General features: G+C 47.5%; 4 protein-coding genes across 5 annotated transcripts; 3 read left to right on the top strand and 1 right to left on the bottom strand.

Moving 5' to 3' along the window:
- The first annotated feature begins 21,456 nt into the window (after nt 1-21,456).
- On the top strand, nt 21,457-88,400 carry LOC119450707 (lysine-specific histone demethylase 1B-like). Its single transcript, XM_049666153.1, has 18 exons — nt 21,457-21,930; nt 26,304-26,513; nt 28,358-28,447; nt 29,670-29,895; nt 38,268-38,309; nt 41,048-41,189; nt 41,491-41,568; nt 42,458-42,582; nt 50,379-50,612; nt 53,692-53,876; nt 59,875-60,065; nt 62,948-63,006; nt 65,649-65,849; nt 70,265-70,492; nt 71,200-71,340; nt 75,097-75,219; nt 78,248-78,400; nt 82,994-88,400. The coding sequence occupies exons 2-18, from the start codon at nt 26,326-26,328 to the stop codon at nt 83,114-83,116; spliced, it is 2,529 nt and encodes an 842-aa protein (XP_049522110.1). The 5' UTR covers nt 21,457-21,930; nt 26,304-26,325; the 3' UTR covers nt 83,117-88,400.
- A 5,192-nt stretch (nt 88,401-93,592) lies between these two features.
- LOC125945033 (uncharacterized) lies at nt 93,593-94,867 on the top strand. The gene has a single exon (XM_049666586.1). It carries the CDS (start codon nt 93,593-93,595, stop codon nt 94,865-94,867), a length of 1,275 nt encoding a protein of 424 aa, XP_049522543.1.
- Nucleotides 94,868-99,963: 5,096 nt separating this feature from the next.
- On the top strand, nt 99,964-125,566 carry LOC119450709 (uncharacterized). 2 transcript variants are annotated; one of them, XM_049666159.1, is made up of 7 exons: nt 99,964-100,874; nt 104,244-104,316; nt 106,202-106,276; nt 107,914-107,988; nt 111,879-112,014; nt 114,984-115,212; nt 121,760-125,566. In XM_049666159.1, exons 1-6 carry the CDS (start codon nt 100,726-100,728, stop codon nt 115,046-115,048), a joined length of 573 nt encoding a protein of 190 aa, XP_049522116.1. In that variant the 5' UTR covers nt 99,964-100,725; the 3' UTR covers nt 115,049-115,212; nt 121,760-125,566. The 2 variants fall into 2 exon arrangements, with proteins under 2 accessions (XP_049522116.1, XP_049522115.1); XM_049666158.1 differs by having other exon boundaries at nt 99,967-100,874; nt 107,914-108,030; nt 121,760-125,548.
- A 7,494-nt stretch (nt 125,567-133,060) lies between these two features.
- LOC119448961 (uncharacterized) lies at nt 133,061-135,492 on the bottom strand. The gene is made up of 3 exons (XM_049666154.1): nt 133,717-135,492; nt 133,498-133,633; nt 133,061-133,426 (listed from the first exon to the last, which is right to left on the bottom strand). Exons 1-3 carry the CDS (start codon nt 134,844-134,846, stop codon nt 133,178-133,180), a joined length of 1,515 nt encoding a protein of 504 aa, XP_049522111.1. The 5' UTR covers nt 134,847-135,492; the 3' UTR covers nt 133,061-133,177.
- Between the last annotated feature and the right edge of the window lie 165 nt (nt 135,493-135,657).

Genomic DNA, 135,657 nt, shown 5'->3' with positions numbered 1-135,657 from the left:
AACAAAAAACAACGGAAGCATTGATATCAGTTATTTATGCCACAATTTTTGGGGCATATGAATATATTCTGTTAAGAAAACATACATATATTAATGGACAGTGCATAGCGTTCAATAATTCGTTTGCAGCATCTAATATACAATGAAATTGGCAATGCAGTTATTATTCATGCATTTGATCCCTCGACAAATTCTATAAGGAGGAGGCCGCGCTGCAACCTGAGCCCCCCCCCCCCCCCCCCGAACAAAATTTCTGGCTACGCCACTGTCTGAAGCATACTGCGTGCACCAAGTATGTGAAGCTATCTGTCTCTCTCCTTTTCTCTATCTCTCCGCTCGTTACCTCTGCCTTGAATTATCGGACGTAAGTCGATATAGGCGGGCCGTTTAGAGCCGTATGATGAAGCGGCACTGCATTGAATGAGCTTGTGCGCATAAAGAATCATTCTGCTGTGAGCAATGCCGCAGCTCTTACCCGTCCCCCTTCGAGTGCTATTTGTTTTCACGCACAGAGCAGGTCGGAACGGGGGTTGTAAGTGCACTCTCAAGCAGAAAATAAAAGGACGGGGTATATCATTGAACTTCGCGAGACGACAACTGATAACCCAAAGTTTGCGCTTGTAAACCGATGCACTGCTTTATCATTACTTGTGTCATCATCAGCCTATTATTGCGATAGCAATTATGTGGACGCTTCGACCGGATTTCTGCCATCGCCACCGCCGTCGTCGTCGCCGTGAGGTTCCGTATAAGTCCAAGGGCGATAAAATCGTCACCGCGCGCCGTATGCGCGAGTGAAAGCGCGCGTCTATCTCGGAGAGCGAACGCACGGCGGAAAGCAAACGCGACTCCCGTCGCGCGAAAGGCCAGGGGGGGGAGGGGTATGGGAGGGAGGGAGGCGGGGCGAGACGCTCTACTGCGGCACCAAATGCGTATCTTGCAACCAGGCGCAAGGGGAACTGGCCACTCAATCTCCCACGCGAAAGCAAGAAAGCAGGAAGGCAGCGCGGGAGGGAGGGGGCTTGTACTTTGTCCAGCTGTGGCGGTCGCCCGCACCGCCTCTTAAAAGCGATCTCCACACGGCTCTGACCTTTGTACGCGCTGTGCATTCGCCGCTCAGTTTCCGTTGAAGCGATAGACCACACGAACTGTCACTCGCTGCGGAGGCTGCGCTTGCTGCCAGCGTTTTGACGGTCGTTGTCTGCGGTCATTGAGTGTGATGTATTTATGTTTGCTTGTGCGCGCTGACACCACGCTTGTTAATTCAGTTAGTAAGCGAATGTGTCCAAGTTTGTGCAGCCGATAAAACTACTATCCCTACTCCGAATAGCTCTCTACTAATTTGCTATCGCAATTGATGCTTCGCCTTTCGGGCGAAACGGCGACATTTTTTTATATATCCACTGCAGGACGAAGGCCTCTCCCTGCGATCTCCAATTACCCCAGTTACGGCACTGTACCCCTGTCTTGCAGGAGTCATGAGGGAGGTAGTGGCCGAATACTGCACCAGGGAGGCCAATTCCTGTTCTGCTGAGGGAGTGCCTTTGTTGAAGCTTAGTGGGCCTTCCTAATTGGGTTGCACCTGGACTAGTATAGCCCCGCTAGCTCTAGGCATTTTTTGCCGGTGTCAGGCGCCACTCCATGGCTGAAAATGTAGTGGACTGGAGAAGGATTCGAAGTTACGACCTTCAGATTAGAGACCCGGTGTTCTACCCCTGCTCCACGCCACCACAGTCATTACTTGTATACAGGGTGATCATTTTTGAGCTTTATAGAATTTTTTAAAATCACCTGTGGCAGATAGCATAAGGGGATAGCATAATTCGCATCGTTGAGCTGGATTATTCGAAGAGGCGGACATTAGTAGCACGAGCAATCGAAACACATATTGAATAATTAACAAAAATGAAATAATTAACTTCTTAGCTAATTACTTTATGGCACTTATTGCAATTTATGATTTGTAGCCTGTGAGTCTGCAAGGCCCCTCCACATGAAATTAATTTCTAGGATGACACCAGTTTTGATATTGTTACGAGTCTGCGCGCAATGGGACAAAGATGACGTTGACCATTTGGGTGAAGAAGACGACGGTTGAAGAGATTGTCTTTCCGCCATCTTGGCAGTGCTACAGCTCGCTGTATATATTTTGTAAATATATTTTCAGTTATACCGTTTCCCGTGACATTTTGGTGGAGGTGCTGGGGTACTACTCAAGACGGAACTCCGTAGCGGACGTGTCCTGGCAAGTTCCACCATGTCAACAGGCGGGGATATTGCGTCAACCGCAACACCGGCACCCCAGCCAGTGATCTTGATCCAACCCCGCGACCCAGGATCTTTTTGCGGCATCGACAACGTCGACGTTGATGACTGGATTAGGAATTACGAGCACGTCGCAACCAACAATCGGTGGGACCCTACAGTGACACTCGCTAATGTCGGTTTCTACCTGAGTGGGACAGCACGCGTCTGGTTTGACACTCATGAAACGGAGCTGACCAGCTGGGATCTATGTAAGCAGAAGCTTCGTGACCTATTTGGCAAACCAATTGGCCGCCAGAGCGCCGCTTCGAAAGATCTCTCCTGTCGCGCCCAATCTCCCACGGAGTCGTACGTGTCGTACATCCTTGACGTTATCGCCCTTTGCCGCCGAGTTGATGCCACCATGACCGAGGCGGACAAAGTAGGTCACGTCCTAAAGGCATTGCTGATGATGCTTTCAACTTGCTGGTCTTTAAGGACTGCTCGACCATTGAAGACATTATCAAGGAATGCCGGCGTTTTGAGGCACTGAAGAGTCGTCGCATCGCCCAACAATTCATGCGGCTTGCAAACACGGCCGCTACATCGTCCTGCGCGGACGTTCAGCCGCCCAATCAGCAACCGACCACCGATAGCCTTGTCCGCATCGTTCGTCGTGAAATTGAGGCGGCGTCGCCACCTTCCTATTTCGCACGCCCTTCCGACGATTCCCCGACCGACAGTCTCTTTAATCCAAGCCGTCGTGAGGGAAGAGCTGGCTAACGCAGGACTCCAGCCTGTTGCATCCCTGCCTCACCCTCGGGTCAGTTCTGTTCTTCCGCCTTCCAGAAATACAGCAACGTTGCGCCGCTATCGTGATCCGGCCCAGTGGAGAACCCAGGACGATAAGCCCATATGTTTTCATTGCCACGGCGTTGGACATATTTCCCGTCACTGCCGGTATCGCCAACCTTCCTCCCCTCGCTCATTTTTTGACATTCGCCGCGACGACAATCGACCCCTGCAGTTTCCCGCTCGTAACAACTCACCGCTCCGAGACGCTCCTGTACCAACCCGCAGCTCCAGCCGTTCACCTTCTCCGCACGATCGTCGTTCCCGGTCCTCTCTGCCCCGCCGCTCTTCATCGCCGCGCCCCTCTGGCCGCTCTTCCCAGGAAAACTGAGCAATGCAGCTCCCGGAGGTGACGCTGCATTGGACCCACGACCTGCAAAGCCTCTTTTAACCTTGCCCACGCACGAGAACCAACTTGCCGTAGAAGTGGATGGCCTACCCGCTACTGCCCTTATCGACACCGGTGCACATATTTGTATCATGAGCTCTGATCTCCGTGAACGCTTACACAAAGTGCTCACACCTGCAGAGTCCCGCGTTGTGCGTGTCGCTGACGGCGGAACTCCAGCCGTGCTTGGAATGTGCACCGCACGCGTGAGCGTCGCTGGCCGCCACACTTCCGTGTTGTTTCATGTCCTTCGCCACTGCCCTCATGACGTAATCCTTGGACTTGATTTCTTGACTGACCACTCCACTGTTTCCCCGCTTCACTAGACGCTCCTGATGTAGTCCAGAGCCATCTCTCTTGTGCCGAGTTTTTTCGTTTGCCACCCCAAGCACTAACCTGTATTGTCGCTGTACCTTGCCCCAGTGTACCGCATGGTGACTATATGGTTACTCCGTCCACCAGTAGCCTTCTGTCGCACAACATTTCCTGTCCCCACACTGTTGTGACTGTTGCGACAAACCAGACTTGCGTGCCCCTAATGAACTTCGGACTCTGTCCTCAAGTTCTTCCCCAAGGCATAGTTTTGGCCACCCTGTCACCATCAGATGAGTGCCAGATTTCATCACTGTCACCTGATCCTACGTCAGCAATTTTGTCTGCCGACGCGCCCACTTCTCCGTCGGTACAGAGCGCTATCACAAAGATGATTGCCCCGGACCTTCTGCCCTCCCAAGTGGACGACCTCCGTCATTTGCTCGTCACATACTCCGACATCTTCGACTTTGACGGCCGTTCCTTAGGTCAAAGCTCTCTCGTCAAACATCGCATACATGCTGGCGATGCGCCCCCGATTCACCGGCGACCTTATCGCGTGTCACCATCCGAGCGCCAAGCTATTCAACAACAGGTTGACAAGATGCTTTCAAAAGGCATTATTGAGCCGTCCGCGAGTCCATGGGCTTCCCTGTTGTCTTAGTTAAAAAGAAAGACAACAGTTCGCGATTTCGCGTTGATTATCGGCATCTCAATAAGATCACCAAGAAGGATGTATATCCTCGTCCATGATGTATATCCTTGATGACGCTCTGGATTGCCTTCACGGCGCGACTTATTTTTCATCCATCGACCTGCGCTCTGGTTACTGGCAGATCGCTGTGGACGACAGGGACCGTGAAAAGACAGCATTTGTTACAGCTGACGGCCTCTACCAGTTCAAAGTTATGCCAATTGGCTTGTGCAATGCCCCGGCCACATTCGAGCGAATGATGGACACGCTGTTGCACAGCTTTAAATGGTCTATCTGCCTGTGCTACCTGGACGACGTGATCGTGTTCTCCCCGACATTTGCCACACACCTCACACGTCTTTCATCCATCCTGTCGGTGTTTCGTTCGGCTGGGCTACAACTTAATTCTTCGAGATGCCACTTCGGTCGCCGCCAAATTACCATCCTGGGGCATCTCGTCGATTCAACTGGCGTCCGTCCCGACCCCGCCAAGGTTCGTGCTGTCATCCAGTTCCCTGTACCAACTTGTGCCAAGGATGTTCGGAGCTTTGTGGGCTTGTGCTCGTATTTCCGACGATTTGTCAGAAATTTTGCAGACATGGCCCGTCCACTAACAGATCTTCTCAGGAAAGACGCTCCGTTTTCGTGGGGTTTCGCTCAAGCAACAGCCTTTTCACACCTTATCACGCTACTCACTACCCCGCCTATTCTCGCCCACTTTGATACCAATGCTCCAACTGAAGTACGCACAGACACGAGTGGCTATGGCATTGGTGCTGTTTTAGCCCAATGCCAACGTGGTTGTGATCGAGTTATTGCGTACGCCAGCCGGCTTCTTTCCCCTGCCGAGCGCAATTATTCCATTACCGAGCGCGAGTGCCTCGCTCTTGTTTGGGCAGTTAGCAAATTTCGCCCCTACTTATACGGGCGGCCTTTTACTGTTACCACGGACCACCACGCTCTGTGCTGGCTTTCGAGCCTCAAGGACCCAACTGGGCGTCTAGGTCGCTGGGCTCTACGTCTCCAGGAATTCACGTACACTGTGGTGTACAAGTCTGGCCGACTACACCAGGATGCCGACTGCTTGTCTCGGCACCCCGTTGATGCCCCCGAAGCTACCACGAAGGATACACCACCTGGCCTTTTCTCGCTCTCCGCTTTCAGTCACATTGGTGACGAGCAGCGGCGGGACACGTCTCTAAATGATCTCATCAACGGCCTGCAGTCTGGCTCGTCGGACGGGTCACTTCGCCTGTTTGTCATTGTAAATGGCACATTATATCGCCGTAACATGCACCCCGAGGGACAGGAACTACTACTCGTCGTTCCCGCACACCTTCGGGCGACCGTACTCGAGCAACTGCATGATGTCCCAACAGCCGGCCACCTTGGTGTTTCCAGGACGTATGACCGTGTACGGCGGCGCTTTTTCTGGCCCGGTCTCTACCGTTCTGTTCAACGTTATGTCGCTGCCTGCGCGTCGTGCCAACGCCGGAAAAGGCCATCTCTTCCTCCACCTGGGCTACTCCAGCCTATTGACATACCCGTCGAGACATTTTTTCGTGTTGGCCTCGACCTTCTCGGCCCCTTCCCTCTCTCCACCGCTGGCAATAAATGGATTGCCGTTGCTACGGATTATGCGACCCGCTACGCTATCACAAGACCTCTCCCGACCAGTTGCGCTACAGACGTCGCCGACTTCTTGATGCAAGACGTAATTTTACACCACGGCGCTCCTCGTCAGCTTCTCACCGACCGGGGTCGCTACTTCTTATCTAAAGTCATTGAAGACTTACTTCGTTCTTGTGCGAACAAACACAAACTTACGACTGCGTACCACCCCCAAACGAACGGTCTTACTGAACGTCTGAATCGCACTATCACTGATATGCTCTCTATGTATGTTTCGTCTGATCACCATGACTGGGACACTGCGCTACCTTTTGTCACCTTTGACTATAACTCCTCACGCCATGACACCGCCGGCTACTCTCCCTTCTATCTTCTATACGGACGAGAACCAACGCTCCCTTTTAACACACTTATTTCGACCCCTGACGCACTGCCTACTGAATACGCGCGCGACGCCATTGCTACAGCAGAAAAGGCACGTCACATTGCCCGTCTTCGCCTCTCTGCGTCGCAGTCACGGCAGAAGTTGTTGTACGATGCCCACCACCGGGACGCTCGCTTCAATGCGGGTGATCTTGTCCTTGTCTGGTCTCCGTCTCGGCGCGTTGGCCTTTCTGAAAAACTACTTTGGAGATACTCTGGCCCCTATCGCGTCCTGCGGCAAGTGACAGATGTCACTTACGAAATAGCCCCGCTCGATCCTACCACGCCTTCTCCTTCTTCAGACGTCGTGCAAGTGGCCCGCCTCAAGTCATACCTCGCGCCAACCACCCTGTCTTAGGCGCCGGGTCGGCGCTTTTCCGGCCGGAGGTTAATGTTACGAGACTGCGCGCAATGGGACAAAGATGACGTTGACCATTTGGGTGAAGAAGACGACGGTTGAAGAGATTGTCTTTCCGCCATCTTGGCAGTGCTACAGCTCGCTGTATATATTTTGTAAATATACTTTCAGTTATACAGTTTCCTGTGACAATATTATCATCAGCCTATATTTATGTCCACTGCAGGACAAAGGCCTCTCCCTGCGATCTCCAGTTACCCCTGTCTTGCGCTAGATGATTGCCACTTGCCTACAAATTTCCTAACTTCGTCACCCCACCTAGTTTTCTGCCGTCCTTGACTGCACTTCCCTTCTCTCGGTATCCATTCTGTAACTCTAATGGTCCACCGGTTATCCATCCAACGCATTACATGGCCTGCCCATCTCGACTTTTCCCGCTTAATCTCAACTAGAATATTGGCTATCCCCGTTTGTTCTCTGATCCACACCGCTCTCTTCCTGTCTCTTAACGTTAGGCCTAACATTTTTCGTTGCATCGCTCTTTGTGCGGTTCTTAACTTGTTCTCGAGCTTCTTTGGTAACCTCCAAGTTTTGGCCCCATTTGTTAGCACTGGTAGAATGCAATGATTGTACACTTTTCAACTACAGTGGTAAGCTCCCAGTCATGAGTTGTTAATGCTTGCCGTATGCACTCCAACCCAATTTTATTCTTCTATAAATTTCTTTCTCATGATCAGGGTCCCCTGTGAGTAATTGACCTAGATAAACGTACTCATTTACAGACTCTTAAGGCTGACTGGCGATCCTGAATTCTTGTTCCCTTGCCAGGCTATTGAACATTATCTTTGTCTTCTGCATATTAATCTTCAACCCCACTCTTAGACTTTCTCTGCTAAGGTCCTCAATCATTTGCTGTAATTCGTCCCCATTGTTGCTGAATAGGAAAATGTCATCTGCAAAACGAAGGTTGCTGAGATATTCGCCATTGATTCTCACTCCTAAGCCTTCCCAGTCTTAGAATTTGAATACTTCTGCTAAGCATGCAGTGAATAGCATTGGAGAGATTGTGTCTCCTTGCCTGACCCCTTTCTTGATAGGTAACTTTCTACTTTTCTTGTGGAGAACCAAGGTTGCTGTGCAATCCTTGTAGATATTTGCCAATATATTCACGTATGCATCCTTTACTCCTTGGTTACGTAATGCCTCTATGACTGCTGGTATCTCTACTGAATCAAATGCTTTTTTCATAATCAATGAAAGCCATATATAGAGGTTGATTGTACTCCGCAGATTTCTCGATTACCTGGTTGGTGACATGGATATGATCCATCGTAGAATATCCTTTCCTGAAGCCAGCCTGTTCTCTTGGTTGGCTGAAGTCAAGTGTTGCCCTAATTCTATTTGAAATTACCTTGATGAATATTTTATAGAATACTGAGAGCAAGCTAATGGGTCTATAATTCTTCAATTCTTTAACGTCTCCCTTCTTATGGATGAGTATAATGTTGGCGTTCTTCCAGCTTACTGGTGAGCGCCGCCCGCAAAGAAACGCGCTGCAGCCAGCTCTGAGTCTCAACAGCTCGACAAGCTCGAATCCACAGTAATTGATTGCCGCAAAGAACAAGAAGAAATGAGGAAGCTGCTCGCTGAAATTAAAACCGCGATCCGCAACATTGGCGTTGCGGTCAATAACCTCACTGCTCGCACAGACATGGTTGAAACCCATATAGGCCTTCGCCAAAGCACGCCAATGATGCCCACCATGGGACCTACCGTCATTCACACTAGCCCTATCTCAGTTAATGCACACGTACAGCACCACGATGGCCAGCCCAGCTAACGAGCTCGTGGTGTGGCAGTGGAACTGTCGGGGCTTCACTAAAAAACAACCACTGCTGCAACAATACGTCCGACACGCGCAACCCAAGCCCGACGTCATAATGATACAGGAAACAGTAGGCACCATACCAAAGCTTCCAGGTTACAATGTACACGCCTCGCCGATTCCTGTTGATCGAGGACTCGCAATTTTAATATGGAAAGGGATCGTAATACAAGAACACACCGTACGCGGTACACATGCGGAACACATGCTCGTAGAGCTCCTTCCTAATAGGACACGTAAACACAGTGTATTTCTCCTCAACGTATACAGTAATCCGGCTCACTCGCGGCGTCGTTTCCTCTCTCTGTTCCGGGGGGCGCTTGCCTTGGCGGGCGCACACCCGTTTCTGGTGGAGGGGTGACTATAACGCCCTGAACGAGGCCTGGGGATATGGCTACACTACAGCCAAAGGCCGACGCCTGTGGCAGGACCTGCATGATGCAGAACTAACTCTTATTACCGATCCCACGGCGCCGACTCGCACGGGCACGTCAACGGCACGGGACACGACGCAGGACCTGACGGCGGTCCGAAACATGCTTCAAGCAACGTGGCGCAATACCTTTGAAAATCTCGGTAGTGACCACATGGTCATAGAAACACGGATTCCTCAGGCGGGTACACCCCCTCCCCCTAAGTTATTCAAATGGACGGACTGGGACAAGTTCCGAAAGCAGCGAGTCGAACAGAGAGGTGAGGAGATCATCGATGACATCGAGGCATGGATGGAGACACTCAATGACGACATGAACAGGGCGACACAGACGGTCACACCCGAAGTCCAGACTGATAAGATCGACAGTCGACTAGCCCACCTCTGGGAAGCCAAGACATCACTATACGCAAGATGGAAGAAGCAACGGCACAACCGAAAGCTTCGTAAGAAGATCGCACTGACCAATCGCCAGCTAGAAGAACAGTGCCGGACCTTAAGCCGCCAGCAGTGGTACGACATCTGCAACGCAATCGACGGGCAGCTGCACAATGGCAGCACGTGGTGTCTCCTGCGTCACCTGTTGGGGGAAACGCAGGGCAAGTCTGCTCAACGTGCCAACCTGCAGCGCCTTCTACACAAGGAACGGGCTACCACGAGTGATCAACAGCTCGTGACACGCCTGCTAGAAAAGTACTTCCCTCAACGACCCGATGTCCAACACGGAGATTACACCGGCAAGCCAAACGCGACGCTCGATGAAGAATTTCACGAGTCAGAGATCCGCGCAGCTCTCCACGACCTTAATGACAAATCAGCACCTGGTCCTGACAAGGTTACGAACAAGACTCTACGAAACCTCGATGATGTCTCGATCACCGCTCTTACGACATACGTCAACAAATGCTGGCGAGTGGGTCGCCTCCCAGATGCGTGGAAACGCTCTAAGGCAGTCCTGATACCGAAGCCAGGCAAGCCGTCCAGCCTGGATCACTTGCGGCCCATTTCCCTCACATCCTACGTTGGCAACGTTATGGAGCATGCGTTCCTCACCCGTATCAAACGCCACCTCGAGGACACTGGAGCCTACCCATCCACTATGGTGGGCTTCCGGTCACACCTCTCCACTCAAGACGTTATGCTCCAGCTCTACCACCAACGACCCAACTAGCGGCATCCGCGCCATCCTTGGCCTCAATCTGGAAAAGGCATTCGACAATGTATCACATGCAGCAATCCTGAACCGAATTAACAAGCTCAACATGGGAGAGCGCAGCTATAACTACATCAGAGACTTCCCGTCGAGCCGCACATTCACCCTCGCGGTCGACAGCATTACATCCGATGAACATGCACTAGGAAGTGCCGGCACTCCTCAAGGGTCGGTCATATCCCCGCTCCTTTTCAACCTCGTGATGCTGGGTCTCCCGGCCTGCCATCACTCCTTGTATGCAGACGACATCACCCTGTGGGTCGACAAGGGCAGTGATGGTCAGATAGAAGGCACCTTACAAACAGCGGTCTCTGCAATAGAAACCTACCTCCAAGACACGGGTCTCCGACTATCTCCACTCAAATCGGAGCTGCTCCTCTACCACCCGCGCCCAAGCCTACCGGCGAATCATGCCAATGTGAGGAAATACTCCTGTATACGCAAGACGCTGCTCCTGTATTCCCCGAGTCCCGAAGATACGCATCCTTGACATGCATATAGCAGCCAACGGGTCAAACGCAGAAGCTATCCGCAAGATTGAAAGCAAGGTTACAGCGGCTACCCGCCTGATCAAACGCATTACAAACAAGCACACGGGCGTGAAGGAGGACAGCGTCATGCGCCTCATACACTCCTTCGCAATCAGTCACATTACTTATGTGGCTGCCTTCCACAACTGGAATGTCACCGAAAGGGAGAAACTGAACACCCTTATACGTAAGACTTACAAGATCGCCCTTGGCCTACCGGAGTCCACGAGCACTTCTCGTCTGCTACAGCTGGGGGTATACAACACGCTTGAGGAAATCGTGGATGCGCAAAGAGCCTCGCAACTCGAACGCATGTCCCTGACAGCCACGGGTCGGTACATCCTGCAGAAACTCGGCTTCAATTACCATGTCCAACACGGTCAGAAACAGACCATTCCACCCGAAATCAGCGACACCCTGATCGTCGCCCCTATCCCTCGAAACATGCACCCCGAACATAACGGGGGCCGGCGCCAGGCCTGTGCCAAGGCACTGCTGGGCTCCTTTGGTGGGAAGACGACTACGCGCTTCGTAGACGCGGCAGAGTACACACAAGAACACCGGTTCACGGCGCTAGTCATAGACGTTAACTCCCGGCTTACTCACACGTGTAGTGTCAGCACGGAATACCCAAATACAGCAGAAGAGGTTGCGATCGCGCTTGCGCTTACCCACCCCTTCTGCGAGGTAGTTCTTAGCGACTCACAATCCGCAGTTCGTAACTACGCGCGGGGGCGCATTTCCTCCGAAGCTCTTCAGATCCTAAGGAAAGCTGGTCGATAGCACTTCGATAGCACCGCGATCATGTGGTTCCCAGCGCACGTCGCCACCCCCACCGACGAGGGCCCCCCTAACTTGAATGAGGTGGCACACCGCTCTACGCGAGAACTGACTCGCCGCGCAGAGTCTGAGACACCCTCTTCGAGTTCGGACCTCCTGGTGCGAAACACGCGAGAACGCTTAGTAAGCTATAATGATATCACCAAGCACTACCAGTTAGGCAGGAGGATATTGCCCCCACCTCACCCCAAACTGAAACGTTGCCAGGCAGTCGTCTGGCGACAACTGCAGACACACACACCTTCCCCAGTCCGGTGCGATTGCAGCACATTTTCCCCACGCAATACCCGAGTGCTATTTGCAAGTTATGTCACGCAACTAGTGCGACACTCTCACCCATGTTGTGGGAGTGTCCTGTTATAGCAGCGAAAATGGCAGTAGCTCCGGAGGCTCTTGCGTCGAAGTGGTCCGCCGCTCTGCGCAGCTCCAACCTCAAGACACAAGAGTGGGCAGTCCAGCGGGCCCGGGAGGCGGTGACGAGGCAAGGCCTCGAAGTCCCCTCATGGGAGACCTGAGCCCGGGTCATTAAACTTCGCCGGATTTGAATAAAGTTGTTTTCATCCATCTATAAACTTGAAGTCGTGAGCATTGCGTATGAAGGGCCGCAAGCTTTTTAAGCATGATATCTCCTCCATCTTTGATTAAATCGACTGTTATTCCATCTTCTCCAGCAGCTTTTCCCCTGGTCATGTCTTTCAAGGCCCTTTTAACTTCATCGCTAGTTATAGAAGGGGCCTCTGTATCCTGTTCATCACTACTTCGAATGAAAGTAGCTTGGCTGCTCTGGGTACTGTACAGGTCAGTATAGAATTCTTACGCTGCTTTTACTATGTCATCTAAATCGCTGATGATATTACCCTGCTTATCTTTCAGAGCATACATTTTGCCTTGTCCTATGCCAAGTTATCTTCTCACTGATTTCATGCTGCGTCCATATTTTACTGCTTCCTCAATCGTTTCCACGTTATAATTTCGGATATCCCTTACTTTCTTCTTGTTGATCAGTTTCGACAGTTCAGCGAATTCTATCTGACCTCTGGAGTTTGACACTTTCATGTCTTGCCGTTTCTTTATTATGTCGTTTGTTACTTGGGAGAGCTTACCTACTGGTTGCCTTGGTGACTTACCTCCCACTTCAATTGCTGCTTCTGAGATCAACCTGGTTACGGTTTCATTCATTACCTCTATGTTGTCTTTATCTTCCTTTTCTAAAGCTGCATATTTTTTTGCGAGCACCAGCCTGAATTGGTCTGCTTTGACCCTTGCTGCGTCTAGGTTAGCCTGTTTCATCATGACTAACTTTATTCTTTCTCTCTTCAAATTGAGAGAAATCCTAGACCTCACTAACCTATGGTCACTGCACTTTACCCTACCTAACACTTCTACATCCTGCACTATGCTGGGATCGGCAGAGAGTAGAAAATGTATTTCATTCCTTGTTTATCCATTAAGGCTTTTTCCAGGTCCGCTTCCTGTTGCTGCGCTTCCTGAAGATTAAGATATTCATTATTCGGAGCCTATTCCTTTCCGCGAGTTCTACCAACATCTCTCCTCTAGTGTTCCTAGAATCGATGCCGTAGTTGCCAATTGCTCGCTCGCCAGCCTGCTTTTTCCCCACTTTTACATTGAAGTCGCCCATGACTACAGTATACTGAGTTTGCACCCTTTCTCATTGCTAATTCAACATCTTCACAAAACTGTTCTATTTCTCCATCATCATGACTGGAGGTTGGGGCGTAAACTTGTACAACCTTCATTCTATACCTCCTATTCAGCTTTATTACGATGGCTGTTACTCTCATTAATGCTGTAGAATTCATTAATGTTGCCCGCTATGGTCTTATGGACTAGAAATCCTCCTACCGAATTCTCTCTTATCTGGAAGACCTCTGTAGCAGAGGACGTGGCCGTTAGTCAGCACTGTATAAGCCTCACCAGTTCTTCTAACCTCACTAAGGCCAATAATATCCCAGGCAATACCTGATCATTCTTCAAATAGCGCTGCTAAGCTAGCTTCACTCGATAGGGTGCGCGTGTTGAACATTGTCAGGTTCAGTTTCCATTGGCGGGCTGTCCGCACCCAGAGATTCTTTGCACCCTCTGCCGCGTAGCAGGGCTGACCGCCGCCTTGGTCAGGTGCTCCGCAGCCGCTGGGGACTGAGGCCCATGGGTAAATTGTAGAAGTAATAAGGGAGGTAGCAGCCAAATACTGCACCAGGGAGGCCAATTCCTGTTCTGGTGAGGTAGTCACTTTGTTGAAGATCAGTGGGTTTTCCTAATTTGGGTGCACCTTGACTAGTATGGTCCCACTAGCTCTCGGCGACCTTTTTTTTTTGCCGGTGTCAGGCGCCACTCTATGCCTGAAAATGTAGTGGACTGGAGGAGGTTTCGGACTTACGACCTTCAACTTACTATACTAAAAAAACTAAAAAAAAAAGGAACAGAACATTACACGTCTAGGTATACAACACCATAATTCTCCAACTTAACTGCAGGATGACCCTAAGTAGAAGGTCATTGAAATATCATATGCGGCACAAACGACATGAACTGTCTGTTCGTACTCTACATCCGTTATTAACGCACGTAATAGCGCCACTGAGAGCCTCGTTGACTTCACGGATATACTATCAGACTCGTCCTCACTTTGCGGTCAAAACTCTTGCGTGTGACTCACGCATTAAAAAAAATTAATCGAACAGAACACTACACGTCTATGCATACAACACCAAAATCCTCCAACTTAACTGCAGAATGACCCTAAATAATTGATAATTGAAATGTCATATGTTCGTACTCTACATCCCTTATTAACGCACGTAATAATGGCACTGAGAGCCCCGTTGACTTCACGGATGTACTATCAGACTCGCTCTCTCCTTGCGGTCAAAACTCTTGCGTGCGACTCGCGCATTAGAGAAGAAAAAAACTTGCGCAAATTACGCGTTCAAGGCTACAAGAAGATTCGCGCTTATTTATAAGTACTTCCACGCACTAAATGAAACTAAAATGCGGCCGTCTTCTAAATACACATGCGAGTCACGCACAGCTTTAGACATACCCTTACACAATACGTCGAAGACAAAAGAAATCTGTAGAGTATATCATTACTAAAAGCGATCCGCACAGCCCGTTTCTAAGGCGCGGTACTCTCTACGTGCGTGCGGGAACAACCATCCGGCTATTTCTAAAATCAGCTGAAGTAGACTGCAGAATAACCAGTATCTTAATAACGATACAGCGTTATTTTTTTTTCAGAACTCGCGAAATCCGAAAAGAAAGTCTTAGTTTAACGGAAACTCACGCGAACTATTTACATATCTCTGCGAAGAAAAACCACTGACGCTATCCTTTCTCGAGCCTTCAGCTGTCACGTTTTCCTGAAAGCCAACATCAAATTAACTCGAAAATTTATCTGCCTCTACCATGATCAGAAGAGACCAACACTGCCCTGTTCACGTCAACAAAATATTCCATGAATAATATGTGCGTAACACACCACGAATTTTTTACCAGAAAATATAGAAAGCCACAAGCTGTTTCCTTTTTTTTTTTTCAGCGAAAAAAAAATAACAATAGAAGAATGCTGCCGTGTCCCCTGTGCTGCTCGCGTTGCTGCTGAACTCATCGCATTTTCAATTTTCAGAGTAATTCAGCTTTATTCAGGGACTCCGGAACCGGGGCCAAGGGGGGGCGACCGCCCCCCCCCCCCCCTCAACATTTTCCAGAGGAGGCAGGCCCCCCCCCCCCCCTTTTTTCGACCGTTTACGCTGAAATCAAATTTTTGACAAGAGCTATAGTTAAATTTGCAAACTGGTGGTTGTGTAGGTCCAATGCTTTCCAGAAGGCCGATGGACGTAGAAGGACTGGATGTACAACGGTGGCACGATGGCCGGTTAAGAAGATACAAATTAAGGCACGCCACTCAACATACCTAGTAACCAAACTCTTCATTAAATCGCAACTACGCAAACAGATGCACAAAAAATTGGCGGAATATTGACTTACACATGGAGAGGGAACAACAACACATCAATGGATAAGAAACATTTCCTTCATGCCACCGCACTTCCCTATAAAATAATACACAAGCCAGGCCAATCACCGGACACTGTATATTTCCAAACTACCTCTTAAGATCCAACCAACCTGACCATAACTCTCGCAAATGCGGAAAACCTGCACAAAAGATCGATGACCAGCTCATACACTGCTCCCTAACAAGAAAGGAAAGACTACTCCCGACATGCAAATTGTCGTTGTACTTGAGTCCTGTAATCATAGAGTTTCTCACTATAACACCTAGAGGGTAATGTGGCGCCACCGTCTATGCGAGTTTCTTAAAGGGCGATGTGCCGTCATGGGAAAGATGGGATATGTGTCTGCGAGGCTTGTGTTGGCTGGTGTTGTACGAGGCTTCGTCTAAAACCTGGCTATGGCTACACAAATAACGCGTTCTTAAAATAAAATCTACATAAAAGGCTTTCATTCACCCATATTACATCTCTCAATAAAGTTTACTCACCTACAATGCAGCATCAAGCGAAGAAAAGCAAGAACAGACGACAAGTTGTTCCAAATCTTGTCTTCTGCCCTCCAACTTTAGCAGCCAGCTGATACTTCTTACGTTTCATATAATTGTACATCCAATAGTAAGTACTCAAAATTAAACATGTTTCTGTGTAATAATAAAGCTAAAGCAGCTTTTTACGTGCTGTTCTAGCAGGAAATGAATCATTGTGACAGACGAAACGGTGTTAGCCAGGCGCGTCTTCAAGACTTTCTGGCTCTCCGAGAACGATGCCACTCCGAAGTCACAATATACCGGCATTCCCATGGATACCACAGCGCAGCAGAGCCAGTTTTTCCTCTAGGTAATATAGTGAGAAACTCTATGCCTGTAATAGACGAGGCAACCTAAAGTTTGCCCGCGCGGCACCAGCGCCGAATGCTAACCTGGCGGAAGGATGGAAGTGTCGAAGGTCGTCGCTGGGCCTGCGCGCGCCCGTGTTCTCTGCGGCGCGAGCGATCGTGCGCGTTCTTTTCGCGACGGCGAGCGCGACCTCATCAACCAGGACAGGTGGCACGCAATACTGCAGTGTTGTTGATTGCCACAACATCCTAGAAAGGTCGAAAGCCGCCCGTGAAGTCCTACATAATTCCGGGGAGGTGGTACGAGAAGGACAGACGACAAGCGTGAATAACTGCAGTGCGCCGAGTCAAGTAAGTCACGTACTTTCGCATTCGCGTACAATATCCCGGTCGCCCGATAAAAACGCAATAGTAATATACCTGTATTTAGCGTATGGCCGTTTGTTTAGACGTGTCGCGTAGTTGAATCATACAGTGAGATCCGCCGTGTTAGCTTAGCGGTAAATGCATACGTGTTGGGCTGATAAGCTCGACGACGCGAGCTCGATTCCCGGCCACGGCGGCCGCATTTCGATGGGGGCGAAATGCAAGAATACACTTGTTACCGTGTACTTTTATTTTTGTGCACGTTTAAGAACCCCCAGTGGTCAAAATTATTCCTGAGATCCTCCATTACAGCGCGCCTCATAATGATATCGTGGTTTTGGCATGTAAAACCCCCGAATTTAATTGATTGTACTGTTCGTTCACTTTCGATCGGCAAGGACGAGCTCAAGAGAATTATATCCCTTTTCCAAACGCTGCAACTTAACTTGCTAGTTATGCAGGTAACGAAAGGGGCCGCGCGCTACTTCTCTTTTGTGTGGTGGCAATCCGTATTTAATGCAAGCGTCGGTAAGCGGCAGATCGGAAAGCGACTGCCCGAGACGTGTGCGTTATGTTTGTTGCTTGGCCATGCTTTCTAGGTTCACAATATCCAAGCATGCTTTAAAGTAATTGCCACCTTGCACGTTCTTCCTGCTTCACTCTTCCTGCCAAGAATTTTCGTTTCGTGTAGTAGCCGGCCATCGGTGTGAGCTTACTTTAGCTGCGGTGGGGAATTCGCCCGACGAGAAACTAGATTTGCTTTGATGAGGCATGTATCGCTAATTCTTGCGCTCGTGCTGCTGGTCCCAATGTAATCGCTGGTTACCGTGATCTGGGTTCATTCGCGGAGCGGTTTGTACGAGTGATTTCTCGTGACCACTGAAAAGATACCTTGCTCAATAATGCAATGAGTTGCCACGACTCTAACATCTTCATTGAATAAGGCATGCTATACATTAAATATTTATACAGCATGATATAAGGCATTATGCGCATATGTAGTACTTACATCGGTAATACATTTTATTGGCTTATTGGTGCTTAATGCATGTGTTCTTTCTGTTCCGACAGTGCTGATGCCACTCCCTGGGCGCCAAAATGAGAGCAGCCGTGTGTGTGCGCCCAGCAACAACGAAACCAACCGCTATCGTCACCGTCTCTGCACATCTCTACAAGCATGCATGACCGCTTTGTGACTGCACCATAAAGAAATAAAAGTGACTAAATTACTGAACTCGACGTCGTATACGATCTTGTCGGACAGTTACTGTCACATCACCGCCCGTTCAACACCATACACGTGTGGAAGCAGACGCTCCCCTATCTTGAGGCTGCCACCACGAAATAAGCTGCTGGCGTCGGCAACCTTCTTGAAACCGCATTGCAGTCTTTGCATCGCTCTTCAGAAAGCAGGCGATCTGCCGCCGTCGAAAACGGAGCGGAGTGAGCATGAGCAGCGAGGGAAAGCACGGGCGAAACAATGTAAACAAAGCGGATGCTGCACCACGGCGCGACCACGCTGCTTGACATTCCCACATAGGGGGCGCTGTCAGGAGGCGCAGTAGCGCCTTCTGGCGATAGTTTTCTCGTCTATTGGGCGTTGTATTTCCTCCGGGTAATGATGCCGATCAGCAGGATTGTTCCAGGCCGAACACCCTATTGCTACCACTGTTTCTAATGAGGTGGACAGTAACAGTAAAATCAATGGACATGTTCGTTGAGAACTATGAAAGGATGCAGACGACTTTACAGGAACTGGTAGAAATTCAAAGCTCTCTCAGTGGCACCAGCAAAACAGCCATAAAAAGGATATGAGAAAGTATTAAAGAAGTTCGAAACTTTATTGGGTATCACCCCTTCTATAGGCCTGTTTGGCCCATGCGAGGATTTAGCGAGGATGCTTCAACGCTCCGTTTACCGCGCTGCAGGAGCAAAAGAAGCAGCAGAGGCTCTTTGTGACCGCTTGTCAAGGTTACGGTCTGACACCTCATTTGACGTCCTATGGCAGCGGACGAACTCAAGAGCAACGGAGTTAGGTCGAAAAGAACCTCGTGTGCCCAGAGTATCGCAGCCGCCTATAAAGGCTTCATTTCGCATATAAGCCTGAGGAGCCGGCAGCGCTTGACGGCAAGTCGTCACAGAGAAAATAGTTTTTTGCCGCTATCGATCGTATTACCAGCGAGATTCGACGACGATTTGAACAGCCTGACATGATGAAGCAGCAGATTAGCCTCGAGCGAAATTTTACTGACGCTGCTGAAGGTCGAAACTTCGCGGCAAACGACCTAAATGAGCTTTTAGGAGCACACGCTGCAGATTTTGACATCAGCAGGCTTTCAGCGCAACTCGTGCTTCTCCCAACGCTCCTGCGTGACGACAGTCCGGCCGCAAGTGAACGCATTTTACAAATATTGCAGGGGAAATCTGCAGATATGCGTAAGATGATGGACGAGGTTGTCCGGTATCTGCAACTCGTGTTTTCTGTGTCTGCATCAGCTGCTTCAGGAGAGCGATCTTTCAGTGCTCTGAGGCGAGCAAAAACATTTTCGCGCAATCGAATGACCCAGAGGAGGCTCACACACCTTCTCCTCCTCCACACACACAAGAAGAGGGCTGCAGAACTGCACCTGGATAGCGTTATGAAAGAGTTCGTGTCTAGAACGGCAGTACGAACAGCGACCTTCGGCCTCCTTTGACAACCTCTCCTGCCCAACGCCCCCTTGTCATGCCAGCCATGAAGCTCGTCAATCTGCGACAACAGCTTTGTACATATGCCTACTTTCATGTCTACTTATAACACCCATTTGTGCACTTTTGTCAGTTCACATTTGCTTCACTGTGGGAGCGAATGCGGAAATATTAAAAATGATTTTTCGCAGCTTTCGAACCAGTTTTGGCATTTGCGCGGTGTGCGCAGGTTTTCAGTACTTCTGAAATTTCCAACCATTTTTTAAAACTATACCAATGCAGAATAAGCGAGGATGCAAATATGTAAAATTTAATACCGCTAAAATGAATTAAACCATTCATAATTGATGTCATTAAAATTATACTGATTATTAAAATAATAAAATGTAATGTAAATAAATAAGAATCGACAAATATTTAGAAAAAATATAATAAGTACAACATTATTGTTGTACTTATTATACAACAATAAGTACAACATACACAGACGACAACACTTGTCCCCCCCCCCCCACCTCCCAAAAACGTGCCGGAGTCCCTGGCTTTATTCAACATCCATCAGGTGTTTGTAATTGGAGCACGGGCGAGAAGCCTAACCTCGACTTGGTCGTGCGCCTCAGAGCACAGCATACATTATATGCAGGAAATGCGAGAAACTGCAGGAACTACAAAACAATGCTAACAGGAGGTAAGTATGTGCATGAAGTAAATTGACAAAAAATATATAGGAAGATTTTGCGAAACATTCACTGGATCAAAGAAAACACAATCGATTTGGCATTATGTGCCTCCATTCTACGGCACGCCGTCGTAATTTAACAAAATCCCACAACATCTTGGCATTGCCTCCTGTCCTCTGGTTGTTCCCTGCCATTCCGGATACTACCGCAACCAACGCGTGGCACTTACCAAATCTGCGCTTACCAAATCTTTCTTTGTATTTTTTTTTTTTTCCTCCCTTCTTTCGGTAGACTGTCTCGGTGGCTCTCCCGGCATAATCCTCCAGCAGTTTCAGCAATCAGGGCGCTGCCCACCTGCATCTTAGGTAATACGGAGCATGTTTCACAATATTCAGCCTTCTAAATGTTCTATCTCGAAGTAGCTGTCATGTGCCAACTTCAAATTTCGTGCCAACGACGCGCGGCGCCATTTCCCTTCGACAAGAAGCGCACGCCGCGTCGGTTTTTCTCTACTTCGCAAACAACCAACATGGCGGCCTTCTCGGCTTCATCTCCCGTGTTGGACGCCGCGTCGGTCTTGCCGTTGTTTTCTCGGTCAAGCCGTCCCTAGTACGTATTCATGCAAGCTCCCTGGTTTGTACTAGTGGCGGTGTCGAAGTTTCGCTCATTCATACAATTCTCGTGTCAAAGCAGCGCACGCGGAAAGAGGAAGACGCGTTGCCGCAGACTCCGTTGTTTTTTTCTTCTTTCCGCGCACTCCTCGGCGCGGCATTTTTCTTTTTTATTTCTTTTACTTTTCTGTCTTTGTCGGGCCAAGATGTCTATGTCGGCCCGAGCATCGCGAACGTTTGGTGTGCTAGCGTCTAGAAAACGGTAGTCTACCGTCGTTGCGGACACGAACGCTACGGCAGCCCGAACGACCGTTTCGAACGGCGACCGTCGCCGCTGCTTTTGTGTGTATTTGTCGCAAACCTGGCCTGTCAAAGGCGCCGCTCATCGACTTCCCTGTATTTTTTTTTTTCGCGTTTCTTTTTTTTTTTTAATTGTTTTACTCGCCAAACTTGGTGCGTGTTGCGTGTATTGCGCCATTTCAATCTCCGTATTTATTCCGAGGCGATCGTAGAACCTACTAGTTCTTTGACCTTTCGTGCCTTCTCTGGCGTCCAGCGTTTCTTTCATTGACGAACTGGCGGGCGAGACAATGCGCGAGCGCCAGAGCTCACTTTCTTTTGTCTCGAGAGGCTTTGCGGCACGGCCGTTCGGAACGATTTATGAACAGCAAGGTCTTGCCCTGCTGCGAGGCGCCGGCGAATCCGTGCGCGGCCAAACGCGTCTGGTCTCTAGACGTATCTCTGGCATTATTCAGGGGCCGCTGCTTTTCAGCATCGCTGAGAGCAGCATTCGGGACGCGCGAGTCCTTCCTTGCGAAGTTGGGAGACCGTTAGCCGCTGTGTGCGCGTGGAGCACGTTTCCTTGCCACTACGCGTGACCACGAGTGCCGTTGGCGTTTCGAAATACAGGTCGGCCGATTTTGATTACTTTGGTTCACTAGCGGCTCACGCCATTTTGAAAGTATTGTTCGTAATACTAGAAGATGAAGCGCTTAATCCTCGTTTCAGTTTTCTTTTTACCCCCTTTTTACTACACAACAGCTATAAAGGTGCAGTCATAACTTGTTGTGGTGTCTGCACTAAATATTACTGTAATGATAGGTGCCTGCTACATTTTTTTTTTTTTTTCTGCAGCAAATACACGTTTCAGAGAAGCTACTATGGAATTATGTTTGAAACGAAGATGGCACATCACACCAAAGGCTGCGAAAGTTCTGCCACCAGTTTAATGGCGGGGTATTTATGTTGTCAGTGCTGTTGCTATCACTAACATGTTAAAAGAAGGGCAGGAACTCTTAATCTCCCGAAGAAAAGCTTGCATTGCATGTGTCACGATGCGACAGCACTCTCCGAGTGTGACTCGGAGGGCTGTGTAAAATAGTACTGTTATATTTTGTCAATTTAGGTACTGCGTGATTTCGTTTTGTATTTGTATAGTTGTGCGTCTGCCGGCGGTAATCAACCTCAGGGGAAAGTGTGCTGATAAAACTTAAGGCTGTCAGTGCATGAAGTTTTGAATTTCATCACTATTGACACAAAATGTCATAAATTGGGAGCATTTTAATTTTAACCACACTTTTCATTGCAATGCTGACTTAGCTTAATTTCCTGTGGCCCCATCGCAAGAAAAGCAATGGTGGCTTCTCACTAATAACCTCACCAGCACCTCTGGAAACAACTGCTTTAATGTGCTCGCTTGCTGCATTTCTTTTTTTCCTCAGAGAGATATGCCTATCGCCTAGATAGCAAAAAGAAAGTGGTCTGCTTATCTGATGGGCTGCACAGCAGTGTGGTGCAAGCACGCACTCCCCACACAGGCCGCAGTGTAACAAGTGTTGATAAAGAAAACACAAGGTGTTGTTTGGCCTGAGATGTATGTGGCTGCCCTCAAATCGATGTGGTGTGCAACCAACCTCGGACAGTGTGCTGCTTGCATTCTTTGAGCAGTTATTTCACTTTGGAATAATCAATTGTGAACATTGGCATGAAGACAGTCTTGTTCCTGTTACATGATTGAGGACGCAGATCTATGGGACGTAGCCAACTGAACAATGTGGTTCTTGGTTTACTGCGTAGCGCAATCATAACATCATTTTTGTGTGGTTCAGATAAGTGGCTGCATATCGTAATGTTTATGACAGACGAGTCGCTGCTGTTTCGTTGTTGCCTTCGAGAGTAGAGATGCAGTTAGTAGTGCAGTACTGGGGCAGTTTGGTTTTACTGGTGTTATCATGATTGGGCATGTGCCAGGAAATGACACCTCTTGATGATTCGTCAATTGGGTGGGCTTATTAGGGTGATCTTGCCACAATAAGTTTCGTCTCAATGCAAAGAGTGCACGTGCAAAGCACGGTAAGAACAAATCCAGCAGAAGGGGACACATGTTCGAACAAAGAGGACATTATTGCACCAGCCTCATGCATTGAAACCCTTTTTTTTTTTTTTGCATTCAAGTGCATCACCATTTACTGTCCCACCTAGCAAAGATGACCTTGCCTCTTAGATACCTATTGCGAGATAAAAAATGTATTTGTGCGCTACCATTCTGACGATCCTGCAGTGCATTGTTTTCCACCAGGTGACAGGTAGCGCGAGCTCTCATGCAGAAGGCTGATTGCCTTATTGTGATTGCCAAATTTCTAGCAGTGTAGTTAAAGGAATGTTGTGTCATGCTTTGGCTATCTCGGTTTGCCGTTGTGAAGCAGGGAGGGAGGTACATCAAGTCGTCTCAAGTCAGGAGTGAAACTCGCAACTTTGTTACATAGTCACTTTGTGCAAGGCTGCAGAAAAGCAGCTTGTTCACATTATTGTTCACATTATTGCGCACTGTCTCTTAAGCTATATTATGCATTACCTTTGCATTGTGAGGATTCTTAGTTATATTTTAACTGGCCAGCAACTTTTGCCCAGAGCAAAGTTGATCCCTAAGCTAGAGCAGTTGTCACCTGTGCGTAGAATCTTGAAAGTACTCGTTAAAAGTGGGCCCGGTAGTCTTGGCACATGTGAAGTCACTGATAGGGAAAAATGTTGCCATGCAGTAGGGACTGCATGGCTTGAGTAGTAGTGCTGGAACAGCCTTGCAGTAGGCAGTTTATGAAATCAAGAGTTCGATGAAAACTCGTCTGGTCGGGATTGCTCCTAGTCAAAGGTAAAATGGACGCCGACCAAAAACGTAAAAAGAAAACGACGTTTCAACTCCCCATATGGAGCCCTGCTCATCTACCACCCTTCAACATTAGTGTCTAAACACCTTGTTTGTTGCCCTTCCGTGCTTGCGTCCGGATGCCAATTGAATAGACAGACCTCTACATGAATGCAGTATAACTATTTCTGGCATCATATTCCACTTGTGCCTTCCTTAATGTTCTGGATTAAAATTGAATGCAAGTGTTCCAGAAGCATGGCCATATGCTGTTGAGATAGGGGATGTTCAAAACGTGACGGTTGTGACATATTTCCAGCATCTGAGTGGCCTTTGCGAGCAGTTTCCTTTACTCTGAGATATCTAACCTGGGGAGTAGGAACGTGGATGCTGCCTATACTTGAAAAATCTATCGGAAGCTTACTGACCACACAAGCCTTTTATGCATGAACTTTCCATCAATCAGCTGGCAGGGAACCTCCATTTCTTGCTTACATAGCCAGGGCATAAGTTTGTGGCCTAACTGCATTGGCTTGCAACTCCTAGTTGCAATGGGAAGCTGTGGTGTAATTTAATTTGACATGTGCACACAGTTGTTGCGTGCAAGTCGAGGGGGTTTTGTCATTTTTATTAACTTGCACTTGACTTCTCTAGGAGTCGTTCCCATGTTTCTGCATTGGAAATTAAGGTAAAAAGACTCATTTGTAAAACTTCTACCTTGCTGATTTCTGTAAAAATCATTTGTGTATGCAATGTTCTTGTGCATTCAAGTCGGTTAATGCATTCAAGTCGTCGGCCCTATCATTTGCTGGCCTGCTGGTTAGTTGACTTGTTGGAGTGAATGCCCCAAAAAAGTGGTAGTATTTGGGTTAGATCCCAGGACATGGACAAATTTTTCTCCAGCTGAAAAGCTTTCTTCATGAAAAACTCCTGTAGGCTTCCTGCATAGCCCAATGCTACTTTCATGTGGATGACAACATTCCCATTCATGTTCTGTAATTTTCTTCTCTAAAGCCTCTACCTCAAGTTACACGATGCCCGCACTGTTGTCTGGGTCCCCACTGTAACTTCGGTGCTGGTTTGCTGAAATGCAAGTTGTGAGGTAGGCTGGAAGCTAAGCATTTGGCAGAATTGCCCATCTGGCTGAGCTGATTAATTGAGATGTTAATAATCTCTGCAACCAAAAAATGAGGTTTATTCAGCTTAATGTTTCAGGGCCAATTTAGCTCATTCCTCGGGGATTAAACGGTGGAACACAACTTTACAGAAAATGTTGATAATAAGAGCAGAGGATTTCACATAGGTTGGTAAGCTTGTTCTCCTGGTAGGGTTGATGAACCAGAATGACGAAGGGGGGGAGAAGTGGTACATGGATTTCGGGGGGCAGTGCCGATACTGAAGACGGAAGGCTACAGTTTCTGTGCGTGGCCTTTTAATGACATTAACATTCTTAGCCTACTTCAGCAACTTTGCGTCTATCTATGTGTACTCCATCTCGCAAGTCGCTTGCAGCACTGCGAAAGGTACGAGGCGTACACAGGCAATATCCTTCCTCAACGGAATATAGTTCCGGGCGTAACTGTCTGATTAATGGCAGTATCACAGAGTTTTGTTTTTGCTCGTCACATGATGCGTCACAGCGATGTCACATGTTAGGACCGTTGCACATGCACATCATGTGCCGCGAATTCGACAGCTGCCGAGCAGACGACGCGGCATAGATGAGCACATCTTGAGGGGCATTCGGCCTTCCTATTCGCTTGAGTCCAGCAGCAACTTCCACAGGTCTGCAAACGACTGGAGGGATGGAGTTAGCCAGTGTCTTCATGCTACTCTTCCCAGTGACCCAAGTTGTCTACTAGCTTGGGCCACTGGGTGTGTGCTGGCTGCTGTCTTGCTGGGCAGACAATATGGGTTGCCGGGCAGGTGCCCAAACTTTCAGTCCCTAAGTGTATAACATCAGCGTAATCATTAAAATCTCTAATAATAGTGAATTTCCCATCACCAAATTACACATGAACCACCACTTGAATGCTAATCGCATTAACGTTGATAATCATCCCCAAAGGATGCGTTTCCTGTTTTTTTTTCTTTGCTTTCTATGGGTTGGACAGCCAATGATTCATAATTTTCTTTGCAGGAGGGCGCAAAGGGCCAGCAGGATGCCCAAGCGGGCGCGCATCAAGAACAATGGCGAAGCGGGGCCGCCGCCGCGAGCCTCCCCGCGGGTGGCCAAGCGTCAACTGTTGAGCGGGCAGGCAGCCGACGAAAACCACACGATGGTGCGCAAGTGCGAGAAAGTGAGCTGCCACGAGACCCGGCCCAGCTGCTTTGCCCGCACCTCTAAGAGGCAAGCCACTTGATTCTCTTAAAGGTTACCTGAAACAAAACTTGGGTCTCGTAAAAAAAGCCTAGTTTTCACATAGGCTAAAAATAGAACTGTCTTTGCACAAAATTTTTTGCTCAAAGTATGCATGCGTCTCAAAAAAGCAGGCGAAATTGGGACGTTTTTGACACCGAAACTTAAAGGTACACGGCCATTACCGTTCGCCGTAAGTGACGCACCACCCAGCGCGTTAAGAGTCGGCGCGGCTCCTCAGCGGGGTCTCCAAGACTAGCCAGCGCTCGTGGCACATTGACCATCTCGAAGGCGACGTGCTGCAATCTGCATCACGGTCACTTTCGCTAACCACTAGATTCACCCGTCACTTGCTTACGTGCTATTTATAAGCTGTTAATAAGAAAATTTGGCAATTACGAGCCATGCAGCTTTGCCAAGGTTGCTTCAATACTGTATTGTACTCGTTTATGACCAATTTACACAGCCAAAGCACCTCGTGCAATACCTCGTGACAGTCTACTCCAAGTTGCTCATTCAGGTGCACGTGAAATGAAGAGTATGAGACAACCACCGGCATGGTTCAAAAGAAACCTGTGGCATTTGGATGCGAACTTATTTTTTGAAATTTCAAAAAAGCGTTCACTAGGATGCAGGCATAAAAAACAGTAGGTGCCTCACTGACACAGGGTCCTTGACCCTGCACTATAGCTGCAGTATTGTGCATCCGAAACAATACACGATTTGTACAAATAATTTTTGGTAATTAGACAAAGAATGCAAAGAATTTGTCAGTAGGTAAGGCAATGGTGCCATTGAAATTATGCACAGCAAGGTACAGTCGACATAATTAATTTCCGAGATTTGCAAGAGTAAAAGTAAAGCTGAAATTTTTAATTTTTTCATTCCTTTTCTTTTTTTCGAAGTATGAAAGATATGGCTAAATTGTACCAATTCTAGGAACTGAAATCGTTATTGAGGGTTTTCACTGTTTATACAAATATTAGCAAAAATGTATAAGCTCAAAACAAATGTAATAAAGCACGACCCTGGGAATGATAAAAAATAGACATCACAATTCTGTAAATTGTATCTTGTAGATCACCTAAAGCAGGTGAATACATTAGTTTACAGCTTGCATGAAATTGCTTGAAAAGTGCTATTCACTCGCCGTGGTGGCTTAGTGGTGACCGCGTTGCGGTGCTAAGCATGGTGTCGCATGTTCAAGTCCTGTCCACTGCAACCGCAATTCGATGGGAGGTCAAATGCAAAAACGGCCGTGAACCGCAGGTAGTCAAAATTATAACGGAGTCTCCCACTAAAGCCTGCCTCATAATCATATCCTGGTCTTGGCATGTAAAAGCTTCAGAATCTAATATTACGTTAGTTCATGCCTGAACCTGCTCTGTATTGAACCAGTTTTAAACTGGTCACATTAAAATAAGACATGATTAATTGTCCTCACAACGAATTACAATCATAGTGTGCATTACTGTGCTGACAGCTATTTGGTGAAAAAACGACGCCGGAATGCGGATGCCGCTAGAGTGAAACTTGCCACACACTTTGCGTGGAGCCTCAGCTACTTCCCATCTTTGACCGCAGATGGCGTAAGTATCTGTTCAATCTAAGGTCCCCAGCTCGGTCTACGGTGCCTCAGTGTGCTCCTCCTCCCCCGAACGGATAGAGGGAACGCATCGAAGTTCTGCTCATTTAACATAGATGGCAAGATACAGAAAACTGGCTTGACGCTGAGAGAAAGCTTCACAAAAAGAAAAATTCTTGTCAATATTTCTTTAATCCATTTATTCCAAAAAACTTTAATCCAAAAAAAAAATAACCTTTGTTATGTGCAGGTGCTGTGGTGATGGCTACACTTCTCGATGGTACCATCTCTCGTCGGGCGAACATTTCTGCAACGAGTGCTTCGACTACTATTATCGCAGGTAACAAAACTGAGTGTACAAGAACTGAAGTTTGGCTGAGTTTGTAAGAATTCATACTTAACTTCAAGCTCCTTTCAGGTGTCCTTTTTCTTTTTTTTTTTTTTTTGTGCTTGAAGTCAAGTATGAACACCGAGTGTGCTAGCCGCTGTGTGATTTTTAGTTATGAGGCATTGGTGAGTTAACTGAACTGAAGGGCAAGCTAGTTGTTCATGAAGTCAGGTTCACAAATGTGAGTGTCTCAGTTAACTTGGTTGCTTTCTAGTGATTTACAAAGGACCGACTTACGGCGACTGCTGTTCACACGGACTTGTGCGACCTACCCGTTGCCACACCGAAATGTCTGGCGAATGTTGCCTTTCACGTTTACTTGCACCGCCATCGGCACGTAAAATAGGCAGCAGTGTATGCAGAAGTTATGCTCCTCACCGCTAATTTGTTGAGCAACTTTCTGACTGCAGTCGCACTACTGAAAAAATCTAGCAGCATGCGACTGACCCAAAACAGTCGATTTTTAAACCATTTGCAACTAGCTCGGTCACACGACCCCTGACAGTTGCCGGTGTGAATGAGCCCGAAGTCTAAGTAAAGGGCAAGGGAGGGTGGCCGAGGTGACAAGCACTTCCGTGCCATGTGTGAACAACACAGGTTCAGGGGGTTACTGGTGCCAGGCCCACTCCTGACCAGCGGCTCACATGAAGCAAGAGATGCATTTGCAAATACGAAATGCTTTAGTAATTAAACAGGAGGAGTACTAACTCATATTTCTAAAGTTGTAGAATCTCTACCATGTGCTTCTTCCACTTAGAAAGACCATGCTTAGCGAGTAGGAAGATTGGGACACACTTGTAAGATATTTTAATTTGATAAAGTTGGTCTTGAAATGCTAGGTCTGGCATCATCAACATTACCGTGACATTTTTACAGAGCGCGGTATCTGCTGATATCATGTACAGTGGCTTTACTCATGAAAAAAAATTTTTTTTGAAGGGTGCTGCTTGTGTTAATTCTGGCTGTGCTCCTGCGTGACAGTGCATGTTTTGGCCTGTTATCGGTCCTCTTTAAGCAAGGACGATGCTTAGGTGCATGTGCTAACCATCATTCCCATGCCAGATGAAGCGCTGTACCAGTGGCATGCGTCGACACCAGCACCAGTAATGGCACTCGATAGGGGCTGGCACCAGATGTCACTGCCTCATTGTTGTCATTCTCTTCTGCCCCTCAGCACCAAGCCCGGTTATGTGGAGTACTCGAGTTGGCGGGAGCACTGGTCACGCAATGCCCGCTCGGAGGCCTCGCTTCGCCTCTTCATGGCCGACCAGGTCTTGCCGTTCTGGGCACAGTGCGTGCGCTGTCGCAAGTGGCGCCGCCTACCCAAGGGGGACGACCTCACACCAGAGTTCGTCGACTCATTCACCTGCAATGACATCCCGTCGTACGACGACACCACGGTGGGGGCGTTAGCTTATTCCGAATCCCTGATGATTGTTAACCCTTTCTTCACCATTGACGAGTCTACTGTCCAACGTGATTACAGTTAAACCTGCTTATAACGAACCTCCATATAACGAATTCCTGGATATAACGAAGTTTTTCGATTCCCCGCCGTTACTCCATAGAAGCACATGTATTTGAGACCTCTACGTAACGAAGTGGCAGCGGGAGACCCCCTCGATATAACGAATTTTCACGTCCGACCACTTAAAGATTTCGCCCCAAATTTTGTCATTTTTGCGCGAGCAGCAACCGGAAGCACCTTCTCCGCCGCGATGGAATGCGAAGCGAGCGCACGTGTGCGTGCGTGCGTGTGCGAGGCGGCCCTGCATCCCTCGACCCGGCGATCTTGCCGCAGCGGGCGTGACCTTTCCCCCTCCCTTCATTCAAATCTGATCCTGCCGCTTGCTGCAGCTGGCCTAGCCCGTCAAGCCGGCACTCTCTCCTTTTCCAGCTGGTGTTGCCGACGCGCTGGTACATGATGTGGCACATCAGACTCGATGAGCGCGGACACGCGCTGTGAAACGTTGGCGGCGTGTGGAAGCGCCGCTGAGAAGCGAGCGAAGTGACCTTCGTGCCGTTGTCTATTGCTTCAACGCAAACTGAGCGCCGAGAACACACAGCACGCAGAAAGCTACGAGCCGCCGACGCACCTACACTGCTAGACTCTGCCCCAACGCAGATCGCTTTCAAGATACGGCCTGCGCGACCGCGCGCCGCCCCGCTATCCCTCCCCCCTCTCTCTCTCGCCGGTGCCTCGAGCGCAACGGTAGAAGGCGCGCTACCTCACTGCTTTTCTTGCACGCGCGAGATTTCGACGCGGTCGTCGGCTCCCCTCGCACATACAGCATACGGCGCGCGGCGACTGCGTTATCGCCCTTAGACTTTAGGGTACGGACCGCTAGCAGCAATAACACGCAGCAAAAACGCGCGTCAGAAACGCGCGGCAAAAGCGGCAGGAATCGGGGGTCTCTCGCGGCGTGCCGCGCGAAATGGGTTCTGCGGCAAATGCCGCGTGCAGCGAGATGAAGAACCAATCAAGAGCGGCGAGGGTGACGTCACGGAGCCATCACAACCGGAACGCCGCCGGTCCGCGCCGGGTTTTCAATCGACGATCGTCGTCTCTCGCATGAAACAACGAGCGCTCGCGGTGTTGCTCGCCCGTTCGGAGAGCGCGGGAGATCTTATCGCGCGCCCGCGCGGCAAGACGCGCGTGCCACGGTGGCCTCGCGGCAAGGCGCTGACGCGCGCGTTTTTTGCCGCTAGCGTGGCCGTACCCTTATATACGTAATATCTATGAGCCAAAACCAATTTTAGGGCCACAACGCGTCATGGACACCATCTTAATATAGCAAATACGGATCTCAAGGGCCATACTTTTGCTGGCGGAAACCGAAAATACGTCATAGTTGTCACCCCCGGCACTTTGGGCGGCCAATGCCATCGTCAAGCTACCAAGCCAAGCGACATGAAAAGTCAAAATGGCCGCTCTGGCCGGTCGCAACGTATGATGCGGGAACGGTCCCACAGTTGCGACGCAACAGCGGGGTTACCAATGCATTGAGTTCTAAGGGAGCTGTGCCGGGACCGGTCGAAAACGATGTAACAGCCGGGAAAACGCAGCCCCCGGAAACGCAACAGCGAGGTTCTACTGTAACACTATACGACGCTACGACGCCGTCGTGACGCTCGCTCTTCGTTTCCGATGCCTCGCGCTTGTGCGAAACGACACGCGTCCACGCATCCGGTACCTGGTGTGACATTCCGAGGATGAATGCTTCGACGAAAACGGAAAACGGGTGCGCGTTACAATTGAGGGCGCGTTAGAATCGAGTAAATACGGCAAACGTTTATTTTTCGAATTTTCGTGCCGAACCTGCATATAACGAAATCCTCTTTATAACGAAGTTTTTCGGGAATTTGTCAATTTCGTTATATCCAGGTTTAACTGTATATCGAACCTGTTTACAGGGAATTATCCCTTATATTGAACAATGTTTGACACCGTTCAGTTACAAAGAGAATCATTACACTTGCCGAAGTCACAACAAGTGTCTCGGGCCTTCTCGTGCCTCAACGATTTGTGCGGCACTTTGCATTACATAAATGTCAACTACAGTTGAGCTTGCATTTTTTAGTCATTTCAGAGTGTATGTTTTCCTGGTTTTTACATTTTGTCTCGCATTTCTTTTTTTCTTTTTTCTATAATGTATGACCAAGGTTCTACTGTATATCCATGAGTTTGACCCGGGTTAGTTATTGACGCTAAATGGCAGTGCCTGGCACTGCGTATGTCTTTGTATATTTATAAGCTGCTTGAATGCTTACATTAGAAATATGCTTGCTTGCAAGCTGCATTTCTTGGAAATGTAAAATTCTCCCTCTTTTCTGCGGTACAAAAAGGGTGGACTCTCAAGGTCATGTCTCGGGCCCCTCCCAACATGCGAAAACGTCCATTCCAGTCAGTAGTCGAGAAGCGCTCCATAGGCGCGCATTCTCACGTTTTCCGGTTGTTTGGGTTGATAGCGCTAGCTTTCGAGAGTTTTTGCAACTACAGTGCAGTCCACTTAAAACGATACCACGTATAACGATGAGTCGACTTAGAGTATCAACTTATGCATTAGGGCTATGAGAAAAACACCCATAAATAACAATATGTTATTCACCGTATATCGGATATAACAATAGAAATTTTGCTTCTGGGTGGCGTTTTTCGTCCAGAATAATCGTGAAATTTGCGTTCCTAAGTTGCCCTTGGCCGAGACAGGGCGAAAAGTTTGCCTACGCGAATTCGTATCTGCCGCCATTACCGCGCAGCACGTCCAGCCCGCATGCCGATTGCAAAAGCCACAGAGAGCATCGCAAGTTGGCGTAGCAAGCACAAGATGGCGCGAGCTGCTTCACCGTCTATTGTACGCAGTTGCGCAAGCGTGCAGAGAAGAAAAAAAAGAAGAAAGCGATAAACTAGGTGCGCCGACAAAGTGCAAAGCTGTGTCACTTGAGACAAAGCTGCAAATTTTGCATGACTCAAAGAGGTACGAGCTCCATAATCGTCGATGATATCGACGATTATAGAAACAGGGTGCGCCACGATCATGAAGGCTAGAAGCAGTGGCCATGCCTATCAATGGCAAAGGCAGGATTCATGCGGCAGGACAAAACCAACACCGTGGAAGCCGCTGACATTACATAACTCTCAGAACACGTCGCTACTGACGACGAAATAGATGGTATTTCGATGGAGGAGTTTCTGAGGGCAGATAGTGCTGCAGAGAGATCTCCAATGGGGCGATCGTGTTCGCGACAGATGGCAGCATTGTGCGACAGAGGTGACGACAGCAGCGGCAGTGATGACAAGATTGACAATGGCCCTTCTTTTTGACACCAACCCCAATGTTCACCCCAAGTGCAATGCCGTCGATGAAGTCGCTCATTGATTTCACGCACGCTAAATTATAGCCGCCAGTGTTCACGCAGCAGCTGGGCGCGATGCACACTGTGGTTGGGAACCTAAAACTTCCGCAAAAGCAAGTGCAGATTTCTGACTATTACAGCGAGATAACGATTGAGATGCTATTTAAAGGTATAAATAAACATCTCATGCTGCACAGCCTACTTTCTACAACGTAGATTTTTTTTTTTTTTTTTTTTAATCTCAAGTGGTAAATTTGGTTTCGGGTCTACAAAGGTATACAGTCAAACCCACTTATAATGATACCAGTTTTAGCAATACAGTCTAATCTCGGTGATACGAATCACATGGGGTCACGAAAAATATTCGTATTAGCCGAAATCCATATCATCGAAACACAATTAAAACTAGCTAAATTACGGGGGGCGGGGTCAGATCGCGAAAATCGCGAGAAAACTTGATTTTTGAAAACCACGCGTTTGGGTATCTGCAACGCCTAATCTACGCTGCATCAAAATGGTTTGGCTGAAAACGCACTGAAAGTGCCCGAAAAAGTTTAATTCGTCAGTGCGCAGGGCGAGAAAACAGCTTTAAATCGCGCAAAATCACCGCAGTTCACGGAGCCATATCTCGTATTTCCCGCCACCGAGCGCCGCCATCTTGGTATCGTTCGAAAGCTCAAAGTTTCGCCGTTCCGCTTCTCAATTCGTCCGTCGTCGCCAACTTGTAACAAACGCACAAACACCAAAGAAGCGCGGGTGTGCGATAGGTAGTCACACGGGCCCTCTGAAAAAAGCGGGCCTCCGATTGGCTGCCATGCTGAAAGGCGTCTCTCCATTGGTTGCTGCTGTGACAGGGGCAAGATGGCAACCACAGTTGTCTGCTTCGTAAACCACGCCGGCGTCTTCACTTGGCACACAGAATTCGGATTACTGAGAACTCCCAGGTTAGTGATGGATCGTCGCTCGTTGGCGAATAAACTTTGGATCGGAATACGGAAGCGCTCCTACGGCAAGAAAAATACGGCGATTAGCGGGAGAAGCGGAGGAGCACCCGACTGAACGAGCGCAACCTTGCACCGTGGATTACGTGCTGCGCTATCTTGCACCGTGTGACTCCAGCAGCGAAACCCACAATCGCCCTGTGCCATCGGCACCGATAACGCAGCCGACGGAAGACGCGCCAACGGAGGCTCCCACGCCTCGGCGTAGGGCCGCGCGAATCAGCTGAGATCGTATCTCGGTAGACATAGCTCACTGCGACTAGGCAAAATGGCGCAAAAAAGAACGCGGCCCGAAGCACGGCAGCCACTCCGCCCGATCGATGGCACGCGGAAAAGGAGGAAAAGCACAAAAGCAACAAAAGCGCCACCGCTTCGAACTCTTCGCGCCCATTCGCGGCCTCCGCGCTGTCCGGCGTCGCGTCCGCGCCTCCACACCAAAAGAGAAAGGGAGAAAGCGCGTGACTGCACTCTGTTCTCCTTCCCGGCCGTCGGTGGGGCGGCATTTATTCGTATCAACCGACGTGGGTCGAAAATCGATTCGTAACAACCGTTTTCTAGCACGTTGCAAAGTAATGGGGCTCGGCCGGGACCGCAGAAAAATTCGTATCATCCGGAAATTCGTATTAGCCGTGATCGTATCATCGAGGTTCCACTGTATATTGGTTATAACAATGACAAGCTGCTGCACCGTCAACTCTTGTATGTTTTCTATGGTGAAATAACCCGCTTACTACAAGCCCCCATGCCGCATTATCGGTTATAGCGATGAAGTCTGGCTTCCATGTCTAAAGGGAATGCAATGCGAACTCCTTGAAAAGAAAAAAAAAGAAATTTGAGCCGTTGCACGCCGCCGCGCACTGTTTTCCACCCTTCTCCGCATCGCCAGCCTCGCTCACCTCTGTCCCGTTGCCCTTCCACCCCTCCGAACACGAATGGGCTGCGCCCATAGCTCTGCGCCGCACCACCCTCCAAAACACGAATGGACCGCGCCAACTGCGCTGATAGCATTGGGCTGGCGGAGCGCCGCAAATGTGCGACGCAGTAAAGCCAAAAAGGTGTTAGCACCCACGCAAACGAAGTGACGGGAGTTCGCATCGCCATAGTCATTAGTGAAAATCGTACTGGTATGACAGCAAGACAGCAACACTGGAGCGCTTTGTGCCTTTAAAGCCTTTATTCTTGCATTTACCGCCGCGCATAGCATCATGTTGGCCGCGTGCCTTCATGACTGCCTAGTCACCATCCATGGTCGCGTCGACAGCGGCCACGGTTGCGGCAAACAGTTTCGTTTTGCTCAGTGCATAGCTGTTGAGGATGAAGAGCACCGTCTACATAGCGATGGGTGGCGACCTGGCAACACAGGCGAAAAAATAATTGGGATGTGCGCGCGGTAGGGAAAAGCATGTCTCGGATGAAGAAGCGCGCCACGGCCACGCTGTGACAGAAGTGGCAAGGTCTTCGCCGCTGCAAGCGCTTATCAGTCACGAGATGACAAGAATTGTCGCTTCCGCGCTGCTTTTGTGCAAAATAGAAACAGGATTCTGTTGGTTCATTCAGTAAAGAAAAGCGTGTTGACGTAGAAAGCGTTTGTTTATTGTTTTCTTGATAACCTCGATAATTCGACTTGGGTTAATTCGGACATTTTTTCGGTCCTGTGAAGTCCGAATCAGCGAGGTTTTACTATATCAGTGCCATCCTTGAACGCCGACAGTCGCGACTTATTACACGCGATCAGAGCATGCAGGAAGCAGAGTTAAGCAGTGAAACGAGTCAACACAATCAGCAGCCAGATGGAGGAAGGTGGTTTCTGCCGGATAGGATGAGCAGATCCCGTGTCAATCACGTGACGAGTACGTGACTCTGGCACATTAATTGTTCCTCGCTCTGCGCAAAATCAAAGACTGTGGCATGCTTGGCCAGGACGTGACCAAGGCTCGGCGCTTCTCTGACGGCAACGACTTGTTGACCATAGCCAGAAACTTGTCCTCTGTAGGGTGAGTGACAGACGTGGTCTACTGTTTAATTGGTGGGGAAGGGCACTGGGTAGCACGACAGGCCTCCCTGCCATCATTAGCACATTTTTCTTTTTTCTCACAACAGCTGTGCCGTTCCCCGAGGGTATGACAGGCGGAGACCCCTCAGTAAAAGCGGATAACAAATTTCACCAGCGCCGCAATCCACAGTTTTTTTTTCGTTTTTCATTCAACCCTGGATTATATCAATTACGGTTATAACAAAATTATTCTGGCAAGGGTGCCCGTTGCTTCGTGGAATTGCTCAAGTAATGCACGATGACCCTACATCTGGACATATGGGATTTTCCAGGATGTTTCAGCGCACACAAGAACGTTTCTTCTGGCCAAAGATGCGCCAAAGTGTAGCAGCGTACGTTGCGAGCTGTGAACTGTGTCAACGCTACAAGCGCCCAACTAGCGGCCCTCCCGGACTTCTGCATCCCATCACGCCCCCTGCTTCACCGTTTGAGGTAGTTGGTGTTGACCTGCTCGGCCCTCTGCCGCGATCAACGACAGGCAACCGATGGATTATAGTATGCGTCGATCACCTGACACGCTATGCAGAAAGTGCGGCGATTCGTGTAGCAACGGCCGCTGAAGTCTCACACTTCATGCTCTCATTCGTCATTTTACGCCATGGATCCCCTCGTGTTATTATCAGTGATCGTGGCCGGCAATTTGTTGCCGATGTGGTTGAAGAGCTTCTCCGGCTTTCGACGTCTCATTTTCGTCACGCCACGCCGTACCACCCACAGACTAACGGCTTAACTGAACGGACCAACAGAACTCTCATCAACATGCTTGCGATGTATGTTGATTCCGCTCACAAATCTTGGGACACTGTGTTGCCTTTCATAACTTTCGCCTACAATACCGCAAAACACGAAACCACCGGATACAGCCCATTCTATCTCCTATACGTCCGCCAACCGCGTACAGCTCTCGATTCTATCCTTCCGTTCTCCGAAACCGCCGAAACTTCTCTGGCCGAAACACTTTGCCGCGCAGAAGAGGCCCGGCGCATCGCCCGCCTTCGTACTTTTGCCTCCCAAGAACGCTCTAAAACCCGTTATGACGAGCGCCATCAGCACGTATCGTACGAGAAAGGTGATTTGGTGTGGCTATGGACGCCACTTCGGAAGCGCGGCCTATACCAAAAGTTCTTGGCCCGTTACACCGGCCCCTTTGTCGTTATGGCACGTCTCAGTGATGTCACGTACGTGATTTGTCGACTCTTGTCTACTGGCCGCCGCTCAAGCAAGACCAACGTCGTCCATGTCGCCCGTCTTAAACGTTTTCACCACCGGAACTCCAACTGACTCGGCCGGTGGGCATCGTCTGCAAAGGGGGGAATTGCTACGATACGGGAGGACGATTGAAAGTGAAGGAAGACGACGTGAGTTCGGACTGTGACATCATCGGTCCCTAGGCCTCTCGCATCCATCATTTCATTAATAAACGCATCTCTCCGTAACAGTATATTTAATCATCAAATGGTCAGCAAACGTCCTCGGAAGAGAGCACTTTAAAAGAAAGCATCAAGGAAGGACCTTGCAGTGGAAATCCTGGCCTCCACACATGAGTGCTTTGAGCCCCACCACACAGTGCTGTTGAGAACCTCCGGAATAAATAAATTTTCTCAAATAAATCACTTGACAAGTGTTTGTTTACCTTAGCACTTTTCCTGCTTGACGTCTAGATGAGCCAAATGGCTCTCCATACCGGAACGAACGCAAGTTGGGTAAATGCGCGTGGCCACAAATGGTTAAATTGGCTTGTATTTAGATAAAGAAAGTTGAGCAGTATGTTTTTCTGTTGCGAGCACTTATCCTGTGTGTGCGTGTCCTGTAGCTTCTGTATTTCTCTCCTCACTGTCTCCTTTCTCTCTCACGTTCGCAGGAAGACACAAAAACAGATGACTGCTCTGTGCCTGAAGACCCGGTGAGTCTCATTTGGCATTTTTGATGGCATTGCCCCACAGCTACAGCTTGGACCGCTTATAATGTAACTGCTTATTATAATGCAGGACGAGATATAATGCGGTCTTTTATGACTCCCATTTATCTTCCTATACAACTTCATGTGTATGCATACCACTTAAACTGAAGCTGTGCAAGACGAAACACCGGTTATAATGCGGATTTCTGGAATATCACTCAGGCAATCCAGGCAGCGAGCACGCCTTTGAACGAGGTGCGCCGGCCAAGGAGAGATTGACGAGGGCGTTGTGGAGGAGGAAAAGGCGCGGAGTGAGCGAACAAACAAAGAGCAGAGGAAAAACGAAAAACTAAGCCATGTGCTGGCTCAGCGGGCATGTGGGGGTTGCTTAGGCAACGGAGAAGACTTTTGCTCCAGCTGCACCGGATGTGCACTGTCTGCACCGAACATTGCTGGTTTGCGCACGGTCTGCAGATGTGCACCGGATGTGCACGGTCTGCGCACATTGCCGTTCTTAAGCTCTTAAGTTTGTGTGCGGAAAGTAAATGGAGTCACCGACTCTTCCTTTCTTTTTTCTTTTTTCGGAGACCAACGGAGTCGCAAGAATGTGAATTATCAAGCTGGCCAGAAGAACGAATTTCAACGCTAAAATCAATGTCTCGTTTTTTACAGCTTCAGAACTGCTCAAAAATCAGTCGAGGCCGTGAGTGCATGACACATTCGCCCATAACTAAGTGTTTGGGTTGTGCGAATAGTGGATTTTGAGTTCGAAGCGAATACAGTAGAACCCCACTGATACGTTTTTCACGGGACCTTAAAATAAAAAAAACCTAAGAGCCGGGAAACAGGAAAAATTGAGAAATGGGAGTTGTGTTAAACTGCACACAATATTATTTAATTCTTACGTGTGAAAAAATTGTCGTTTTGCCCGACAGCCGAAGTATCGATTGTGATAGCAAATTATTAGACAGCTATACAAAGTAAGAATAGTAGTTTTATCGTCCGTATAAACTTGTAAACATTCGTTTATTAACTATATTAACAAGCATGGTGTCAGCACCCACGGGCAAACATGAACACAACACACTCTATGAGCGCGGACACGCGCTGTCAAACGCTGGCGGCGTGTGGAAGCACCGCTGCAGAAGCGAGTGAAGTGACCTTCGTGCTGTTGTGTATCGCTTCAACGCAAACTGAGCGCCGAGAATGCCCAGCACGCACAACAAAGCTACGAGCCGCCGATGCACCTACACTGCATAGACTGCCCCCAACGTAGATCGCTTTCAAGCTACGGCCCGCGCGCCGATGCCAGAGCACAACGCTGCCCACTATGCCTCCCCCCTCGCTCCCTCGCCGGTGTCTCGAGCGCAGCGGAAGAAGGCACGCTTCCTCCCTGCTTTTGTTTCTTTCACGCGCGAGATTTAGACGCGGTCGTCGGCTCCCCTCGCACGCTTTCACTCTCACATGCAGCATATGGCGCGCGGCGACGGCGTTATCGCCCTTGGACTTTACCGGAACATCTATGAGCCAAAACCAATTTTAGGGCCGCAACGCGTCATAGACACCATCTTTAGATAGCAAATACGGATCTCAAGGGCCATACTTTTGCTGGCGGAAACCGAAAATACGTCATAAGTGTCGCCCCGGCACTTTAGGCTGTCAATGCCATCGTCAAGCAACCAAGCCAAGCGACATGAAAAGTAAAAAATAGGTCTCTCTTTCGGCACGAAGCCATAACGAATACCGTAATCGGACATTGTGAGCTACCGTGATTGCTTGAAAGTCATCCTAGGGCGGGCCAAAAATAGCCGTTTTTGTTGTGAGATGACCTCTGTTCAATGCATTCACTGTTCAATGCATTCCCTGTCCCATAAGCCACGCTGAGACAGACGCTGCCACTAATGTGGTCGCTATTGGGGTCACCATATGGGTCAAGCGCATGCATGCGGACTGGTTAAGTTCATGTTATCTGGCAAACTCCAATTTTAGGATCGAAATAACGAACTGCTAGGCCCATAGAATTGCATGAGTGCCAGCCGGAATCTTTGGTCGGGATCAAGTGCGTGGAAATATCGAAGTCGAACCAGAGTCGAATTAATGGAAGTCTACTGTACTCAATTTCAGCCAGCCGAATGTAGGACATGCAGCTGCAAAAGTGCTTTAGAGCGCTTGAAGGTGACCAGCCAAATGCAGAAATTATAGCAGGACAAGTGGTCAGTTAACCTTGCAGTTGATCAAATAATGTTTTAATCGTGACTGAATCTCTCATTATCAGTATAGATCACACGAACGAAATCAGCAAGGAAGGCAGGGACCGCCTGATCTACAACATCGCAGCTATAAGATGGTGGCTGTGTGTCTCTTGGGACAAAGGCCACACATGCACATTGTATGTCAAGCGGGCAAGACAAACAAATGTCATCACTGCAGCTGCACTTTTGGTTGTGTTTGAGTTTGATATGCTCGATATATCCACTCAAACAGCACCGTGCCATGTCATATTAATTTAAGAAGCTGTACCTTGGGACCTACCATCTAATACATGGGAACGGAGAGATTGTTTTGCTCGGCGTCCACTGCAGTGAAATTGAAGAGGTTCATTACAGGGTTAAGTGAGATGTTCCAGTTATAATTGGGTTAGAAATTTTAATCTGTGCCCAGCTGCAGGAAGTCGCGAGAAACGCTGAAAGTGTGCGGTCACTCGTGTGTTCTCATCTACCAGTGGGGTCGTTTTTGTGCAGAACGCCGCAGCCGCCATGCAGCCCGAGTGGATCTGTACGCTGACGCAACCGCCATTTCTCATCGGCTCTCCAGCGCAACAGTTCCTGGGCGACTACTTTGCCGACGGGGTAGGAATGAGTCCTTCCTCCGAGAGCCCCAAGGGTGAGCCACCACGTTTCATTTCTTACTGCCAGGTCGGGGCGAGTTCAGTGGAGGATCTACTAAAGGGTTGTGTGGGTGAATGAAACGAGTACCCAGGGACATTCGGAACTAACTAGCGAAGATGTAATTATTTACCAGATGTCACCAAGTAAACCTAGAATGTTTCTCGCTGACATTGGCGTGCAACAAATCAGTGCTTGTTAACAAATACACAGCACTGCCAGAGTGCTTGAAAGCAATTAGTCGAGTGTTGTCGGTGAGAGTCCAATGAACCTGCTTGTGTCTTTGTGCCGTCCCACAGCTCCCGAGAAGACCACACGACAACAGAATGGCACCAGTGGCTCCGGTGGCACCACCAGCAACTGCTATCTTGAGCCAGGTGAGGTCTTGTGCAGAATGGACAGCGGAAAGTTATTTTTGGCACCCGGAAAAAAAGAAAAGAGAAAAAATTTTTATGAGATGCAGCATCAAATATGTTGGGAAAGTTGCACCTACACCGCAAACTAGAGTACACCTTGTGGGGATGCGCGACGCCCATATGTCTATTGGTTGTAATTCGGCTAGTGTGCAATGGTGTATGAAAGGCGCAATAAATGCCCTTGTGATTGTTTACACTACTGTGTTGTCGTTCCTTTGTCCCAAGAGCCCGTGTGAGACCCCACAACCTGCAGGCAGCACACTGGGGAGTCAGCTCATTTTGTCCAGAATTTGATTGCTGTTTTATTTAACAAGGCTGTTATGTGTGCAGTGTTTTAGTAGTGCTGGTTGCAAGTCAGATGAAAACAAGAGAAAGAGTACCATACAGTAAAACCCGTTAATTCAGATTTCACAGGACTGAAAAAAAAAATGGGCAAATTAACCCAATGTTGAATTATGAAGAGTATCATGAAAACAATAAATGGCTGCTTACTACGTCAACGCACTTCTATAAACTGAATGAATCGGCAAATCCTGTTTCTATTTCTCACAATGGCAGTGCGGAAGCTGCAATTCTCACCATGTCGTGACTGATTGGCACTCACAGCGGAGAAAACCTTGCAACTTCCTTCCTAGTGGGGCCGCAGTTCGCATCCTTATCTGAAGCACACTTTTTTTTTTTTTTATCCTTGCTGTTCCTCCACTCCCTGCCCTCGGTGTCATGTTCAAGAGATTTTTTATTAATTTTAATGTTCACGGGTTGGCAGGTATGGAAATGCTGGTATTGGAAATAGCACAGTGGCAGCACCGCGTGACATTACCCCTGATCGAGATGTTTGATGCGTGCGCAGGGCAGCTGGCACAGCTGCTGCAGCCCTTCTACCGGCCCGGAGAACAGGGCAAGGCACTGTGCTTCCACCCGGACATCATGGAGACCTACGAGATGGACGCCTTCCCAGAGTACGCACGAGAACAGGCAAGTCGTGCCTACACTGGTTTTTGCTCTTAAGAGTGGCGGTGCACTTGCTTTGTTTGGTCTACAAGTACTGCTCTGCTGCATTAAAGAATGGTGAGAACAAACTGTCAACTGTTTAGTATTTGAACATGCACATCAAACCACTCATTAAGACAACAAAGGGTATCTGAGGAAAAGTAAGAAATGACAAATGGAATGCAACAAAGTACGTAAGATAAGCTTTCTCTGTCTCCGTATGTGACTAGCACAACCGTTTCCAGCTGTTGTCACGAACTCTAAAAGCTACTTCTCCCAGTGCCACTGAATGTGTGCCCACATGGTCGGCTGGCTTATGTGCTTATTCCTTGCGAGTGATTTCTTACCTGACATATTTGGAAACCGAACCATGTCCTGTCAGATAGTCCCTGTGATAGCTTTGTTGAGCTGGTCAGCTACGGCATCAGGCTTGACAGTGTTTTCTTTTCTCTCTACCCTCACATTGTCATTGATTGTTGTTGCAGACACTGTAGAGCAGTGGTTCTCAAATAAAGGTCCGCGAAACCCACGCCCACAAAAAAAAAAAAAAAATGGAAGCCAGTTTAGCCTTGACTCATTTCCAGTTCCAGGACCTGCTCCTGGAACTGCGGCAGCAATCTGCACAAGATCGCTTTGTTGGTCTCGTCAGCACCTTTCCCTTTACCCCACACCTTGCCGAACTCACTCGCTGACCTAGGCGTGACGCGCAGGCTACGTATTCATCCGAGCCATGTCTGTGCAAGCTGTCCAGATTGAATTGACATGGCACTTTTGTTGGACCATTCTTTGCCAGGTAGCAATAAAATGCACCTGTATCATGCCGCATGCTGTGTTATGTCCCCACCCCCGCCCCGTCACTGCAAGGGGTCCCCAACACATCCGAGGCTGAAAACCACTGCTGAGATTACAAGATCACTTTCAATTGTCATAGGGGAGGTTGGTTACACAGTCTGTGTGGTTTTCATGGTTACATTGCTGCCACATTGTCATGTGGTTGGTGGCATGGTTACACAGTTAGTGTCATTGCACTTGTTTCTTGACACTAGGCAACCGTGTTCCTGCTGTTTCCATATAATTCCTGTTGGTGAATATGGCGATGCAGACCCCATCGCTTCGTTTTGGTTCCACGCTACGCTCTTGCTATATTGCGATCTATGCTATGCTAGTGGCTAGTGGCGATCTAGTGCAAAGCACAAGGTGGCAGGAATGATTCTTAGCAGTGGACACATTCTGATGCAGGTCGGAATGCAAAAAATAATCATGCACCTAGATTTCAAGAACACCGTGTGGCCAAAATTAATCCACTGCGGTGTTCCTTCGCACGTATTGTGAGTGGGCTAGTTACAGGTCTGTACTTGTATTCAGCATGAATGAGAACGAGAGAAATGAGGAACAAGCACAGGCACTGCTTCTAACTAGAGTTGATTGCACAGAAAGCAGCCATTATGTTGATAGCTATCCCTTGTAAAAGAAAGAAAGAAAGATGTATTGACCCTTTTCGTGGAGCGGTTTGTTTTAGAGAAACGAGATGGCGCTCACGGCGGCGTGCCATACCTCTCCTCAGAGACCGCGCACGAATACGAAACCATTACCGCTTCTACCTTGCTTCTGTGCGATCAGCTGTCGGAAATGCAACTGAGTTTTCGCTAACACACTGTGCTCCAATCATGCTAGATTGAATCATGTGGATTGAAGACGTGTGCAGTATTTGGCTGCAAAAATATAGTGACTGGCATGTTAAGGAATAGAATGAATCTGTGTGGCGAAGTTCGCGGACCGCTGCTGAAACTGTCCGAACATGTTACCGGCACTTCGTGATGTACGGCTTTCCTCGAGGATACAGAAATTTGCTCATCCGTCAGCCTTGTATGGCTAACCTTCAAAGAAAGGGCTTCATCCCCAGAACGTCGGCAAGAGTGAGTACCACTCGTTAAACATTGACAAAGAGAGTAGCGCTGCTTCCTGTCATAGTAAGTTTCGCGCACGTTATCTATACGCATCTGTCCCAAATGGCAGGAAAACTTACGCCCACTCTATCGCCGACGTATCAAGAATAAGTGAATGGGCACACACTTGAATATATGCGCACTGTATACGCACAATAAATGACGGACTACACCTATGGCGCACGAATGGTCGAAGTTGAATGTTTCGTGACAGTCCACAAGAGTAAGCGAGTTACTAGCTGTAATATATATTTGCTACAGGGTATTACAATGTACAAAACAGCTACGTTTCAAGCCTTGTGCGCAGCAAGAACAAATCTATCGGAACTAAGCACACCCGCGAGCGATTAGACAGGAAATAATCAGATAGTGGCCGCACCGAGGAACTTCACTGAGTCAGAAACTGACAAGCCACTGCTTCAAAATATTTGCCGAATAAACAACAAAGAGCAAAACACACTTATCCTGACTGAATTCATAATCGGAAAGCTTGGATAGCAATTGGTATACATATTTATCCCCGCTTTTAGAACAAGCACAATATACGCTGCTTGCGCCGTTTGGACATAGCTTAATCAGCTCCGAAAGCGCTTTTGCATGTTCTCTGAAGCTGTGATCAAAGCTTCGTGCCGTCCACCTAGTCACCGTCTACGACATCTCCGAAAACAGAGGTTTTCTAAGCCACGCCGGCGTCATTCACTTCCATTGTAAACAAGGAGGCAGCGGAGGCAGTTGAGGCAAGCAATGGACGTGTCACCACGTGATCAAACATGGCAGCGCCCATGGGATCGCCGCGAAAAGGGTCAATAGTACTCTGTCTCAGTAGTTCCTCTCAGTAGTGCCAAGGCTACAAGACCTGCAAGAGCATATTCTGGAGCAGAGAGCTGTAGTGCCATAGTTTGGAAGCCATTGCTTGACTAAATGACCTTGTTAAACGGTCCTGTCAGCTGAAGTTTACTTGGAATCTTCTCTGCAAGTCCTAGCTGCGGTTTATTGTGCTATTTTGCTTCATTTTGTAATAAAAATATTTAAGGCTCTATAATATTGAAAATAGGGTTCTCCACTTGTTCAAAGGAAATTGTGCAAAGAACAAAAAAATTGATGCAACACTGCCATATGGACATTAATTTGCATTTAAAAAGTACAAACAATTGCTTTGACTGTGGTTAAATACATATGTGGTACCGTATTTACACGATTGTAAGTCGACTCGAATGTAGGTCGACCCCCCCAAAATTGCATGTCTCAAAAAAAAAAAGAAAAATTGTGTGGGGGGGGGAGAAAAACCACGCGAGTGCATTTCACACAAGGGAAATTTATTGATGGGGTTGCTAAGACTACTCATCGTCACTAGAGTTGACCTCACTGGTACTGCTGCCGTCATAGCTGCTGCGGTCCCACAGCACGTCGTCATCAAGTGTGAGTCCACACTTCGCAAACGACCGCACCACGACATCGCGCGGTACAGCCCCCCACGCAGAGAGGACCCACCCGCACACAGTAGCCAGAGAGGCCAAATTTTCTCGCGCTGAAGCCGCCACTGCCGCACCACACGTTCACTGACTCCAGACTTGCGTCCCGCTGCGCAGTTGTTAGTTTCCTCAACATGGAGGATAGCAGCCCGTTTGAACGCTGCTGAGAACGAGCGCCGAAAGTTCTTGGCACTCATGACAGGCGCGACGATTCAGCACAACAGCAGAAGTGACAGATGCGCGCGGCCGTCGAAAACAATTGTATCTCATAGAAAAGCTCTTCCGCCAACTACTAATACCCCCCAAACGACGGCTCTTCCGCCAACTACCAATACCCCCCTAACAGCGGCTCTTCCGCCAGCTACCAATACCCCCCAAACGGCGGCTCTTCCACCATCTACCAATACCCCCTAAACGGCGGCTCTTCCATGATCGATGCTCCCACAAGAGCCGTGCGCTCGTGGTGCGCGCAATCAAAATGTATGCAATACAGTAAATTATTACGCTACGCTTCTACCGTAACCATAAAAACGTAGGTGCAAAGTTGTAACCACGCCGTAGCGCCCCTGATTTCTCATTTCTCTTGCCGTTACTAGCCGTACACGGTTCGGTTTCGATTCTAAGTCGACACCCCAACATCCGATTGCCAAATTTGAAAAAATGGGTCGACCTACAATCGTGTAAATACGGTAGCCAGCACAGCCACGACACTGCTGAGGACTCCATCCTGGGTAATGCTTCGTCCTTCGCAAAAGTGGCATCCACAAACGGGCTTGTGTGGTGTTGTTCCAAGCTGCTGTTAAATAAGTTGACATATGCTTGAAACAGTACAGGAGTGCTGTAAACATGCACAAATTCTAATGAAACTGGCTGCACTTACTAATGTCAGGGCCAACGTTACTAGACTAGCTTCAGTTGTAAAACTCTCCGCCCGTGCGCTTAGCGCCGCTGTCGCCACTCCTTGGGCAGCAGCCAGATGGCGCCGCAGTTCCATCGCGCTCCACTGCAGACACCTCGCCGCAACCTTGAGCTCATGCAGACAGGCAGCTTGCGCGCATTTCACGCTCGCTGGTGTTCTCCCGACAGTCCGAATTAGTGATACCATGCGATAGCAGTATCCACCTACAGCAATAAGATATGTCAGGCTAGATGGTTCATACTGAAAGAAGAGTAAACTGCACGATAGGAAGAAACGCATACGACGAAGTGCAGAAGCTGCGTTTTTAAGTGTCGTGTGTTTCTTCCTGCCGCCTAAACCTTTCATGCAGTTTACTTTTCCCATACGGCAGCTTGGCACGTTTTCTCGCTGCTTTCACTTTAGTCTGGGGCAGTTATACGCCAGCTAGCGAGACCAAATTTGTTATCCATAAAAATAACAGCACAACTTTCTTGTAAACCAATGAATGCTTTATTAAAGAAAACGAGTAAAAAAACAACTGTATGTTCCTATATATAGCTAAGACTTAAACTGTCAGAAGGGACATAATCTAGGCAAATGATTTGGGCCTACGTGGAAACCAACTCCACCTACAGCAGCTTGACACGTTTCCTCGCTGCCTTTACTTCAAGACTGGATCCCCGCCGCTGCTCCAGGAACCTTGCTTAAAATTGCATTTTTATGCAAGGTTCCTGCAAGGTATGCGTGTATGCATGTGCGTGACTAAATAAAAATTAGCATAGCTTGCTCAAGTGGCGCAAGGCAGAGCTGATCGGCACCTAGCTGGTTCTGGCCTTACAGGTTATGCTTTTCCGGCATTTATTGATTATTGATTGATTACCTATTGATTGCCTATCGCAAGGTATTGGCCACATATTTGGGCTAGGCTAAGCACTACCAAGTCATCTGCAGCATTTCCCGGAATTTATTGATTATTCATCGATTATCGATTAGCTATTATTTGGCTATCGCAAGGTGATGCTAGGTGCAGCTGTGCAGAGTGACGTCATCACTAAGCGAGTTTTTGCGAACACTACGCGGGGAAGCAAAAAGCTTAAACAGCTCCGCAGTTAAAAATTTAATGATGCGAGCACTCAGTTCCTGAAAACGCAAGGGGCACCCAACACGACTCAGCGTATTCTCTGACAACTCTTCTAAGATGGCCCAGAACAGGTCACCAAACATCTCTCTTTGTTTGGGTTTCCTTTTTTTCTTTCTTTTTTCCGGTTGGTTCAACAGATACGAGGGAAGGTTCGGGAACACTTTCGGCACTGCACCCTCGGCAAGTGTGTACTTGTCTCGTGGCACCTCAACCGTCTGTCCATTGATAATATGCACAAACACTTTAAGATGTCCTGCTCATGAAAGTGTAAATCACACACCATGGATTTCGCAGAGAGTTCCCGGTCGGCACCAGGAATCGCTTTGTTCAATGCCGAGCGAAGTGTCGCATTGCTGGGAGCACACAAGAAGTGTCGCATTGCTGGGAGCACACAAGAAGTGGCGCGCCGAACTGCCGACATCGTTCGATACTCGCTTGTTGCAGTCAGGAACGTAGCACGTCGGCATCGTCTGCTAATATCCTTAACAAATGCAGCGAAGGCTACAGTTTCGCGGATGACATGTTTTCTGAAATCCGCCATCAACAACCAACCACAGAATACACCAAACACTACACCGCGTGTTTCGTCCGGCCAGTTCACTTAGCCCGCTATTGGGAAAGTGAAGCTGGGTGCGACGGCAGCGCCATGCAGGCGCGGGCGGGTGGCGGTTCTGTGCAACGCCGCCGAGTTTTATAACTGAAGCTAGTCTAGTAACGTTGGTCAGGGGGCCCATCATGTACAAGTGGATGTTACAAGAGGGATAAAGAGATGGCACCACAATCCCGCGCGACACTTGCCGAGAGCTCCATCTGAATTCTCCGCTTCCGCTGTCTCTGCAACCCTCCTTCTCCTCTTTGTCTGGAAATATCTTGAAGAAGCACGCCTTTTTGTTGTTGGGAGCGAATATGGTACAAATTTTCTACCGCTGCTATCACAACAGCTGATCTTGCTACGCAGTTGCACTGTGTTCGTAGATGTTGCCACCACCTTCACTGCAGCACTTGCCGCTAGCAGATGACAGGGCACGGAAGGACGCCTTTAAGATGTGTTTGCCCTCCTGATTGGTGGAAGAATCCTCTAGCTTCCACAGTGCTGCACAGTACTGAATCGGAGTATAGATTGCATAGACGCATACGTAATTAATTATGATGAAAAGTGCATGCTGCAGCACCAGGACAGCAGAATCAATCAGTTATAGCACATGTGCACACCTTCACAAAACTGAATTTTTTCTTGTGTCGGCAATATTGATAGCATGCTTATGCAGTCAACGTCATCACGCTTGTTTCATTGACACTAGCCACTGTTGTGGTTGCTTCATAGCCCATCCATGATAACTGATGTCACCATCAGTTATCAAAGAAAAATCGCCTCACAAGAAGGCAACCATTCGAGAACTGTGATAACGGATCTTAACCATCAGTTATCATAGTCCTAGAATGATTGCCTTCTTGTGAGACGATTTTTTTCTTTAACAGCAAAGCTATTTAGGCCAGCCGTAATTTGTGGTGCGTGGCCGTAGTAGCCATGGCAACCTGGAGGAGGAGGAGACCGCGTGCATGTGGACGTGGTCTCCTCCTCGCCAGCTTCCTGCCTTTCCGACCCCTGCCTCTCTTCTCTCCGTGGTGTGCTGAGCCAGGAGGAAAAAAGGCGCAAGCTTGCACTAGGCCACGCAAAGCTCAAGACACATTGAAGCTGGCCGATTGATATCGAGCGGCTAGCCTCCAACGCGTTCGGCGTCAGCAAGCAGCGTTCTTGGCACTGTGCCAACCTTGGTTAGCCTGCCTGCGTTTGTGGCATGCCAGGAACGCTGTCGCTCGTAGGCGACAGCGCCGCAACGCGTCGAGCGCTAGTCACGCGAAATGTCGCCAATGCGTTCAGCGTTGGCAAGCGACAGCGTTCTTGGCACTGTACGAAACTTGGTTATCCTGCCTGCGTTTGTGGCATGCCAGGAGCGCTGTCACTCGTAGGCGCCCACGCGTCCAGCGCTAGTCGCGCGAAATGTCGCAAAAGGGAAGGTACCTCCGAAAATGATTGCTCGAGAATACCTTCCTACATGCGTAGTTAAATTAAACCAAGTTGAGACCTAGCAGCAACCAAGTTCATACCTAGCAGTAGCAGCCAGTAAGCTTCGCTGTGCCTAAGCTTTGTTTGAAAACGAGTCTGTGCTACGTCAATAGACAAGACATATGGGAACACAAACAAGATACAGGGGCACTACACGAACAAATTCTTTCCATGAACCATGAACAAAGTCCATGAGCGAATTCTTTTGGAATGGAATTCCTCATTTGTGATGTACCGCTCGTCGCTGTGGCCGCAGGTGATGTACCTAGGTGTCCGCAATGTGGTGCTTGCACTGTGGGCCCTGCGGCCCCATGCGTGGCTGGACCTGGTGTGGGTGTCGCGACACCTTCTGTGCCGGGGCCTGGCGCGCATCCGGTGCCTGTTGGAGGCGCACAGGGTGCTCCGGTTTTTCACTGCGCGTGGCCTCATCAACCACGGCGCACTGCCCTCGCTGCGAAGCTCCCCGCCGCTGCCTCCATCTTGCCGACAGGTGAGGCATGGCAGACGCTCTGCAACCATCCCAGACCTGTCCGTCTCCTCCCCTATTTATCGTTGCCTCGCCTAACGTTGCAGCCATGGATGTTCTCAAGGAGTTGGAACTTGGAACAAAATTTTTTTTTCTATGTTTATCCTTCTAGTTATGGTGCTGAAAAGGTGTGTAGGTGTATGCAATTTTATGTGGCTATTTCGAATAAGGTCTATTTTTGTTAAACTCGTTTGGTTCTAATTGTTTATGCAAGTTTCACTCAAGTATCAAAGTAACCAAATTAGGAAGGCCCACTAAGCTTCAACAAAGTCATTCCCTCACCAGAACAGGAATTGGCCTCCCTGGTGCAGTATTCGGCTGCTGCCTTCCTAATGACTCCTACAATTTACCCATGGCCCTCAGTCCCCAGCGGCTGCGGAGCACCTGACGAAGGCGGCGGTCAGACCTGTGATGCGGTAGAGGGCGCTAAGAATCTCTGGGTCCGGACAGGCCACCAATGGAAACTGAACCTGGCAACGTTCAACACGCGCACCCTATCGAGTGAGGCTAGCTTAGCAAGGCTATTTGAAAAATTTTCAGGTATTTCCTGGGATATTATTGGTTTTAGTAAGGGTGAGAAGAACTGGTGAGGCTTGTACAGTGCTGACTAACGGCCACGTCCTCTGCTACAGAGGTCTTCCAGATAGGAGAGAATTTGGAGTAGGATTTCTAGTCCATAGGGACATAGCGGGCAACATGTATTGATGAATTCTACAGCATTAATGAGAGGGTAGCAGTTGTCGTAATAAAGTTGAATAGGAGGTGTAGAATGAAGGTTGTACAAGCCTATGCCCCAACCTCCAGTCACGATGATGAAGAAATAGAACAGTTTTATGAAGATGTTGAATTAGCAATGAGAAAGGTGCAAGCTCAGTATACTGTAGTCATGGGCGCCTTCATAGCAAAAGTGGGTAAACAGCAGGCTGGTGAGCAAGCAATTGGCAACTACGGCATCGATTCTAGGAACGTTATAGGAAAAATGTTGATAGATTCGCGGAAAGGAATAGGCTCCGAATAATGAATACCTTCTTCAGGAAGCGCAGCAACAGGAAGTGGCCTGGAAAAGCCCTATTGGGAAAACAAAGAATGAAATGGATTTCATACTCTCTGCCGATCCCAGCATAGTGCAGGATGTAGTTAGGTAGGGTAAAGTGCAGTCACCGTAGGCTAGCGAGGTCTAGGATTTCTCTCAATTTGAAGAGAGAAAGAATAAAGTTAATCATGAAAAAACAGGCCAACCTAGACGCAGTAAGGGTAAAAGCAGACCAATTCAGGCTGGTGCTCGCAAACAAATATGCAGCTTATGAACAGGAAGATGAAGATAACATAGAGGTAATGAATGAAACCGTAACTAGGTTGATCTCAGAAGGCAGCAATTGAAGTGGGAGGTAAAGCACCAAGGCAACCAGTAGGTAAGCTCTCCCAAGTAACAAAGGACTAGGGATGGGCGAATATTCGGTATTGTCGGATATTCAGTCGAATAATTCTATATTCGTTATTCGCTTCGATTCAAATTCAGGTATTCGATATTTTTGAATTATTCGGCGCTCCCGAATAGGCAGCCAGAAACCACGGACGGCCGGCACAAGTCTCGGACGCTATGCTTCTTCATGGATGCCATACATACAGTGGACAGTATTTTGAGAAGCGCGTTGGCGACGAGAAATGTCCGTGACATTTGGAGGAGCACTCGGCGAGGAGGAGAGACCAGCCGACGAGGAGAGTAGCGAAGGAAAGAGCGAAACGAGCGAGGGCAGTGTTTCAATCATCAAACGCGGGTAACTCGGCCATTACGGCACCATTTCAAAAAATTCTCGCAGCTACGTGTTCGTTGTATACTCGTGCACAACTGCAACACCACAACTCAATTTCGACCTCTGGGTGGTTTAGGGGCCCTTTAAAACTCTTGTTCAAGGTTTGTCTTATTGAATTTCTCGAATCACGCAGAAGCCATTGATGCCTGATTGAAATTTGTATAAAATTAGAACAAACTGGGGCAAACAAAAATAGATAGTGGGGTCAAAATAACCACATACAATTACATATGTTTAAGTTTATAGCGCAATAACTCGAAGGATGAAGGTCTTTAAAAATATATAAAAAATATTTTGTCCAAGACCCCGCTTCCCTTTCAAGTGATATTTCAGTGCCTTATCAAACTGTGGTGTTAGAGTCAAACGAACAAGCTGCCACAAACAGTGAACCCTCGTTATAACGAAGTAGACAGGATGTCGAAAAAAGTTCAATAAAAGCAACTACCCATAAAAGCTAAGAAAGTAGAGCTGAAATTGCACAACTGTGCAAGAATGTAATATGGGTGTCACGCGGTGCATTATCAATCGCGATCAAGCCGTATCGGGATCGAGTTTCTTGGTCACAATTGGCTTCCTAGTGCAAGCTGCGGGAGGGAGCCAGTCACAGTCAAGAATTTCGAAGATCGAGCTCGATCGTGATAGAATGTGGCCTGGTGTAAGTACGAGATGCTCAATGACGCAATCCTTTATTGGGGTGAAAATAAGGCGATTAGCTGGGCCTGCCGGGTGTTTCTGCCAGGTGCGAGTAACGCCTGCTCCAGTTTGTTCAGGCACTGCAAGAATGGTTCGGGTCCAGCACATATATGGGTAGAGCCTAAGCCGTTTTGATCTGTCGTGGGAGATAAATGGCCGATTTGGAATAAAAGCAGATTGGAATAGTTTTACGTTATACCGGCCCATGTCTACCAGTAGAAAGGTAACTAGAACCGAGCAGGTACTGTCGAAATCCATGATGTCGTGGCTAGCTGGTTCAAGAGCTTCAAGGCAGCGTTGCCACCCCTCTGTTCTTGCATCTTTTCTGGCTTACTAGGCCTCCTGACACGAGGAGAGTGGTGGATGTTTTTGGTACTCTAGACAGGTAATTTACTCGCACGGCTCAACTTAGTTTTTTCTTTAGTATCCCTTCAACAGTAGCTAGATGGTCCCTTGAACACACTTAACAGTATGATGGTGTGAGCAAAGATGTGCTTTTTCTAAGCTGGGTTCGTTGTGGTTTCCCTGGTACACAGAAGCGAGTGCTGGTTGTGGGTGCGGGCCCCGCGGGCCTGTCGGCAGCACGGCACCTGCACCGGCTGGGCATGCAGGTGACACTGCTCGAGGCCTCAGACCGTATTGGGGGCCGAGTGCGTGACGACACTTCCTTCGGCGTCTGCGTTGGCATGGGTGCCCACATCGTCACGGGCGTCACCAACAGGTGGGTTGGACACCCTCAATTTAAGGCCCATCTTTTTGACTCGAGCCATTCTCGCAACTTTGTGGGAGAAGGCATTAACCAATTGTGAAATCAGGATGCAAATTTTAACATGGCAGCTTTAACCTGTGTGTGAGCCGTGTCACGAAATGATACTCCATTTCATACATAGCAGCAGGCAACGCTGAAGAAGCTGTCGAAATAGCGCAGCCATACTGGGACGCATTTTACAAAAAATTGCTTCACATATTACAAATGCAACTTGCAAATGTACGATTTAGTCAAATCGCATATTATTTGTGCACCTATGTGCTTCCAGTATGTCAAGTGCAGTTAAAACTCAATATAACAGTCAGTAATATCGACACTTTTACTCCATGATATTAAAATTTCGTTATAAAGAGAAATCTCGATATAAGAAACTTCGGGGGACCGCGGTAAATCGTTCGTTATTCTTAAAGGTAGTTATAGTGAAAGCCCCCAAAAATGAACCATTCCACCCTTCAACCCATCAGTTCACAAGCCATTTGAGCTATCCACGAAAACGTCACTGTTAGCTCTCAGCCTGCGCTGTTTATTTTCCATAGATTCCGCCACCACACACCTCCAAAGCACAATAAAAGTGACGCATGCAAAACAGACACTGAGAAAACTACTGACAAAAGTACTGACATGTTGCCTCCAAAGCACAATCATTCTTGTTTGTTTTTCATATTCCTTGCCGTGGACAACGCAACTGTCTCACTCAAGAGGGACCCCTGAACTATTCCAAAACTCAAGTGTTTGTTAACGACAACATCCAGAAAGTGCGGAGTACGGAGCTTACATTTCTCCGCACGCGTAGCTAGTACGGCCGCAGAAAGAAAGAGGCGTGCGCAGAAAGAAGGGTGAAAGAAGGATTAGGCGCTCCCTCGTTGCTGGGCAACACTTGTGTGGGCGAAGTATGCGCTGGCCAAACCTGATGCGTTGTCGCCTCCCCAATAGACAAAAAAATATCTCCCACATTCTTTCTATAGCGCGCCGTGTCAGGTTTTCCGAGCCCATGCGCCGTGCCATCCGCTTTCTGCGCCTTGTCGTCTGCTAGCCTACTGTTTCGGCTGCCATGAAGGATACACGGAAAACTAAGAATCCCCACCTTTTGGAATATTAGTTTATAGTACTGAGGCGTTGTTAACATGACACGAAACTGAATAACAATCATTCTGAAGTTCGTAGTACTGAAAGATTTTTACATTGAAACTATAAGAAGTCAGCAGGGGATTTCTGAGAAGTTGGTTAATGTGGTGTTCGTAGTAACCAGGTTTTACTGTATTGAAATCGTGTATAAACACACTTCATTATACAGTCGACTTCAGTTAATTCAATCCTGATGGGACCGACGAAACTGGTCGAATTATGGCATGGGTCAAATTAACAAAAAGGGGGGAAAAAAATGCTGAAACACGCCGTTGATTCACTGAGCAGTATTTGACTTTAAAGTTGCGGTGAAGCATACCAAACGGGCGGAAAGGTGCCACTGTTACTGCACATAGCACGTGTTGCTTAATTTGCACACGCACGTGTGCCGTCTCCAGTCACTGTAAAAGCACCCAAGATGGCTAATAAGTTTACTGGCAGGCCTTCAGAGTTCAGAGGCTTTGAATGCCCCCTTTATTTTCGGAGCTTCTTTATCTTAGCACCTTCCTTTTCGCTAGCTTTCCCAAAACATAGATGGCTTTTTTCCGCTTCTCGGTGCACAGGGCATGCGTGCATGTATCATTAAAGGGACACTAAAGAGAAACAGGAAGTTCAGCTGGAGTAAAAGATGGACCTTCAAAATGCATACAGTTTTTGTTGGGTGCAAAAATATGAGTTATTAGCGGAGAAATTCATAAACAAAGACGAAGTATCTCTTCTTCAATTTCTATCACCCCAGATTCAGCGCTGAAGCAGTGTCGTCACGGATTTCATTGCTCTCAGCGAATCAGAGGGTGCCATGATGCGTCGCCGCTTGCGTAAGCGTCCGAGGCACTCGCTCCGTCATAGGCTGCATGGCCACTGCGTTTGCGTTCGCTGCGACTTTTGCTTAGGTGTTCTGTGGCCGCGATGGATACCGTTGCTGATGCCGAGCCTTGCAACAAAGAGCCCGCCAGGGAAGCGGGACTGCATTTCAGCGACTTTAGTGAAACGGAGTGCGAAATGATCCTCCATGCTCGCGCGGTAGGTGTTTCTACGTACGATGGCGGTGAGCCGCCGGCCGCGACGAGAGAAAGCGAAGCCTCTTTTCCTCGACGGAAGGCGAGGCGTCCGGTCCGCCAGACGACGATGTTTCCGACAGAACAAGCGTAGAAAGTTGCGTGTACTTGGTATGGTTTTTTCGTGGCTTTCTTTAATGACATTCAGCACTCACCAAGCCACCAGTTTGCTGCTGCAGGGACACCAGTTGGGGATTTGATGAAGGCGACATTGAGGGGACAGCTGTTCGGGAAAGGACTGGCCTCTGGGGCACGCCAAGATACTTAACGAGGGCGAGAAATGCAGAGAGCACACCATCGGTTTCTCTGGCTCTTGTGCTGTTTTATCATCGGCAGAGCACTCAGCCATTGCGAACGCCGGGGCTCATCGCACGGCACCACATGTCGGGTCAACACTGCCACTGCCCCTGAGCAAGCGCCTTGTGCCGTTTATACAGCCCTCAACACTTCACACACGAGGCATTTTCTGGCTGTTTCCCGCGAAGTCAACGTTTTTCGAGCCACGCAACATGCAATCAAACACTGCAACACTGTAGAGAGGTACAGGCGCACGCAATGATGCATGGAGCAAATACGAAACTATCACGACCGCATGTAGCGCCATGCCATTTTTTCTTATTGTTTATTTAATTTTGCACTAAACTTGTACTACCTCGCTTGAAACGGTTTAAAAGGTTGGAAGATGCTGTTTATGTGCGTTTAAAGTGTATTTCATTTTGTGTTTTACTAACAGCGATAAATCGCTCTCGACCAATCGCGACCGGGCTGCGTTTGGGATCTCCGACGTCCCGAGCATGTAGTGCGGGAAATTCAAAGGGGTGTCAGCACCAATCCTTCAGTTTTTCGCTATTTTCTCGCATATTAAACCTCTGTTCGCAGTAAGAATGGTATGACTGTGATCGTGAAAGGATAATCTATCATTAAAGCTGAACTTCCGGTTTCTCTTTAGTGTCCCTTTAAAGAATGCATACTAGGCCCTGTTAAGTCTCATATACGAGACACGCCTGGCGGGCGAAACGAGGACTCGGATCGTCACAGCAACATCAGAAAACAGCTCTGAATGGCTGCTGGTATGCTTATTAGGCATCTAGGTGCTCGTACTGTGATCGGAGAAGGCTGCTGTGTGCAAGTATAATTAAGAAACGTACTATGTCCTGTAACACTGGCAACTTTTCATTCTTGGTATGCTTTACTGCATAACACGCTGTATTGCGGCAAAGCTGACCAGTCAAGTTCGAATTATTCGGTGAAGATCAATTTTCAGATCGACATGACAGAAGTTTGGGCCCATAGAAATGTATGGGTGCCGACAGGGACCTTTGCTCAGGATTGAATTAATGGAAGTCCATCGTATTAAGGTTTGAAATGCATGGTTTTCTATTGACAAGAAAGTATAAAACGTTAAATACTTCGTTATAGTGATAATTTTGTTGTATAGAGGTTTAACTGTACAATGTTTTTGTTGCAAGGGCAAGCAGTGTGCTGTAGCCACTGGTTGCAGAAACATGTCACTCTGCTCATTCGCTAGTAAAGGAGGTTGAGATCTACGACGCATGAAATTTCAGACACTAAAACCCTTTGCCATACGATATTTCAGATTTTTTGTCTTGATCACGCATTCGAAATGGCGTTGATGACAAAGGCGCCGACTCCGGCTTTGTCATCCTCGCAAAAAGCTTCGAAGCGGGGAAGGCATGGACGTAGCATTCATAATGCCGGTTGTCAAAAGTCAGCTTTTCCACAGTACAGCGGTGTTACGCAGTCAAGCATATACAGTGTATTGCGGTAAAGCATATTAAAAGAGGAAAGGGGCCACTTTCATAGGGGCCTTAAAGAGACACTAAAGGCAAATATTAAGTCGAGCTAAAGTTATATTATGCTCAAGAATGTCTAAGGCATCAATGCAGTGAAATTTCATTAATTCGAAACCTTTTCATTCGAATTCGCGAACGAAATAATCGCGAGCAGAGCTTTAGTAATCGAGAAATTGAGATAAATGCAGGACACGATTTTAGGCTCCCCTGGGACATTAAAGTACTAGCCTGATGGCGTAGAGGCTCCTCATTATAATTCTGTCACTAATACTCAACCACTCGTAATGAAAAGATAATTGCATTGCATTATTAGATGCAAGAGAATGCTACTTGTCTGCTTCTATTCTATTCTTAGAATAAAGAACTTCTTGATGTTATGCTTGACGACGCAGGCGACATAAAGGCTTCATTTTCGTCTGACTCTGTGCCACCCGCGCTGTAACGTTTCAGTAGGTTCATTATTGCGTAGTGCTGCACTGGTTTTGCTGGCTTAAAAGCTCGCACAAACTGCAAGTAGCAGAGATTGCATCGCAAGCCAGTGTGTCGTCAGGGTCGTCAATGAAGTCCACCACGACAAGCATCAAAGATTGTGTTTACGGTTCAGTGTGTGCTTTCCCTTCCAGTTTCGCACAGTCGGCTCTGTCTTGGCTTGGTTTGTGGATGCTTTATTGCGATTTGTGCAGAAAACTAGCGCCATCTGTCATTATACTTGCCAATGGCAGTAAAAGGCAGTGATGGCATATGCAAGGTCATGATTCCCCGCTCGGGGATGGGCGATTTGAATTGTGCTAGAGGTATGCAGATCCTGCAGATGCAATCTGCTCTTAAGTCTTTTTTCTTGCACGAAACAGGCGCTGCGAAGTTTCTGGAATGGTATTTTAAGAGTCCACATTGACTTAGTGCTCGCCTTAGTGTCGATTTGATTAATTATACATGCGCTCACAGTACGAGCACCGAGACGCTTAATAAGTGTACTGGCAGGCCTTCAGAGCTATCGCGAAAGTGCCAGTAGCGATTTGAGCCCTCGAGGGCAGTAAAACGCCCTGACAACTTAAACATAAGTCGACCACGTTTCGATAGCTGAATGATTACGGGTTTCTTCGCATGCAGTCATTGTCCAGCACTTTCCTCGCTTAATCGTCACCCTTGTCAGCGCAGGCACTGAGTGTGTTGCTGTCACCTCTTGAAGCTGCTTGATTATTCTGAGCGACATGACTTCATAATACAGTCGAGCCCGGATATATTGAACCCACATATAACGAATTATTGCGTAACGAACAGGAGTAAAATCCCCTTGAAAATTTTTGTATAAAAGTTTTATTTTATATATCGAATTACCTATATATTGAACTTCTTTGTGATCCCCTTCAGATTCGATATATCCGGGTTCGACTGTAGCAATGAAAGAATTTGCCCGAAACTGCATTGCTATTTGACACATAAAGGAACAGATGCTGGACACACAAATATGCACAACAAACGGCAAGCACTGCAAATTCAGCTTTTTTAGCAGCTTGGGCTTGGCTTGTCCCATGGTGTGGGCAGTGTCGGCAGCTACTGGATCAACTAGGTTTCGCTAGTTTCCAGTTCTGAGGACGTGCCAACAACATGGCAGGTGGCCATGCCGATGATGCGTGGTAGGAGGTTATATGAAAACAAAAAATATTGCTCTTGGCAAAATGAGCACGTGGTAGGGCAGATGGAGTCCGAATTATAAATGGCGCACTGTGTAGGGTCCGAAATTTCAGTCCGAAATTTCAGCCGTCATTTTGAGCCAGTGGTGGTGCAAAAGCTGTCCAAATAATTGAGCTTGTTCCTATGTCGGTCAGCAACTGTGCCTATCGGCACTCTGTGTTTGAACACGGCCACTAATATTTTACCCACGGTCGAGATGAAGCAGCTTGGACAGCCCAGTGTCAACCGCGGTTGGTGTCTGTTCTTTCCACTTTCCAGCCCGCTGACGACGCTCTGCCTGCAGACTGGTCATGGCATACGACTCATCCGCGACCACTGTGACCTGTACACAACCAAGGGTCATATCGTGTCATCTGAGCGGGACCACCGGGTGGAATTTCACTTCAACGCCATGCTGGATGCCGTGGCGCAGTGGCGTCTAGGGCAGACCAAGGATATCTGCCTCTTTGGTAAGGACAGGGCCAGCCGTGGCATCCCCGCTGAACTTTATCTGCAGGCCCCGTCTGGATCATTACAGTGTCTGATACAGGTGAACAGGGCCATGTTGCTATCCAGATTAGTGACGTTGCAGGCAGTCTTCAATAGGTGCCTATTGAAAAGAGCCATAAATTAACGTATGCGCGGTATTTACAAACACGTGCTTGCATTAGTCATTGAAAACCAGGGCCCTTATAATGTGAGGATTCTATTCTTTTTTTTTTTTCATTTCTGTTGCCCATTGTCATTGGGTCAAGTGAAGCCGTGACTCCATTATCACCAGTAATGGTCGCGTGCTGCGATGGGTGGTAGAAAATGAATATACTTGAAGAATCCTCGCATAATGGTTGCATTACCAACCTTAATGCTGTGGACCGTCAGTCGCATGGTTCTATTAGCAATGATCGTTATGCACATCAGAAAGTGACGTCTATTGAACACCGCTAGCAAAAGATTGTCGCTACACGGTAAAACCAGAGTCAGGATGACAGTGCAACAAAGACCAGCACTATGTTGAGCAAGTCGAAGAGCCAACTTAGTTCTTACACCTAGCACAGTGGTTGGCGGTTGCTGCCTATGTTGTGTGCTTCCTTTTCCTCTATGGTAGCATTAGCACACAACAGTATGGAAAACGGGAAGAATATACCGTATTTACTCGAATCTAACGCACACTTTTTTCCCGATAAAACAGGTCCAAAAATTGCATGCGCGTTAGAATCAAGTACGACCTTAAATCTGCTTTACCATATAGCCGTCGGCATTACAAAATGGCCGCCTTGCACGCACTTCAAGCCTAGCTTGAAGCGCATGAAGCTTGAAGCTACGCGCTTCAAGCTGCCGTAGCTTCCTCCATGTGCTGCAGTACATGTGCTTAGGAATTAGTCTACCGTCTCTCTTCCCGTTTTTGTGTCTGCTCTATCAGCATGAAGTGCCGAGTTCATCATGATGCTGCATTTAAAAGGAAAGTGATCATGTGTGCGGAGACGGGACGGAAATCAGGCCGCATCATGGGCATTCGGTGAATCGAAAACTTGCGTGCAGGACTGGCGCAAACAGAAGGAGAGGTTTTTCGCCAGCAAAGCAATGCGGAAGGGTTTCAGTGGACCAAAGCAGGACGTATTCTACGACGATCTACTTCGGCGATACAGTTAAACCTGGATATAACGAAATTGACAAATTCCCGAGAAACTTCGTATTAAAGAGGATTTCGTTATATGCAGGTTCGGCACGAAAATTCGAAAAAGAAACGCTTATAAGTAACCAAAAGAGTAGCAGACGGCAGAGCTCACCCAAGACATTGATTTCGTGGTAAAAAACTGCGTGATTTTAGCTTTTTTTTCTTTTTTTATTTCCCCCCCCCCCCCCCCTGGCAACATCAACTGAAAAAGGAGAGTGCCGGCTTGGCGGGCTAGGCCTGCTGCAGCAAGCGGCGGGATCAGGTTTGAATGAAGGGAGGGGGCAAGGTCAAGCCTGCGGCGGCAAGATCGCCGGGTCGAGAGATGCAGGCCCGCCTCGCGCACGCTCGCACGCACACGTGCTCTCGCTCTCGCCTCGCAGTAGCCGTGAATTCGAGCGCGCCAAGCGCAACGCCGCCGCTTCGCATTCCGTCGCGGCGGAGAAGGTGCTTCCGGTTGCTGCTCGCGCAAGAATGACAAAATTTGGGGCGAAATCTCTAGGTTGTCGGCGGGGAAAATGCGTTATTTAGAGGGGGTCTCCTGCTGCCACTTCGTTACGTAGAGGTCTCAAATACATGTGCTTCTATGGAGTAACGGCGGGGAATATAAAAACTTCGTTATATCCAGGAATTCGTTATATGGAGGTTCGTTATATGGAGGTTCGTTATAAGCAGGTGTAACTGTACAATCGCCTTGGCCTATTTTGAAAGCGATCTGCGACGGGAAAAGTCCGCCGCGCGCCGTGTTTTCGCCGCTTATAGGTCACGGTGTAGCGAGAGGCATGCTAGCACGAAGGTCAATTTGCTCGCCGCGCTTTATCACTCCAGCGTTTTGACAGCGAGTTTTCGCGGTCAACGAGCGATATGGGTTCATGTTTGCTTGTGCGCGCGTGACACCGTGCTTGTTAATTTATTTAGTAAGCGAATGTTTGCAAGTTTATACAGCCGATAAAACTGCTATCCTTACTTCGTATAGCGGTCTACTAATTTGCTATCTCAATCGATGCTTCGCCATTCATCGCAACTTTAGTGCATCGGGAGTAAATCTGTTTCTCCAAACGAGAGAAAGTTGTATTTCTGTACGAGAGCATGAGCTGCACGGTACTGTACAGGTTTTTGTTTTTGTTTTTTGTCATGGAAAACGGGTACGCATTACAATCAAGGGCGCATTAGAATCGAGAAAATATGGCTCCGGTTAATTCGGCTTTTCAGTAGATTCGATCCTGGTCGGAGGTCCCAGCCGGCGCCTGGGCATTTCTATGGGCCCAAACTTTAATTATTTTTATTCTAAACTTGGCCTTTGGTTTGACTCCTGGTCACGCCAGCCAAATTTCGATAGGGGTTAAATGCAGAAATGCCTTGTGTACTGTACATTGGGTGCAGAGTAAAGAAGTCCAGGTGGTAAAAACTAATCCAGAGTGCCCCACTACAGCGTGTCTCATAATCAAATAGTGTTTTTGGCACGTAAAACCTCAGAATTAAAAAACTTTTACGCCCGCTGGTTGGAGCGATGAGTTAGTTTTCTCACCGTGAATGGTTTCTGTTTTTGAGGGCTCGTTAAGGTGCATAAAATGTTTGAAATGTCTGCAATGCGGAACAAAGGTGTGAATACTTGGAATGTGTGTTTTCTACTGTTATTTCCTTTGCAACGAACAAAGGGCAACAAACTTGACTTTGCAGACAAACTCATGGAGATGCACGAGGGCTTCTTGAAGGAGACACAGATGGTCTTCAGTGATGTAAGTTGACCAGCTCATTTTTTCTCTTTCTTATCATCTTTTTTCCATTATTACCATTGGCAGAAATGCTTGTTTTGCGAGGGGGAAGGCGGGTGATTTCTGGTTTGTACTCCAGACATAAAAACCAATATAGAACTCCGGACAGTCCTCAATTGTAATGGTTGTAATGACTGGGTGCTTATTGAATTTCTCGGGTGAATAATTTAGTCATTGAGGCACCAACAGGCCTTGGCAGCTGTTCTGCATTCATGTTCTTAACACGTGGCTTTTGGGTAGGCTAGTAAAAACTTTAGCATGCTTGATATTAAAGTGTATAGTATCAAATTGAAGAGGAAGACATTCTCTTTCCAACAGCACTATTATAAAATGACACGTTAATAAAAAAAATTGAGAAATAAATATATAAAAAAATATTGTGGAAAAAAAGGAAAGGCACATGAAAACGTCATTGTTGCTTCGCACAGAAAAATTTCAGAATATACATTTTCAGCACAAAGGACCTGTGCCATATCCCAGCAAATATCACCTTTCTATGTAAAAAATTTCTGAAGATATAAAAGAAAACAATAATCCCAGTGACTAGCCCTGGTGCTATGGCAAGGTCGACTCCCGTCCGTCTCTTCAAGCACAACTATACTATCTGATCTGCCGCCGGCAAATGATCCGGACTGAAGGCTGTTAACACCCTGCAGATAAAAACTGGGACCTTTAGAACACGCGGGATATCTTTATATCTGCACACAGCAACTTTGAAGCGGTTTGGCTAGGAAAGCGAGACTCAGTTCGGCAATCTGACAAACCGAAGTTGTCTTCCACATCAGTACTGCTTCCAAAGTCCAAGATGTTGCGTGCAGATGCATTATAATCGGTAGAAATGCAAAGTTTCCATGCATGAGCGGTGCGCGACGCCGGCGCCATCTTGGAAACTACTATCGCTCATCACGCCAGCCATGCCCTTCCTCTGGAGGCACCTTAAAAATCTGCACACGGCACGAAAAGAACACCAAGAACCGAAACTGACTAAGTAGTTCCTAAATAGCCCAATAAATGACGCTAGCTGTCCAAGTGCACTCATAAAGCAGCAAAATACATATTTGCAATCATCGGTAGTGGGCTATCAATCGGAATGGGCGCGGACAGGAAGTGTTGATCCGTATTCTCGCGGTGTAGCACTTATGAAAAGGCAGGAATGATACCAGAAAGAATTAAGAGAAATAAACCTTTTACTGAGCAAACTAGTACCCGATAAAGCAAGCAGTACGTGACAACGGTAGGTGGCAAGCACAGTCAGCTATTATGAGTCAGAACTAAAGCTTTTCTCATGCAGTTGCTATTTATACGTGTCACGGGGTGTTCTAAATAACCCGCGTACGGCATGGCGAATGTTTGCTAAGGATCTAGGAGCATCACATTGAATGCCCACTCAGGTAGATCGACAAGAGCACCTGTTCAGGGATACACTAGGTATGTCGGTCAGTACAGACGTGACAATTCGTGCTTTGAAACAAATAACAGTGAGGTAGTAGTGCTTAGTGGCTGTAAGAAAAGAAAGCAAATACGCCATGTCACAGTGTCCAGGAAATGCAGTGTCAAATTTGTGTTTGTTGCCGAGCGATGTGCTGCAAAATGTGTTTCACCTGCCTCAACCTGATGTTTGCGGTGCAGCACACTAAAGTGTCGAGCTGCTGTGCTTAAGGAACTTGTGTGATGCGGGTTCAATTCTGCCCAACACTGGAGAAATTTGAAAGGATTTTTTTAACTGTGTGACATACAAAGGGGCACATATCTAGTTGCGCGCATACCCGGTAGTGACCCAGTGGCTCAAGTTGTGGGGGGAATGGGGTTAGATACAAACATACCGCAAAGTGGGTAAAGTTACGCTAATTGCATTAAATGCACAGAAGCGAAATGACAAGAGTGCGCTGAAAATGCAGTCTACCACATTGCGCTGTCTCGTGGAAAGCACTGCATAGGACAGTGTAGTCGATGATTGAATAATAAATAGGCTCAGTGGATAAAGCTCCAGTTTAACAAGAGCATGTGATGTGGATGGCTTTCGGCCCATTGCGAAATATGTTGATGCTCCCTGCTGTTTCACCTCTTATTGCCCATTTCCTTGCTGCCCAGTATTGCGCTGCTGAGCTCAAGGTCGCGGGTTCAATCCCGGCCGCAGCAGCCACATTCCATTGAGGGGCAGAATGCAAAAACGCACAGCGTGCCATGCATTGCATCCATGTTAAAGAATGCCAGATCGTCAACATTAACCTGGAGACCCCCACTACGTTCCTCACCTCATAATCAAATTGTGGCTTTGGCATGCAAAGCTCCAGAATTTAATTAATTTAATTTTGACAAAATACATTACAATACTCGGCAAATAGCTTCATGCCATTTTGCCCTCAAATTGCCTTTCGTGTAGTTATTTTTCTGAATCTGCAGTGTTCTCTCATGATGTATCAATGCAATATGTTTTGTGACCCTGCAAATTAAATTGTCAGTTGACAGTTGCTGCCTGTTCCATTGTTCGAAATGGTGACTGCAAGTGTACTATGGGCCCTGTACTAAATCTAGAGCTGTACCAAATCCCTCTCCAAGTTCCTCTCGGTGTGTGTGTGCCGACATTGTTGCTGTCTTGTGTGCAGGAAGAGAACAATGTGCTCCAGTTCCACATTGGCAACCTGGAGTACGCGTGCGGTGCGCCGCTGCGCGAGGTGTCAGCCCTGCAGTGGGACCAGAACGAGCGCTTCCCCCAGTTCAGCGGTCAGCACGCGCTCGTCCCAGATGGCTTCGGCTGCCTCCTGCAGGCCCTGGCCGAAGGCCTCGACATCCGTTACGGGCACAAGGTCAGCACACTCCCGCTGCTTGCCTTCTGCAGCGGGAGAATCGAGAGCCGGGCGAGTTGGCACGTTTGTGGAAGACCAGAAACGGCGCACAAAGGATGGGGAAAGACACAACACACGGGTGCTGACTCACTACTGGAATTTTGTTGGGAAAAAAGTTAACTGACGATTACGGCACTCCCTAATGCGAAATTTGAGCACAGCTATATACGTGTTTTCATTTCGCGATATAGTGAGGCAAAGAATTTGAGAGAGACATGTAGCAGAGTCGGCAATCGTCGGAAATCTGATCTGCAGGTCAAGTGCGTCGGCTTTTATACAAGATTCGTCGAAGGTTCCACTGTAATCGCTGGTGCCGCTTGGCTTCCAGAAAGTACTACACAATTCGCGTCGTGCATACAATCAGATTACAAAACAACCGCAAACCATGACAATCGAAACAAGCGCCAGTGAGAGCTGACACGAGCAGACGATAGTACGAAACGAGCGGTTTAACTGAGACCAGATACGAGTATGCAATGAGCAGTCGGGCGGGTCCGCATGAAACCAGTTTCCCGCGCGCATGTCACTGAAGAAGCCGCTCTCATTGCCTCCGCCGTTCGCGGCTCGCTCTTTCATCTTTCGCCGTTGTGCTCGTTCACTCGGTTATGCCATTACTGACGTTCGCCCCAGGAGCAGGCCATTAAGGGCTGCGCTCTAAAACATGATGTACAGTAGAATCTCGTGGAGACAATCCCGTCACGTACAATTTTCTCACGCCAACATTCGCAGTCGAGAACATAAAAAATGACCCCATACAGTTATGCTTCTTCTTTACTGGTTCGTGGGTTCCTGCAAAACAATCTTTCGGCACAAACATTCATTACATAGCCAAAGTGCTGATACATTGATAGGATACTGCTGATATGATACGTTTTCCGAGCACTAGATCCCATGTAAACAAGAAAAGGCGCAAGACATGCCTGACCGAGAGCCAAAGTAATTCAAAACACTGCTGCCCTCCTCTCAACGCAACTCACGGAGTGAACGTGCCACACAGTACGGTCCGTTACCTTTTTTAGAAACAGGCTACCTAATCATACGCTTGTGCTAAAGTGTGCGCTGTCTAACAAGCACACGAAAACTCAGTGTGTGTCGCACGCGCAAATTAGTTGATGCTCAGTGTGTCACTCAAAGCACGTCAAAGCAGACCTGCAGCGATATTCTCGTCATCACAAGCATACTGTCGTGACTGAGCTGCAAGGTGAAGCAACAACGCTGCCGCGAATAATTGCAAGCGTTAAGTAAAACGGCAAACTTTTGCATTCCAACTTACTTGATTCTGTGGACAGCGGTTATCCATGCCTGCCTGCGTTCCTTGTAGAACTTGACAGGCGGCTGCAGGCCCTGGTTGTTTTTTGTCACTGTTGTGGCAGTTCACGCAATAGTCCAGGCACCTTAAGGTGGCTACCCATCTCGAAAAACAACAGTGACGCGAAGAGCATTTTTACAAAGAATACAGGCAACAAACAAACACCTCATGGTGTCTTGTTGTCAACAACCTGATACACAAACTTGAGGTTGGAAGCCCTATTCCAGTGTCACCTACCAGCTCGATTTCATTTCGGTTTCCCGTCGCCGTCTTAACCACTACACAATAGGAAAGCGATAATGTGCGTCTCGGGCCGCTTGAAACTCCATCAGCTTGACACACGTCGGCATCGCATGCTGCAACAATTAGCATAATGCAGACATCAACTACAGCTGACTGTGAAATTTTTAGTCACTTCAAATCGTACATTTTCCCAATTAGTATGTTTCCTCTTTGCATTTTTTTCCCCCAGAACTTATGAACAAGGTTCTACTGTCTTTACAAGAGCCGCAGGCATGTTGCAGACAATGCAAAAAAAGAAAAGGAAACTGGAAATGAAGTGTAGGCTAATAATCATCCATCAAGGTGCAACACCTCAGCGTGATTGGCATACTTGTGACTCTTGTGTCTGCATTCTTTATAAAAGTATGCCTCAATAGCCAAGGCAGAAAGTTGGGCTAGTTGGTAACGAGCTTAATAAGACATGTTAACTGGCATTACAAGACAAGGACTAAAGAAGCAACACTGGACTACATATGGTCCCGTATTCCTTCTTTAGTCCTTGTCTTGTTACGCTAGTTAACATGTCTTATTATGCTCAATAGCCAGCTGGGCATGCCTACTCTTACTGCTGTACAAAATCTTTACACACACTGACCACAGTGCGCAGGATGGAAGGAAGGTTTTATGTAAATGACATTTCAGGCTCATTTAATCTTGCATTAACGCAACACTGCATTTGCCCTGTGTTGCCCGTATGCCCGTATGTGGTCAAGTACTGGTCAGGTTTGTTTCTGAGTCGGTGCCCTTGTTGTGTCTTTCACCATCCTTTGTGCCCAGCTTCTAGTCTTCTGCGAGGAAGGATGTTGCACCATGGAGTAAGGTAAAAACTAGCAGGAAGCGGGCCGTGACGAAATTGAAGCCTGAAGAAGTCAGCCCAGCACAGGATCGTGTCACAGTAGGTTTTAGTGTCACCCACTGCCACTCACAGAGTGTACTCTTTGAAAAAGACAACAGTGTGTGACCGGCAATGGGCAGCCGCTGTACTCGCATGTTTCTATGAAACCAGTATGTACAGTGTAGACCGCTTATAACGTAAGTTGCCGGAGTCACAAATATCCGCACTATAAGCGGTACTGCACTATAACCAAAGCAACAATTTTCAAGGCCCGCACACATGCAAAACATATGCACCGAGCCGCCATGCGTATGCGACAGTCGAAGAATGCAGCTAGAACGTTTGCATTCAATTTAAAGTCGAATCTCATTAATTCGAACCAAATCACGCGGCAGCGCCTCCGACCGGTATTGCTCCGGCACCGCCATAGAGTAAATGCTTAGGAGAGACTACCCCTCAATGTCGCGCGCGAACCCAAAAAGAAAGAAAGAAAAAAAACGCGGCGGAAATTTCACCCTCTCTCAAATGGCAAGGTCGCCGATTCTGCGTTGTGCCGGAACATGCGTGTACGTGCCGACGTCTCAGCCACGCTACCGTAGTCACGCGTAGAAAATGGCAGTGAACCCTTCTTTCTCCTTTATGCTTCCTCTACTTTTTAGTCACGTGTTGACCTTGCACGCTGCGGCTACGGCGCAGAGGGAAGCAGCGGCGTTGTCCCAGGCCGGCCAACAAAACTGCCCACGCCGGCAAACGCCCGCTTCACGATATTGGCAGAAAACGAAACTTCGGGGAGCTGGCGCCGGGCCGGCTGGAGCGGCGGCATAGTATGTGACTATAAGTGGGGAAATGTGAAGAAACAAGTGCAGTGCCGTAACTGTCTCTCTCTAGGAGGACACCTCAACAGCACTGCACGGGGGAGTGGGGTATTAAAGAGCTGAGAGAGATAGAGACGAGGGGTGAGGCAGGAAGAAGGCGGCCGAGGAGAAAAGGTGCAGCTGATGCCGAGCGGCGGCGACTGCGCGCGCGCGTGATGACAGTCAAAAGTGAGGGAGCTACGAGGGAGGGCGAGGGGAGCCACCGAAGCGGCGGTGTCGCCGAGGCGAAATCCGCTTCCCTGCCGCCCTCCTCCCTCACATTCCATGGTCTCCGCGTGCGCCCTTCGCCGTGCCGTGCCGGCGTTGGCAGTTTCGTGGCCCTCGTTCGCTATGCGCGCCGTGATATTTTCTCGCACTCAAGGTTGTGGTTTCAGCCTCACTGGCTGTTCGTTCGCAACACGTGCCCTTCTCCTCCACTTCGTCTCTCTTTCTTCCTCTTGCACTTGGGGCGCCCATTTGAGGGGAGCGTGCGCTGTCTCCGCTGACTTCCGTACTCCCAGGCAGCCGCAGACAACAGGTAACCGGTATTTCGTTTCTCGCAACTGCACTATATGCGATACGTGTATACATGGAGTGCTATGGGAAAATAAACGGGAGTCTGAAAAGACCGCACTATATCCGGTCCTGCACTATAAGCGGTTACGTTATAAGTGGTCTATACTGTATACGTCACAATAAATGACCGAAGTTGCTCAAGTATGTCGAGAAAAAATTCGCGCAGGGCTGTTGGCAAGGCAGCCAAACAAGTGCACATTCGTTAAAAGCTAGCAGGAGCCAAGCACACTGGGTTAAATCTGCTGAGCGCAGGGTCATGTGTTGGGCCGACCTTTATGAAGGCTAGCTGCATCACATAATGCAGCCTCGTAGTTTATTTCCTTCCTCCATCTGTGATAGCAAAGCATAAACTGCCAACTGCATTGTGCTTTTGTCCATTGCCGTGTTAGTCTGATTTTCTCATCAATACCTATACAAATGGATCGCCATGACAGTTGATCATAACGAAGCCACATCGTACACGAAAATACTGTAATTATACAGTAAGGAGTGGGACAATGCCCCGTCTCTCTGAATGCAGGTGACGACGATTGACTACGGTTCTGAGGAAGGTGGCGTGCGGGTCTTTACGGAGCGGTCTGCCGCCCAGAACGGCAATGAGGAAGAGGAAGAAAAGTTCTCGGCCGACTTTGCTCTGGTGACGGTACCATTGGCCATCCTGCAGCAGAGGGAGATCCAGTTCTTGCCGCCTCTGCCCAAGGACAAAATGGGCGCACTCAAAGATTTAGGCGCGGGCGTCATCGAAAAGGTGAGGCAAGCCACTTCTGCTCCAAGGGCTTTTTCGCATAGTCAAGAGTTCCACGGAACATACTCGTCTGGTCAGAATAAACAGTTTGAACGTAAGATTCTTTAGTTCTGGAACATTCGAAACAACAGCAACTTGTTCTCTATATGCTCTCTCTCTTCTGTCTCTCTCTCTTTTTGTGCATTGCCAAATAATGTTATGCTCGCGAAAGTGCTTTTTCATGGTTTTTCAGAGTGTTGCCATGTTCTCGTTAGATTGCTCTTAGCAAGAGATGCACTAGCCATGTGACTGTAGCATATCGCATGTCCTAGTACATCATGGTAATTTTGACAGGTTTACATGCGCCGCATCCCCCTTCACCCGAACGAATTCATGCTGGGAGCTATTTCCGGCAAGCGCATTTCACCAGCGAGTAGAGGAGAGCACACGCCAGCAGCTGTCTCCCTTTCCTTCTCTCCCTCGATGCAAAAGCAGGCGCTTGCGTGCACCAACCTCGTTATCGACTTAGCTGTGCGAGCCTTTACAGACGAGCTGTTGAGTAGCAGCAGCAGTCAACTTGCAGTGGAGTCTGCACGTGGTGCATCTGAAGGTCTTTAGAATGACCGGGTGATGTTGGCATGCTTTTGTGTTTCGGTCGTTTTCTGTGTTAGGGAATTGAGATGTGGGTGCCTTGCTGTGCTGCCACCCGTTTTCCTGCTCTCCCTTTGCAGGTGGCCCTCAAGTTCTCTCGGCCCTTCTGGTCCGCTCAAGTGACGGCCGCAGACTTCTTTGGCCACGTGCCATCGTCACCCGAGCAGCGCGGTCTCTTCAGCGTCTTCTTTGACCTCAGCCCCCGGACACAGCCCAAGAAGGTCAGGACATCTTTTGTGGTGGCACGTCGCGTTCAGGGTTCATTGTGGTCCCTGAAACCCGTGTTAATGGGTCACTCTCTGGGATTCGAAAGTCCATAAATTTATAAAGTGCCCTTGAACTTCACTTTTGACTCAGCTTAGTGTCTCTTGTTTGGATTTATGCCTAGAGGTTTGTTCAATTCATAAGTCAAACCAATCCAACCTGGTCAGCAACTCTCTTGTGGAATTTGGGGGCAGTTAGTTTGCTTGCCTGGAATCACTGGGAGACATTCATTCTGCGGTAGGACATGGACAGGCAAGGACAACTCGCTGAGCCTTCCTTGCCTACTTTTTCTCTTTTCTCTTCTTTCTTTCTTTGTGTAACAAGGTAAGAAGGTAGTGTGTGTGTTTTCCAAGCTGTTGTCCAACATTATGTTGGTGTAGTTCTTGGAAAATAGTTGATCTGCACATTTGAAGCCATTAAAAATTATTAGGGTTGTGCAAATACTGGATTTTGAGTTCGAACTGAATAGTGATTTCGGCCGAATATTTTCGAACGGAATAGTTGCTGTTCAAAAATCTTGCCCGCAAAGTGGCATGCAAGGTAATTATTGGATATGTGCAATGATTAAGTGGACTAATTCGTGAGAATGAGACCTTAATTTATTCAGGTATGATTTATTTATTGGAATACATTTGACAATGTTGATGTCATTCACTCACCTTATCGCTTTCATTTGGAATATTACTTGAAATGAATGGTGTTTACTTGAAATGCAATGGTGTTTATGAGTTCTCTTGCAAATAAATGTTTCTGAGCAATTATGAAGGTTATGAGAAATTTTTAAGGTCCGAAACTGGTTTTTCTAACCTAGTGTCTGGACGCGGCAGTGGTGAAAAAAGAGTTCTGGCAGCCAGGGCAGCAAGATTGGCAAAGATGACGCCGGCATATCTGGAGCTCATTGCTCGGTTTCTTTTGCCCATTGTTAAACAAAGTTGATGAAATGACTACAACTAATATACAGTCAACGTCCGATTTTTGGGACTCCCTACGAGCCGTAAAAATGTCTGAAAACATGAATGCATGCCTTTTACTGCTCCCAAGGGCTAAAAATTGCCACAGGCACATCCGAAATAGCGCTAAAGGCCTGACAGTACACTTATGAGGCGTATTGGTGCTCGTACTGCGATAGCAGACGGCAGGTGCACGCGTGTATAATTAAGGAATACATACCGTATCCCATGATAGTTGTCCCTTCCCACTCTTGGTATGCTTCACTGCGTAACACTGCTGTATTGAGGTGAAGCTGACTTTTGGGAACTGGCATTACACAACGCGTCGTGCTTTCCGAGCTTTGAAGCCATTGGCGAGGATCACAAAGGCGGAGTCGGTGCCATTTCAGTTCGCCAACAGCCATGGACTGTTTCGATGAAAAACACAGCACCGAACAGCAGGAAACTTGGTAGCGAACGTCGAAGTAGCCAGGCCTAGCGCTGCTGCGGTGGTGGCTACGGCTGCCAGCGGATCTGGTTATTCGACAGTAAACAAGCTCGCGACTGTTTGCCAACACTTCGAAAAGCACGAATATCACAACTGCTCTCGAAGCATGTGTCGCATAGCATAATATTCGAAACTACTATTTGAAAATTCGAATATTCGCACAACACTAAAAATTCTCCTCTTTTTTTTTTTTTTTTCTCACCCTTCCCCACAAGAACTGCTGTGAATCCCATGTATGTTTAACTCCGAATGCTAAGGGCGCCTAACCAGCTAAGTTATTTCTCACATCTGGGAGCGAAAATAGGGGCTCGATTCATTTAAAATGGCTTTTGTGTCATAAAAAAAAGGAAGCAGCAAAATGCAGCAGCAGCTACTTTGCTTTCATCTAGTTTTTACCCTCTCGTCTTTTTGAGTGTTTTTGTCTTGCCCAGGGCTTCCAGGTTCTTTAAGTTATTACCCTTCTCTAGTTTATTTATAAATTTTTTTATTTTTTTTATTTTTTTTTTTGCTCAGGTGTTTCAAATTACAGCTGTAAGGTTGGTTTATAACAACATTGTGTAAAATCACAATCTCATCATTTGTTCATTTTGCAGTTTCTGCACGTGAAATTTCAGTTCAAGCCTTTTAAATGCTTGACAGACATAGCCAATTGCAGCATTTAAAAAAACTACCACATGTATTGCTCTGTATTAAAATGCACGCAATTACTATAGCCAGAAACAAGCAACATTGTGTTTCTCCCTTCATTGCATTATGCACCCTTTGACTCACATGCACAAATCGCTTATTTTCAGCAGCTTGCATAAGTAATGCACAAGTCTGGTGCATTTTCCTTTTCTGTCGTGGAATGCATGCACCGATGTGAGCAAAGCGGCATTTCTCATGCGGCTTTGCAAGTTTTAACATTGGTGGCAGCTTTTAGAGGAGAGAAAGCAAAAACATAATACGCATTTGAGCTCTCCTGCCCATCAGCTTCCCTAATCCTTGCCGAAAAATTCGAAAGCGCTGGAAATATGCAGTAACGTGGGCATGTGCAAATATTGAAACTTTCGAATAACGAATCAAAGAATTGTTCAATTCTATTCTGTTCGCAAATCAAATAATCACATTTCCCAAGTTTGAGGAATTTAAGTTAGTTTTTCTATACCCCAGAACATCAGCCGTGCAGGTGAAACTTGAAACTGAAGCATAAATGGACATCTTTTATTCATGCCATAGTGGACATAAATCTATTAAAAGTAGCACAGTAGAGCATGCTGTGTCTGCCAGCATTTTCTTTTTTTTTTTTAGGAAAATACGGTTTGTTCTAGCCACAGATAGAAGTTTTACTTTGTTGTAGCATTATGTAGTTGGAACCCAATTTGTTGTGACAAGGTTCAGCCCTGCTTGAATTCTTACAATGTGTATGGCAAGGCTAGAGGAACCCTTTAAGGGGTCCTGAACCACTTCTCGGGCTTGGTAAAAAGAAACACAGTGCGCTACAGCATACACGGCACGGCGCGTGGCGCTCACAAGTGGAGTGCGGAGTCATCTTTTTCACAAACACTCTTTTTTAAAGAGAAGCCTGCTCCTCACTCTTTTCTGGACACTATATTTCGTAATATAGCAGATTCCCATACGCGTCTGCTTTTGGCCATTTGCTGACATCAATCAAGAAGGGTGCTTGTATCAATGCGCTTCTTCCTACTGTTGTTGTGTATATTTATTGACGCAGTGTTTTTTTTTAGTGACACTTAAGCCCTGTCGTGCATAAAGCAAACGCTGCGCATACACACTGCAGTTGCATGTAGCTGCGGTCTGCTACATAGCATAGATACCGCGAACGCCGCGAGGTGCCGCGACGAGTCCACTGGCTGAGCACGTTGCGGCTCGCTGAGGACAACAGTGTCTGCCGCATCTATGCGCCAAAATCGGAAATAGTGGCGTTTATGTGAACATCCAAAATCAAATTTGAACTGCGCGCCACGGTGACGTGCAGTATGCGGAGCGTTGTGAGCACACCCCGCTCTGCCGTAGCCTTTGCAGTGCAAGTCATTGAAGAAGGAGCAGAAGCACCGCGAACGCTATGTTCGATTGCCAATAACTCTGCTTCGATGAACGGATTGAAGTACTCTTTCCAGCAAAGTATTTCTGAAATGGTCTAATTTAACTTCAAATGCATTTCTCAACTTCGATAAAAAGTGGTTCAGGGCCCCCTGTAAGCGAAATCTCATCTGTGCTTTCGTGAAAAATCATGTGCCTCTGATTCTTTTTTTCTTCCAAATGCCCACGTGCAGAACCCAACATATGTCTTGATGACCTACGTGAGCGGCGATGCCATTGACCTGATTGCAAACAAGAAGGATGATGAGGTGGTGGCCATGTGCATGGATGTGCTGCGGGACATTTTCCGCGACCAGGCAAGATGTCTATTTTTTCTGTGATGACCTAAACCAGTGTTGCTCAGTTATACTGTCGCATTGTAGCAACGGCGAGGACCAAAAATTGCTACTGAAAGGGCGGGTAACGAATCTTGACTCTTCATTCGGTGAGCGTTGGGCCCAGGAAAGCGAAACAACATTCAAATTGCATCGATAGTGGCAGGCACAGTTGTCGAATCTAATGTCATGGGCAGAGTTCATACACATTTTTTATGCAGTCAAATGCCTCTGCGATGAACACCCCTACAGCAAAATTATCTTTATAACGAAGGATTCCGCATGTCCTGGCCGAATTCCTAACTTTCATATGTATTATGAAGCAAAGGCCGTTACAATGAATGTACAACGAAGAAATTTTGCCATTCCCGACAGCTGATGTGTTGCTTACAGCAACAGCGTGTAGCATGTAGCGGTGCTGTCATAAGCTTTTGCAATGCCTCCTTTACTAGATGCCCGCCACGTTGCTCGCTTTCCCATTGGGATGGCAGTTCCCTTAGTTCTGCATGAATTCCGCGAGGCGGCGCTCGTTGCCTTTTCAACTTCCGGCACCGGCACGTCGATAGCGCCTGTCACCTCCGAGACGGTAACAGATGCCATGGTAATCTCAGAGGGCGCAGCACATGATCTAGGTTGCAGGAGTGCGCCACAAGCGGCGCTCGTTGCCTTTTCGCGGAGACGAAAACAGGGAGAGAGCACAAGACCGAGTTTATCGCACCACGCGGCAGGCATCTAGTAAAGGAGGCATCGCCCTTTGTAGCCTTCACTGAGCTAGGTTTACATAGGCAGCTGCGATTGACACATCGAATGGTAGATTGACACAAATCGAATAGTACATATTCGAATTGAAAATCAAAATGTCCAAGCATTCACTATTAGATTCGATTCTGTGATGTTCGAGTATTCACACACCCCTACTTTTATTATGTCAACAATGGTAATTACATATTTATAGAATTAGTGTCGCAGGTAAACATGGTTTTTTATATATTTTTCAAATGTCCATGCTTCGTAACGCGCTGAGGTTAGGCCTCTTTGCCATCTCTTTGGAGCCTGTTGCCTAAGAGATGCCACCTACCTTGGGTGGCACAAAAATGGTCTTGGAACAGTTTGTGGCCATGTACTTTACGTCGTTATGGTTGTTAGTTCAGAAATCAAAGGAATGCCTCCGATCAGTGCGTCAGAACGGAACGAAAACAAAAATGAAAACGAAAACTATATTTTTGAGCGGAACAAAAACGTAACTGATGCGTTATTTATTATTTTGTTTCGGAGGGAGACCAAAATATTTTTTATCGGTTTTCACTTCAATGGGAAAGTCGGCAGTCCGAAACAACCAACGTTGGGCAACGTCAGCGTTAGCACGTGTCGCAAGGGCCCACATAAATGCGTATCTCGGCAGGGATAGTGCGAGCGATAGCCGGTCCAGCGCTCCACTAATCTAAGCCTGCCGCTCGGTGCACTAGCAGAATGGCATGGTAGCAAAACCCAAGGCTTGCACGCAAGAGAGCTTTTTGTTTCATTTTCTACGGTTACAACGCTTTCTTACTTAAGTTTTATCGTTCGTCTATTATCGGGGGGGGACAGAGGTCTTGCATTTCGGCGTGTACGTTCTATGATGCGCTGCTTCTGACATCATGCTCAGTGCCTTGAGTAAAGGCACTGAGCAGGATCTCAGAATTCGTAATTCACTTATTGAGAAAAATAAATATGGTGTTTGTATCGGTACTTTGCTTCTACAATTTTTGCATGCGAACCAAAACCGGTAGAACCGTTACGAATCTCCTTTTTCTTTCTTTTTTTTTTTTCCGAAGCAGAACCGGAATGGAACATTTTTCAGTGGAAATAAACGAAAACCAGAACAAAAAACATTTAGTTCCGACACCCTGCCTCCAATGTCTTTTATTTACCTTCATTTTGTTGCCAAAAACTCCAGTGGGAATCATTCTACCCATTTTTCTGGCATTTAATGCTCAAAGTATAAAATTTTCACTCAGGTGATAAAATTCAGACCAGAAAGGAGTTGAAGCCTTTTGCTGAACGAAGGATTTTGGAGGTCCCAAGCACATTGCTATAAAGGCATTTGACTGTACATGTCTCGTCATACATTCCAGAGTAATCGTTTGTGCTTGTGTACAATCGAGAATGCACACTATTCGTGTCGCATGTGCACTCTGATTATACAGGCCTCATTCAATACAGAATTGGCAACAAATTTGCAGTAGTACAGTAGGGTACGTCTTGCGCCGAATGGTAATTTCATAACTGAGAATCCGGTAAAAGATGCAATAAGGATTGAAAACTGAGCAAGTTGGTGGGTATTTATCTTTCTGCAGCGCTCATGAAATGACAGAAAAAGAAGTACACAGGATACATGCTGTCCTGTGCACATTCTTGTCTGTTTTTTCCTGTTTCGCAAGCGCTGCACAAATGGCAAAATGAATGTTGACACCAGCAAAACGTAGAAGAATGACATGTGGCAGTACGAGGTCCGGATTTTGCGCTGAACTTCATACATGCTTTGGTTATCAATCTGCAGGATTTGTTTGGCTGACACGCCACCAGTAAGCAACAGTGTAAAGCTTTATTATGATGCTTCGAAGCCTGTTGCCTTATAGAAAGTGCGGAAAGTGGCAAATCCAATGGAAAGGAGTGTCTGACTCGAAATTTTTTGCATTTTTTTCTCGTGGCCTGTGGGGACTTCTGAAACAGGTAATTTGAGCCTGATAATCTTGATACTTGATATTTACATTGAATTAGATGACACTGACACTTGCCTAGGTCTTTCATGTGTAATGCATATTTTGTACTCGCAAGAAGTCTCTCCAGCCCTCCTAGCATGGCCTGCTAGTATGAAGCGAGGTGTAGCGTTATAACCATGAAACTCTGTGCCAAAACTCGTGCAAAAAAGGGGGAGAACAGTTGCATTCTGTCTTATGCTAAACCTGGCTTCATCGTGATATAAGGCAGAGTAACTGTTTGGCTAAATGTGTTGTAACGACGCGTGCAGGAAGTGCCCAACCCAAAGGGCTACACTGTAACCCACTGGCGGGACAGCCCCTACGCGCGTATGGTCTACAGCTACGTGCGCTGTGGGGGCTCGGGTGAAGCATACACGACTCTGGCCGAGCCACTGGCTGATCGGCTCTTCTTCGCTGGCGAGGTGGGTATCTCCAGTCACTTGTTTTCAACTAGTGCAATCACTTTCTTGTTTGTTGGTCAATTACTGTAGACATACGAGAAGCAATCACTTCTGGCGTCTGCAGCGCGCAAGAAACATTGCCTTCGAGATCGGCTTTTTACACACACTGGTCTGGAAAATCAGTTCTGCAGGAGCCCCCATGGTGGAGCAAAGTTCATGAAAAATAACACGAACATCCACCCAACATATCTCCTCGATACATCATCTAACCATAGATGCATGTCACGAGCGGAAGTAGAAGAAGAAAAAAGAGAAAAGAGAAGAAGGAAAGAGGAGGAAGCTGACGTGGCCTGGGAGGAGCGAGGCGGCAAATGGAAAAAACCCGCTAGAAGAAAAGAAGGAAGAAGTCCGCGGGGAGACTGGTCGAAGACAGCAACAACAAGGCGGTGAACCAATGGCGTCGATATCGAAGAATTGAGTAGGAGGAGGACACCAGTGGCCCTGCAGTAGTCGGGCTTGATCGTCCACGCCCCGCGGCTGTGCACCGTGGTCACCAGCAAAGGCTTGGTCCGAGGACAACGGCCCGGTCCTATGCTACGGGGATAACCTCACCGACGACATCGCTCAGACAAGCCAGGCCGATTATGTGGAAACAACCATCATCAGAGACGCCAGCATTCCATCGGCCCATGCGCAAGAAGCACATCGAAGCAGACATGTAAGCGCCACATCGCACGTGATTAGGACGTTTTAAGAAGGATACATCAAACTCAGTGTAACGATTCTTGCGGTTGTGTATAGGTTTGACGTGAACTTATCGGTGTGGTATATCATAAATGTGTTTTGTGTGTCTTTGTCCTAATTCATGTCTCGTGCAACGGTAACCGTGACAATGCATATCCTTTAAATTGCTCCATACGTATGAGACCTAATCATATTACATAGGGTCGTAAAAGCATACCGCCCTACAACTGTGACATTTTCGTATACAGCATAAACCCTTTAGCATAAGTCACCGGAGTCACGAATATCCGCACTATAAGTGGTACCGCACTATAACCAAAACCAAGCGTTGAAAGGTTAATGTCTGAGGCTTTGCAGTCTTCACATGAAGCAAACAAACTAAAACAAAAAAAAAACATAGAGAAAAGTAAGTCGCTGACAAAATTTTCAGACCTGCTCGATTATTTGAAATTCTCCCAGTGCCACTATCAACTCCGCAGAACTAATGTAGAATGGCAACCGAAATTTCTAACACCGTACAGTGTCTTGTTCCATTTCTCAGACTTATTCGTGTGCATGCGATGTCAAAAACATCGCGACCACGAACCAAGTTGCCACCATTGGAGTGTTGCCCGTGCCAGCCGTGCCCTCCCTTTGGTTGGTTGGTAACAACTTTAATGAGGTCCTGCAGAGATCTTGCCGACAGGGCCTTAGGTCTCCCACGTGGGGACGTCAAGTGTTGGGGTGGTTCCTCTGCTTTCCAAGTGTCGTACAGCCATTGCGACGGGTTCCATTGATTCGGCACCAAACAACTTTGGTCGCCGCCCGACGAGGCACACTGGTTTGGCCTAGCTGGCGGGGATGTCGGGTGGCATGCCATTGGGAGAAGCTCACCCTTGATATGTTTGTATCCGTACGTGATGACATAGAGATTGAGCATGCAATCGCGCGGGCAGGCTAAACTGACAGCAGCGCATGTGAAGCGGAGTTTGGTTTCTTGGGTGATCAGCCACGGCAACTACTGCAGACGCCTGTGTTTTTATAAGTTTCTGTGTGCGCGTACTGGCAGGAACAGCGGAAGCTCGTATGTAGACATGAAACCTTTTAAAAGCTCCAAAATAAATTTGCGGAGCACCACTTAAGGGGGGGACAAAAAAAAATCCACTTTTTGGAAGCCATGCGTTTCGGTAGCTGCAACGCCTAATCTATGCTGTATCAAAATGGTTTGGCTGCAAATGCACTAAAAGTGCCCAGGCAGAGAAAACAGGGCGAGAAGGGCGAGAAAACAGCTTTAAATCACGCAAAATCCCCGCAGTTAACGGAGCCATATGTTGTATTTACCGCCACCGAGCGCCGCAATCTTAGTATCGTTCAAAAGCTCAAAGTTTCGCCGTTCCACTTCTCATTTCGTCGGTCATCGCCATCTTGTAACAAACGCACAAACACAAAAGAAGCACAGGTCTGCTGGAGGTAGTCACACGGGCCCTCCGATGAAAGCGGGCCTCCGATTGGCTGCGTGCTGAAAGGCGTCTCCCCATTGGTTACTGCTGCGGCAGCGGGCAAGATGACAACCGCAGTTGTCTGCTTTGCAAACCGCGCCGGCGTCTTCACTTGACTCGCAGAATTTGGATTTCTGAGAGTGCCCAGGTTAGTGATGCATCGTCGCTCGTTTGAGAAAAAAATTTCGGACGAAGCACGCCTTCGGAATACGGAATCGTGAGCCTCCTATGGCGAGAAAAGTACGGCGATTAGCGGGAGAAGCGGAGGAGCACCCGACTGAACGTGCCGCGCTACCTTGCACCATGGATTACGTGCCGCGCTATCTTGCACCGTGTGACTCCAGCAGAAAAATCGACAAAAATACAGTCGACGGAAGACACGCCAACAGAGGCTCCTGCGTCTCGGCGTACAGCCACGCGAATCAGTAGCCGAGATGGCATCGTTAGAGGTGATGCAGGTCGAAGGTCACCATCGCCGGCAAAGATGGTGTACTCAGTTTCTGATGCGTCGTGCGACACGAACATGCTACCTCCGAGTGAGCCCCAACCGTCGACGAGCTACAGTGTGATAACCGAAGATTCACCGGACAAATAGTCGCCCGAACGGCGCACCATTCAGACGCGCCTCGAGCCACGTTACGTGCCAGAGGTGACAGCAGAAGCGCAAGCATGCAGTGTTCACGACTCCCTTCGCGCAGTGTCCACAACTGAACGGAAGTTCAATTTAATGGACTAGCCAGGCTATGAAATTTTCAAAGCCCACCAAACGAAGAGACAAAGATGCAAGAAAATGCCGGACAGCAAAAGATGCCAAAAATTACCGCCCTAATGCCGTCTAATAAACCTGCACTGCTTGCAAAACTTTGCAGCCCGTTTTCTCAATTGTTTTTTTTTTTTTTTTTTTTTTTTTCCTCTCGATCACCTCGCTCATGGAAAGCATAAGCATAGTACAACAATGGCTGGACTGATTTTGATCCAGTTTGTTTTGCTGTGATCCATAAACTGTGCTGCACATCAAGACAGCCTTGAAATGTTCATTTATCTTTCCATTATTTAATTATTTCAGAATAACTACATGGCTCTATGCACTGAAACACAAGTCACATGCATGTCATGTTGAGCAAAAAATTATGAGGGCACTAAAAAAAAAAATTCCAACACTGTCTTGGCGTAGATTAGACATTTGGGCAAACATACACAGTATTCCCAGTTCCACACCATGTTTCGTTACTGTGCCAGGCTTTCGACGAGCAAGGAACATGTAAATTTTTGTAAATTCTTATAAAACAAAAACTAATGAAGCTATCTAAATGAAATTTTAGATTTGCCTCACTATTGCAATGTACAATGTGCGTGCCAAATTTCAGCCCTTTCTGCCAAGAAACAAAAAAGTTATTTTTCATCCCCTCCTCCCCCCTTAACATAATTTTCATAAGTGCATAACTTATTGCGGCAAGGCTAGAGTGACAAAATTGCCCTCTCTGGTGCCCACAAGCTACTGACATTAGAGTTTAAAAAAAGTGTCATGGGAAATTTAGATTTAAATTATTAAACTGTGCAGTGCGTATTTAAAAGTGTCACAAATGTGAAATTGTCAGCAATTATAAGATTTATATGAAAGTAAAGTTCATGTTTATGTTGAGTGTATAAAAATGGTGTCTCTAAAGTTTTCGTCCTGGCTTAAGTTGTTATACTTTAATATATACCCCCTTTTGTCACTGATTTGATATCCCTTGGAAGTTGCAACGAAACTGTGTCTACAGGAGGATACCTTGCGACGTCTATGTTTATGCTTGCAGCACATCGTTTTGCATGCCATTTGCGCAGACATGAACGTTGATGGCGAAAAATGGCCAGAAAATAGATTATTTGAAAATCGCATTTTCAACTTCTATGACTCTTCCTTTACCTGATTAGAAATATCTTCCCTGTAAACCACATAGAAGTGCTCTAAAAAAAAAATTGTATCAGCCAAGGCTGAGAAAAAATTTCAAGGAAATAACGGGAAAAAACGGTGTTTTTCAAGCCACAATATCTCCGCACCGGCGCAACTGAGCGCCACCATCTTGGTCTCGTCAGACGCACGACCAGTTAGCGCATGCGCACCGACCAGTCAAATTCGAATTATCTGGCGTAGGCCAATTTTAGGATCTAAATAACGAAAGTTTGGGACCATAGAAATGCATGACCTGCCGATCGAGATTGAATTAACGGAACTCTACTGGTAGTAAATTATTTATAGGATGCACCAAAGTGTCACTCAGAAACTGGACAAAATTTTTTTTCCTTCCTGTGGTTTACCATTAGACTCAGCATAGAGTTGTGTCGAAACAGTGCTACCCAATGACGCATTGCTGCAAAACGAATATTTATTCTCTGACCCCTCCACCAGGGTACGAGCCGGATGTTTCCGCAGACCGTCAGCGGGGCTTATATGAGTGGACTGAGAGAAGCCTGGAACATCCTTCGCCGCCTGCCACTGGGCCTCGAGCCCGACCTGATGCTGGATGTTTGAGCCGGCCACCGAGCCAGCTGCCAAGCTGCCGGCTGGGTCTTCCACCTTTCAAGACGTCTGCGTCTGAGCCGAAGCAACCTGTTTTGTGCATCCGTGTGTGGAAACAATGTGCGGATTGCCAAGGCAATGGAGTGAACTTCCAAGAGGCTGCAGTGCTGCGTCCCCTTCGTTCGTTGTGTTTGGTCATTTCAGTTGAGCTTCAGTTGTGTGAGAGCTCACCAAGGAGCCAACCTACCTTTCACGGCTGTCATGATGGTGTATTGACCTGCTGAATTACTTTGCTGATCAAAGAGGCAAGTAAAGAGTACAAGCTGAAGATTTGAACCGAGACCAACAGAGACAGTGGCCCAGTTCTTCTTAAGTGCATGAGTTTTTTCAGCTTTCGGCTGTTACCTTTTACTTCCACCAACATGCACTTCCAGTTCCATTTTGGCTCGGCATCTGCTCTTGTATGTGCATTCCCACGAAAATGTGAAGGAAAATACTGCAGCGTGTGCTGCAGACAGCAAACAAGCCCCAACTCTGAAGACTGTGGCTTCCTACTTAGGGTGCTGTGGTTTGTTGATTTGTTTTTGAAGGAGAAGGGCTTTAGCAACGTGACGAAACACAATGACTTGACCAACCGGCGCTTGTGTGGGTGTTGTGGCTAGCAGGGTAGTCGTCACTGTGGCTTGTGTACAGGTCTGTAATTGAAAGGAAAGCATCACGAGACTTGGCATGTACGGGGCGGTCCCCATTCTGAGTGGTCTTCCTTTTGAACTTTTTGGCGACTAGACAGGTTGCGAGCGTTTATTAGTGCATTTGTTCTCGCAACCCCGTGATGGTAAACAATCTTAAAATTATGTTAGTAATGTCAGTGATTTCCATGTGCTGCGCAGTTGAAAGAGCAGCAGTTGTGTGGTGATTTTAGGAATTGTGTATTTGAGAATTGTACTCCGGCTAACCTAAAGGCCCTATAAGCCACTGGACACTGTACTGGACACTTGATTACTTTGCCAGTGTGTGTGTTACCAGGAGAGATTTAAACAGGAATGATGCAAAAGAAAGGCCAGCTGCAGCAAAATTTTGGACCACATAATAAGCCTAGTTTCAGATAGTGCAAGTACGAAGCAGCCTTCGTGCAAATTATGTTTGAAGTACGAGCGGATGCGTCGCGAGAAGCTCATTGAAATCTTTGTTATCGAAACTAAAGAAATTGCCGTCATTACCGGTTGTCAGAGATGACACGTGACCCGGAACACGCCATTCCCTAGCATGACCTCCGAGATTGGGCACCGCCCACGGCACGGTGAAAATGTCTTGGAGGCAACGTGCTGGTACTTACGTAATATACACTAACCACCAGGTGCATGCATTGTCTTAGGTTGCTGTTGAAAGGCTGCTAATAAATTTTTAAAAAAGGGAAGATTAACCAGCCCTGCTGTTTTGCCAAGGCTGGTTCAATAGTACTACTCATAATTGATTTATACAAAGTGAAATTTCGTTACAGTTAGCCATTACGGGCTGTTAATTTTAAAAAGAGCATAATTGCCAGCCCTGCACACTCGTTAGCAAAAGTGTACGGACCTCTGGCTCGCCGAAAAGACTGAATTTATTCGTAATTCAGACACACTAATGGGAATTGACGAGTATTGGAAAGTTCGCAGGGCCAAGTTTTAACAGCAGTCCTCGATTTCAAGTTACTACAATTGGTGGAGAAGAAAATTGGCTCTATCATGGAATCCCTGGTCTACATATCTTTTGCTCAGTGGAGTACATGTTTCTCATTTGTAAACAACTTTGCCAAAGTGAAACTTTGTTGCAGTTGGCCTTTAAAAATGCTTTAGTCATAAATTGCCCTCTGAGCCTTTTATGATCTTTGCTAAATGGAACTGAAAGCTGCACTCGTAATGCGACTGCCTGCTATCCATAACACTGCCAAAAGGCCATGCCTCTCTTTCGCTTACTTCTGGTGAGCAGAGCATCCACCAGATCAGGCTTTGTGGCCACGACGGTGGGCATTTCACACAGGTACGCCAAAGCAGCAGCAACAGTGTATTTCACAAGTGGAGAGAGCGAGAGTGTAAAACGAAGGCTGCAGTTTGCTAAAAGCGTAGCTTATGCTTCTTTCTCTCTCCCTTCCGTATGCTGCATGGAACAAAGTGGCCCTGGTCCGTTCTTTCCCATTCTTTCATTCCTCACGTCATCCATCTTTCTCACGTACCATTTTTTTTTTTTATAGGTACCACTAATGGCAGAGCTCGCACAGTGTTACTGTTTTGCCTTCATAGAATGCGTGAAGCAAGATTTTGTTCAAAAAGTAATTTTCATGGCGCGCAAATTGTGCATCGCTTTACATTCCCATGATGAATTATTTCTGGCACCGCTGTGCTTGCTGTGAACTGTGCACTTGTATTTTATATTTGGCAGTCGTTTCTTTATTAACCAGTGCAGTGCTGTAACGGATGTTCCTTGTTTTTGTCAGAGAATATCGCTTATTTCTGTTCGTATACATTGTGCCAAGTTGGCGCACGTTAGAGCTGTAGCATATAGTGACCTTCGAGCACGTTGCTAGCCATTCTTCCAAGCCTCCAGTAACTGTGCCAGGCTCGTGTAGGCTTCCATCTTTACAGGCACCTCAAGTCTGCTCTATGGAAGACACATTGCCCTATGACTGTGATAGGCCAGGACCTGCTGTGTGTAAAGTGGCACTGTCATTGAACTTTACGGAGCCTGTCCGAGTTAGTTGACCCCCTGTTCTTACAAATGTGGCTTGGCTCGAACCTTTTTATTGGCTTCGTTAAGCAGAGCACAGCACAGCCCTGACAACTAAAGTAGTCGCAGCGTTCTTTGGATATTGCTGCAAACAAGAATTGTGTAGGAAACGCCCTTCCAGTCCAGTGCTTTAGTGAGTTGATGTCTAAAAGAGACCGTGGTTGTAACGTTAATTGTAGCTTGTGTTTCTACGAGAAACACTATTAAAGAGTACCAACTACTTAGTCACGGGGTGACGCTGCCCTCTGTTCGGTGGAGTTGAACACGAGGCAGTAGAGGCACATTTGTAAACACAAGCTTGTATGAACCTAATGCTGCGTCACCAAGGGATTTTCATGGCCAGTCACTTGGTTCTGTGTGGCAGTGGTGGTGTTTGACTGGAACAAGAGACCTCGTGCGATGTTCAGTAGCCACTCAAATGTTTGCCATTTGGAAGGAAGGGATTGCCCTGCAGAAAGCTATTAATCTGTCACCCATGTTCTCTTTTATGTGCAGAATGCACGTTTATAATGTCCTGTACTTGTTTTAGGTTCTCTTCTGGTGGCTCTCGTTCCCAGATTAGTGTTCAGATTTTATGCAACCCTTTCTGTTCCATTCACCTGAGCGTGCTGTGCACGTCGATCCCCCTGCGCAGATGATGACTGCCGTGTTCTCACTCTCTCTCTCTCTTTCTGCATTACAATGAGCCATGTTTCTGTTAAACTTTTCCCAGGACTTTACTTCCCTGGTATAACATGGGAAGGCCTACACAAGGCAAACTCTACACTTACTTCCTTCAAGTTCGATCCTCATTTCACATTTTGTGCTTGTTGTTATTCATTCTGATGCGAAAAAACAAAAACACTGTACAAACAGCAAGAAATACTCCGCCTGTAGATTATGTGTGGCCAGTCAGCCCTGTAAATAGAGCCTGCATGTGAGCATGTTGCTTGCACATTTATACAATTCCTATGAAATGTAGAGCTGTGAATATTTGTGGTGCAAGTGCATATTTGTATACACGTGCAGACTGTAGAGGGAAAAAAAGGATGTCTGGCTTCTCCTATTGGTAGTGTTGCATCTTGTTTAGTGAATGAAACTTGTCAGCTGAAGCATATGCGGAGGGCCGCATTAACCTTACCTAGGCAAAGTATGTCACCCAGTGGGAACCCATTGGAACATTTCAAAAGTTTCCCAGGTGTAGCATGCAAGCTGTCATGTATGTCAAAGGGTCACATGTGCCCTTTGGGCATAAAGAAACTTAAACCCATAAGGAAACTTAAGACGTCCAGGTGAAGTATGTCAGTTGAGGGGTACCCATGGAGCCGCATAGACTACCTTGGCAACACGTTAGCTGATGGGAATACATAAAGCCACTTAACTTAGGCACCATCCAGCACTGTGTGAAAATGTTATGTAAAAGCAGGAAGGCATGCATTCAGCTTAAATGGGACATATTGCAGGAGGGGAACTGCAGGCTTGTGGTTTTGGAACACCTAAGATGAACTTCCATAGCTTTTACAGCCTGTTGCATTTTTCTATTCTTGAATTTTCAACTTGCTTTCATAAGGCATAACGGGATTGGAAGTGGCAGCTAACATTTTGAGATGACTGAAAATGTCGGGCATACTTCTGGAGAAAGGTGCTGTCCTTCGAGTGGTTGTTCGAATCGCGAGCGCTTTCGTTAATTTTTGTTGAATGTTTCTCGTGCTGGGCCACATACCTTATATGAATTTGCAGAAGATGCCTTCACTCAAAAGATCCAGTCATCCTGTGGGAGACGATTGGCACGTTATTCCTGCATTATGTCTTTCTCTGTACAGCACTAATGTTACCTAAAGCAAGATGTTGTGCATCAGTATGTGTTTTTTTCCTGCACACGATGTGCTTTTGCATCATATTGAGTGTCTCTCCTTAACATGCATGTTGGATCTGTTCACATTGTAAAAGCAAGAATAGGGTGAAGTGATCCTGTCCATTGCACTTGTACATTGCATCTTCTGAACACATTACACATTGCTTTGACCTCATTTACCTTATACATACTTAGCTGTAAGAAAGCATTGACTCTGCCATGTTAAAAATGGATCAAAGTTGGGAGTTGCCCTTATGTAAACTACTACCCCACCATTTTTGGGTAAATATTTAAGATTTGCTCCTGTAAAGTGAATACTATCGACGTCGATGTTGATGCCGAGGAAGAATGTGCTGTGTCGGCACCAGAATGGTTGCTCCACATGTGCTGTTTTCGTGTTTGCTTCGTGGCAGTGTAAATGCATTTAATTTCATTGCTTTTTGAAACGTGTTGTGCTGTTGTAATTTTATGCTGCTGTAATCAGGGCTGACTGCATGAACAGCCTTGACTTGTGCAAGCGATGTTTGTGGTATGTGCGACCACCACTTTTCATTTCAAGCCTATTGTTAGCTCTACCACCTGCCATACAAGAGAATGTCACTGTGAGGCTGCCTAAGTTTTGTGATTTCTTCCCCCATCGTGATAAACACAGTGATGCCTTCGTTGCATTGTAAATAAACGTTCGCTGGGCCACCAAACACTGCTTCCCTCCCGTCTCTTTGTCGAAGCACGCAAAAAAAAAAAAAAAATATGCGAGGTGCTCTCGAATCAAAACGAGGGCTACACAAATGCCGGCAAGAAGTCGTTAGATAGTATATCTTGGGGACAAAAGGAGGTTTAAGCTTGAAAACTGTCCAATGGACTTGCCAACTTGTGCTAGGTGACGCTACGGACGCTGCTGAGCAGCACCGCTCGCGGGAGCAAATCAAAATATCGCCAGGGAGCGCGGTCGCATGGCGTGTTGTGTACGGGGGTACAGGCTGCAAGATTGTGTCTCCCTTGCATTTGTCCGCACAAGCCTGCCATTCAGTGCCAGAACAGTCGAAAACGCGGAGGGCCGACACCCGCTCGTGAGGTTCTACATATTTCCGGGCAGGTAGTGCAAGAAAGAGGAGACCCGTGCACCACTGCTGTCGTTGACAAAGTAGAGTAAGTCGTGCTCGTTCGCTTTCGCATGCAAAATATGTATCCGTGTCGCGCAGTCAGTAGAGGGAGCTCTCGCATGTAACTGGGGTCCATTATGAATGGGGACACTGAGACTTGTAGTCTGCACTGGGTGCCACCGCTGGGCGTCGGCAGGAGCGGCAGCTTCGCGCAGATGCAGGGAGTGGTGTGATGTGATGCTATATCGCTGCATTTTAAAAACGAAGGAAGAGGCAACGGTATCGTCAGACTAAAGAAAGCGGGAAGAAACTTGCGTGGATGGCCGCCAAGTATAAAAGAAGGTCCGGGATCGACCCACGTTCACTTTCTTTTATTGTTGACGCACTAACACGGAAAATGCATGGAAATGTTTATTCGTTTATTTCATTTCTTATTATTGGGGCCAAAGTGTTTCACAAACATCCGCCGCGGATCGGGCCGATATTGCACTACCTCCGGGATCGGCCCACATTTTTGCCCACGGACACGACAAATGCTTTGGGAGGTAGAGGTTCGCTGTAAAAATCCCGTGGATGTTCCGAGAAGATCCGAACGTCCTAGCGTTTTATGGGATTTGCTGAGGACATCCACAGCACCATGCCCGCGATGAATTTTCGACAAAACCCAAGATATTTTTGTGGGGGTGGGGGGCTGTTGCAAAAAGGTAATTTACTCATACGGCTCAAATCAGCTTTCTCTCTCTAGTGTCGCCCCTTTCAATGGGGCGACGCGTAATGGGCAATGTCTGGCGACATGATCACTGCGTAACTTTTTAATTGCGACTGCAGTTACCAGGCTGTCATACGTTACTCTGCCTCTTGAGAAACTGAACCTGAACGGTTTGGTAATAATATTGTTATAGTATAATTTAGGGCGCTCTGAGGCTTACCATAGGATTTCGAGGTCGATGACCTTATTTAACGCAACATAATCGGAAATATAAATGTAAGTGCACCTCTAGTAGTATTGATTGATTGTGATGTATCAAAATTTGTTAATTTTTTTTTGCTATAGCAATTATATGGACACTCGAGGCGAGTACTGCCGTCGCCGTGAGGTTCCGTATAAAGTCCACGGGCGATAAATTCGCCGCAGGTGAAGCCCGGTTCGCGCATTTACAATTGCTAGTAGGTACAGCGTTTGACCGCTGGCGCCACGCTGCGCCGCTCGCACGTACCGCGTTTCTAGGTGGTTCCGTTCACCGAGGGCGCTCGAACGCAATGATATGGTTTGCACGAATGCAACCGATGGAAGCGTGGCTGTATAACTGAGTGGTTACGGCGCTCGCTTCGGGATCTTGCGTACGCGGGTTCGAGACCCGCTCTAGCGGGTCTTTTCCTTATATCACGCTTTTCCTTTTTTTTTTCTCTCACTGTTTGCCAGCGCGGTCGCTTGAACCCCGGCGCCACGGCGGCAGCCGTGGTGCCGGGCGCCGACGCGAAGCGGCGGTCGTTGGGGTGTTGCTACGCTGCGCTCCGCAACACCCCAAATAATAAAATACAGCTCCAGTCAGGTAGACTGCTCCCTCCCTGATAGTGAGATTATATTTGGATCATCAAAACAGTGATGCGTTTATAATACCACCGATCCCAACAGCAGGCTAGTCACCACCAGCCCAACGTTTTCTCCGTCAACGCCTCCTCCGTTCCAACGGCGGCGGCTACAAACATGGTACGCGCGAGCGGCGCAGCGTGGCGCCAGCGGTCAAACGCTGTACCTACTAGCAAATGTAGTGTTGCGCCCGGTTCACATGGTGCGACATTGCATGCACTGCGTTTTCCGCAGCTACGATTTGCGCAAATGCGAACTTCGCATTGCTCCATGTACCGAGCGCGGCAGCTGCGATTTTCGCATTTGCGAGCACCTAGCGGAGGACTGAATTATTATTGGCGTCAGTTCGCTCCGGTGAAAGCACAGTGAAACAACTTAGAAAATATTTTCGTGACAGTTTGGGTTCGACTGCGTTACTTTATCAAAGCAAGGCAGATATTTAAGAGGCGTCCTTATTCCTGCAACTGCTGCTAAAAAGTGGACTGAATGCCAAAAATTAAGCCGGCAGGCCACAATGACGTGTCTGCGATCCACATTGTGATTGGTTCCCCGTACTTGCCGCATGTGCGTTTTCGCAGAGAAGTTCAGGCACTCCGAACATCGAAAAATCACACGCACGAAGGGTCGGATGGCCCATTTGCCGCAGCTGCGAATTCGCAAGTGCGAAAACGCAGTCAAACTCGCACCATGTGAAACGGGCTTGAGCCGGCAATCGCGGCTCGCGCGCACAAGGGCGGGAGGGAAGCGCAGTCTTCCAGTCGCGCACGATGCTCCGGAGGGAGGGTAGGTAGGTGGAGGGGCCGCGCTAGAGCCGCGCTTAACTGCGGCCGTGCGCTCCCGCCGGGCCGGAAGGCTTCGTGGGGAGGGCGCGAACGTCTGCCCGCGCGGCTGTATCTTGAAAGCCATCTGCGGCGGGGGCAGAGTCCGCCCTCCCTGTGTTTTCGCGGCTAAGATCGCGTTGATGCGAGCGCCGGCACGAAGCTCAATTCGCTCGCTGCTGTTGCTGCGCTGACTCACTCCAGCGTTTCGACAGCGAGTTTCCGCGGTCATCGAGTGAGATGCGTTCATGTTTGCTTGTGCGCGCGTGACACCATGCTTGTTAATCTAGTTAGTACGCCTATGTTTAAAAGTTTATGCAGGCGATAAAGCTACTATCCTTACTTCGTATAGATGCCCACTAATTTGCTATTGACCCTTTTCGCGGAGCAGTTTGTTTTAGAGAAACGAGATGGCGCTCACGGCGGCGCGCCATACCTCTCCTCAGCGACCGCGCACGAATACGAAACCTTTACCGCTTCTACCTTGCTTCTGTACGACCAGCTGTCGGAAATGCAACTGAGTCTTCGCTAACACACTGTGCTCCAGTCATGCTAGATTGAATCATGTGGATTGTAGACGTGTGCCTTAGTTGGCTGCAAAAATAATGACTGGCATGTTAAGGAATAGAATGAATCTGTGTGGCCAAGTTCGCGGACCGCTGCTGCAACTGTCCGAACGTGTTACCGGCACTTCGTGATGTACGGCACTTCGTGATGTACGGTTTTCCTCGAGGATACATACATTTGCTCATCCGCCAGCCTTGTATCGCTAACCTTCAAAGAAAGGGCTTCATCCCCAGAACGTCGGCAAGAGTGAGTACCACTCGTTAAACAATGACAAAGGGAGTAGCGCCGCTTCCTGTCATAGTAAGTTTCGCGCACGTTATCTATACATGTCTGTCCCAAATGGCAGGAAAACTTACGCCCACTCTCCCGTTTTGGAAGTAGCAACGCGACGATGCGAAACGGCGCAAATATCAAGTGTGCAGCAAGCGTTTGCGCACGCCGGATGGTAAACAAAAAAAGCCTTTTGCCCTCGCCTTGTCGGTTGCGGCAACTTAAGGCGCAGCAGCATGCCATCACAACGAAGTTCTTGTCCCTAACACGTTTGATCCGTTTGTGCGTACAGCACTTTCGTCGCACAGGCCCGAGAATGGCAGTCGGAGCGCTCTGGAAAGAAAAAAATATACAAAAGCGCAACGCGTGCTTCCACGTGACACGGATTGGCCAATGGCGGAGCGGAGGAGGCTGGGGCGACAGGCGGCAAAGCGTCGCTTACCCCCATTTCCTCGACAAGGGGAGGACTGGTGAGTCTTACTTTTATTGCGATAGCAAATACATGGACACTCAAAGAGGATTTCTGCCATCGCCGTCGCCGTGAGGTTTCGTATGACGTCAACGGTGATGAAATCGTCGCCGCGCGCCGGACGCTGTATGTGCGAATGAAAGGGCAAGAGGGACGCGCGCTTTCACGGGGAGCGAACGCACGGCGGTGAACAAACGCGCGTTCTGCGCCGTTCTCCCTGAAGGGCTGCAGAATTAAGCGTCTCTTTCCTCTTTTAAAGTAACCATTTATATAGAGCAAACGCGACTTCTTCCGTCGCGCGAAAGGCCGTGGGGGGACGGGAGGGAGGGCAGGCGACGTTTAGCTGCGGCACCAAATGCGTATTTATATAAAAAAAACACCGCATATCCACGGGGTGAATGATGATGAGTGGGCGAAGCTCCGGAGGATTTCATCGGTAAACCGTGAATCTTCCGTGTAATTCGCCCAGTCTCGCCGCACTAAATCGAACGATTGACTTCCACCAATGACACGCGCCATATGTGACGTCATTCCTATTTTATAACAGCGCCCTTCATTATAATTGCACGGTTGCACCATCTCCCGCTTAAGGGGACGCTAGCACAAACGCGTTAGAAACGTGCAGTACTCTCTAGTAAGGGGGAGAGGCCACAGCGTCTTACGCAGCCGTTTACACATTGCCGGAACGTGCACCGCGTTGTGATGCACGTTCACGCGGTGAACGTGCATCACATGACTGCTGAGAGAGTATAACCCCCGTATTCATAAACGCTCCTCGCTTTGAACTTGACTTGCCACCGCCTTCAACGCGTTTCGAACGCGCTGCCCAAGGCGGTGGCAAGTCAAGTTCAAGTCGAGGAGCGTTTATGAATACGGGGGTAAGGCGGAGAGGCCACAGCGTCTTACACCAGCTTCTTACACGGGCCGTAACGCGCGCTAGCACAAACGCTTTAGAAACGCGCAGTCTTTCGTTAATCTTGGGTATTTATAGTCATCGTGGTGCGTGTGTCCATGTGCGCTTCGTGGCGTAGTGGATTCTGCTCCCGGTCACTGACGCGTGCGGACGCAGGATGGCTGGCTCCGAGCGAGCTGCGACAGCGGTCGTCAACGGCCGTGGTAGCCCGTCGTTTTCCATGCCCAAGGACTACAGGATTATTTTGCCCAACGTTTCATCAGGTGAAGCTATGAAGCGTGCAGTCATGCTGCACTGCGACATCTCAGGTCGTCCATATCGCATCGAAGACTTTCGAAAGCCCTTACAAGACGCCGGCGTCATCAAGGACGTTGCTGTAATAGGTGCCTACCAGATGTCCCACGTCTGGCTCGTTAACCTGCGGACGGATGAAGCGAAAAAGAAGCTTATAGAAGCAGGAAGGTTGGTTGTCAAGGATCGTCTTTGCATCGTCATCGACCCCAACAGGCAAGAGGTGCGTCTGAAGTTGCATTGGGTGGCTTTGGATGTCACGAGCGATAACATTCGGAGGGCATTCAGTGAATACGGCGAAGTGAAGGAAGTGACCAATGACAGGTGGAAAGCGGAGGGCTTCGATTGTGCTGACTCTCTGACAAAGTTTGTGCGATTGTTTTTGAATGAGGGTATCGCACTGGACAACATACCGCACCAGATGCGCCTGGGCAGCGGTACAGTGCTCATTGTGGCGCCAGGACGAGCCCCTCTTTGCCTTCGTTGCAAGCACACGGGTCATATACGGCGTGATTGCAGGGTACCGAAGTGCCCCGAATGTCATGCGTTTGGCCATGGACAGGAGGCATGTACTCGCAGCTACGCCAAAGCCGTGGGCAGATCTACGGTTGTAGACCAAAGCGAGCTTGTCATGGACGAGGAAGAGGCAGAGCAAGCTGCGGCACCTGCGACAGCCGACAAGAGCGGAACCGATCAGGGAGCTGACAAGGAAGTCCGCGTCTCGGGGCTGCAGACGCCGGCCATGACGGTGTCCAGCGTCGGTGAGCACCAAGAGACTGCTGCAACGAACGCGGTTGGCGTTGGTCCGGTGCTCCAGGATGAGGGCTCCACGGGAGAGTCCTCGGACGCGACCAGCGTCTCTCAAACGCAGCAGGCAGCAAGCATAAAGCCAGCGGTCGACGAAAGTGCTGTGGGAAATATGGACGCGGAGACAACCCCGGCAAAGCGTCGCCATGACGACGTGAGTGCGGTGTCGCAGGAGCAGCGTCTGAGACAGGTCGAAGCTTCGCTGGAAGCGAATGGGGTGACGAAGAAACCTCGCAGCGCCGTTCGGACGCGCGCGTCGTCCCTGACAAGGGGCGGCAAGGAGGTGAACTCTACTAGCTATGGCGACTGCACAAAGCGTCGAGATGGGAAATGAGGGCGTCTTGCCGGCGGTCTCGTCCGGCAGGAAAATTGTGTCGTTGGAAAGGTCCCTGCGCGTAGGAACAATTAATGTACGAGGATTAGCGACTAAAAGAAGCCAAAATCAGTTGTATCGTATTGCGATGGAACAAGAATTGGACATAATCGCAGTGCAGGAAACTAAGTTCAAGGCGAGGACCAGACCGACGGCATGTTACGCCCGTTCTCGGCGCATTATAGTGTGTGCGTCAGTCATGCGGTGGGGACGTCAGGAGGGTGTGTATTATTGGTGCGTAGTTGCTTAGGTATTGTTATACAGTCTGTTATAAGCTGTCCATCGGGCCGCTTTGTAGTTTGTGACTGTTTTTGCCGGCAATGAATGGCGCGTGTTTTGTTTGTATGCTCCAACTGACGTTGCACAGCGTCTAGATTATTTCGGCCGCATTAGTGAGTATTGTAACACTGATCGTATACTGATCCTTCTCGGCGATTTTAATTGTGTATGCTCAGCACGAGACAAAACGAGTACTACGCCGCACCGTGAGACTAGCACGATAAAGTTAATGGATATCATCAACGATTTCGCTCTGGAAGATGTGGGAGAATGTATTACCAGTGGGCATAATGTCCAATTCACGCATTTTCAAGGTTCTAGTCACGCACGCTTAGATCGTGCATATGTGTCGCTGGATATTGTGCCTCTGTGTAAGGATTATTGCGTAACACCCCTCTCCTTCAATGACTATTGCCTCGTGATGTTTAGCATTTGCAGCAAAAAAGAAAGAAAGGGAAAATTTAACTGGGATTCATGGAAAATTAATAATAAACTACTTGATGACGATGTTTTCAGAACTTTAGTACATGAGGGCATACAAGAACTGTACCGTGACAGTAATTCAGAAGCTGGGCCGAAATGGGAAATATTTAAGCAAAAAATTAAAATGAAAGCTGTAGAAAGAAGCAGCATACTTAAACATGAAGAACGTATTCACGAGAGACTGTTACGTTCAAACTTGCAAACTCTTGTCAAAGAAGAGTGTCTAACGCCTGGAACCTTTAAGGGTGCAAGAAAAATTGTGCGGTGAAAGAAAAATTGGAGTTGTTGGACATGGAAAGATTTCGGGGTGCAATTATAAGAGCGAGAGCAGAGAAAACGGTAATGGCCGAAAGGCCTACAAAGCGCGCACTAGGGACGGAAAAAAGTTACGCGCAACGTAATATAATTGCAGAAATAACATACAATGGTGCCTTGACAAGTGCTAAAGACGAGATTGAGAAAGCCTTTTACGAGTATTACAGTGCTCTGTTTTCTTTAGGTACGGTAGATATCGACCACTTCAAAAGTGAATTTTTGGCGTTCATGCCACAATTAGATGACGAAACAAAGGATAGATTGCAACTTTCAATCTCGGTAGGAGAGGTAGAGAAAGCAATCGAAGACCGAAATCCCGGGAAGTCCCCTGGCCCTGACGGGCTAAGTGCGGCTTTGTATAAGACCTTCACGCGAGAAATATCTCCGATATTGGGGCGCTTATTCAATGAGGCCTTTGAGTTTAAATCTCTGCCTCCTTCATTTCTCACTTCCCATACCATTTTTATTCCGAAAACGAACGATTCTATCAAACTTCGGCAGGTATCAGCCTATCGTCCTATCAGTCTGACAAATGTTGATTACAAAATTTTTATGAAAATAGTGGCTAGAAGGTTGCAAAGCGTAATAAAAGAAATAGTGGGCCCGCATCAAACATGTGGAATAAAGGGCAGAAGCATCTTTACCAACATTCACAAAGCGAGGTGTGTATTAGAGTGTTGTGACGTCATGAAGGGTGCAGTTGCGATGCTCCAGATTGATTTTGAGAAGGCCTTTGACTGCGTGCCACATGACTTACTTATAACTGTCTTAGAACATGCAAATGTTGGCACAGTAATAACTGAAGCTGTTCGTATGGCGTACAGTGGTTGTAGTACTAGGCTCATTGTTAACAAAGTTGGAAATCTCATCCAAGTGCGTCGCTCAGTTCGCCAAGGTTGTCCTATTTTCCTTCTCCTTTTTTGCATGTTTATTGAAAGCTTTTGCCTAAGTATTATAAACCGCAGTGCAATTAGTGGCTTCAGGCTACATGCATCTGAAGTACGCGTTCTGGCCTATGCAGACGATATAGGTGTTTTTTGTTCAAATCTCGAAAGTATAGCGGAGGTTATTACCATTGTAAAACGTTTTTGTCAGGTAAGCGGCAGTGCAGTCAATTGGGGAAAATGTATTGGTTTTTGGCATGGCGATTGGGATCTCACGCCACAGTTTTTCCTAAATGTGCAATGGGTAACAACCCCGGTGAAGTATTTAGGCGTACCCTTAGAAAATTACACCGACAGTGATCCCTATTGGAGGAGACAGACAGAAGAAATCCGAGAAAAAGCCGCGAAATGGAAGGGCAGAGATTTATCAATCTTTGCTCGTGCAACGGTTTGCAATTTGTTTTTCATTAGTAAATTGTGGTATGTGTTACAAGTGCTCTACTGCTCTCGAGTGAATGTGCAGAGACTTCATCGAGTTTTTGCCGTGTTTATATGGGAATCGACATGGGAACGAACAAGTCGGACGAACCTTTTTCGGCGTGTTCGTGATGGGGGCTTAAGCTTATCGCATTTATTTCTGAGACAGCTTGTAAATCGTTTTTTGTACCTTCGAGATGTTCATGATCCTTTCCTGCGCACAGTTTGCCAAGTACGACTGGTCAGTGCATTGCCCAACTTTGTCATCTCTTCCAATAAAATGGAAGGTCGACTACAGGGTTACCTTAAAGAGGTTGTTGAGTCGTGCCGCTTCCTGGAGGCCCGTTTCTCGATTGAATATTTAAGCGCAGTGTCTCGTAAAAAATTGTATAATGGTTTATGTGATATTGTTCTCCCAATTCCATTGTACCGGACTCATTTCTCGGGCGGAAAGTGGCGCAAGGTGCTGAAACGTGTAAAAAGCATGCCTGTGCGTCCTGGGATGAAAACCTTCTTCTTTAAATTACATGCAGGCGTTTTGCCAGTTAAGACTTGGCTTTCTGATAATGGATTCTTCGTTCCGTGGGGTGACCACTGTTTCTTGTGCCGGAAACCTGAAACGATTGAACACGTGTTCCTGGAATGCTGGGATGGCGTGTTCTTCTGGGATGTCCTGCAAAGGACCTTAAAGAAGGATTTCCCTTTGGATGCACAGGGAATAAGGTACCTAATGGTTGATAACGAGGATGGTTTTCCATATGATATTACTATGTTAATGGCTCTGCATAGTATTTGGACGTCACGCATGGCTGTTCGCCATGCAGACGTTGGTGCTTGCCCTGCAATAGAGTACTTTCGCGAGTCTCTCATTTCATTTCTCGAAATGGAAAAAGCGAAAAAGTGTGTACCCGATTGGGTGCCCCGTATGGAAGGCTTGTTACACATGAAACAGTTCTAAAATTATGAATTTGTCACTACGTGGTTGACTGTTATACCAATGCAATAAAAAAAAAAAAAAGCTTCGTGGCGTAGTGGTTAGCGCACCGCGTTCGGAAGCGAGGGGTCCCTGGTTCGATTCCGCGCTACGGACACAACTTTCGGAATTTTTTTTTATTGCGATAGCAATTATATGGACACTCAAAAGCAGATTTCTGCCGTCGGCGTCGCCGTCGCCGTGAGGTTCCGTATGACGTCAATGGAGATGAAATCGTCGCCGCGCGATATGATGATAAGTGGTTCTTGAGGGAAAGGGAAAGGTTGGCGCTATCTTCTGCAGCCCTTGAGGGAGCACGGCTCAGCGCCAACCTCGCCGCGCGCCGCCGAACGCTGTATGTGCGAGTGAACGGGTGCGAGGGGCTCGCGCTTTCACGGGGAGTGAACGCACGGCGGAGAACAACGCGAGGCGTCTCTTTCCTCCTTTACAATCACCATATATGTAGAGCAAACGCGCCTTCTTCCGACGCGCGAGAGGCCGTGGGGGAGGGGGAGGGAAGGGAGGCGACGTTTAGCTGCGGCACCAAGTGCCTATTTATATCAGAGGCTCCGGCAACAGTCACCAACGCCGCACGCATTTTGAGCGAACGCGGGCAAAACGCCGACGGCGTCGACAACAGTTCTGCGCGGTGCCGGTGCTGCTGCATGTCCAAGTTTATACAGCTGATAAAGCTAAGGGATTCGGAAAGGGGTGATGGTCCCTAGTTTGACTTTCGGCAACGCGGTCCTGTGCATGAGATCAGAGGTTCGAGCAAGGTTGGAAGTTAAGCAGCGAGGGGTAGGTAGGTAGACTGGCTCTTGGAGCACACGGAAATACAACAAACCAGGGGGTACAGGGTGACATGGGATGGACGTCATTCGAGGGCAGGGAAGCCAGCAGCAAGATAGAATTTGAGGAGCGATTGAGAGAAATGGCAGAAAAGCGGTGGGCAAGGAGAGTTTTCAGTTATTTGTACATGAGGAATGTTGACACAAAATGGAGGAAGCGGACCAGAAAATTGTCAATCAAATATTTGGACTGCAGGAGGGGTGCAAACCAGGAAACAACGGTTAAGAAAGAGGTTAAAGAAACAGAGAGGAGTCTGTGGAAAACAAGGATGCAGACGAAATCAGCACTGGGAACATACAGAACTTTCAAGCAAGAAATTGCCGAAGAAAATATCTATGATAATTCTAGGGGAAGCTCTTTGTTGTTTGAAGCCAGGACGGGAGTATTGCGGACTAAGATGTACCGAGTCAAGTACCAAGGTATAGACACGTTGTGCTGTGCGTGTGGAGAAGAGGAAACGGCTGAACACCTCATACATTTCTGTAAAGGGCTTAACCCTACAGTGCAAAGCAACGGGGCGGTTTTTTTCAAAGCATTGTGGTTTAGGGACAGTGAAGGCAAAATAGACTTTAAGCGGGTAGAAATAACCAAACGGAGGTTATCTGATTGGTGGATAAAATCAAGGCAGGGGTGAAATTTCACCCACCACAAAGTACAAAATATGTTAATAGTCATGGCTAGGTGGCGTATGCCACCGCCCGATTTGAAGGGTTCCAGCCTCATCCATCCATCCATCCATCGTTGAATTCCTTTCTCTATGCTGTAGCCTCATCCATCCAGCCGTTTCGCGCTCATCCGGCAGGCCAATGCTTTAGGAGGCATTGGGCAGGCTTATGGCATAGCTGTGTCATGAGAAAGTTGGTTCTTTATTCGATGTTTTATTCTATGTAATGGCGCCGAGCCGGGCTCCCTCAAGGGCTGCTGAATATAGCGCCAACCTTTCCTTTCTCAAATGAACCACTTTCTATGGAATAGCGGCTCAGTCAGAACTTTGCCCCGTGCGGTGTTCGTCTCGCAAGCTGCAGTGATGGTGACGCGGGCCGTGCCTGTGGACGTTTCTTTTCGCCGCCAGTACCGCCAGTGTGCGGCTTGGTGGCTGCGATGTCCTAACTGCTGTTCGACAAACCTGTGAATGCCAGCCAGGGCCAGAAGCTGATTCGGTGCGATTAGGGGGAAGAAGTGCTTCGTGCCGAACTGCAGTTCGGGCTACCGGACTTGTGCGGATAGAGTGCCGATTTTCAGAGCTCCTGCAGAGAATGCTCGTCTAGAACTGTGGCGCCGGGCTATACCAAGAGCCGACAAGGCTTTGAAATCGAGTGACCATGTCTGCGCCAAGCACTTTACTGAGGACATGATATCGAAATCGTACTACGGAGAGTATGACGGCAAGGTAATTTTGAACTCTCCCAAAAGAGCGATGCTGTCGGTGAACGCGGTGCCCAGCATTTTTCCCGAGTGTCCGAAATATCAGAGTGCGAAGAAAAGTTCAAGGAAGCTTCCTGAAGAACAACAGCCTGGAGCCGTGGGTTCCAAGTGCCTCGCACCCTCCGCTGACGCTGATGCAGCCGCAAGCCCATGCAAGAAACGACGCACAGCTTGCTCCAGTGCACCCAGCGTCTCACTTCCTCAAGAACCATGCCCTTGTCTCCCATTGGAGCTTGCAGACACCTCTCCAAGTACCAGCACAGATTTCCATCGCACGCATGATGTAAAGGTTCGTCCTCTTTTGTAACAGTTCCTATAACACAGTGCTCTAAGTGCATAGTGTAACCCACATGCGAGTTTCTCTTGACCGCGCTTCCAAGTTCAGCATGGTGTACATGGACAGCCAAATGCATAGTGGGCCAATACCGTATGAACAGTTTGCCGCACAGTCGGCTTCACCACACGCGGCTTCAAACTCGCTGTGCAATGCTCCCTAGCTCCTATCTTTTTCCTTCCTCCATGGCTGTAGTACATGTGCCGGCTGCAGCCGTGTGGGGGTCGCTGCGGCTTAGGGGCCGATGGGGCCGAGCCGTAACCTAGGCAACCTAGGCCAATGTGCCGAACAATATCTGGTCGTGCCGTTGGGCAGAGTCAACAACCGAAGTATATTTCTTACACTGTGGTCTAAGTAGTTTCTCGAAAATAGGTGCACTTTCAAAATGGAAGAATACCGCTTCGGGATTTTGTTTGATTGATATTGAGATCCTTCACAACTTTCTTCGGGAGTCTGCACTGTGCAAGAAATGCGGGTGAGGTTCACCTAGCCGAGCACATTGATGGGAGGAATCGACTGGCGTGGTTGACTGACGAATGTGGTGAGACAAGCTCGTTCCAAACATCTAAGCTATCACAAAGAGGCATGTTTGAAGTAAATGCATGGTTTGTTTATATGCGACAGACATGTGGAAAAGGATTGCTGGCTGGTTGGTGTGATATGTGCTGTTATGAACATGCCTCCGCCACTTACGAAATTTGCGTCGTCCACTGAGCACTTATGTTATGCAACAGCGACTGTTGCTTCGTGAAACAATTGTTGAGATTGATATGTTGAAACTTGCCACTTGCAATGCTGTGGCATACTATAATGACGGAATTGAGCACGAATTGCTGTTTTGTAAACACTTGGCATCACGCAAGGTGTATTCTGTACAGTCAGTCTCAACCGGCTTGACAAGGAGCGTGTTGAAAAGACTGAGTTACGAAGCTCATCAGAAAGCAAGAAACGTCGCAAAAAAATAGAAACGGGAAGAAAGGCTTCAGGGAAAATAATAAAAGAAAAGCCTGAAAGTGCATGTATTCTGCTGGTCCATTTTGAACTATTGTAGTATATGTGCAAACATAATTGCGTTTTTCTCAAAATCACTTTTTGAAATTTTCTAACCTTGATGTACCTTTTCTTGAAAACTATCCGACCGATTACGCTGAAATTTTCTCAGATTATACCGAAATTCCTTGCAAATAGTCTGAACTTAAACTTTGATAAACTGAGTTATAGTTCTGAGAAAAAATAAATTAATTAGAATGTCTCTCTTGCGGCTCATGACAAGTGAGAGCAATATTTTTTCTCTTGCAAGATGAATGTAGGAACCCATTTTTTAAGGTTCTGATTAAAGCCACTATCATGTGGAATTAGTGTGCAAAATTTCACAGTCGTGCTATTTGTTGTTTCTGAGAAAAGGTACATTTAATTTTACACCCCAGCCTAAAGTTTGGTTCTCAAGTACAAAAAAAAGTAAGAACAGCTGCAGTGAAAAAATTGCACCAAGTGAAGGCCAAAAGCATTCTTATTCAACACACAAAATTTCACATGAAAACATGTGAAATCGTATACCCCATAGAACATTTATTGAGGTAAGCTGAAACCAAGAGGACCCATTTACCCTACAATATCCCCTTTAGTGCGCGAGCTGCTAGCTAGGCTCATCAAAGCTGTAGAAATGCATTAGAAATGGGATGCAGAATGCACACGGTATCGAGTGAAATAAACACAATGGAGAGTGCATAGCCAAATGTGCATCACTCTTTGCACCTTCGGCAATGTGGCGACCCACTCTGACCCTTGGGTCCCTGCCTGCTCCCTGGGAGAGGGCTCACAAGGAGAGAGCGGTCTCTCCTTCCACACCTTTGAGTCAGTTGCTGCTGTATTCCGCAAGAGCAAAGCAACCTCCCCTGCCTGTTCAGCTTGTGGTGCATTAGAGACACCGGAGCACTTCCTTGCTCTGGTACCTGGGCCTGCATGCTTCGTCTTCTGTAGACTTGCGCTTACCCAGGTGTCACCACAGCCTAGTCTTCAGGGCTCTCCTAGAGTTCCTGGAGGCAACTGGGCGGTTGTGCTCGCTCTAGATGCCCACTTGCCACTAGTGTCTGTGGGTCTACGTCGCAGACTTCCTCCTCTACGACGTCATCTTAGTGCACGGTGCTCCAGGGCAATTACTCACTGACTTTGGCCGTAATTTCCTCTCTATGGTCATCAGTGACATCCTGTGCTCTTGCTCAAGCAAGCATAAGTTCACCGCTTCATACCACTCGCAGACCGATGGCCTCACTGAGCTCCTCAGCCGGTACATCACCGACATGCTCTCGAAGAACGATGCAGCCGACCACTGTGATTGAGGTCTGCATTTGCCGTATGTGACGTTTGCGTGTAATTCATCGCACTGCAACATTGCCGGCTGTTCGCCATTTTACCTTGTCTACGGCTGACATCCACATAGGCAGAGTTGCATACGCAGTGACCCAAGTTAGTCCGACGATTGGTTTTAAATCTGGTTCCTTCAGCACAGCAGCCCAATGCTCTACCCATTTGATCGTAAACTATCCAGTGACCCAAGTTGGGCAGGAAAGACATTGGGCGTAGGCATACATACATATACCCCATTTCAGTAGTTCCATGCAGTACAGCCAAGGCTATGCGACCAGTGAGCGCAGATTTTTGCACAGGAAGATGTAGCGCCAGTTCAGAACTCGTTGGACGACTAAAAGGGCCTGGCAAGGGGTCTTGTCGGCTTATGTTTACTTGGAAGCTCCTCTCCAGGTTGTAGGGTGGTTTATTGTGCGGTCTTGCTTCATTCTTTAATCAAATATTTATTGAGGTTCTATGAGGCTCTCTGTCCCCCTGCGTTTACAGGTACAAAGGCTGCTATGGCCATAGAGCGTGAAAACAATGGTGATTGATCGGCTTTGTGGTTTTCTGTTTCATTGCAATGGCAGGCATACTAGATGCAAATAAGAAAAAAGTAAGAAATTCCTTGGGGTAAGGCTGACATGTCATTTTGAGCTCGCCAAGCACCTTGCTTTGATCAAAACACATATAGGCTTGCGGATGCGTGCCGATCGCCATCTTGACTGTCGGGTAAATACGCTTTCACTTATCTTTTTTGGATAAAACTGAATTCTGAAAAAATACATTCCGCATACTTTTTTTTTTTTTCAATGTAATCAAATTGTGATGGATAACGCTAACAACAAATGTCGGATGTAACGAAGGTGGGTATGTTTGTGTTGAATGTGACTCGGTTAGAACAAGGTTTGACTATTCCATTCTATGTAGGGTCAACACTGTAAACAGTTGTTGTGGCCACACCTTGTGCAGCAGCAAGTATCGCAGAGTCAGCATACTTTGGCAGGCCCCATCCAGTGAAAGTTCCTCGGAGTCCAAACCCCAGGTGAGTTGTGCCTACACCGTGCAATGGGTTGGGTGGACAAGTGAATACTAGACCAATTTCGTGATGAGTTTCACTGCGTCACCTGCTTCCACACAGCCTAAGGTTTCCGGTAGTAGTAGTCGTTAGTGGACTGAGGGGCAACTATAGTAAAAAGCATTTTGTGTTGGTGCAATGACGAACCCACTTACTCCTCAAGATTGAATGGGTGGGAGGTGAGAATTAAAAAATTTAGCGGAACTCATCTCGCGATGACTGTCTACGGCAATGCGTGTAGCATTGAATCGGTATAGCAACACAACGTATCACCACCGTTGAAACTCGTTATGTATGAGGCGTGTACTGCAGCGGGATTCCTCATTCGCGCTTCCCTAAGAACACTTCGCGGCATCTCGCGCCGCCGCTGCGTGGCCTCCGAAATGCATGGCGCGCCAGGTGCGTGAAAACGCTGAGGAACGCATTGTGCCCCCAACCAGCTCCTCTCTCTCGCTTCTTTCTGGACACACTACGCCATCTAATGACACTGCTGAGAAGTCCGCACATGGTCTTCGAGGCAAGAAGCATGGCACGCCAGTGCCTGCAAACGCTGAGAATGGTTCCCTTGCTTGCCGCACACTCAGTGGCCCATACCCCGTGACCCAAGTTGGCGAGAGCTTTACTAAAGAGCTACCCATTTGACTATGGACTACCTAGTGACCCAGGTCGACAGAAAAACGGTTGGATACAAACGGGGGTGCATACATACATAGATACATAGCCCCTGGAAAGTGCATGAAAAGCCCTAAGAATGCTAACACAGTAAAACAGATCCTGCAAGTAAGAGACGGCTTCGGCAGACGGACCGCCCAACTTCCCTGAAGTTCACCAGAAAAATTTAGAATGGCACTGTCGTCTTCGGCATTTCCCTCAGTGTTGCCTTGAACCCAAGTAATGCAGAAAAGCATTAAGGACTGCTGTCATGGTCCTGACAGGGCTGCATCACATGCGTTCTGAGCATGGTAATGTCGGTCTATTCGGGCAAGCTGAGGCACTTTCGAGTGACCTGTGATTGTTAATGCATTAGCATTCTTAGGGCACTTTCACATACTTTTCGGGGGCCAACTTACTTTCTGGGGGCACAGCGTTGCGCCTTGAATTTCGCAGGCCACATGCAGGCTTCACGGCAGCTCTGCTAGATGGTGCCGAGTGTTCTTAGGGAAGCGCGAAAGAAAAGTTCCGCTGCAGTACATGTCTGATACATAACCTGTTTCGGCAGTGCAATTCATTGTGGTGCTATATTGATTTTAGGCTTTATGCATCACCGTCAACAGTCATTGTGGGATGGGTTCTGCAACAATTTTATTTTGCCTGTGAGACCCACAACATTTGTAGTCAGAAAATGAAGGCTTGACTTGAAAGCAAGCAGCGGCACAGCCTTTGCTGGGGGGGGGGCTAACCATTGTCTCTGGTGCTTATTAACTCCAGCCTTCGGTAAAACGTGTCCCATACCAAAATTTCGGGATCCCACTAGTGGGGACATTTCTTGACGTCCTAGCTTCACACGTGCTCCACTGTGATTATGAGTGCCAAATTCGTTTTAATGCATGCTTATTCTCTTATCGGCACCGTTTTTCTGCTTATGTACTATGTATTTCTTTCTGCCAAATTAAAATCGGTTGATGTTATGCTGCATAGCTTGGTCTTCCTGATCTGTGCCTTTTTATTAACTGCACTGGCAAAATGTCCGCTCGGTGCCACCGTTAAGGTTGTTTTCCCAGTGGGCTTTGAACTATGCATAAGGATACCATGACAATGAAGTATTCATAGTTGCAATTCATAGCAGTGAGTCAGAAGAAGCAAGTTATTACAAAAAGTCAAGTCGACACTGTTTTCACTATACACTATGCAGTCGCAGTCCTTACAGAGCCAGGAGCCAACTGTGGCAGCTCCATCTAGTGACAGTTCCTCTTACACCCTGCCCCAGGTGAGCTAAACCTATTCTCTGCCATGGCACACTGTGGATTTTGAACTGTCGTGCCAGTGACCGCCCATTTAATATTGTGCAATGCATGCCGATTGATCATTGCAGGCACACAGGTTTTGTTGTGTTTATACATGAGCTGATATCTTCGTATATTTTGCTCTAACGGAGTTCATTGCTGAAATGTGTATCCCATGCTACTCCTTTGCACATATGAGGAGTTGTCTTTTTTTCTTTTTTTTTTCTTTTTTTAATGAGTCAAATTCACGTAAACAGAATTTGAGGAAAATGTGAAAATTTGTTATCGGACCGAAATGCAGCTCTAAGTTATTAGTATATCATATGTTTTACTTGTAAGCTATAGCAATGTTACAGCAACCAGTAGTGAAAACTTGTGCAGCAAATTTGACCAATATTAGGATGTCAATTTGGGAATTGGCTCTTATTGATTTGAAGTTCTGGATTTGCTGTGGTTTTGGTCTGAAAACTTTGTGGGAAGTGACTTAACAGTTCGATGTGATTTCAGTAGAAAAGTCATTAGAACATTGCCAATTAGGGGTATTGCTATGCTTCATGAACACTGGGAATATTAATGAAAGCATAAGCAGCCTCATGTAGAATCGCGAACGATGCGAGACAGTGTCCGCAGCTTACGGTTCGTGTCTAACCCATTGAGGTTCTGTGCGCGTACCGTCAACCATGGCAAGTTCTGCGGCACGGGTGCTTTTTTCATGTCCTTGATATTGAATGCTTTAATGTACATGCAGAGGATTTGCCCATTTTTATAAAACAAGAACTAATAGAGGTGCCCTCATGAAAATCTTTCTCTTTCTTCACCTTGTAGGGTGCTGAAACAGGCACATGAAGCGGTAAATGTAATTTCTCATGCTGTTTCTAGGGCCAGCACACGGCTTCATAGGAAGGTTCTGGCAGGTTTTTGGAAGGGTACAGTTACATATTAAGTATGGTCATTTCGCAAAGAATATAGCTACAATACAGTGTAATTAATATTGCTGTAGGTGCATTCTAGCAAACATTACAGTTTTCTTAAACTTCAAATGCCTTTTTCTTCAGTGTTTTTATACACCGCACTCAGCCTTATCGGTATTTTTTCTATCTTGTTGAGTGACAGTGACAAATTTGGTATTGTATATTGTAATGATCTATACGTGATGCTATCTCTATTACTCTAGTATCATTTTGCAAATAGGGAGAGAAAATGAAAAACTATTCGCAGTAAATGTTGGTCTGATTTCTTACCTACAGATGCCTTCAAATCAATAAAATAACATCACTCTATGGAGTAAGTCCTTGGCATTGAGGTCATCCACGTTTTGTGTTTAGCAAGACAAAATTGCCAGAAAGCCCCGCAATTAAAAAATACATGATATTTTTTTTTTAACTTTAGTACTTTTTGAAAAAACAAAAAACATACTGAAACCCACATGTCCCCCCTTAAGCCAAGCTGCATTCGAGACACGCCTTATACAAACCATTGTAGCAGTGTTGGTTAAAAAAACTTGTAGACACAGTGGCACCAGATTTCTTTCTTATAAGAAACTGTGATTTTCACCACACTCGGTATTATAAGAAAGCCAGGACCCGGGAGTGAAACTGATACATGTGCATTTGCTCTGCAGGTTCGGAAGTGCCAGTGCTGCTGCCATCCTGTGATGAGCACAAAGGCAGTACAGACTGCCTTGCCTCAATTCACGGTCAGCACACAGAGATCAAGCACTTTGTTGCAGTTTTCCCAGGCGAGTAATGGCTGCTGTGTATCAAGCTGTATTGTCTGGCCTTCATTTCTTTGGTTACTGTATATTTGGTCAATCTCTCTTTTTTTTTCTTCTGTTTCTCTCAACTATACTACTACTTTCAGTATTCATACTTAGTACTTTCATTTCCTATTCGCACTTGTAATGCTTTACCAGACGCCTACAACCTCAGTCTCTTTTACTTGACACCTTTTCTTTCTTTCTTTGTTGAATTTCCTTTTTATTGCTCATTTGTGATCACTATAAGGTCTATCATTTTCTGATGATAGGCCCCCCGTCCCCTGCTATTTCTTTAAGAACTGCCAGCACCACCTGGTGGAAGAGTGTGAGCTACACTCGCGGATACCTTTCTATGGCAGTGAAGGAGAAGCTATGGAGACAAAGTGGATGCAAATAAGAGCACTCCTGAAAAAAAAGTGCTGCATTCTCATCTGCGTTAGTTTAAGCTGAGGGAGACAAAAGCACAAACATCTTATTTACAACAAGAAAGCCAAATGAAGTACACACGTGAGTGTTAAATCTGATTTGTTTTTCTTGTTTTCTCTTCCGTTTCCGTGTTCAGGTTAATGTGAAACCGTCTCATGTGGAAGCTGTGCTAATTCAGTATCAGCATCTGTTCCGCGAAACCGAAATGTTGCCGAAATACATGGTGCAGTAACACATGCACGGCAGCTCTGTCCTTTTAGCTTTCCCTTCGTTGCTGCAGAAAGTTTTCCGTGAGTATGTATACTACAGTATAGACCACTTATAATGTAACCGCTTACAGTGCAATACCGGATATAGTACGGTCTTTTCAGACTCCCATTAATTTCCATAGCACTCCATGTATACGCATACCGCTTACAGTGCCAGCCGTGTGAGACGAAATACCGGTTATAATGCGGCTGCCGACAGAAAATCTCACTGACAAGGGCGGCAGCGACCACGCTTCTCAACAAGGTGCGTGCTCCCGGCCGACATGTGCATTATTCAATGTAATCAAACTCTCGTTAATTCGGACTTATTGGCCGTGCATCGGTTAATTCGGACTACTTTCGGAGCTCGATGAGCGAGGAGCACCGCAAATGTGCGACACAAAAGAGCAAGAACGGCGCTAGCGTCCAACCAAAACGAAGCGGCAGAGTCCACATCGCCACAGCCATCAGTTGAAGTCGCACGTGAATGACAGCAATGCCGGAACGCTTCGAGCCTATTTGTGTCTCTAAAGCCTATATTCTTGCGTTTACCACCGCGCGTAACACCGTGTTGGCCGCGTGCTTTCGTAACTGCGTAGTCGTCATCCACAATCACGTCGATAGCGGCCGCGGTTTTCTCCGCAGCGGTTGCGGCGAACAGTAGTTTCGTTTTTACTCGGTACGCGTGTCGGCCGCGTGCCTAAAAAACTGCGTAGTCGCCATCGATGATCGCATAGATAGCGACTGCGGTTTCGACGGCCAGTTGTTGCAGCGACTGGACGACTCGGTGCGTGCGTCGGGCGCGTGCTTTCAGCACCGCAAAATCGCCGTTCATAATCGCGATGACTCGGTGCATGCGTCGGGCGCATGCCTTCAGCACCGCAAAGTCGCCGTTCATAATCGCGTCGATAGCGGTCACGGTTTTTTCCGCAGCGGTTGCAGCAAACAGTTGTTTCGTTTTGACTCAGTGCAAAGCTGTCGAGCTCGAAAAGCACCGACTACATCGCGATTATGTTTTCGCCAGCTCACTGCTGAAAACGTAATCGCGATGTGCGTGCGATATTACAAAGCGTGTCTACATCCTTGGTCTACATGTTTTGCATACGCACAGGGCTTGAAAATCGTTGTTTTGGTTATAGTGCGGTACCGCTTATAGTGCAGATATTCGCGACTCCGGCGACTTACGTTATAAGCGGTCTACACTATATACTACTACTTTCAGTATTCGTACTTAGTACTTTCATTTCCTATTCGCACTTGTAATGCTTTACCAGACGCCTACAACCTCAGTCTCTTTTGCTTGACACCTTTTCTTTCTTTCTTTGTTGAATTTCCTTTTTATTGCTTTTTATTGCTCATTTGTGATCACTATAAGGTCTATCATACGCTGTCAAGAAAGGCAGCTGCCATTGCCCTGATGGACAGGAGTCCCCGTGTTGAAACGTTTGCTCCAGGGACATTCCTTGTTCAACCTGTGTTGATCACAGGCAAAGAAAACAGTAGTTTTAAGTCCCGTTATAGCCACGCAGAGTCACGGCCAAACCTATAGCTAGATGCATGTGCCCACATGATAAGTTTACTGTCCTCAAATCCTTTAAAACCCTGGAATTTGGAAAAAGAGATTCATTGGCCCTTAAATATGCTTGAAAATTCATGTGCTCCTTGAATTCCTTGAGAACGGGTTGGGGGCGATGTTCGTGCATTAGATCTTGGTGCATGAATGGTAATGAACGCTGCATCGGCGCTATGCTATGGAACACTGTCCATCGAGAAACGATCCTAGGTGTTTTCTTTTCAAAGTGTAGCTAAGCGATGCAATGTAGCATGTCCACAGCCACCAATGCGTGTTTAAATTACCATTGTCCTCATGGAGCTAGACCACGCCAGCTCAAACTACCGAGCCGTACCACTATTTTTGTTGTTTTGCTAGTTGGTTGACACCGCAGCCACCATGACTCCATTTTCGAGCCCTAGGTTCTCAAGATACCCGGTGGAAAGTAAAGTCATTCGGCGTTAACGCGACGAGTATCTTAGGCTGAAACCGGACATTACTAGCCATCGTGTTAGAAGGCGATTGACATCATTACATCGAAAAGCCACCTGAAAAGTGTGTCCAACTCTGCAGCTGCTTAGCTGCTAGAACTTGCAGCTAATTAGATTTCACATTTTATCCAGTGTACGTATACGAGTAAGGTTTGTTTTCCCCTCCTTGAACTTTGGCCTTTGGCATCCTTGAAATCCTTTAATTGTCCTTAAATTATGAGCCAAGTGATCTGTATGAACTCGGTGTCCCCTTTGTCGCTGTCATGCAGAGCCCAGTACCGCAGCACTGTTGTGCAAAAGTAACTCGCATGAGGGGGCTTTAGATTGACCAAAATCATCCCTACGAGAACATGCTCACTCTGACTACATTAGTTGGGCTTTTTCGCAGCGCACCGACTGTCAGCGTTGGTGGAGCAAGCGTAAAGTCTTACATCTAATGAACCGAGTATGCCACTTTTGGCATCGTAGCATAAACTTGACAGCACCGTTAATCTCGACTTGTGGCTTCCATAGAGCTTCCTACAAAAATTGCTAGAGGAAATCAAGTCATGCAGAGACTCTGCAGGTATGCCTGTTCAGTCAGCACGATAATGATGGGTTTTAAATGTATTTGCCAAAACTTCATCCTTCCGGCATCAAACGGCTTCTTTGTGACTTTGCGAAATGATTGCATTGAACTGGCCCATCATTCCCATGGTAGCTGAGCTATCATGGTGCCCAAGTTCTCTAAAAAATTTCGTGGGCCTTGTAAGGTGCTTCCAAGATTTGGTGGTGCGTAATGGCGCACTATTGGATTTTTTCTTGTGTAGTCTTATGTGATGAATTTTGCTATGGCTGTACTGTTTTGCAGTGTCCCCCTGGTTCATGATACATTCAAACTTCAATATAATGAACTGTCATACAACAAAGTAAATCTAAAGTGTTTCTCACGGATATGAGCATGTGACAAATATAGCCTATTATTATAACCAATATCAGATATAATGACTGGTATTTTTGTGTGTAATGTGACTTTGTCATAATGAGGTTCAGCTGTGCGCATCTCTGCTAATGTGACAACAGTGGTGCACTTAATGGTGCACTGACTTGTAAGCAATGCTTCACTACTTGCAGGCCCACTCGTGCCGTTGCTGCTGCCATTATTCGATGAGCACAACGGCTGTGCAGACAGCCCCGGATCTCAAGCAGCTCGCATCAAGTAGTTCGCAAACCACCAAGAGCTGCCTGCTAGTTTCTAGAAGGAAAACTGGTGAGAACAAATGCTCCGTATCGGAAAATTGAAGTTGTAAAGATTTTGGTGACACAGGTGGTTTTCTATATGAACCCGTAGAGACTCTGTGTGGATGAGACTCTGGGATGTGTTTGAATCACAGTCGAACCCATTTATAATGATACCGGTCTTAACAATACATCAGATATAACAATGAGCAGTCGATGCACTGTCAACATTTGTATGTCATCTATGGTAAAATTAGCCCATTAGCCACACAGCCAGTTAGCCAGATTGTATTGTTATAAGTGACAGCACGGGATGGGAGCATTGTAGTAAGCGGTTTATTCTACCATAGAACATACAAAAGTTGACTGTGCATCGGCTGCTCATTGTTATATCCAGTATATTGTTAAAATCCAGTATTGTTATAAGTACTGTACTGCCAAAAAAAAAATGAAGGTAGTCATGTGTTCGAACATTTCTTCAGTACCATTTAACGTGAAGCATTCTTCTGAGGAGTGCAGCCACATTTTAGATCTTTATTTTATTTTTGTTATTGTGCAAAAGCTGCGATGTTAAAAGTGTGCTTTGCTGTCACATAAATCAACAGTGTGCGCACAAGTGGAGTTGCCACCTGGACCCAGTGGTGGCAACCTGGACTCCGCAACAATCCCAGTTATTGGAATTGCTGGTAACAAGCTGTGCATAGAGCTTAAGGAATTTTTACCTTGATGTGACGATGCCAAGAACGAGCTGAAGCGTTATAATTTGTTTTTCTTTTTTTTTTTTGCCTCCCTGAGTAACTATTTTAGTTTTCACCCTTGTCCCAAGAAAAGTTATCGACCTATGTTTTGATGCCTTGGCACATCATACTTCAACAATCGCAAATTGAAATGGCCCAGAGACCTGGCAGATACCAAGCTGCATATGAATTATTGAATACAGTGGAATCTCGTTGATACAATTTTTTGGAACCGGAAAATAAAGCATATCATCCGAAAATCATATCAACCAACGTATTATCCAACCAAATTGTATTATCAGGAAAAGAAAAAATGTATCATCCCGAAAAACATATTATGCAGAATCGTATCAGCGAGGTTCCACTGTACTACTGCTTGAGATAACAAGCATTCTGTTTGAGAATTTGGTATTGCATCTCTGTGAACATTCTCTTTTGCCTCATCGTACAGTAATGACGACTGTTAAAGAGGGCTTGTGCATGTGGTCTATCACTGACCAAGAGTTGGCACCTGGATGCATGATGTTAAGGTCAAATGCACATCCCTTTGTCAGTTTCGCAGCATGAGGTTGCGGGTGGACTGGGGCACTCGGGCAGCATCGGCAATTTGTGGCCCATGGTGCAGCGAGCTAGCTGTTAGTTTCCCGATCATCCCCCCTGGACCCAGTCTTTCTCGCTCCTATGCACCTGGACCCGGAGGAGGAGCGCTAACGACTCAAACTCCGAGCGAAATAGGAGCTGAAGGCAAAAACACCACGTAGTGCCCACTCTTTGCCCAAGTGGCCTCCTCGGGGCGTGCAACTCCCGGTGCAAAAGACCAAGACGGGTGCAGCATTCACCAAAGTTGCCCTGACTAAGTGACGTGTGTACGTTGCTTCAAGAAAGACGCGAGGTCATCAAACATTTCATTTCGTAAAACAACAAATTGAACTGATGTTTTATTATGGGGCCCTGAACCACTTTTATCCGAAGTGGAGAAATACATTTTAAGTTAAATTATGCTATTTCAGAAATACCTTGCCGCAAGAAGTACTTCAATGCGTTCAGCAGAAGAAAGCAGAAGCGGAGTTATTGGCAGTCAAACACTCCCTTCATGATGCTTCCACTCCTTCTTCAATGCCTCGCACTGTGAATTCTACGGCAGAGGGGGGCGTGCAGTTCAAGTTTGATTTTGTATGTTAGCGTCGATGCCACTACTTCCTATTTTGGTGTTTATGACGCGCCAAACGTAAGCCAAATGCTGTTGTCCTTAGCGAGCCGCAGTGCGCTTAGCCAGGGGACTCATGGCGGGAGCCCGCAGTGGCTGCGGTATCTACACTACGTAGCAGACCGCAGCTACATGCAACTGTAGTGCGTATGCGCAGCATTTGCTTTATGCACAACAGGGCTTGACTGCGTGCTCGCACTCATATGCTCTAGTCTGGCCATGCTATGTAGTGGGGACCGGCTTTGTCCTTCACCAGCTTAACTGACGGATAGTAGCCACATCCAACCTCCACATTTTGAAGCGCTATCAATAGCTCAATTCGAAGCAAAGTCTGCGAAGGCATCTAACCAGGAGCGACCAGGAGTGAGTACGCGCTGGTAAGCATGCGTGTGGTCTGCCCTTAAGCTTCGCGTGGTTCGAGGCTAATTGAGTGTTCAAAACTAGTCGAAATTAGCGAGACCCATCGGCTACGACACTGATAAGCAGGAAGCAGGGTGGCAAAAGCTTCCTATGCGGCTGGCTGCGGCCTGAGCGTGAGCAGACGACAGTCGGCTTCTTCTGGTAGTATGTAATTATTATCGAAATTCGAAAGCAGACTTTCGCTTACTTCAGCATGTTTATTAAACTTCGCCAGTAAATATGCACAGTAGCAGTTGGAAGAAGCGCACTGATCCAGACACCCTTCTTGATTAATGTCAGCTATTGGTCACTAGCAGCTGCATATGGGAATCTGCTATATTACGAAATAATATGTCCAGGAAAGAGTGAGGAGCAGGCTTCTGTTGAAAAAAAGAGTGTTTGAGAGGAAGGGGACATTGCGCTCCGCTTGCGAGCGTCACGCGCTGCCCACGACTGCGAAACGTGGCTGAGATGTTCACAGCAGCATATGCTATCCGCAGACTGTTTTTTCAGCCAGCTCGAGGGGTGTTTCAGGACTCAAATTTTAAGATGAAAAATGAAGTAGTGTAATTATTGCACGTAATTGTTTGTTTTGCTGGCTTTTTGCACACTTGTTAGTCTGTTTTCAGCATGGTAAACCTCTCAAAATGGTGGCAGGTGTGCAGGTTCACCTCGGTGCAACCATCCGCATCTCAGTGGCATCGCAGACCACGTTCCGTTAAGCTGTCCGGCGTAGAACCTGAGGTGCTGAATTGTGCCCCATTTCTCCTCCGCTGCTGTCGAGTTGCGGCCTCGTCTGTCCCCATTCCAAGCAGATGGAGCTGGATGAAGAAGAGATGCCAGCAGCTGAATGTGACGGGATCCAGTGCGAATCCTCTGACATAAGGTTTGTGAGGTGTTTGCCATGGGGGTATACAGTCAACGTCCAATTTTTTGGACTCCATAGGGGCCGCGAAAACGTCCAAAAAAATGAATGCATGCCTTTTACTGCCCCCAAGGGCTCAAATTGCCATAGGTACATCCGAAATAGCTGTGAAGGATTGCCAGTACAGTTAGGTGTATCGGTGCTCATACTGTGATAGGAGACGGCGGGTGCACGCGTGTATAATTAAGGAATACATACTGTGTGGCGTGGCAATTGCCCCTTCCCACTCTTGATATGTTTTACCGCAATACTTCGCATATGCTTCACCGCATAACACTGCTGTATTGAGGCGAAGCTGACTTGGGAAACGGCATTATGCAACGTGGCGTGCTTTCCGAGCTTCAAAACCATTCGTGAGGGTTACAAAGGCGAAGTCGGCGCCATTGCTAACAGCAGCGAATTGTTTCAGGGAGAAACACAGCACCGAACAGCAACAAGCTTCGTAACGAACATCAAAGTAGCTAGGCCTAGTGTTGCCGCAGTGGTGGCTATGGCTGCCAGCGCAACTGTGCGCGAGAGCGCCAGTTCGAGGCGGCGAGATAATCAAAATGGTGGCGGTGGTGACTTCAATTAATGCCATTTCGGACCTGCGCTCACGGTGAAAAGTCCGGAATATCGGACGGCGAACATTTTTTGCATCTAAAATGTTCTTATACATTGAATCTATGGCGCACATGCCGGTGCCGCGAAGGCGTCCCAATTATCGGGCATGTCTGAAAAATCGGACGTCCGGAAAATCGGCCGTTCACTGTATATGGTGATCGGTTGTGGAAGACTATTTGGTATTTATTTAGTAATGTTTGCTTCTTTCAAAAGTGTAGTGATTGAAGATCGTAGTTTTGTTTTTGTTTTTTCTTCTGCTTAACTCTTTCCCTACGATGGGGAAAATAGGTGTCTTTTGTAGGTTACGCCAGATTCTTTTTTCTGAAGGAACTACTGCACTCAATATTTCATGCAATAGATAACCAAAAAGCAGAATGAATTCACTTTTCATGCCATAAAAGTTTTATTAACAAGATGCACGCCATAAAAAAGATATAAATTGCCAAAATCAAGATTGTGGGATAAAATTGAACAAAGTTTGTAAAGACATGCTTGTATCTACTAAGAAAAAAAAATCTAAATTTTTGATTGAAAAGTTATTCCACTACAAAAATATAACTGCGAGCACTACAGTTCGGCGTGCCGGGCTACGGCCGCCAATGTTCGGGGCTGGTTTGCGTCGTCATTGCTTTCAGACTCAAAGTACAATGAAAAGCCAGCGTCCTCCAACTCGCTGCTGCGTGATGCATCGATAAGATCAGCTGCAGAGGTAGTGGAATCGTGAGATCTGCTATCTCCGAAAGCGCGCGTGCCGCTTATGGAGCCAGACATTTTTGCTGCTTTCACGATCGCGAAACTTCGGAGCGCATTTAAAGATCACTGCCAAGTGAGAAAAATGCAAACTCCTTAGAAAACAAAAATATAGTTCTCCTCCGTCACGTCCGATGGAGCAGTGTGTCCGTGGGCTGCGCGGAAGGTCTCGAAAGCGGTGTTTCAAGCCACCTATCGATAGAGGGCGACCATTTTTGCTTTATGCTTTGCCTATTGCGAAACTCCGTAGCGCATTAAAAAATCACCGCCTCGCGGGAAAAAAGCAAACTGCTCAGAAAACTAAAATGTAATTCTCCTTCACGTCTGATAGTGCAGTGTTTCCATGAGCGGCGCGGAAGGTCTCGAAAGCGGCGTTTCGAACCATCGATAGCGGGCGGCCGTTTTTGCTTTACACTTTGACGATCGCGAAACTTCGGAGTGCATTAAAAATCACCGCCTTGCGGAAAAAAAACAAACTGCTTGAAGAACAAAATATAATTTTCCTCCTTCACGTCCGATAGCGCGGTGTGTCCATGTGTGGCGCAGAAGGTATCGAAAGCGACATTTCAAACCATCGATAGCAGGCTAATGATGCCCAATGGGCGTGGTATGGAAAGAGTTAAAGGAGCAGCAAAAAGAAAAATTATTTCAGCTGTATTAGTAAGTTACCCTTCTAGTGCAATACCAGCAAAGCGACACTTACCGTGAGAAGGTTTGGGAAGACAGGAAAGATGTGAAAACAAATGAGTGGCAGTGCCGCCTTGAAGTTCACGTACCAGCTTGCTGTAACATTGTGAATTTTGATAGCTAGGGCCTAGGTAATTGTTAGTCAGTAAAAATGGACTACATTGTGTTCTAAAGGAGCCAAAGATCAAACATGGCATGTTTTGTGAACTTTTACTGCGCCAAGGCACCTAAATAATAAAAAAAAAACACCGCCCAAGCACTCTGTCCAGATGGTTAACCAGCGAAGCTGAAACTTGCGGCCCCGGTGTTTAGCAGTGGGTTAATCCCGACGCTGTATTGAAGCATTTCTCAATTATTGGTTACGTGTTTGTGATTCAAGTAGAACGCAAGTGCTAATGCCGGGCAGATGCTGCTGACCACTACGCCGAGCTAACGCGAGATATCGAACGCATGCGACAACGGCGAGCCGAGGAGGCGGTGTTGCGGACAGAGCAGCGTCAACGTGGCAATGGCGGGAACGCGTTCGCCGGGGCCAATGCCCACTTTCAGTAGGAGTTTCTTAAGCGGCACTTTGGCTTCGGCTGCGGCGAAACTCCACATTTAAATCACAAAGTGGAACGCAAGCGCCAATGGCGGGCGGATGCTGCTAACCACGACGCCGAGCTAACTCGAGATATCGAACGCATGCGACAATGGCGAGCCGAGGAGCTGGCGTTGTGGGCAGAGCAGGTACGACACAGAGAACGACGTCACTAACGGTGCTGCCAATGGCTTGCACGCTTGGGTGCGACATAGAGAATGCCGTAACTGACGGCGCAGCCAATGGAGACGTTTATCGAAACATGGGACGAACGGTTTTTCATTTCGCCTAGCCATATACAGCTTTTGCTGTAAAAATAAACTTCGAAATAGGGGCGTTCAATGTGGCACGAAAAGACTTGCTAGTGAGTCCGTGTCTTTGCCCTATGACGTTGCAAGGCTGTCGGAACACTACCGCAACAGTTGATTATTTGTAGACCTGTTAGGCAGCTGTGTCTGGTTATCAAGTACTAGGGAAAAATGAATGGTGCATTCATTCTGAGAGGTGGTTGATACTTTAACTCTTTCCTTACTACGCCATAGATCGTCGATCACTATGGATTGATAGTTTCAAATGCCCCGCCAAAAATAAAACTTCGCTCTTTACGGACACCTAGCGCCATCTGGCCAGTAATAAGAGAACTGCTGCGCATTTTCGTGTTTTTTCTTGCCACGTCGGTGCAAGGACGCTCGCGAAAAAAAAAAAAAAAAAGTAGCAGCGGCGGATGCGGCGTCGAGTTTCACATCATGGCACTGAAAGTGCGTCGCGGGCCACTGAAGAAGAAGCGTTCGCAAAGTCATTCCGCTGCTTCTGTTGTGGATGTTATCGATGACAGCAGTATAAGGAGTCCGTGGAGGACGTTGGATCATCAGATTTTGACTCCGACAGCGATGACTCGTCTACGCAGCCCGGACCTTCGACTAGCGGGGCAAGGTAAACATAGTTTCAGATGTCGATGTTGTTGTTATGGGGCGTGCGCGTTTTGTAAGTGATGACACTTGTTTACATTTTTTCTTTATGGTGTCAACTACTTATGGAGGAGATCTCCGGCCCAACACGCCATGCCGAGGGAGGTTTTCTCCAAAACGCGCACCTGGCATGCACCTGGACGTGACGCGCCAGAGTGAGATGCGGCGGTTTATCGTTGCACTGGACATGTTTATGATGTTCTTTACAACTGATATGATTACTGCTTTCTATGCACATACCAACAAATATGCATGGATGAAGATTTTTCAAAAGCCGAGCTATGCTCAACCAGATGGCTCATGGCTCAAGGTGGCGTTTAAGCCAAGAATCCACCAAGCCCATCGTAGCAGGAAATGAAGGAAAAAGGTTTAATTTACATTATGTACACTGGCCCCTGGTACAGGAAGCCCACTCCATCAGGAGCATATTAAAACGTCTGAGCTCGCATCAGGACACGTCAGAACCACCCTCACTGAACCAAATCTGTCCGCTTATCAAGCAGTAGTCTTCCCTAGTTAACCCAACTAGGGAATCTGATGACCTTGGTGCAGCCAATCAGAGGGTTTGTATTGTTCACAGAACTCCGCCTCTAATGTTGCATCCTCGCCATCACATTTGCTGCCACTGCGTGGCCATCTGGGAAACCGAGATCAGTTGCCGCTCCCATGGTAGTAATACCTTGAAGTTAGCCCCTCGCATCAATCTGTGGCATCTCCATGACGGTCAGCTTGTTAGGATCAGGATTAGGTAGAGATCTTCACGGTAATTACCGTATGCATCGATGGTGGTGGTTGTTGTTGACTCGACGCGAGCTCCTTTGTTAATGCGTCACAGTCTATGACACGCCCAGCTGCTGTCGGTACGCACGCTGATGAATGGACCTGCCTCGTTGGAAACGTCCAAGATATGCACTTGTCCAGGTTGAGACGTAACAGCCCCCTGAAATGTTGCATTTCATTGCATTGCTGATTTATATGGGCATCGTGCAATTACCTCGGCTCCATTTGTACTGGAATACAGGCTCAATGTACGGTGGCCTTCTCCCGAGAAAAATAATGTGCAGAAAGCATTTCTTTTCTCTACTTGCCTTTTTGCATGTCTCGGACCCTGAAGATGAGCGTGCTGCTGCAGCTGGCAAACTGTGGAAAGTACGGGCTCTACTCCAGCAGATAAACGAGGCGTCAGCACGATTTTATCAACCACGGAAAGCCATTGCAGTTGATGAAAGGATGGTCAAATCTAAAGCACGATCGGGAATCCAGCAGTACATTCGTGACAAGATGACAAAGTCAAGCGGGAGACACCGGGACCACATGAATTGGCTTTCGATGTAGTTACCAAACTTTGCAACAATAATTTGTAACAAGGGTATAAAATTTACATGGACAATTTCTACACTTCAAAGCACTTATCGAGCAGCTCCTGAAGTCCAAAACATTAACATGTGGAACTACAAAAAAAGATCGTCCAGGCTTCCCTACCGAGCTGAAGGAATCAAAATGGGAAAAGAAAGCTCAGCTTGGGGATGTTCGGTGGATCAGGGAAGGAGACTTTTTGTTTCTTCAGTGGAAGGACCGCAAGGCTGTAAATCTAATGAGCACCATTCATACAGCTAATGAACATGTCACTGCAAAGAGATGCGAAAAAGTTGCAATAAATGGACAGAAAGGACAATAAGAAAGCCCTTGTCAGTACATGAATATAACGCTGAAATGCTGGGCGTAGACAAATTGGACCAGATTATTGGGACTTACAATCTTCTTCGCAAATGCGTGCTCTGGTGGAAGACGCTTTTCTTCCTCTGCATGGACATTGCTTGTCTAAATAGTTTTATATTGTTTCAAGAGCATCGCAAAGAGAACCCCGATATTCCCGAATTGAATCTTGGTGCTCGCTTTGATCAGCTTTATAAATAAGATAAAATTTCAAGAGATGTGAGTGGTATGCAGATTTAGCTCCCTTTTCTTCAACTTTGACCAATAAAATTTCAATAGATGTAGAAGTGCTTACTTTGTATTTTACTACATAAGAAAGGCAAGGCAATCAGCTACATTTTCATCTATAACACTTGTGGAGATGGGTTTGCACAAGGCTCACCTTACGAAAGACGGTCAGGAAAGGGCACGACGCTCCTTCACTCCGTAATGCACAAAGGCTACGGCAGGGTTCGTCAACTCTCCAACACGGCGTAGAGAAGGCTCCGGAGTCAGTTCGTCAACAAACACGAGTTTATTCACCCACGATACAGCACAGTGCGACAGTCACGGCGCTTACGGGCCAGGGCTCACCGCAAGACCGATCGAGTACGCGCGCCTGCTACGGTAGGGCTAACCAGGTAGCGGTCCGCCAAGCGCGAGAACGAGGAGTCGCGAGAACAAAGGTCTCATGTAACCACCTCGTTGCGGGCCTGTGAGCATCTGCCGCGGCGAGGAAGCGCTCGGTGGACGAAAGCTCGGGTGGACAGGGTGCCCGGGGGCCACCACTCGGGAGGCCAATCAGGGCGCGTCCCGGTGACGTGTTCTCGCGGAGCAAGTCCAATCCCGGGGAGGAGAAGCACGGTTTGGGCGGGAAAGTAGGTCCGCTAAGATGGTCCACGAGATCGAGCTAAGCGCCACGCGCGAGCTGGGGGACGAGGCGCGGGAAGGCGCCTCGATCCCCACACACTCTACTGTGCACCAAAAAGATCCCAAGAAAAAAAAATTATTATGGAGATACATAGCAAAAGGAGCCTTTTTCTGCGGTAAGGAAAGAGTTAACAGGCCATATGGCGACGCTGTTTACATTCGCAGGACTGTGGCAAAATTGTCAAAATCATTTCACGGTCCCTTCAAAGCTGGGTATTTCGAGCTCCATTCTGCTGCTGTGTTAGCTGGTACTTGAAGCTGTAACATATTGTGTGTGTATGTTCGTTCTATGCAGATTTCAGTTAAGCCAACAACATCTAGCACCGCCATCATTCAAGTTGGTCCTTGGGAGAAAGCCAAAGGTCCGGGCGCTGAAGTGAAATGCAGTTGATTCGCACAACCCCGAATGCAGAGGATTGGAATTCATTTGCATTGAGTGGCCACAGCAAGCAAGGTCTTGGCATCAGAACCCTCGTTGCCCCGTACGTCGTCGCGCCGTGGCTGGAGGTGGAGTGGCCATTCTTTTCACCGTCTCGGGCCTGGTGTTCATCATCTGAACATGATGTGCGGTGTCCACAGTGTCCTACATCTGCTTTCTTGAACATGCATGTTGTCTGCTTTGGACATGCCTGCTGTGTGACAAAATAAGACTGTTGTTAAGAAGTCACTGGACACTTTTGCGTTACAAAATGACTGAAACAAAAGCTACGAGTAATGGCTCACAGACGACACATTTTATATGTTGCACCACCTGATGTATAGTAGAACCTCATTAATTCGAAGGCCTTCAGACCGTGAAAGGTCTTCCAGTTAACCAGGTATTCGAATTATCAATAAGGGATGAAGAACATGAAGTAAACACACGAAATATCACCACATCAACAGCGCAGCTTTATTTTGGCTGCAAAACATTTACTTGTAGTAGTAATCGATGTGAACTGCTTGGGAGTGTAATTCGTAGCACCATAGGTCATATCCTCCAGTTGGTTAACAGTGTGCAGCTTTTATACTGTTGCCACCACTGTACTCGACAAAACTGCGCAGAATGTTCAGTGACTCGACCGCTATAGCTAAAGCTGGTGTTCGGGTGGGCTCAACATTGCCTCCATCTTCGTTGGAAGGCCGACTGTTGCAGATCTCTCCTTTCAAGTCCGCATACGGCGATTGCACATTAAGTTCTGCACTCAAATAGTCCGCGAAGTTTGAGCCATTGCATCCGCTCTTGTCTTTGCCGAAGTAATTCATGCGCGCACACAGTGCTTCTCCTTCATCATCCAGGATGCAATTAGCATCTGATATGTCATCGCAACCATCATTCAGATCATTTCCTCAACTGTCTTGTTGCTTAAAAAAAAACTAGTGTGTTTGAAGCAACGCCTGATCATATCGCCCTGCAGCTACTTTCAGGCATATGCAATTAGGCAAATGGCACCTATAAGGTCTACAGAATATATTTGCTGTTGAATATTCTTTTTATTTTCCTCGGATGCAGAATTAATTCTTGATCCATAAGTTACGATACTGCTGTGACATTCGGCAGTAGGAAGACAAGCCTAACTGTTCAAGTTCTGCATGTCAGTGTGGGCGGGGCAGTTACCCAGGACAAACCCCCCCCGCCGCGGCAGCAAACTTACTCGTACAGCGCTGCTGTCATCCAGCCCTTTTGTTAGTTTTGTAGAGCATGTCGTCCTTCGGAAGGAGTCGCACGTTCTTTAAGCACCGAGGCTTCTCCACTTGGCCCCAGTGATCAGCAGTGGAAGCTCCTCACTGCCAGACATATTCGCGCCAAACAGGACAGTTATTCTGTCCTTGGATTTTTTTTCTCATGACGACTGCATCCTTTGGGGGGGAAATCTTCATTGGTACCATTTCACTAGCACTTTCAAGTAGCAAACACCAACTTACGCTATGATGATACCACGGATTGAACGATTCTACAACAGAAATGCTGGACAAAGAAACGGAACTAGAAAATTCAAAAAACCAGAAGCAGTAAATTGTGACTTAGTGGCGCTTGGTTGTCGCTCCGTCAAGTAACGCTAGCCTCCTAGACTAGCATAGTGTGTAATGCTGAGGCACAACAGAGCACCGGAATCAAAGTTGTGAACTAGTGGCACCTGGTTGCCACTCTTCCAATGAAAGCTAGCTTCCGAGACTAGCAAATAGTGCTGCACAGATCACCAAGGAATTCAAAGTCTCGGAGGCCACAGTTAAAAACTGACAAACTAACCAGATAAACGTGCGCTGGCTTTTCAAATTATTCAGTGAAATTTGCATAGCAAATGTTAAGACCACCGAAAATCTTTGAATTACGCTGGATGTTGAATAAATCGAGTTCGAATTAGTAGTGAGGTTTTGCTGTATTTGCACGAGACAGGCCTCTGTGCTTTCATTCAACTTTATTTCTTTCATTATGTCATGTGACTGTTCATGCGAAAGAGTTAAGGTTGGCAAAAATTAGATACAATAAAATAAAACATACAGTGAATCTAGCAATCTAGCATGTACTTCCACGAGTGGTGTGGCCATCCGTGCAGGCTGCTCCATGCACTCGTTGGACTCTAGTCTCGGGTGTCTCCTGCTTACTGCACTTGCGAGGACTGGTGGGTGCATCATCATGAAAACATGATTGTGGCATATCCTGGCTGTGCACTCTGTTGCGCCTCCAAGCACTGTCACCTATTCTCACTTAGTGTTATCTAAAACCACAATGTTCCACTACGGTACCCTTTGACCATATTCCATTCAAGTAGGTGGATACCATAGCACTTTCATCATTCTGCAATGGATTCAGATCCTTTGCATGTATGTCATAGCAGATTTTCAGGGTGTGTTTTTCGCGATCCAAAAGGGGCTTTGCTTTGTCAGGGAGGAAGCGTGTACACGTGGTCTCGGACAACACTTTTTATTCTCCTCCCTCGGCTGCCCCGCCGCACCGTGTTGATGTCTCTCCTACTGGTGGCACCATCTCTCAGCCTTGCGGTTAGTTGCTGGGTGAGCTTTGAGAGGAAATCGAGGTATAAAGCTTCGATAATACACTGCCAGGCCAAGGAAGGCTTGAAGTTTTGTCAAGTACGTTCTTTATTTCGGGAAATCCTCGGCACACACACACACACGCAGTCTGCGTTCCGTCCAGCCGCACCGCACGCGGCTTGCTCCGCTGATTACTTCACTCACTCAGTTCGTTGTCGCGCGCTCCCAGCATGCCGACCGCGCACACATGCCTTGCATGTTCGCTGTCCTCGCCACACATTGTTGCCTACCGTCCCGTGCCTGCAACTCTACACAGTTGCCCACCGTCTCGTGCCTGCGACTCTACGCCGCCTGGCGTTGGCCCGGTACCCTCACAGTTTGACTGTTGCTGGTCGAGAGTAGTGCAACACAGCAAGCACTTTTCCTTCATTGGGTCTACACTGCCCAGGTGAAATGATATGTGCAAGGAGCTTGAGTGAGTGGCAACAGAATTGGATCTTGTCTGGGTTAATGGTGAGGCCTGCTGTTCTGATCCGCTCTAGTACACATCGAATATGTTCCATGTGGTTGTCCAGAGTGTCTGAATAAACCAGGACGTCGTCCAGGAATGCCATTGCAAATTTGTGATTTATGCCATCCAAAACACTACCCATCAATGTTTGGAAGGTTGCTGGCCCGCCTGCCACTCTGAAGGGCATCCTAGTGAATTCGAAGGTGCCCTGGTGGCAGATAAATGCCGTCTTGGGAATATCCTGTTTGCCCACTGGGATCTGGAAAAAGCCATGTGAAAGATCAAAGCTTGAAAACTATTGTGCCTGACCCAGCTGTGCCAAGAGCCAGTCGGTCCTGGGCATGGGATAAGCAGGCACCCTTCCTTGTCCAGCTATTCAGTGGCCAACAATCGATGGCGAGGCGGAAGCCGCCAGACTTTTTGTAACCAAAACGGGAGCACTGGTCCACTGAGTGGTGCTCGGGCATATGAGTTCTTATTCTAGGAGATCACAGATGCAGTTATCCATAATGGCCTGTTTTTTAGCATTGTTAGGGCGAAGCTTGCAACGTACAGGTAGGTTGTTCCCAGTGTCAATTTGATGTTCAGCAAATGCGGTGGTGAGCCTGGGGGTAGTTGTAATAATTGGGCTAAAGATCTCTAGCACTTGCGCCAGACGCAGGTCTACATTCACCTGAGCCCCGAAGCGAGCAGGTTCATTGGAGGTTGGTACTTCAGAGTTGGCCATAGGCTCAGGTTGCAAAGATTGCTTGCAGGTCGTAGGATTCTTCGCTGTCTAGCTCCCCTTTAACCTGCTGCTCTGCTTTGATAAAGGGTACCATGCTCTGCGTTTCAGTCCCAGTTTTCCAACCTCTAAGTGCATTATGGAGCAATATTCAGGTCACTGTCAGGAAATGCCTCCCGAGTATGATGTCTCTGCAGCGATCAGGCACACACAGAAAACGCTGCCGGCGGGAACGTTTGGCCCAGTGGATCTTGCATCAGAGCGAGGTAGTAGATTGGGACCAGCCCGTAGCCAGGTGGAGCATGCGTACTTCTCTTTTATGGCTAGCTCCTGTGGCTTCAGCAGTCGTCATCGCTTGTCCCAGAAGGCCGACACTGGACCCCATGTCCAAGAGCACCTGGAATGTCATTGCTCTAATGTGGATGTCGAGAAGGGGTTCCTTTCTGCCAGCAGTGGCCGCAGCCCAGAGACGTAGCAGTGCCCACAGTGACAGCCACCGACATAGTCCACGGTTCGAGAGCGTTAGGGGCTGCCCTGTGTGGTCGGAATGCCAGGTCCCTTGCAACCTGATTTGTTTGTGGTGGCGGTGGTTCTGCCATCGCCGCCATCGCGAGTTCCCTCAAAGTTGTAAGTGTTGACCCTTCTGCGAGGTCTTGTAGCTGCGGGTGCATTTGGCAGAGAACCCGCTACACCTTCTCTTCTTCTGGTAATGTTTCACTGATGCGGTTGCAGTATGCCGATGTCACAATGCCGATGAACTCCTTCAGGTTTTCCTCTGGGTGCTGGCTGCATTGTTGGAGCTCTTCCTCCAGGCAGCATTTCGTATTGATTGAACCGAACTCCGTGCAGAACGCTTGCGTGAATTATTCCCATGTGGTGAAAATGCCGGGGAATCGCCACCACAGCTTAGGGCTGCCCTCCAAGGCAGCTGGCACCACTTTACTGAGCCTTTTGGCAGAGTCAATTCCCGACATGAGGCAAAAGTTCTCTTAACATCCGAGAAACACCCCCGGCAACTGTAGGTCATTAAAACCCGAGAACTTCGGTGGCTTTCTTGCAACGTATGGCATGGAAGTCACAGCAGGTGGCTGCGATGCTGCCACCCGCACCCCTAAGTTTGTTGGCGCGGTAGTCACTGTAGCTGTGGTCACTCGGTGCCGCAGCAGGGAGGCGACCTGTTCACACTATATGTGCAATCCATCTGGCCGGTTGACCAGGTATTGCACAACTTCCTCCGGAACATTTACGTCATCAAGGGCCAGTTTATTGCGCAGGTTTCGCTCGGCCAACCTACGTGCTTCGCCAGGAGTCGCGGGTACCCCCATCTCGTTGTAGCGTTTCCCCTCCTGCTCGGCGTGGAACTCAGTAGTGTTGAGCACATCCACCGGGATTAGGGGAAGAGGGTACCCATTGTTTCAAGTGCCACTTTCCATCCCAGGGGAGGAGGCCCAAGCCCCCCACGCTGACTGGGATTTTGGCCAACCGTCTGTCGATGCCCATTTTGGTCAGCGTGCACTCTACTACGAACAGCATGAATTCATTCAACAGTCCAGGCTCTGCGAGTCTTAGGGCTAGCTCACTGCCGACCTCGGTGATGCGGGTGAGCGACGCTTCACCGGTTGGGGGCCTGGTACTCCAGGGTCTATGCTGAAACAGAGGAATGGTCCTGCACGGGTAAGCACGATCACTGGTCTCGACGTGCAAGAATTCTGTTCGGCCAGGCCGCAAAGTGAACTTGCTTTCGTTGGCTTCCGCGCCAAAAACGTCGTAACCGAGTTTCACTGCAAGGATGTTGAGGTAGGAGTTGGAGATGACCTGGGTGTCGTCGCCCCTCACTATCTGCCAAGTGTCCAGTTTTTGTCTATGGCCTCTGAACCTGTTGGCCAGGTCGCGCGCGGTCTCGCTAACACAGCATTCCTACCACTGCCTACCGCAGATGTCGAACGCTATCCATTTCGATCCCGGACAAGCCCTCACTTGTCAGGGAGGAAGTGGGCACACGTCTCAGACAACATTGTTTATTCTCCTCCCTCGGCTGCCCTGCTGCCCCATGTTGATGATGACGATGTCTCTCCTACCAGTGATGCCATCTCTCGGCCTTGCGGTTGCTGTCTCCACCACACAGTCCTTACACGTGTGATCCAGGACACACTGCCAGTACCCGTCACCTAGGTCAAATTTTGAGATCTTGGCCCTTGAGACCTCTGGTAAGATGTCGTCCAGGACAGGTAGCGTGTGTCACTCTTGTTCCGGACCGTCTTTCAGGGCTTGTAGATCAATGCAGATCCTCATCTCACCATTTTTTTGTGCGTGACACCGACCAATTGGCTAACCCATAGAGTGGGTTCATTTACACTTTGGGTTTTGTAATGCTGCTCCATGCATCTGAGTGTTGCTTCAAGTTGTGCTTTGATGCTAACAAGGATTCAGAAGCTTGCACTGCTTTTGGACTAGCTGTTGGTTTGGTCACAAGGTGCACTTTCCCAGGAAGTGAGCCTAAGGACTGTCCAAAAACATCTGGGTACTTGTGGAAAATGCAGTTCGTCAAGCTTGTTGTGTGGATTTCACTAATGCTGGCGACAAGGTTATAGTACACAACAATCAATCCCATTGCTTCAGCTGTCTTCTGTCCTATGAGTGGTGTCAGGTCATCTTGCACAACAAAGAACTCTGCAGCGTGTTCATGTTGTTGCGCCCCAAATTGGCAGGACGCCTTCTTTCATTGTTTCCATCGATGCAGCCGCTTTCATCAGCGCCGTCCAGACGGCGACAGTGCCTGACACCGAATGAGACGGGCAAACAAGCGCCCCAACTCGGCAGTGCGCATCCTTTGGGTGCTTCCCCCGATGCCATCCCCTTCATCAGCGGCCACCTACCTGGCGACGCGGCCCAACACTGGCAGTGACGCGAGGACAAAAAAGCTCACTTAGAAGCGACCGACCACAACTTCCACCCTTCGTTAGAAGCGGGATTTAGTGCGAAAGTCATTCTCCCGACCCTGGCAAGATGACCGTGGGAGGGCAAGAAACTAAGTCACCGACTTTCGGAAGGAATGTGAACCCCCTGTTTCCGGATTGCCTCGTCCTTGCTTCGAAGGTTGACATCAGAGGCGGAGTTCAGTAAACAATACGACTCCTCTGATTGGCCGCACCAAGGGAACTAGGGAAGACGAATTGCTTAAAAGAGGCCTCTCCAGTGCGACTGGGAGAGCTCTGACTAGAATCCGACTGCTTGTTTCAATATGTAAATAAACGTTTCTCTTTCGCTCTTACTCTCGAACGTACTCATCCCCATGCCTGGCGGACTCCTGACTTTAACTCAATCCCGAGGCGCAACAATGGCCCCTTCGATTATGCAATCCTGGACTGTCCATTAACCGTCCGCGGCTTCCGGTCTGACTAGCCTTGACAGAAGAGCGCGTCACAGTCACGTGATCCAGCTGTCGGGGGGACTGTGAGATTTCGGTCGAAGCACCACAACCGGAAGTCAGTCTCCTGGCTTTCATCGTCTGCTCTTTGCTACTCGTAGATAGCCCCTACCCAGCGTTTTTATTAGCGTGGCCTCCGAAATGGTGCAGTCTCAGAGGCCACGTCGCCGAGACAAACATGAAGTTTGCACAGTGGAATCGTAGCCTGAGCACGTAGAACGTGTTCGCAAAGCGCAGTTTATTACGTCACGCTAGCCAGCTCATTGCCTGAGAAATTTAAGCGGAATTCCCACACGGACGTAAGAAAAATCGTGGTGGTGGTGAAATTTATTTATTGGCCCTAAAATTGCTGTGGAGAGACTCCGAAATCATGGTTCTGCCACGTTGCTGTTCATGCAGAAAGCACCCGCCGACATCCTCAAAGCTCGCGAGACCGGCTGCTAAATAAAGGTCCGACGCAATAGCATGTCTTCTAAAGAGCCGTCCTTATACTTTAGAACGGCTATTTTTAAATATTACGTAAATTCTTTGTAGAAACACCAGTATATATAGTAGATAAAGAGACTAGCTTTCACTCGGATGAGGCACTTGGCAACACATTTACAAAAAATAAACGAGTTAAAGATACTGCAGCATGCCAGCAGATTCATAAAAGTTAAGTAAAGGCTGCCGGTATTCATGACAATGTAACAGCACTTCAGCCTGATAATTGTTCCACGCAATATTTTTAACCCAAAATTTGTAAAAACCTCGTAAAACCTTGTAAAAATGGATATTCTGTTGAGTTTTGACTATTAGGTCAGCTCTCAGCTGCTAAATAAAGCTATACACAATAAACATAAAACTTTGTTCATAAAAGGACAGTCAAACCACAAGAACTTTCACTTGCATTGGGCAGGTTGCGCTACGCAACACATGCGCAAAATATAAAATATTAACCAAGCAGCATGTTACGAAAAGTTAAGCACTGGCTGCCAGTGTTCATGTGCCCTATAAGTGAATACAAATGTTACAGTTGCACCATGCAGTACTTTTAAGCTGGTATATTGTGCTCTAGCTCTTGGCTGGCAAATAAGTTTAATAAACAAACTATGTTTAGGAAGAGCAAGCAAGCTTTTATCATAGAAGACTGCTGACAATTGTTTCACACATTAATGTTAAGGCAGACCTAATAAGAACGAGACGTATTGTACTCTTCTTTTCAGTACATAGCAACACCCAGCAATGTTTTTGATAAATCCATGCAGACTACAGTACACCACGTTTCTTTTTCGCTGACCTACACCTGGGCACTATTACATTGTCTGCCAAGTCATAAAAACAAAAAAAAAGGTGCAGTCTATAGATAATGTGGTTGGCACAGAGGCAGCAGAAAACGTCAAGAAAGAAAATGTTACATTAAAAATTGCACAAAACTATTGCTCAAGCTATTGCACAAATTTGTCAGGCTAGCATTCATATGTTAATGTACGTGAACCTCAGCGTCGCATTGCCTGCACAACTATGTTCACAAACTTTGTAACAACCACTCTTGGCGTTGTTACATTCAAACCAAAAAACAATTGTTCCACGATTGTTCCACAAACCAAAACAATTGTTCCACACTGGTGTTGAAGGATTTAGGCCCATATACTATGTCCAATACAAAAAATGAACTCATGATTGCGACGACCCCTTCCTCCGCTATTTTGACCATGAACAGCCACTCCTTGTCGACACAGAGGTGGAGAAACTCTGCCTGTTCCAGGTTGTGACCAGAATACACCACACAGGGGGTGAGCGGAACCCTCTCGTCCTGCAATGACAACAAAGAAAGCTTACTGATCATGAAAGTACATTCATGCTTTTGTGTAAGCACAATATAAAGTGGTTGCTATGCTTAAGCAAGCAAGCATAATGTAGTCATGCAGCCTTAACTGCAAACAATTTAGGCTACAGAGAAGCTTAACACAACCCAGCATTATTCCAATAACCTGTATAATCCAAGCAAGGTCATTTTTGCAGCATAGATGCTCCTCACATTGAGTGCAAGAGCAGTTCAAGATTGTTCGTTTGTTCATCCTTCCCTTTTGTATATTGATTTATGATTTACTTGCTGTTTTTTATTATTGCTACATGTATTGTTGTTGTTCTTCCTAATATGTACAGCTTTTATTAATGATTGTATCGACCCCCCCCCCCCCCCCCCCCCCTATGTAATACCATGGCCGCTGGATAAAAAAAGGTACGGCCCGTTGCGGTCGCGCCGAAACGGCGTCTCAGGCCTAGTTCTCCTCGCGCCCGCTCTGACGCCACTGCTCAGGTACAGTCGTTCACGGAGAAGCGCTTCCACAGCCGCGTTGGTGCGCGCAACAGTGACTCCAATGAGGCCGTAAATAACGCGTTTTATAGTTGCACATTACAGGTTGAATATTGAAGTCGTTATTAGAAGTGCTGATTGCCTCACATATGTGAAAAGTGCCCTAGGAGTGCCAATCTTTTGTAGAGTGGGTCTCAATGCTCTCCATGAAGGCTGCCCGCTCGACTCACCTGAAATAAAAAGAAGTGCTCTATTACGAATAATCGGGAGTGGATTTACGTGTTTCATCAAGACGAAGCAGTGAGGAGGGTAGCAGGCACTGAGGAGGGTAGTTTATTTTTTTTTTTACACTCTGCTCATCTTAGATCTTGCCCGTGTTTCTGATGGGCGTGTCTCCCCCAACAGCTCCACTCGCCCCCACGCTTGGCATAAAATTATCTCACCTTGTTAACCCTCTCGTGCACCCTCCTTCCCCCAAGAAAAAAGTGTTGGCTACGTGCCTGACGTTATTAAGTCACGAATTCGAAACCACTCATGAATGTATGTGAGCGTGTGGAAAATGTATAACTGTATGGGTAGGCGACAGAAGTGCGAAATGATTCGACGAACACCTTAACACATTTACTACAACTTTATCCCCTTCAGTCACGAATTATGATAGACTTTTGATAAATGTATGAAATTTACAAATATTTATGCCAAAGTACTGCATGCTCCATTGAAAGCAAATCTAGGTAGTGGAAGGACTCCTTGTGCATATTATGATGACTCATTATAATTATAGAGTTATCGAATATCTGCTTAGTGATCAGTCAGTCATACTACGTTTCTTCATAAAATAAATTTAGTAAACCGCTCGAATTACATACACAATTTAATTATTCGCTGCAAGCATTACTAGAAAGGAAAAAAAAGTTATTTCACAGCTGCTACCAAACCGCTTCACGTCAAACAGCCCGTCAAACAGGGTAGTGCCTTCACCAAAGCGGTCGTCTATAGTGACACATTGCACTCAGAAATAAAATGGAGGTGCATTAGGTAAACGGAATTTTCAAGTTACTATAAGCTTAATGTTCGCGATCTATTCCTTGACACCACTGCAGAGAAATTGCGAAAATAAGTCGCGTACACAAATGTGTACGTCGTGACTGAAGGGGTTATTGTACATAACGAAGAGCTTATTCCCAGGCGGAAAACCTTCCTTAACAGAGGTTTATGCGACAGCGTCAAAACTCGCTCTACAGTTGCATTTGCATTCCCAGCCCAATTCGCTATAAGAGGCCTCAGCAACTTTTTAAAGAATACTTTCATAAGCTTCTCAGTGTGAGCGTGGTCGTTTCTTTCACATATGAATTGTCCACAGTGAGTGAGATGTGGAAGCAAGGCTGACGTCAGGAGGTGGCACAACTTGCTGCTTTTTCTGACCTCGTCTGCCTTCATGACGCGCTGAACAAAGGTGCAGGTGAGCTTGTAAAGCCCGACCACTTCCATACGTGGGTACGTCAAGCCTCCATTGTCCATCTTTTTGATGAGACCGTGGAGTGGTCCTATTGCTTCTGGTGTCTGCAGCAGGGCAATGCACGGCTCGCATGGCACCTGGAAAGCAGTATGAAATGCTTATGAAAGCCAGAACTCGATAGTGGTAAAATGTGTTCTGCTAAAGCAGTCGTAAGAGTATAAAGATGCAGCGTGAAGTTATCACACGCTTCATTAGTTGCAAAACACTGTCATATTAAGGCAAATTTAAAACACTTCTTGCGTACACACACGAAAACAACCTCATACCTTTTTCTCACATGCTCTCACAACGTATCCAGCAAGAAAAGCTACTGGCGCTAACTCAAGATCTGCTTCTGCTTGAGACCGCAGCGTCAGATATGCGAACTCACTGGAAAGCTCCGTGGTAGCACGCTCAACAGCAGCTGGTAGGGTGCATGTGTTAGCATCTGAAACAGACAACCGCATGGGTGCCTCCATTTCGGAAGAAAGCGGCGCGTTTCCATCCCTAGCTGCTTGAAGAATGCCAACCTGTAAAATGAAGGAAAATAGTTTAGATGAAACGTTGCGTGAGGGCACTTCAGAATATTTTTAGGCAGTACCTTGATCAGTTTCTCCACAGTGAACACTGCAGTCCTGGCATCCACTCTGTCGTTGCCGTCATTAAACTGCCGGAGGCAGCTAAACAGTGACTCTATGGGGTCGCTGTTCAGGCCACGTGTCAAGACATAGCGGTAACTGAAATTGAGAAAGCAACCTATATAACACATTGATGAAAAAAAAGGTGAAGCTTCAGAGGCGACAAAAAAGAGAACACCTACTTGATATGGTCAAGAAGGTATTCAATCAGTGCCACTGTTGATCGTGTAGTGAGGAGTGTCGCTTCGTACGTCTCTTTCGTCATTCGCATTGACCGGCCGCCTTGCATATAGAGGTCTTCAAGGTAGCACACGAAATCTAGTTCCAGCCAGGATAGCCTTTCATCATCTGTCGTGTAAAATGGTTCCTCATGCTGTCCGCCTGCCTTCACTGCATACCATTTCGCGATCATCATCATGAAACTGATAATTGAGAATTGGCTTGCGTCAGGATGACATTCGGGGTTTTCCTGAAGAAATTCAAGCGTAGCTATTGTTGCGAGAGAAAATATTTGTCTCGCCCTGCACACTTTCATTTTCTCTAAGTTGTTGGGTTGAACGTGTGCACGGGTAAGAAACCTGACCGGCTTCGCCAGCAACTGCGAGTGAATTTCAAAAATTTTCTTCAAGGAGAAACCACCCTGAATGAGCCCATCGCCGTCCGTCATCTCTCGCTCAAGAAAATTCGTGTGTAGGTTCTTTATGAGGTGATTGGGGTCGAAAGACAAGAACAGTGGGTGACCTTTTCGCAGAGGGTGGGGCACGACATGAACAAGGGTGCCATCTTCTGAGAGATGCTTGAAGAGAGCAACGTTTGTTTGATGATTGTCAGTTACGATTCTCACAACACGAAAACCGACATCTTCGGCTGCTTTCATGACTTCCAGTGTCATTGCAGAAAGCTTGTCGTTCTTGAGGCATCTTGTGGAAAAATAGCCCACCGGTATGACATGGCCTGTTGACTGTCCTCGTAGGACGAAGCATAACAAGCGGTTTGGTACTTCAGGAACTGCACTTGACTCTTCCTCGCGACTCATGTCCACAAGACCAAATATCCTGTCCGCTTGTTTGTCATAAATAACTTTCTGCGCAATGGCCATCTCATCTATAATGAGTGAGCAGTACACTTCTTGTTCGGCGGATAGCCCTTCGCGTTCCACACGCAGCCGCTCCCTTATCAGTGAGGTCACACCGACTTCGCTGGACGAGTGTCCTACATACTTTTGAAGCGTAGCACGACATGGGAGCTTCAAAAGGCCTCTGCTTCTAACATGCTCGTACCCTTTGTTTAACAGGCTTTCCATATAACGCATTCCCGCAGGATTACGTCATCGTAGACGGGCTTTTTCTTGCCTAAACTGGCCACTTGGTTGCTGATAAAAACGGCAGCTTTGTCTCCTTCTTGCGATTTTCGTAATGCATGAACAAAGGCCTGAATGCCTTTGTTGCTTTCATAACTTAAAAGGCGTTCCTGCATTTCATCTCGGTCGGCCTGCAATTTTTGCAACTGTTCTCCTTGATGATCAACTTTCTTTTTCAATCTGTTCACTGCTTTCTTTGACTCTTCCAAGACATGCGCAAAATCTAATGTGGTTTGGCTGGCCTGATCTACAGGACAGCTACGTTCTGTGCACGATTCTGAGGCAGACTGTGGAACGAGCACTTCGATCTCGTCTTGCACAGGGTGCAAGGAACCTTTGATCTTGGGGCTTTCTCCTGAGCTTTCACAATCACCTGCCCCAACTATTGCGTCACCAGCTGGATTCATTCGCTGGCATTTCCTGGGCTGCACATTCGTTTTTTGCATGTGCTGCGGAAACCCGGGAAACACAGTTGGGACCGCAGTCGGAAGCAAAAGCCTAATGTTCGTGTTCTTTTTATAGTCATCCTCAGTAAAATGTAATGAACACACCAGCGACCTGTCGCTTGGCTTCCACTTGCTTCCTCTCCCTGACAGCCCTTGGCGAGAAATATTCTTCGGCCAGGCTTCCCGACGCTGTAGATTGCAGGGGAATTCGTGTTACTTCACAGTAGTGTCTCTTCTCGCGTTCGAGTTGTACAGCGGCACACAACAGCTTCGTGGCATCACACCGCTAGTAAAAACCGTCTGCCACACATGCGCAC

Source organism: Dermacentor silvarum, chromosome 4 (assembly GCF_013339745.2).
Source record: "Dermacentor silvarum isolate Dsil-2018 chromosome 4, BIME_Dsil_1.4, whole genome shotgun sequence".
Classification (NCBI taxonomy): domain Eukaryota; kingdom Metazoa; phylum Arthropoda; class Arachnida; order Ixodida; family Ixodidae; genus Dermacentor; species Dermacentor silvarum.
This window is presented reverse-complemented; position numbering and strand designations above follow the sequence as displayed.

What these genes read in the sequence shown, in the direction of transcription:
- LOC119450707 (XM_049666153.1), top strand. Translation starts at nt 26,326, where the DNA reads ATGCCCAAGCGGGCGCGCATCAAGAACAATGGCGAAGCGGGGCCGCCG. An exon ending in CCCGGACACAGCCCAAGAAG is followed by an intron (nt 71,341 to 75,096) that starts GTCAGGACATCT and finishes GCCCACGTGCAG; the next exon opens with AACCCAACATATGTCTTGAT. An exon ending in GGCTCTTCTTCGCTGGCGAG is followed by an intron (nt 78,401 to 82,993) that starts GTGGGTATCTCC and finishes CCCCTCCACCAG; the next exon opens with GGTACGAGCCGGATGTTTCC.
- LOC125945033 (XM_049666586.1), top strand. Translation starts at nt 93,593, where the DNA reads ATGGCTGGCTCCGAGCGAGCTGCGACAGCGGTCGTCAACGGCCGTGGT.
- LOC119450709 (XM_049666158.1), top strand. Translation starts at nt 100,726, where the DNA reads ATGCAGCCGCAAGCCCATGCAAGAAACGACGCACAGCTTGCTCCAGTG. An exon ending in CTTTGTTGCAGTTTTCCCAG is followed by an intron (nt 108,031 to 111,878) that starts GCGAGTAATGGC and finishes CACTACTTGCAG; the next exon opens with GCCCACTCGTGCCGTTGCTG. An exon ending in AGTTTCTAGAAGGAAAACTG is followed by an intron (nt 112,015 to 114,983) that starts GTGAGAACAAAT and finishes AAATGGTGGCAG; the next exon opens with GTGTGCAGGTTCACCTCGGT.
- LOC119448961 (XM_049666154.1), bottom strand. Translation starts at nt 134,846, where the DNA reads ATGCGTTATATGGAAAGCCTGTTAAACAAAGGGTACGAGCATGTTAGA. An exon ending in TACCTTCTTGACCATATCAA is followed by an intron (nt 133,634 to 133,716) that starts GTAGGTGTTCTC and finishes TCTCAATTTCAG; the next exon opens with TTACCGCTATGTCTTGACAC. An exon ending in CTGTGGAGAAACTGATCAAG is followed by an intron (nt 133,427 to 133,497) that starts GTACTGCCTAAA and finishes TTCATTTTACAG; the next exon opens with GTTGGCATTCTTCAAGCAGC.